General features: G+C 36.2%; 5 protein-coding genes and 1 long non-coding RNA gene across 9 annotated transcripts; 4 read left to right on the top strand and 2 right to left on the bottom strand.

The window, feature by feature from the left end:
- Positions 1-1,453: 1,453 nt before the first annotated feature.
- Positions 1,454-8,340, top strand: zgc:109982 (uncharacterized protein LOC553564 homolog). The gene is made up of 6 exons (XM_051112935.1): positions 1,454-1,732; positions 3,109-3,270; positions 5,282-5,461; positions 5,661-5,754; positions 6,317-6,497; positions 6,648-8,340. Exons 1-6 carry the CDS (start codon positions 1,636-1,638, stop codon positions 6,846-6,848), a joined length of 915 nt encoding a protein of 304 aa, XP_050968892.1. The 5' UTR covers positions 1,454-1,635; the 3' UTR covers positions 6,849-8,340.
- A 6,091-nt stretch (positions 8,341-14,431) lies between these two features.
- On the top strand, positions 14,432-20,064 carry dr1 (down-regulator of transcription 1). Its single transcript, XM_051112254.1, has 4 exons — positions 14,432-14,705; positions 14,814-15,188; positions 18,608-18,771; positions 18,880-20,064. The coding sequence occupies exons 2-4, from the start codon at positions 14,969-14,971 to the stop codon at positions 19,024-19,026; spliced, it is 531 nt and encodes a 176-aa protein (XP_050968211.1). The 5' UTR covers positions 14,432-14,705; positions 14,814-14,968; the 3' UTR covers positions 19,027-20,064.
- Positions 20,065-20,420: 356 nt separating this feature from the next.
- gng12b (guanine nucleotide binding protein (G protein), gamma 12b) lies at positions 20,421-87,734 on the top strand. Of its 2 annotated transcripts, none has more exons than XM_051112255.1 (3): positions 20,421-20,754; positions 80,322-80,434; positions 84,984-87,734. In XM_051112255.1, the coding sequence occupies exons 2-3, from the start codon at positions 80,342-80,344 to the stop codon at positions 85,107-85,109; spliced, it is 219 nt and encodes a 72-aa protein (XP_050968212.1). In that variant the 5' UTR covers positions 20,421-20,754; positions 80,322-80,341; the 3' UTR covers positions 85,110-87,734. The 2 variants fall into 2 exon arrangements, with proteins under 2 accessions (XP_050968212.1, XP_050968214.1); XM_051112257.1 differs by lacking the exon at positions 20,421-20,754 and adding an exon at positions 80,141-80,205.
- Positions 31,165-31,887, bottom strand: LOC127166740 (uncharacterized). Its single transcript, XR_007827931.1, has 3 exons — positions 31,795-31,887; positions 31,371-31,467; positions 31,165-31,231 (listed from the first exon to the last, which is right to left on the bottom strand). It is a non-coding gene; the product is annotated as an uncharacterized LOC127166740 (long non-coding RNA).
- Positions 87,735-95,083: 7,349 nt separating the features above from the next.
- On the bottom strand, positions 95,084-97,406 carry gadd45ab (growth arrest and DNA-damage-inducible, alpha, b). The gene is made up of 4 exons (XM_051113397.1): positions 97,263-97,406; positions 96,823-96,924; positions 96,393-96,606; positions 95,084-95,873 (listed from the first exon to the last, which is right to left on the bottom strand). Exons 1-4 carry the CDS (start codon positions 97,310-97,312, stop codon positions 95,760-95,762), a joined length of 480 nt encoding a protein of 159 aa, XP_050969354.1. The 5' UTR covers positions 97,313-97,406; the 3' UTR covers positions 95,084-95,759.
- A 1,296-nt stretch (positions 97,407-98,702) lies between these two features.
- sec16b (SEC16 homolog B, endoplasmic reticulum export factor) lies at positions 98,703-115,816 on the top strand. 3 transcript variants are annotated; one of them, XM_051112734.1, is made up of 25 exons: positions 98,703-98,819; positions 99,796-100,089; positions 101,023-101,123; positions 101,207-101,309; positions 101,401-101,491; positions 101,630-101,750; positions 101,880-102,025; positions 102,111-102,172; positions 102,737-102,875; positions 103,001-103,243; positions 105,242-105,339; positions 106,093-106,174; positions 108,506-108,623; positions 108,736-108,847; positions 108,934-109,039; positions 109,386-109,523; positions 109,633-109,740; positions 111,641-111,722; positions 111,918-112,268; positions 112,847-112,875; positions 113,027-113,125; positions 113,225-113,317; positions 114,546-114,642; positions 115,019-115,068; positions 115,150-115,816. In XM_051112734.1, the coding sequence occupies exons 2-25, from the start codon at positions 99,830-99,832 to the stop codon at positions 115,156-115,158; spliced, it is 2,838 nt and encodes a 945-aa protein (XP_050968691.1). In that variant the 5' UTR covers positions 98,703-98,819; positions 99,796-99,829; the 3' UTR covers positions 115,159-115,816. The 3 variants fall into 3 exon arrangements, with proteins under 3 accessions (XP_050968691.1, XP_050968693.1, XP_050968692.1); XM_051112736.1 differs by having other exon boundaries at positions 111,918-112,270; positions 112,852-112,875; XM_051112735.1 differs by lacking the exon at positions 98,703-98,819 and adding an exon at positions 98,943-99,252.
- The last annotated feature ends 20,229 nt before the right edge of the window (positions 115,817-136,045 follow it).

Raw genomic sequence — 136,045 nt, 5'->3', positions numbered from 1 at the left:
ATGTTCTGTAAATGTTCGGGACATTCGTCACCTTTAGACAACTTTTAGGGAACGTTGCGCAAGGTTGCGAGAACGTCGCCTCCTACGTGGGAATGCATTAACTAATGTTAACAAGCACAACTTTTGATTTAGGGGAGAGCGGGGACGAAAGTACCATTTTCAGAAAAACATAATTTAAAAAGATAAAGCTGTAGACAGAGATATATTTTTGCTGTGGCCTATAACTCAGAAGTGTGGTCTATTAATACCCGGTGGTATTTTGTAAAAATGTAGAAAGACTTAAGTATAATTTCAGTTTGAACATACGCTACACATTGTTACTTTCGACCCCGTTGGTTGGGACGAAAGTAACACACAGGTGGGTCAAAAGTAACACAACAATACAAGCTAGATTTTTTGTTACTCTTGTTTTTATTAAACACACATGACTATGACCTTGTTGATATGTAACTGCAAACATATTTTGTCCTTAATCTTTGCAAAAAAGATTACATTTTCCGTTTAAATTTAAGTTTCTTTAAATGTTTCAAAACCTGAGTGTACAAACTTGAATTGTTTAAATTATTTATTTATTTATTCAATTGATTTTTATAAAACGTTTTTTTAACAGAATGAACAATATGAAAATTAAATTAAATTAGCATAATATAAATTCTCAACATAATGTAACAGTAGGCCTATTCATGTTTCCATTCAGTTGTTTGTATGCATAAATTCAAAATGTGCATAAAAACATCTGGAAACACTGCAAATTCATAGGTGGAGGTGGAAAAGCTAAGGTATGGCTAAAACCTAAATATGACTAAGGTAAATGCGATGTGGCAACAGCCCTGAGACTGATTTTCCTGACAGATAGGCCTATGTCCAGAAATGCGCTCTCATGAACATGTGGCTGAATCAGACCTCTGGGTGTCTTTCTGACCCTCACTCTTGGCATATTCTTTTGGTACAATACAACATAAACATTTATAACAAAAGTTTTAATAAATGATAAATGAAGTCAACAATGCTGCGGAACAAAAGAAACACTTTTGTCCTGACAGGAACTCCTGACGTTTAAATTTGATTTACTTCTATACTGAAAAACTCTGAAAAGCCATACTTCAAGATATTGTATAGCACTAAATAACATGTAGATTTATCATTACTGTGACACATGAAATAAGAAACACAACACAACTAATTTGAAAAAAATGACCGCTTCAGTAATTTACTTAGTGTGTTCAAAAACTCTAGTGAAAACTAGCTTTGTTACTTTCGTTCCCACTCTCCCCTAAATAATACGTTAGCAAATGCTGAAGTTAACAGTCTTTCTTAATTCATGTTAACTGAAATATTTAACTGTTAACTAACGAACCTTACTGTAAAGTGTTACCAATATTTCTTTTAGATCACAGTTGTGTATGGGTCTTGTATCCCAGCAGTCGTAATATTACGCATTGTCCACCACATGTCTAGACTGTAGTGACACGTGGGTCATTCTGCTGAGTCTTTATGCTGTGGATTAGCAAGTGTTTTACTGTAGCTCATCTCTAAAGCTCTCACTCATTCTGCCTCTTTATCTTCTTTCCAGTTCTCCTTAGCCTTCAGTTACTTCTTGTCTTTGTCTCACTGTTATCATCAGAGAAAGAAGTCATGAATAAGAAAGCTGTACTAATCACTGGTTGTTCTTCTGGCATTGGATTGGCGCTTGCTGTTCGTCTTGCCAAAGATGAGAAGAACAGGTTTATGGGTAAGGACCATAGGTTAACTATAGTTGCATAATAGTGGGGCAGACCAAGCGGGGTTGTAAAATATTTGCTTTTTGTTGTACTGCACAAATACTGTCCAGAATAAACATAGATAGTAGCCCTGACACAGCTGTGACACTACTTAGTGTGCTAAATTAGATAGTAGGTCTACATGTCAAACACACTGACACATTTCATAATCTGACTGTTTAGAAACTTTTTAATGTATGCATATGTATGACTTTAGTATTTTTGTTATTTTCTTGTTCCAAAATGATTTGGAACGAAAAGGACATGATTTGGATTTGAAAAGGACAAATGTGCACATGGATGATGACAGAAAGAAATGTGTAAGAAGGGAAATATTCATAGTGTTAAAACAGTGTCTTGTTACAATGGTACACTGTCAACCAAATCAGAACTATGCAGTAGAAAACAGATTCTCATAATATTTCTTAATGTGTATAAATTGAATTTGCTTGTAGAATTAATTAAGCAGCTGAGAAGCATTAATCCGTTAGTCATTAAATAATGACTTCTGTTACCTGGAATTGTTAGCAGATTAGCTTAAATGTAAGTTAGCCTATAAATATTTTGACAGTGTATAAAATTACTTGGCAGTGTATAAAGTGAGGATGCATGTTAAAGGAGAAGCAGCAGGAAGTACACTGGAGGCAGCAGGTTTTACTTTAAGCTGCACATTTGAGTTGTGGGTGATGAGAACTTTATTATTTTTATGTGAAAATGCACACACACAAAAAACAATTTGTTGAGTCAACTTAAAATAATTTGTAACCTGGTTGCCTTAAAATTTTAAGTTCAGTCAACTCAAAAAAAGTTTATTCAACTTGAAATGTTCAATTATACTAAGTGACAACTTAGATATTTGAGTTGAATCAACTTCAAATTTTAAGGCAGCTGGGTTACTCACTCATCTGTTAAGTTTAGCAAACACAAATATCTAAGTTGTTACTTAGTACAACTTAACATTTCAAGTTGACTAAACTTATTTGAGTTGACTGAACTTGAAATTTTAAGGCAGCAGGGTAACAAATTATTTTAAGATGACTCAACAAATTGTGTTTTTTATTTTTTACAGTGCAGATGACAGTCCAGACTTGCACAAAAAAGGGAAATATTCATATTACTGTATGCTTTCTGCAACTGCACTACTTTTACTAACAATGCATTTTAAAATCTTTCTTCATGTGTAACTTGTGCATTCTGCTTTGCTTGTAGATTTTCTCAAAATAAGCAGCTGAGTAGCTTTAATCCATTAGTCATTAAATGATGACTATGTTCTCCATCTGTTAGCTGAAATCACTGATTAGCAGACTAGTTCAAATGAAAGTCATGCTTAATGTTTTGGCTTTGGCAGTGTATGCGACAATGAGGAACCCGGATAAAAGTGAAGCTCTGGTGGAGGCAGCAGGTCGTACCTTGGGAAGAACACTGGAGATCAAGCAGCTCGACGTGTGTGATGAGAATTCTATCAAAGCCTGCGTGGACAGCCTGCCCATGCGCAGAGTTGACATTCTCAGTAAGCGTTTCAAAACACAATTTCCATGATAAACCTTGTGTAAAAGGAATCCAGGATTATCTTCACATAATTTACTCTAGGTTAAAGGGTAGTTCACCCAAAAATGAAAATTCTGTCTTCAATGACTCACCCTCATGTTGTTCCAAACCCATAAGACCTTCGTTCTTCTTCAGAGTACAAATTAAGATATTTTTGATGAAATCTGAGTGCTTTCTGACCCTCCACAGACAGCAACGCAACCAACACATTTAAGGCCCAAAAAGGTAGTAAGGACATAATTGAAAAAGTCCATGTAACATCAGTGGTTCACCCGTAAGGTTATAAAGCTACGAGAATACTTTTTCTGCACAAAGACAAACCAAAATAATGTCTTTAGTCTAGACTAGAGCTTCAGTTTTCGACATGGTTTTATCAGAGTACCACAACATATGTGTGTGGTGCTGCTGGCACAGGAGCCGGCGTTACGACGTAGAACCTGGATACACTGTGCCTTGTTTACAAACAAAAGAAAACGTATTGTGTACATAAAACAGTCTTCGCAAACATGTCTGGAGATTTTGACAGGGAGGTTGACTTGCAAATTTTTGCCCAGTCTTACTTATCCACCTTATTTTTCCCATATGAGTGGGTGCAGCCATTTGTACATTTTTTGTGTCTGGCTTCCGGTCTCATCCATTTCCAGCTTGTTTTGCTGCTTGATATTGCAAACTGGTGTGTCTTACCATATTATTTTAATGTATTATCTTAATAATGAACACACTGGTTTGTAGTGCAAACTGTTTTACTGTTTACTGCACTTTGATATTCTTCTCGTTATTTCCCTATAGTAGATTATGAACCGGACGTCTAACACATTACCAGAAAACAGCTTACTTCCGCATTGAAAAATAAGGTGGATATAAAAATATAAAAATGATAAACTAAGAGACATGGACGTTCTACGTCAGAACCATACGCATGTGTCTTGGCATGAACGTGCATTGAAGACTGACACATAAAGAAGAAACTGTTGAATAAAGTCGTTATTGTTGCTTTATTTGCACACAAAACGTACTCTCGTATCTTCATAACATTACGGTTGAACCACTGATGTCACATGGACTATTTTAACAATGTCCGTACTACCTTTCTGGCCCTTAAACGTGGTAGTTGCGTTGCTGTCTATGCAGAATCAGAAAGCTCTCGGATTTCATTTTTGGGCGAACTATCCCTTTAACCCTAGCATTTCACACTGTACATTCTTAACTCTGGGTCAACATTCTATTTTGCATATTTGTGGTGTCAGTGTTATTGATTGTAGCATGCGGCAAGATTCAACATTTTGCATTCAGCATTGCTCTACTGCATAGCACTGTTGTAACACAATGTTATTTGATTCCTTCCAGTCACCTTATTTAGATATGAAGAGTTCAGATGCAAAAGCCTCTAAAATTAGCATTTCTTTCTGGCTACTTTGTATAGTTTTCTATGTAAGTACTGGTACTTCCGAGTTTAAAGTAAAAGTATTTGATGGACGTATACTATGCGTCAGGAGCATTCACTCGGTATCATTATCTCATTTTTGACCGAGATCTGAACTCTTCATATTACGATAGGACAGATCAGAACTGACAGGAAGCAAAGTGGGAGAAAAATAGGGGGCGGGATCAGGAAAGGACCTTGATTCGGCATTCAAACTCTGGATGCCCGTAGCGCAACAGCGCTGTTTGTTGGCCACACTGCCCACAAGGCTATCGGCTCCAACTCTTTCTGTCACCTTTAATCTGTCTGGCCATTCACCTCTGATCTCTATCAGAAAATATCCTTACCAACACAATTGCTGCTTACAGGATGTGAACTGTGCATGAATATCCCAGCAGTATGAGATATAATAAAAAAGAAACTGTATGGTTTTGCTGTTACATTTACAGTTGTAGACAAAATTGAAAAAATCAATAAAACTTCATGATTTTCTTCATTTATCTTCTTTGAATCAGCATTGTTGAAGCTACTCTTCTGTTCTCTATTACAGTTAGTAATGCTGGAATGGGAATGATTGGCCCCATTGAGTGTCAGACCATTAAAGAGATGAAAACTGTCATGGACACTAACTTCTTTGGGCTTTTGCGACTCGTGAAGGAGATTCTTCCTGACATGAAGAAGAGAAAAAGTGGCCACATAGTGGTTATCAGCAATGTGATGAGGATTCAGGGTGAGTTGCTAAAAACGGACAACAACCAGCTTTTATTAATGCCTCGTTCTGTTAAGCTGATATTTGCATTTGAGCTCTTTATACCAATGGGTGAGAGGTCCAACTCAGATACTTAAAGGATTAACAACCATGACTAAAGGAGCTCTAAGAGGATTCAGTCAGGGTTTACCCTCTCTCACTGTCATGTTCATGTACACAGGGATTTTGTTTAATGACATTTACGCCGCTTCCAAGTTTGCTGTTGAAGGGTTCTGTGAAAGTCTGGCAGTTCAAGCTCTCAGATTCAATCTGAAGTAAGTGAACACACTCATAAGCATTGAATAGTCCAAAATACCCCACTACACTGTAAAAAACAATTTATTGAGTCAACTTAAAATAATTTGTAACCTGGCTGCCTTAAAATTTTAAGTTCAGTCAACATAAAAAAAGTTTATTCAACTTGAAATGTTAAATTATACTAAGTGACAGCTTAGATATTTGAGTTGAATCAACTTCAAATTTTAAGGCAGCTGGGAAATTTACCCATCTGTTAAGTTTAGCAAACACAAATATCTAAGTTGTTACTTAGTACAACTTAACATTTCAAGTTGAATAAACTTATTTTAGTTAACTGAACTTAAAATTTTAAGGCAGCAGGGTTACAAATTATTTTAAGCTGACTCAACAAATTGTGTTTTTTTATTTTTTACAGTGTACTCAGGAGTACATTTACAATTATTTACGTGAACGTGACATTTTTATGTCTAGAACTACTCAAAGTGTACAAGTTTAAAAAAGCTCTATTTGCTTGTTCATTATTTTGGAAGTGTTTGAAACTACATCATTTGTCTGCACATTGTATTTACATTTGTGCAGAATCAGCCTCTTTGAACCAGGACCTGTCATCACAGAGTTTGAGCGTAAGGTATATGAGGAGGGCTTGAAGACAGACCTCACCAAAGCTGATGAAATGACTGCAGATATGTTTACCAGCATCTTGAAGAATTACAACAAGATATTCCAGAGTCTTGGACAAACTCCAGAGGAGGTTGCAGAGGTACTTGCACAACCCAGGAGCCAGAGAACTTTTCCAAAATATTCCACGCAGCATTTCATTTATTTCATTCATCATCTTTCCAGTGCTTTGCTGTTTAATTTTTTTTCTCTGAATTTCTAACAGTCCATATGTTGTTTGTTTTATAACCAGCACACATTGAAATTGATTACCATGAAGAACCCACCATTTCGGCATCAGACCAACATGCTGTACACATATGAGGATCTAAACGATGACCTTCCCATCGAAACCTTCTACAAAATGGTGTTTGAACATGACAAGGTGTTCAATGCAAGTCTCAATTTCCTCAAGCTCCTGCGCTGGAGAAGCCGAAAGAGGATCACTTTGTAAAAAGAACAGAATGCCTATTAAAGAATATTCTGCTGGAGAGCCGGGGGGTACTCTAGAAAACAGGTTAAGCAATTTAACTGGGTAAATTTACCCAAAGTAAATGGACAACCTCCAAAAACTGAAGAAACTTTGAGGGTATGTAAGTAGCCAAACAGCAGCTTACTCTCTGAACATAACTTGCTCCAGAGAAGTTTATGTTCCAGGGTTGGTTTACTTCAGATGGGTGGTGTGACACAGGCCCAGTGTCAAGGGGGCCTTGGGGGGGCTTAGCCCCCCCCCCATGACTTTGTGAAGCCCCCACTGCAATAATCTGAAGGACTGACCCCTTCACCCCTGAAATACGAATTTAAATGCGAAAAGCTAAATTGAATTCGATTTCAACTGCGGGCTACCGCTCCGATCTGATTTGTACCACCTCAGATTCTATTTGACCCACTCCAACCCCCCAAAACTTGTTGATTTTAACCATTCGATGCAGACAATCACACGTGTATTTAAACTTTGACCGCTAAATTCCAATGATTCAGTGTCTTCGACCACATAAAAATAGTGTTTCAGACATTTAAATTAATTACTAGCAAAAAATACATTTGTTAAATACACACTGCTGTTTGTGAGTTTGTTAATGCACTGGTGTGTAAGGAAAGTGGCAATAATCCTTACAGTTAAAATCTGATAAAGTATTTTATTCATATATAATACCCCGATAAACCCCCGATAAAATTTATCTTCTTTTTTTTAAGCAAAAGTCTCAAAGAAGTCCATTTGTTGACACCAAGGCGATAATACAGGGAACTCCAACCTTGCTCTCTTTTTTTAATCTTTTATCTATTTTTTTTTCACTGAAGTAGCCTACAGAGAAAGAGAAAAAAGAAAGGGGATATGTTTAAAAAATAGACAAAAGAGCCAGTAAGTAGTGATATGTGCTTTTTCTTTGCATTTGCTTTCATTGTGGTAGATTCATGGATTTAACGCTCTGTAAAGAATATATTTGTTTTCACTGTTAAGTTTCAAACACCAGCCACACACTTGTCTGAACATTAAGTGTGCCTCATTACTGGAAAGACAAATAAGAAGACAAATAAAAACAATCTGTGTTCTCAAATAAATATATCAGTCATGTTTGATATTCTGCAGCTGGGTGGAATCATAGTCTGAAGCCAAAAAAAAAGCAGTTTTCTGCGAAATCTATCAACATTGCCCAGACCGAAAAAAATCTGGGCAAAAATCTGGGCAAAATTTATGTTGTGTATTCTCTAGACTGCATTTAACCAATAAACAATACACATTCTACAAGTGACACTAAGTCAACACTGTTTTCTGGAATACCTCCAAGGACAACTGACCCGTTTTTCTGGTTCTGTTTAAGATCATTTCATTATGTATGAAAAATCAAATCTGCATAATACCAAACACTGTCCAGTCGTTTATTTTAAATCACAGAGAGTTAGCTAAATGTTTATAATAGTTCTGCTGTTACCTGTGCTAACTGTTTCCATTGTTCATCTGAAGACATCTGAATAAATGAATTGTTCATCTAATCTTTTTTCTCTGTCTTTTGGTCATCTTCAAATCATATCATCTAATAGATCATCCTTACATATGGTTCTGAGCAAAACTTAATGAACACCAAAGTTTTAACTTTCACAAAAAGAGAATAAACAGAGAGTTTGATGAGTAAAATTAAATAAAAACTGAATTAATATGACTAAAATGAAAAAATATTTTAATCAAAAGATTCTTGGCATGGTACCTTTTACATTTTTGAACCGGTCATTAGGGACTAGTGGATGATATATTTGATTATAATGTGATGAAAATCATTTTCTGGTTCTCAGAAAAGGATTTTGTGCACTTGTACACTGTCCCTATCAAATAAACTACAACTGATATCTATATATATGATAAACTAAATCAGTTGTGTAATACCAGTTTATACTTATAGTGCCTTTTAGTGCCTTAGAGTAATTTAAAGTGCTGGCTTTACTTACCCCACAGCATTTGACTCACTTTGCCCCATAGCTGTCATTTTGGGAAAAAAAAACAAAAAACAAACAAACAAAAAAAAAAAAACGAGCTAGCTTACCAATTCAGGCTAATATTCAGCTAAATGATTTGCACGGTTTTATATGTTGTAAATCACCTATATACATCATAAATATTTTTAGATCTGGATAAATTTGTTTTTGATGTAATAGCCATTACATCTGTTATGCTAAAATTTTGCTTTGACAAGCCAAAAACAGAGTAAATGGGTGCCTTCCACTCCTCCCATGTGTTTCTCCTTTTCACAGTCTGGCAGAAATTATGTGTGATTCCAAAATACATGCACATGAGTGCACAGTTGCCAAGATACATGGGGTGACTATTAGCATCAATTGCTATGCTCATCGACCAAGCACAGTCTGTTCAGTATAACTATCTGGTCTATATTACAAACAAAACCAGAAAGCATTTTCCATCTAGTAATCTAATTGGAAGATTTTTGGCACTAAGGGTAAACGAGTAAGGGTAAAGTTTTTTTTTTACAGCTGGTGTTAACAAGGTACAATGTTCATACGCTGAAGGCTGAAATATTCACTGAATTTACCAAAATCGAGTTTTGTGGGCACTCTGCTTTGTTTTATGAAAATATATGTGCAAAGTTTGTGCTGTACAAAAGAATTTTACACATTTTCCGCTATTGCGTGTTTTGCTCAACTGTTTGCGAAAACTGCTGACATTCACCTTTTCCATGCTAGTTCATACCTCAAACCTTATAACAGTGGACTGCCATTGGTTGTTTTACATGTTAGTCATACTTCCTGCTTAAGTGGGAAGGTTTTATCTACAATCGAGCTGCAGTATTGATCGTACCTTTTGATGTGGAGTCAAAGGGTTGGCTATGTGATATTAAACCCTGACCAACTGGCTTAGTCTGTATGGGTCACTCCCCAAAAAAAAACTTGGTTGCAGTTAAATAGTATTGAGCAATAGTATTGGGCATGTTACCCAAAAAAAAAAAAAAAAGAAGATGCTTGGTGTGGGCAATCTGGACATCAAAATGAGACAAAATTACCAGGCTGGCTAATGCAATTGATACAGCTTTTACCAGCGTTCACTCTGTGCTTGTAGAAGCACAGAGAAATAAGATGTTGCACCACAGGTACACTATATCTCTTTCAGGTTCACTCCTTTGGGTTTAAAGTTTTGGCCTCACATGTTCTGCAGTGTCTTTTTTTAGTCTTAATATAAGCATTCCCAAAGTGAAACTGACCATACAGTTCTTCAGTGGTATATTGCTCCAGCTGTTTTGTGTGCCCAACAAACACCCTCCTACACTCTCCTACCAAAATAATATTGGCAGAGAATAATACCTGACATGTCAGTACCTCTTCGAAAGTATTGTGAGAAAGGCTGAATAATCTCTCTCTCTCTCTCCTTTGGCTACTCCCCATAGGGGTAAATCCACACAGCCAATTGGCAAAGGATTTTATGGCAAATTCCCATCCTGATACAACCCAGCACTGAGACTGCAGGAAAAGGTTGAATAGTACGGCTGTGTAATTGGTCTTTTTAAACACACACCAATTAAACGCAGATTACCTGATGTGCTTTGGCTTCTGTTCAATTAAATCAATCATGCTCAAGGCCTGTAAACTGGCATGTTCACTACACTAAAGTGGTGGATCCATAGACTCAAAAGGCCCTAATTTTACTGTTGCAGAAATCCTCGCACTACTGAGGGTATGTCATTTTGCTTCAATAGTAGGAACTTTAAACTCTACTAAGGGTGGAGAAGTGAATAACAGAAAAAAAATGAAATGTGCATGTCTTCTTGACAGAAGAAAGTGATGGAGCAAGTGAAATTTAGAATGAAAAATCTGAAGTGCCAGGGCAAAAAAGGACAATGCTGAAGCAATGAACACCCAAACAGGCAACAATCCCTTCAGGACAGGTGTTTACACAGATGTGGTTCTTGATATTATTGGAGATGAAAACACACAATCAGCATGAGATTCAAAGTGTATATTATTCAAAGCTATATTATTGAGCAAGAAGGTGAATCGTCACTGGCAGAGCCAGTAGTCTGTGCCACAGGAGCTCAGAAAAGAAGTTTGAAGCATTCTTTGCTAAACAACGATGATGATGATGATGCCTCTTAAGGTGATGTCAGTTGTTAAATGAGAAACTTAAAGGCAGAAGTACAAATTTGTCTAAAAGAGGAACAAATCACTCTACAAACCAAAGCCACCCTTGAAAGCGGCCTTTTAAAAGCTGGGCTTCAAAAATCTAAATAAAGAACTCTGAATGGACATTATCTCTTTTTTAAGATGTAAAATATGTGCTCAGAATATCCACAATGTATTTGTGATGTATATTTGTTTGTTTTATTTATTTGTTTTGGTCAGATGATGAGTCTAGGTGTTGAAAAATGATATTTGTGCGGTTTTTCTGCCTATTTAGATTAACATCACAGACTCCATGCTAAATGTTCCACCTTGTTCTTTACCTAGTAGTCTACATTGTGATAATTAGTTCCAATCAGAGCACCGATAATCCGGATTTGGTAATCTAAACAAGTGTATCAGGGTGATTTAATCCAATGCTACTTTGAAAAACTGGCACAGAAATAGGATTACCTGATCCTGAATAGCAAAACATGGGATTATTCTAATCCAGATGAACCTTTTTTTTAACAACCGGGCCCTGAATAATGATTTAATCAGTTTTTTACCAATTCTGATAAATTGTTCTATTTCTGTTGTAGTGGACAGCACATTTCAGGGCCCAGTTTATGGCGGGGCCCCTCTCTGACCACAATAGTGAATAAAGGTTTGCTACATTTTGATTGGATCTTGGTGTACTAACAAAAACAAACTGTCCAACACCATCATATAAAGATGCCAGGACAACAGCCAGACACCTCTTAGAGATCAAGAAGAAGACCTCTGGTACAAAGCCAAGGAAGGACAGGACTTCCTACTGGTCAAAATGCAGTTTCTGCCCGTTCACCCACCTTGAGACTGATTTCTAAGGTTTTGGCCTGTGATTGACCATAAAAATTCCTTAGGACTTCCAGCCGCAGCAGTGGTTGAAACAAAGAGGTCCATCCAAATCCATTCATAACTAAATCTTAAAACTGATGCATCAATCTCATGCTCATGTTTGGACCTAATGTGTTCGTAACATTGCCAAATGTATTCTGGTTATGGTTTGGAAAGTAAGAAATGCACTGGTAAAACTTCAGTGACACTTTTCTAACTGTGCTTGGACTATGTAAATAAGTTCCACAGGAGGAAAGAAGGGTGGGCCACACTGTGTCCCCCACTCTGCTGGAAATGGCCAATCACAGCATGGAAATGGAGAAGATAAAGGTACCCTTTCAAAAGACACTCCTTGTACTGAGTCTGAGTCCTGTAAGGGAAGAGGCAATAACAGCTACAGCGTTCTGAATCTTTGGCCTGCAAAGGTGAGACACTAGCAGATACACTCCTGAGTCCCGTAAGGGAAGAGATACTAACAGATTCACTGTTCTGAGTCTTTCGCCCAGAGAGACTGCAACAGATCAACTTTTCTGAGTCTTGTTCTGAGTCTTTCGTCCAAAAACAGATCAGATCAACCAGTTCTGAGTCTGAGTCCTGTCAAGGAAAGGACTGTAACAGACCACCAAAGTTCTGCGTCTCAGTCCTGTAAAGAAAAAGACAATAGCAGACAACCTGTTCGGAGACTGCAGCCCACTACAGGGGAAGACAGAAACAGACATTCCGCGCTCCGAGTCTCCAGCATTTGAGGCAGCAACAGAAACGACCACATTCTGAGCCTCCAGCCTGTGAGGAAAGAGATATTTAATGTTCAGAGTCTTCGTCCAGTGAGACAACAACAGATGTAGCATGTCTTGATTCTCCATCCGAGAGAGACAAAGTGGACTGACCAAGTTCTGAGTCTCTAGCCCAGAGAGGCAGAAGACACACAGACATTTGCAACAAGGTTAAGCTTCGGTGAGCAAACTTTCACTTCAAGGTACTTTTGCTTGCGTGTTCCGGGCTAAGCACCTTCTGCACCTACTCCAGGGCCACATGTGCATGTTCCAGATCTTAGGACCCTTCGGTCTCCAGGAGATCAGCATCCTACAGTGCTTCTTATTCAAGGTTGTCGAGACAGATTCCTGCTCCTTTCCTCCACTGCATTGCTACCAGCACAACCAGTGAAAGTATCACCACCACCGACTGCTCACTCAACCACAGAGAACATAAATATCACTTTCAGACCTCTTCCAGAGACCTTGGCATTGTTGCATATTATCAGTATATGATTTTTCTAATTTACATTAGATATTATATAGCTGACTGCAACTGCTAACAAATAATCTTATGCTGTTTTATGACATGCAGCGCTTCCACAAAATAAAAACATCAAAAGTATTAAGTCAATGTCTTAACCACACAGCTAAGATATTATACATAGCACACTCTGTGACCTAAACTTAATAAATTTGGAGTGTATCATCTGTTGCCTGTGTGTACCAATTATAATACAAAAATAATTATATCAAATAATTTTATTAATGGAGTCTGCACTACAGCACTACTAGTCAAAAGTTTTTGAACAAGATTTTTAATGTCTTCTGCTCACCAAGTGTGTATTTATTTAATCCAAAGTACAGCAAAAACAGCAAACTTTTAAAATACTTTTACCATTTAAAATAACTTAAAATAATAAAATAACTTCTGTTTGAATATATTTTAAAATGTATTTTGTTTTCCTGTGATCAAAGCTGATTTTTTAGCATCATTACCCCAGTCACATGGTCCTTCAGAAATCATTCTCATATTATCTGATTTGCTGCTCAAAAAAACATTTATTATTATTATGTTGAAAACAGCTGAGTACAATTTTTTTTTCAGGTTTCTTTGGTGAATAGAAAGTTCAGAAGAACAGCATTTTTCTGAAATAGAAATCTTTTGTAACATTATAAATGTCTGTTTCATAACCTTTGATCAATTTAAAGCATCCTTGCTAAATAAAGGTATTAAATTCAATAATTTCTTTCCCCCCCAAAAATATAATGTTACACAAGCTTTTTATTTCAGATAAATGCTGATCTCTGGATCTTTCTATTCTTCAAAGAATCCTGAAAAAATTTATTCAGCTGTTTCAAATATTGATAATAATGTATTCAAATCGAAAGCAGGTATTTTAAATAGTAAAAAAATTCACAATATTACTACTGCTTTTGCTGTATTTTGGATCAAATGCAGGCTTGGTGAGCAGAAGAGACTTCTTAAATAAAACATAACACCTCTTAATGTTCAAAAACTTTTGACTGGTAGTGTATATACAGTAAAAAAAAGAAAGAAAGAAATGAAGAAAAGAAAACCATAACAAACAAAAAGTCTCAAGCAACTGCCTGCTTGGAACTATGTAACCACGTGACTTTCCCTAATCTTGTGCTTAGGATACAGTACAAAATGTCAGGATATACACAATACAGAGTTAAATGGTTTGGAAGATTTGAGATTTGAGATCAAAAATTCCGAAATTTCCATTATATACAGTAGGCGTCAGTGTCGAGCAACCCCACGAAACAATAACAAGCCGAAGAATCACCGGATATCCGGAAGTGTTGCATTGTGGGGTTCATTTCGTTGATAGCTTAACCGAGTGGGTGAAATAATGAATTAGGAGCTTCGAATGCTTAAAAAAAATTCCGCCTCGGGCTTTAGCCGAACGCGCGCGGCGTCTGTTAGTTTATCCAGGCAGCTTGAGAATGAATGATCGGAGCTGAATCATGATTAGAAACGTGCACAGGAACAGCAGCAGCAGCAGCTCTGATGTGTGGATGTGGAGAGTCAGCGTAAACTGATCAACCGAAAGGTACCGACTCCTCTCATCCTCCCTTCCTTGTGTCAAACACTCATCTTCTTTCCCTGAATTCAATTTGAATTGAAAAGTATATTCAAAAGTATGCATTCTCTCCGACAGCGTTTTAGTGATCTGCTATAAGAAAGCCGACCACATTATTTGAATCTCCAAACAAAGCCGTCGCTGTGGGTGTTTCATCCTTAACAACCCACTGAAGTTCCTCGCCCTGTTTCGATTCCCTTCAAATTCTGAAGCGTCTCGGCAGCTCATCCCTCATGGCCTCTTCATCGGGCAACGACGATGATCTGACGATCCCGAGGGCGGCGATCAATAAAATGATTAAAGAAACGCTTCCCAATGTGCGAGTAGCGAACGATGCCAGAGAGCTGGTGGTGAACTGCTGCACGGAGTTCATTCACCTCGTCTCATCAGAGGCCAACGAGATCTGCAATAAGTCAGAGAAGAAGACTATATCCCCAGAACATGTTATAAACGGTGAGAATGTTACTTCTTGATGACTGAGATCACTAACAGCTAATTGATCAATTTGGATAAATGGCGGAGAGTTTTATTCAAAGCATGTACAGTAAGCTTGAGTTAAAGAATAGTTTGTTTTTTCATGTCTAAAACCTGTATTTCTTGCTTGCTTCTGAGGAGCACAAAATTAGATGTTTGCCCCAGTCACCAATCCCTGTCATTGGCAAATGTTTCACACAGTTCATGATGAAAATCATCTTAAATGAGCCTAAACTGGTCTTCTGGTCTTAGCTGCTCTTCCACCCTATGGCATAAACATTGCCAGTATGTTAAAACTGTCTTAAGAACTAGTTTGAACACATTTTTCCTGTGGCCAGGCTAGCCATTGACAAATTTTAAAGGGGTTTTGGGCACTTTTCCGCTTGAAGGCTTGCTAAAGATCTTGCTAAGTGGTTAGATTGGTTTGAAGTGGAGTTCACCTAAAAAAAAATGAAATTGTTTGGCTTGCTCCAAACCTGTGTGCTTTGAATTCTTTTTGGAACACAAAATAAGATATTTTGGAAAACTGTTGGGGTGTGTGTGGTGGTGGTTGTTTTTTTTTTCTCTAATGATTATTAATTGTACGAACAAAAGCTTTTTTATGCAGTATGTTTGTGTTCCACATTAGGAAAAAAGTCATACGGGTTTGGAGCCACATAAAAACAATGCAATTTTTGTTTTTGTTTCCACAGTGCTGATTGGATTGGTTTGGTCTTGTTTTGAATTCTATTTCATGGTATAGCTTACCCAAAAATGAAACTTCTTGTCATTCATTACACACCCTCTTGCCATTCCAAACCCGTAAGACCTTTGTTCATCTTCGGGATGCAAAATAAGATATTTCTGATGATATCCGAGAGCTTTCTGACCCTGCATAGACAGCAATGCAACTGACACAGTCGAGGCCCAGAAAGGTAGTAAGGACATCGTTAAAATGTTCCATGTGACTTCAGTGGTTCAACCTTAATTTTAAGAACGTACAAGAATACTTTTTGTGTGCAAGGGAAAACAAAAATAAAGACTTTATTCAACAGTTTCTTCTGGTGGTACAGTTGTGAATGCACATCGAAGCCTGACACTGACAAAAAGAAATTGTTGAATGAAGTTATTTTTGTTTTGTTTTCTTCGCGCACAAAAAGTGTTCTTGTAGCTTCATAAAACGAAGGTTGAACCACTGATGTCACATAGACTAGTTTAACAATGTCCTTACTACCTTTCTGGGCCTTGAACATGGTAGTTCTGTTGCTCTCTAAGCAGGGTCAAAAAGATTTTAGAATTCATCTAAAATATCCTAATTTGTGTTCCGAAGGTTTTATGGATTTGGAACGACATGGGGAGAGTAATTAATAACAGAATTTTCATTTTTGGGTGAACTATCCCATTAATATACAGATTAATCTGGTTAATCTACAGCAGGGGTGCCCAACCCTGTTCCTGGAGATCAGCTTTCCTGCAGAGTTTAGTTCCAACCCTAATCAAACACACCTGTCTGTAATTATCAAGTGCTCCTTGAGATTAGCTGGTTCAGGTGTGTTTGGTCAGGGTTAAAGCTGAACTCTGCAGGAAAGTCGATCTCCAGGACCAGGGTTGAGCACCCTTGATCTACAGATTAATTCAGTATTTTGGCAGTCATTTTGGACACTCTACGGTGGATAGATACGATTGTGTTAAGCTCATTGCACACTGAGTCTGAAATTTTTGGATGTTAATTAAAAAATGCAGCCTCATGTGTCAATCATTTTTACACACTGCCTCTGAAACTTTCATCCCTTATTTAAAAAAAAAAAAAAAAAAAAAAAAATTCAGATCTTGATTTTCTGCATGTTTTTGCATCTGTTGAGAACATTTTGAGAAGTGTGTTGACAATTCAGAGCCACCATACAAGCGAACGGCAAAATCCAAAGTGGCATTTGACAAATTGATCCACTTCATCTGACAGCACAAGGTCCTTGCTCTCTGAGTACACAGAAATGGGTGGTCATCTTTTTAATATGTGACTGCAGTATTGCTAGCAAAGCATCAAACTGAGCCACTGACATCCTGAAGTAAACTTTGAATCGTCCATGATATAATCCCGCAGCTCCTTAATAAGGAGGTGGAACTCTGCTTCCTCTCTGTATCTCAGGATTGGATGGACTCATATTTCCTCTTTCTTTGTTTTCTTTTTATAAAGAGGACAACAAAGACATCCACACGGCTTGACTCAGTTTAGTATTGTTTTGTGAATTTTTCACAACGGATGAAAGTCGTTCACTTTCAAAACAAAAATTTACAGATAACTTATGCACCCCCCTTGTCATCCAAGATGCTCATGTCTTTCTTTCTTCAGTCGTAAAGAAATTGTTTTTTTTTTTTTTTAGGAAAACATTTTAAGATTTCTCTCCATATGCTGGACTTCTACAGGGGCCCCCCAAATTTAAACTTCCAAAACGCAATTTAAATGCAGCTTCAAAGGGCTCTAAATGATCCCAGCCGAGGAAGAAGGGTCTTATCTAGCGTAACGATTGGTTATTTTCTTAAAAACAAACAAAAAAAAAAAGACAATTTATATACTTTTTAACCTCAAATGCTCATCTTGTCTAGCTCTGCGTGAACTGTGTATTCTTGTTCAGGACAGTTAGGGTATGTTGGAAAAACTCCCATCGCATTTTTTCCTCCAACTTTAAAATCATCCTATATCACTGCAGAAGTACCGACACAGTGTTTACAATGTGAACATGCAAAGACGATCAAATGCCTTTTACCAAAAAAAAAAAAAAAAAAAAAAAAAGGTAAAACAGCGATGTAGATTTTGAAGTTGGAGGAGAAAATGAGATGGGAGTTTTTCCACCTACCATAACTGTCATGAACCGGAATGCACAGTTCACATAGAGCTGATATACAAGACAAGCGTTTGAGGTTAAAAAGTATATAAATGTAAATTGTTTTAGAAAATAACCAATCGTTTTGCTAGATAAGACCCTTGTTCCTTGGCTGGGAGCTCTTTGAAGCTGCATTTAAACTGCATTTTGGAAATTTAAACTCTGGGCACCATAGAAGTCCACTATATGGAGAGGGTTTTCCTCAAAAAGCATAATTTCTTTACGACTGAAGAAAGACAGACATGAACATCTTGGGTGACAAATGGTTGAGTAAATTATCTGTAAATTTTTGTTTTGGAAGTGAACTTCTTTAATACACATCGGACTCGGTGTGCAAGGTGCGTATCAAATTTTTAGGATGATGAATACAAAAAAACATTTCAAAGCGAAAATTTCAGACTGTGTGCAAGGACCTTTACACTTACAATAAAGATTTACAGTATGATGATGATGATGATGATTTCTTGTTCACTGGTCATGCATTTTATTTCCAACAGATTTCCAACAGTGAATTTTTTTTATTTTTTTTTTTCTCAGCACTTGAAAGTCTAGGTTTTGGGTCATATATCGCAGAAGTAAAAGACGTTCTGCAAGAGTGTAAAACTGTAGCACTTAAACGGAGAAAGGCCAGCTCTCGACTAGAGAACCTTGGCATACCTGAGGAAGAACTTCTCCGTCAACAACAGGAATTATTTGCCAAGGTAAAAATCCTAGAAGAGCTTTTCTCTCTGTTTGTGCCTTGTATTTGTGTAACAACATGAACGCTTTGATTTCAAGTAGCTCTTCTGATAAATTCTGCTGTTTTGCAGGCACGGCAGCAGCAGGCTGAGTTAGCACAGCAGGAGTGGTTACAGATGCAGCAGGCTGCCCAGCAGGCACAGTTAGCGGCGGCTTCAGCCAGTTCCGCTCAGCAGGCCGGATCTTCCCAGGATGAAGATGAAGAGGACGACATGTGAATCCCGGCAGGCTTTCATCGAAGCACACAGATAGATTGACAAATATATATATTTACAGACATGTATGGTCTCCCACACACACTCTGTCCTCTGTAACCTTAGCAGAGAGAGACCTCTGCAGTGTTTTCTTCTATATAAACTTTTAAATCCCAGATCACCAGTATAAGTACATACTGACGGTTTAGGAGCAATCATGGGTGCTCTCCTGTGATTTGTTGCTATGTTCGCCTCGATTCACTTGTTAGCTAGTTAGCTCTTGAAAATCCCTCTTTTCTTTCTCATTTGTTCCTGATTTAATTGAAGGCAGTTGCCATAAGTTTCACCGTATGTGTGTGGGAAGGATGTGACGTGGCTGTGGCGTGAGGTGCACCATGTTATTTGTCATTGGTTAAATTCAGGAGCCGGTGTTTTGAATCGCTGAATCCTGTTTTAGGCAATTTGCGTGTTTCTCTTATATTTGTCTTTGTAAAATAGCTTAAAGAGACACGTTTGGGGAACATTTTTTGGAAAGTGATTTTTACAGCCGTTCATCCCCGCTTCTGTATTTCTCTTTGTTCTGCTGAGCAAGTTCAGAGATGTGATTCGTAATGTAGGATGTTGCTTTTTGGTTCATTTTAGTTCAAGGATTAAGATTATCATGTGTAGATAGGCTTTTACCTGCCCTGTGTTAAGAACAGTATTCCAAGGAAAAGATTTACATGTGCAGAATAATATCTGTCTCATAGTACCAAAGATAGAAAAACTATGAAAAATCAGTCACCAGATAGGCTTCGGAAATCTGCTCATGGTATTTGCTCTCTGTATGACGTGAGTGCTTCGGTGTATATCGCACTGAAGGCTCTGTAACTCTCACTTTGTACAATGTTTTGATAGCAGATTTTTTTCCAGGTGCAATGTGTAAAAGTGGAGTTGTGAATGTTTGGTCAATTCATATCTTGTGATGACTGGTAAGGTGTAGTTGAGAAGCGTATTCACATGCCTTTGCGAAAGCTGTAAGCTGTATTCTCTAAGCAATAAAGTCAACCCGTTTTATAGACAGCCTGTGTTCTGTTGTTCATGAAAATGTTTAAAATAAAAACGAATGTTTTTAAATGGCATAACACGAATAACTAATGCAGAAAATTTAGTCTTGGAATAGGGTGGTGATTATATTATGGCGCTTCGACAGATGGCGCTCCTGTAGGTGTAATGGAGACTATAGTCGTACTATGCCGCAGGCTTGAAACATTAATATTAATGACGCAATCTGACGCTCTCCCAGTAGCCCAGAGTGATTTGCTGAAGCGTTCGCTCATGAATATTATCAAGTTACGTGACTAAACTGTACCGGAAGGTTACCAGGCAACATCAGTATGACCTAATTAATATTCATAAGCTTTGCCTCTGCCATAGTAGAATTCGTATATTCAGGTTGTGGACGTGTAGAGAAACTGTTGCGCTCCAGTCCTCCACCGTTCCCACCATTCCGCCTTATTTACGCGTACAGAAGTGAAAGGTCGATCGGTTTCTGAGTTCGGCTGTTTCAAATAAACAAGGACAGCTTTACAGAGATTTCAAGTCAGGAATAACACTAGGTTTATGAGGTGACAGTTGTTACAGGCGAACTTTATATACTTGTGAACAATTGCCATCGACAGATCGGTCTCTTTTGGCAGTATTACACCAAGGTTGTTCTTCTATTCCCGTTTTTTTCCTTCCTCCACACTAAACCCACTGAGCCGAGATACGGTAAGTGTCAAATTGACCGCATGTATACAGTATGTATATAACGTTAACGTTAGGTGTTTATACGTGTACTGCATCACGCCTAAAAGTGCAGTGCTGTTGAGAGGTAAATAATCGTGTAAATGTTTATAAACACTGTAAGGTTGATTTGTGTACGATATTGTTTTGATCTAGCTTTAGTCAATATTATCAGTCTCGTGTTTGATATTTGCTGTGAACAGAATCCCATGTTCAACAATAACATAATTATTACCATGGCTGTTGAGATTTGTGGTACATTTGCTTGCCATGAGTGTGTTTCCAGTTTGAATGGTTTAGGATATGTTTTTGTCTGTTTAAGATCGGCTGAGATGTATAGCTGTCACCTTTAAACAGATTATATTTGGTAATATGAAGAAATTATTCCTGTATTGGAAACTAGTGTTTTATGCTGTTCTGTATGCTTTGGAAAGAATCTAGAGTGATTGATCATCAGTGTTTTGCAATAACAAATCACATATCACCGGAAATTCTACAACATGGTTCATATCATCCAGAAGAAAGCCAGAACACGCTCATTCATTCTGACTGATATGAACCAGATATGTAAACTTACTGTAAAGGACTTTGCACATTGATCTGTTAAATGCAGGCAGTACATTTCTGGTTAGTCTTGAATAGGTATTCTTAAAACAAGGGAAAAAGGAAATCAGAGTTCTTTCAGTGGAGTTATTTATATATTTACTTAGGAAATGTTTGCTACGCGATATTAATATAATATTGTGTTTACATACAATTTGAAACAATGGCTGTATGGAAGTGTCTAATTTTAAACTTAATTCATTTATTGGCCTTTCTGGTTGTATTTATTAGCTGATCAAAATAAAACGTGCAGGTACAGTTACCCAACCCATTTTTTAATGTATTTACTCACCCTTATGTCTTTGCAAACCTTCTTACTTCCCATCTTATTTTGAAGAACTGTTGTTATCCATATAATGAAATTCACCGGGGTCCAAAACAACATTCACTTGTGTACAATACAGTTTTTAGAACAATGTGTGGTTGAGTAAATGACAAAATCTCTTTAAAGAAGGATGTCATTAGTGGTTCCAGTATAGAATTTTAAAATCCCATTGATTGGACAAACATAGTCCGGCCCCAAGCTCATGCCACTGACTGAGTCAGTGATGCCTATAGTTGTACCCAAGGGTGTAGATTTGTCTGGTCGCAGTTGAAAGGCTGTTTTAACAGATATCTTTCTCCAGCTATCAAAGACTTTCCTGGTAAAGACTCTTAAACAGCACCACAGAGATGCTCTGTGAATATTTTTCTGATAAATCAGCCTAAATGGCTTACTTACAGTAATTAGCTTTAATGGCCCTACTTTGCAGCATGTTGGTAATATCGTTTTCTTTTTTAATCGAATGCAGAATTTTATGGCGTAACATGCTCAATCTATTTCTTAAATCTGCAGTGTGCAATACATAAAGTGATACTTTTAGTTTGTATAAGTAAAGTTAGATAATTCCAGTCAGAATACTACATGCTATTAGGCCAGAGTCATGTGAGGAATTGGGGGAGTTAACCAGTGAATGTGGATTTACCAGTTTGGTCCAGTTTCAGGTCCACACAAGTTGCAAGGTTAGCCATTGGCTCTAACTCTCTACGTAATCTGATTGCTCTGCAAAGGATATTCATTTTGGGATTTGCTAAAGATTACCTTTATAAAAATTAAATTATTTTATTAAATTATTCATGTTTTTAAAGATTAATTGACATTAAGTGATTTCATCCAGCCAGTATTCAATATCAACCAATATCAGTGAATTAAAAATCTTTAGTATCTTCTTGTGGATGAAAAGATAACGAATGAAGGTTCTGCTCTTTAAATCATTTTCTGTCTATGTGAAGTCAGTAGATCAGGGTTTCTTAATTTTTTTTTTTTTTTATCAAATGAAACCCCTCGGACGTATAATATTTACTTAAAGAGTCCTCTGAGATTTTAAGTTAATATTTCAATAATTTGCAAGGTTTTCTGATGTTGGTTATCAGTTACGTGACATGTAAATAATCTTTTTTAGTAAGTTGTTTATTTTTATTGTTTGAATTTATATTGTAAAATTATAAGCTGCATGTGTGTACCCTGTTGGTTTAAGATGGTCCTTTAGTTGTTCATGAGCTGGTTTAAGATGGTTATGAGCTGGTCCTGAGCATGAAGGACCAGCTTAAACCAGCTCATGAACAGCTATTGACTGCCATGCTTCAAAACATACCTAACCAGCATTTGCTGTTTTTTTTCAACAGGGTAAGTAAACATAGTGCTGCTTGTCACTCTGAAACACGTAGCGCAATTTATTTTATTATTATGCAGCCCTTTATTTGCTAAATGTTACTGGATTTTTTTTTTTCAAATTAATTGTGCAGCCCCATTTGTTTATTTTAATATTACATTCAATTTAATTAGCAATTAGATTTCATCAACTCACAAACCCTCCGCACTTCCCTCACAAAATCCCAGAGGTTCACAAAATCTCCTTTGAGAAATGTGCAAATGAGCTAAAACACGCTACCGACATGCTATTAGCATTCTAAAACATGTTACCAGTAAACAAATAATGTGCTGCATCCTCCTAATTCACTAGTCCTAATGTACTAGCCCTAATTGAATGGCATAGTCAAGTTTGGGGACATATTACTTTGTCATAATAACATCTTTAATAGGCCACTCTGTTGCTTAGTTGTGTGCATCCTATCACCATAACTGTCCTGTCAATTATCTTGTCACAGTTAACATCATCCATATTTTGTTTCATTTCATATTGTATTGGACAGATTATGGGTCTTCTATGTCCAGATGTTTAAAACTCTTCTCATGTGTTTGGATGATGCATTTAAAAGTTAATGACTAAACATATCTTTAGAAAAGTTTGCAGTTGTTACAGATGAAATATACTGCGGATATTGAGAGATATTGATTACTAATTTCTCAGACACTTTTCTCTACTTACCTGTCAGTCTTGTATATCCGCCATGTTTGTAGTACTTTTTTTTATTCATGTTTGTAGTTCTAATCGAATCTGCACTGTGAATTTCCACCAAAAATAACAATCCAGTTACCTTTGGGATACTCAGCTCAGTGTTCTACGATTTGGGGCACACTATTTAGGACTGATAGTATGCAAATGGGTACGCAGCAACATTAATAATGTTTAAAAACATGTTAACAACATGCTGGGAATGTGCTAAAAACATGTTAAATCATTTTGCAGGCATGTAAATACATTAACAACATAATAAAACATGCTATCAGTGTGCTAGCAACATGCTAATCAAGCTTAAAGGAGAAGTCCACTTCCAGAACAAAAATTTACAGATAATATACCCACCCCCTTGTCATCCAAGATGTTCATGTCTTTCTTTAAGTCGTAAAGAAATTATGTTTTTGAGGAGCACATTTCAGGACTTTTCTCCATATAATAGACTGATATGGTGCCCCGAGTTTGAACTTCCAAAATGCAGTTTAAATGCGACTTCAACCGATCCCAAATGTGGTTGCAAATGATCCCAGACGAGGAAGAAGTGTCTTATCTAGCAAAACGATCAGGTATTTTCATTATTTTCATCAATTTTTAATCTCAAACGCTTATCTTGTCTTGCTTAGCCTGAACTCTGTGTATTCTGGTTCAAGACAGTTAGGGTATGTCAAAAAACTCCAATCGTATTTTCTCCCTCAGCTTCAAAAATCATTTCAAAATCATCCTACATCACTGCAGAAGTACCAACCTAGTCTTTGCAAAGTGAACATGCAAAGAAGATCAAACACCCTTAACAAAAAAGGTAAAACAGCCATATAGGATGATTTTGAAGTTGAGGGAGAACATGAGATGGGAGTTTTTCGACATACCCTAACTGTCATGAACTGGAAAAAAACAGTTCAGGCAGCGTAAGACAAGACAAGCGTTTGACATTAAAAAGTATATAAATTGCATTAGTTTTATAAAAATAATTTATCGTTTCGCTAGATAAGACCCTTCCTCCTCGGCTGGGATTGTTTGAAGCAGCATTTAAACTGCATTTTGATTAAAAAAAAAGTTCAAACTAGGGGCACCATATAAATCTAATATATGGAGAAAATGCTGAAATGTTTTCCTCAAAAAGCACTGAAGTGAAGAAAGAAAGACATGAATATCTTGGATGACAAGGGGGTGAGTACATTATCTGTAAATTTTTGTTCTGGAAGTGGACTTCTCCTTTAAAACATGTTAGCCACTTCTAGCAAAATGTTAAATCACAAAAAACACCAAGCAACATGCTAACAGTGGCTAACAACACTTGTTTAAAAATGCTAACAATTAGAAACATGCTAACAATGCCTAAAAACTTGTGGTCTGAAGTGGTTTCTTAGTGAGGTCATTGAGTCTGAAATGTTATTGGGGACTGAACTGGTTGGATGTGTTTTCTTAGTGGTTTAATGGGTGGGCAAATATGGACTGTCTGAGATTTTGTTTGTTCTTCCATTTTAATCTGTCTGTCTATCTGACAATGAAACCTTAAAACCTTAAGCGTTTAAAACTATTTAATTCCTTGTCATCAGTCTTTATATATATATATATATATATATATATATATATATATATATATATATATATAGTTATAATATACAATTCCTGATATCTTCTACATGTCTGGTGTCCTCCCAGTGCTTCTTCACTAAAATTCCACAAACTGCTCATGTGATGCAACCTTTCTGATACACTATATTGCCAAAAGTATTGGGACACCCCCTTCTAATGAACAGGTTTGACTACTTTAGTAATTTCCATGAGCACAAATCTTAATTTTTAAGCATATAATGCTATTCTAGGGAATTGTGTTATAGCAGCAGTTTGGACAGGACTCTGTTCTTTTCTATTCTAACATGACAGTGTCTTTGTGTATAAGACAGGGTTCTAAAAGAAATCTGGTCTGGTCTAATCTTAATCTAGTCTTAATCCCAATTGAACACCTCTGGTGTGACTTTAAATGCAGACCTTGAGCCAAAAACTCATCACCAAACATCAATGACTTGTACTTACACTATATGGACAAAAGTATTGGGCCACCCCATTCTTTAGAACAGAAGAAGGCACTTCCAAAACTGTGGCAACAAAGATGGAAACATAATTTATGTATTTAAAAAAAATGTATTTCCATCTCTTTTGCAACAGTTTCGGAAGTGTCTGAAGTGTCTGCAGACAAGTCAAGTTCTTTCCCACTGACTGAATCAATAATTTTTTTTAAACATTGCCTTATACCCAGAGGCATTGTCATATTAAAATAGAAAAGGGTCCTTTCCAAGCTGTTGCTATAAAATCAGAAGCACATAATTCCCTAGAATATTATTATATGCTTAAACATTAGGATTTGTACTCGTGGAAATTACTACATTAGTCAAAGTTGTTCATTAGAAGGGGGTGTCCCAATACTTTTGGCAATATAGTGTATGTTAGAATGAACATTGGTAAGGGCTGAATTCTTGCCTATCAGTCACCAAAGGAGAGCTGCCAGTAAAAGTTAGTGCATATTTTAGCCTGTTAGCAATAAATCTCAGTTTCGGCATATATTTATGGTCATCTTTCTTTTATCAATGTATGATTAACCCACACAAGACAATAAATGTGTTATGACAGACAAGAAGAAACAGTTTCTCTCTTTTACAAACACACCCTGTATACACACACAAGGATGTGACACATTCTGCTACTGGCCTGTGGAGACTTGGTCTGATCTGTAAGCAGCTGTTATTCTCCTCATTAAGCAGCCTTGCTCTGTCGATCACAGCAGAGTTTTTCCATAGATTGATTTGTAGTGGTGTGTTATGGATGATTTGTTTCTTTGTTTTGAAGTTACTGACCTTTAAAGGTCAAGTGTGTCATTTTTTTATTAAATTAGTTTAATGCCCAGAGCCAACTGGTTGACTTACTGTTAAATGTATACACTGTGGCTTTGTGGCACTTTAAAAACATTAAGTTTGAAATGTCAACCAATGGCATGAGATGAGGGGGCATATTACACACATCAACTTTAAAGATTCCATGAAGATACCTCATGAGTTTTTTTGGCTTTTAGTCTGTGTTTGCTTTCTAATATAGGCCTACCCGTAAGCAGTGGTATATGATATTAGACCTATTTACAAAAAATATTGATTGCTCATCCTGGACCACATATTTTTGTCCAATCAAATGCAAGAATGAGAACATCCACCTGAAACCATCCATCAAACATGGCTGATGCTGTGACTCTCTAATTCCTATTGGCTGAGACCAATGAGACCTAAGGAATGAGACCTTCAATATGTTTCACCCAGAAACCTTGTTTCAATAGCAGGTACAACAGCACAAGAAAATTCCATGAGGTCTCTACAGTCAAACTCAGTAAATCAAATATTTATGATTTTATTTGGAGTTTAAGATGTCTTGAAATTACCCATATTTTGTCCCGTGTGATGTGTGGGTTGTTAAAGATTGCTAGTATTTATTCACTTACCCCCCTTGTGACCTTATGTGCTGAGTAAGCAGTGAAGGTTTGGTTGCCACAAGTTCTGTGTAAAGCCATCTCATGTTTATTGGAAGTGTGTTTGTGACTAACACTTAGTTATGTGTGACTCGTGATGAGTTCAGGGTGTTTAGGAAAGGCCTAAACATAAAGTTACGCTTGGCTCACGCAAATGGTTAATTTACTGCAGCTGTATGTTTATGGTGTGATGGTGTAATAAATCACTTAAGCAGATGAGAGCTATTTGCTGATCTGGCAGAGACAAAACTTTAGCGTTTCAGTAATTATCCAGCAATTTACAATCCTAAACTTTGCAATAACCAGTGTTTTGTATGCAATTCTGGGCAATGTATTGAATATTCTCAATGTAATTTAGTTGATTATTGTTATTATTATTTAGGCAAGGCAAGGCAAAGTTTATTTATATAGCACATTTCATACACAATGGTAATTCAAATTGCTTTACATATAAAATGAAATAAAAGAATCATAAAAAAATAATCACAACAATAAAACAAGGAATTTAAGACATTTTAAAATAATTTAAAAGTGATTTAAATTGAATTAAAACAGTTAAGAATAAAAATGATTATACATAAAATACAGTGCAATCAGTTCGGACGTAAATGCACAGCTAAACAGATAGATTTAAATATATTGATTTAGATTTAACAGTTACAGAAATTTAACTGAACATTTAAAGAAATTAATATTTTTATTGAGCAAGGATGCATTAAATTGGATGCAATTAAAATGTAAAAGTAAATAAGACATTTTACAAAAGATTTTTTCTAATGTAATCACTGTTCGTTCATCCTGGAAAAAAAAAAAAGATTCCACAAAAACAGTTTCCACAAAAAATGTTAATCAGCATAATTGTCAATATTGATAATATGAAGTGTTTCTTGAGCACCAAATCAGCATATTAGACTGATTTCTGAAGGATCATGTGACACTAAAAACTGCGGTAATGGCTGCTGAAAATTCAGTTTTGCCATCATAGGAATAAATTACATTTTAAATTACTCTAAAATGGAAATGGTTATTTTTAATTGTAACAGCGTTTCACAATATTACTGTTATTACTGTATTTTTTTATCAAATAACTGCAGCCTGAGTGACCATAAGAGACTTGACATGATATGAAAAATTAATACCTTCACATGCATGGTTTTGATATTTTGATTCTAAGTCAAATCTATAATAGGCATTTCCCTTGACTAAATCACAAATCATTCTGAGAACATCCTACTCTTGCAAATTCTATTTGTTTTTTTTTTTAAACTAATTTATTTTTCCTTTGGTTTTACTACCTAAACTGAACATACACATGCATCTTTTCACTGTGGATTTATTGCAAAAGATACAGAGTATATGAGCGGTTTACCGAAGACTCTTTCTGCAGGGTTTTATTAGATATTTGTCGCTCTTCTTGCCTTTGGGCCTCAGTCCTGTTTGTCTGAAAGCTATGTATGTCATTTATGGCGGTTCAATTCTGCAAATTAGGCAGGATTGGTATTGTTTTAGGCAGGATTGGCAAAATGTACCGGAGCCCACATCAATTCAGTCGTACCCCAGGCACATTTTCAAGTGTGCTTGGGTGTGGTTGTTCAGTCCACAAACCAGTACCGAACAATTCTGATTAAAAGCTTAATTAAAAGCTTATTTATCTCAGTGGACTTGTGCTCTGAGTGCAATCCCAGAAAATCCCACATGATCTGGTCCCCACTACACCTCTCTTCAGCCGTTCTGGTGCCAGTGCACACTGGCTCTCGGGATTGAGAACTCATTAGTCTAACCATCAGAGAATACTTTACCTCACTCATTGACTCATTTCATTAATCTGCCAGAATGCTTTGCTGTGCTCAGTCTGGTTGAGTCGCCCTGCAGAGCACTTATAGTATCACACCTATTTAAATTCCCAACTCCCTATAGCAATTTGCAGCAAAACTTCAAAGCATTTTCTAAAAGCAGCTTTCCTGCCATGCCTCCATATTTACCCAAGTGGACTTCATTGTATTGGTCATTGTATTGACCTCATAGCAGCGATTAATTAAAATTATATGTGTCCATCAAACAATGATGTCATAATTTGGCCTGATCACTTGTTCATTTGGGAATAAAGAACTTAATATGCAGTTTATCATGCAGTGTATCATAGTGCAAAAAAGGAAAGCACATACTTTTTGTATCAATTTATGAAACACTAAATATAATGGTATAATGAAAAAATGTTGAATTACCCGCCCAATATCACGGCAATTCATTCATATTTAATGTATTTAATGGCTAATACATACGAATTCGGACGACCTCACTCGTACAAATTCATTCGATTTGATATGAAAGGTTTATATTTTGGTTTTGGGAGTCCCCCCCTTGCATGCAAGGTCAAAAAACATTTTCATTGTCTTATATGATGCATTTATTTCTACCTTATTTGCTCAACGACTCCCAATGATTCATTTTTCCAAACCCCTCCTTTGCGTGGTGCTAATCTGCGGTGATTGGTCTGATGACCCAGTCTGTTTGGTCTGATTGGTCTACTGCGTGCAGCACATGTCGGAAACGGAACGCCCATCACCATTACATTAAACACCCAAACAGCCATGGTTGTATTCGTAAGCCCAATGCAGAAACATACTGATAAAGCACTGCAGTTTGTACACCAACTTATTGCTCTATTCTTTATCATAATTCCAAATAATAACAACGACAAAAATCCACTATTGCACTCCGGTTCAAGACAGTTAGGGTATGTCAAAAAACTCCCATCTCATTTTCTCCAACTTCAAAATCATCCTACATCACTGTTTTACCTTTTTTTGTAAAGGGTGTTTTACCCCCCTTGCACGTTCACTTTGTAAACACTGGGTCGGTACTTCTGCAGCGATGTACAATGATTTTGAAGTTGGAGGAGAAAATGAGATGGGAGTTTTTCGACATACCCTGTATTGAACCGGAGTGCACAGAATATGCATGTGCATCACAGAGCTAGACAAGACAAGCATTTGGGATTAAAATGTGTATAAATATTAATTTTTTAAAAGAAAATCACCAATTGTTTCTCTAAATAAGATCCTTATTCCTCTTTAAGAGCCATTTTAAAGGAGAACTCCACTTCCAGAACAACAATTCACAAATAATTTACTCAGCCCCTTGTCATGCAAGATGTTCATGTCTTTCTGTCTTCAGTCGTAAAGAGATTTTTGTTTTTGAGGAAACCTTTTCAGGATTTTTCTTCATATAATGGACTTGATTGGTGCCCCGATTTTTGAACTTCCAAAATGTAGTTTAAATGCAGCTTGAAAAGGCTCTATTGATTGATTGGTGCCCCGATGAACTTCCATGCATTGAAATTGCATTTTTAACTTTCAATCTGTTAAGCACCATTGAAGTCCACAGAGTATGGTTGGAGCTATACTACTGTGGTATTGCTGTAAAAATGAACTTTAACCATTGATTCTTCACAGCCTCATCCTTTGTTACACACTGCATGAAAAGTAATTTTCAAAAATCCATTATAGGGGCACTTTAATAGAGAACTAAATCACAGAAGTGTAAAAATGAATGAAGGTCAGTGTCATAAAGAACAATTTAAATCAATTACTCTTCTTTCCAAACATATCCATCATATTTTTTGGGTGAACTAACCCTTTAAGAATTTGCCAAAACATTAGGTTTGTATGTCAGTTCAGTTGTCTTGACACCATATACCTTTCAATTCCAAGGCATAGTGGCTTAGAAGAAGTTAAATGCAGTATTTATTGAGGTCACAACCTGATGTACCAGATGTTCGTGTCATCTGAGATGTCATTTGCGGACTTTCGAGCTTCTTGTGGGAAGCTTATTGACCAGGAGGTAAATGGACAGCAGAAATCACTCATATAATGATGCGCAGGGTCACTCGGCAAGAGCTGGTTAATTAGGTGTCGGCAGATGAATGCCGTGGTCATGTTATTGCCTACATGGAAAGGAAGAAAAAGGAGAAGACTGTACAAACTCACTAGCTAGGGACGTAACCGGTTGCCAAGCAACTGTACAACACAGTAGGTAATAAAGAAACAAAATAGGTTCAGCACCTAAACCAAAACAGCACACACCATTATGTTTGGGTGTAGATGATCATCTTTTGTCTTTGAGCCAAATATGATCCAGTAGATGACTGAAAGTGTGGAAGAATGAGAGTCTGTGGATGTGCTTTGAAGGAAACAGAGATATGACAGTAACTCCATTATGTCTAATAGATTCTATGCTTCTGTTTGAATGGTCAGGTGGTTCTAACATGCCATGATTTCCCTCGAAACGAGTGCAGATTCTGAGTTTATGTTTTGTGTAAGCGTGACACTATGAATGACCTCAGCATTCAGTTCTTACCATCCACGAGGTCTTATCTTCTGTCACGGTGTTTTGTTGTGACAACTAGATTACACGAATTGTAGACACATAAAAGGGAATTTGAGTCCTGAGTGAATTAGAAAAGAGTTTAAGCTGACGAAAAAAAGCATGATAGTGATTTATACTCACATTAAATCAGCAGTGAGACATAGTATTTGGACTTTGCCTCTACTTTATGACTTCTTGTTTATTAAGCCGTTTCATCTGGAGTGCTTTCTGTCCCCCCACCTCCTGTCTCCATGACGAGTTTCCTGCTTTGTTGCCTAGCGATCTATAAACCCAGAATTGGCCGCAGTCCTTGTCTAAAGTTTCTCTGTAGAGCCGCACTCTCAGTTTTATGTTGCTGTTTGTAGTACTTGCTACAATTAGTCTGTTTACTGCCAGCATTCAGACTTAAGGCTGTTACGTCTCACTGTGCACGGCTTGGCCGTGAAAGGATTATAGATTTTCTGCAAAGATCTCGTATTTAACTGGGTCAGTGACGTTGCTCTTTTTTTGTCCAGATCATAATTAATTTGTAATGATTTTAAAACATTTTTTCTGTGATAAACATATTTTTCATCTTTTTATATTTTGGGGGGATTAAAGTTAATTAAAAGCATCATCAATAAAAGGATGAAATTCTTTAAAAAAAAATAAAACCTTATGAATTTGTTCGGCTAACGTTTCATATTAATTCTTAGAAGAAAGTAAGCAGCAAAGCAGTTTTGTTAAAAAAAAAAAAAATCTAAATCAAAATATTTGTAAATATTTAGTTTGCCAAATCATTGGTGCAATCTGCATGAAAAAAAAAAACATTACATAAAACAAAACAAAAATTTGATTGTCAAGGTCAATGAATTTCGAATATCAGATAATTTGACGTTTTTATGTCAAGGCAAGGTTAAAGTTATAATTTAGTACAGTGCCAACATTATTTATAATCATGATTAAGATTTGTACATTCACCTTCATTTAATATGTAAGGAATGTGCTATTAGTTTTTATTTGATGGTTATGTCACATAATTATTATGTAAATTGGAGATGTTTTTCCATACAAATAATGTCTGTATTTGTCAGAGATCAGCGTGTTTACTTTAAAGGGCTGTCAAACGATTAATCGCATCCAAAATAAAAGTTTGTTTATGTACTATTTGTGTGTGTACAACGTATTTATTATGTATATATAAATACACACAGGTCATTCTATAATTGTGGGTACATCTCATGTCCATGAAGTATATTTTTAATAGATTTTCATCAGTGTTAAGCCCCAATGCTTAATTTTCTAGTCCACAATTATATTTTTCCCAATCACACTACTATATGTTGAAAAAGCCATATATTTATTCAAAAATTATGTTCATAACACATACAACCCTGGTATTCAGCTGTCCGATTTTGTAAAGTTGCTCATTCTACTCTGCATTTAAGCATGAAAATTACCTTAAATATAAATTAATTTCATTGTTTTGCCTTCAGTTAGATTAGGTTATCAAGACATTTGTGTGCGCGCGTGACAAAAATGAATGGTTTTTCCCATTCTCGCATAATTTGCACAGTATGATGATAGTTCCTTTAGAAGCACATGGATGAAACATTAAAAGTTATGTTCTGTCTCTTTCCCCTAATATTGGTTAAACTAGCAAACCTGTGTCAAGAGTGGATTAATTGACTGTCAACAGTGTTACACAAGTATTATTGCTGCAAATGTTAACAAGACAATTTAACTAAAACTTATGTTTTCTTTATGAAAATATATTAAACATACAATTTGCTCAGTAATTCTAGGCTTCCATGTTGAGTATAGGCCCAAAAGACAAAAAATATCAGCTAAGTTACCTGTCAGCTGTGTTACCCAGAAGAGGTAACATGGTGGACAAACATAGATGGTATTTTATGCACATATTTCTACAGATCACCTTTATTTATATAGCACTTTATACAATCTAGATTGTTTCAAAGCAGCTATGTAAGGTCATGTTTTTTTTTTTGTTTTTTTGGGAAAAAATATATTTATGTGAGGTTGTGTGTTTATATATACATCATAAATATACACAGTACACACACATATAGTATGTAATCATTAACTTTTTTTTTTTTGGATGAGTCCTACTCAGCCCTTACGTTGGGATACATCTGGGAAGCCTACGTAGGGTGACCATGGTGCACCTGTACCGCTTTGTGTTGTACAGCACTGCATTTTTACCCCTTGTCCCGCACGTCGCATATTGAGAAAATGTCCTGCATTTTCATCAGTCTGTTGGTTTTTAATTATTATATTAAGAAAACATCCATCCGTTCTTTTTCCTTTTTAAGAAAGCTTTTTATTTATTCTTTTTGCGGCGTAGTTTCCGCGCACGGACCTCATCAAATGATCTGGCACAACCGATGGAAATGGTCGAGCGAACACGGAAAAACACGATATTCTCCATTCATGTTAACCAATTTTAAAAATCAAGGCAGCTTTCAGACCGACTTTCTTCTTATTTTAGTAGTTCGATTGCTGCGGTTTCTATGACGTTATTTTAATGACAAATGTCCACCAATGCAGGAGCGCCTCAAAATGCGAAAGCACAAATCTCTTCTCTCGCAGGTGGATCCTATTAACTCTCAATAAAAAAAGACGCGCTCGGAAACATTAATCAGTGTATATGACAACAGGTGTAATCAGTATTTACATAGCATAACAGTAGAAAATGTATCTATCTCACACGTGTCCCGCATTGTCCCGCAAAATCACATCTATGTCCCGCAACAGATCTATTGCCAGGTGGTCACCTCAAGTTGATGCCTGTTGCCAGCATGTAATAAATTTAATGAGAGATGTTCAAACTAAACATACTAGAGTTTGATATATCTCTGATGCATATTGCTCAAAAAACTGACAAACACTTTCTCATTCTGGCAAGCTCTAATGTGACTGGCTGGTCATATGCACACATACAGGCAGAGAATTTTTATTTATTTATTTATTTATTTTTATCAGATTGTCTAGAAACAAAGTAATGTTTACAGGGTACAATGTGTGTTTTTGAGGATGAAATATAACCACCGACTTGATGTAGAGAGGCTGGAGATTATCAGCCATCGCTGATTTTCATGCATTGAAATCATGAAGCAAATATGAACGGACCAGTCAGACTCTATAGAAATATTAGAGGAAATAAAAACCATAGGGATTTTCCAAGAATGCGTTTCTTAGGTTTTGTCACACTTCTGTGGTTTGTCGACCTGCATCTGTTGGTTGTCGAAAGGCGAGCCTTAGGGGTTAAACTGGTTTCACTAGAATGTGGTCAGATCCTCTTCCTGATAACGGCCAATCTGATAACCCAATCAGTGTTATATCCTCCTGTAATATTTTTGTTGTTAAAATTTACATTCAAAATACAAATAGTATGTTGCTAGAAATCAGCACAGATGGAGCTTTGATCACCTGCACAGAAGTTGCCCAAGGCTAAATAAATGAATATGCATCCTACCCTTGTTAAAAACTCGCATTGTTTTTGATGCTCCTCTCATTGACTGTTTGTTCTATTAAACATTCAGAGACACCCATCTCTAATCTTTCAATGAGCACACATTTGATGATAATATTAATGATAATACACATATTCTATATATTATTCTAATATGCTGATTTGTTGGTCATGAAACATTTTTTTATTATTATTATCAATGTTGAAAAGTTACATGGCTTCATTTTTGTGGAACCTGCAATGCAGTTATTCAAGATTTTTTGATTAATATGAAGTTTAAAAGAGCAGCATTTATTTAAAATAGATATATTTAAAATAATTGTAGATTTATTTAAAATAGATAAATACATTTTCACTACACACACACACGCACGTCTGGTCAGCTATCCTTGTAGGGACTCTCCATAGGCGTAATGGTTTTTATACTGTACACACCATATTTTCTATTGCCCTACACCAAACCTACGCCTAAACCTACCAGTCACAGGAAACTTTCTGCGTTTTTACTTTATTAAAAAAAAAAAAAAAAACATTCTGTATGATTTATAAACTTTTGTGACACGAGTCCCCACGAGTGTGTGTGTATTCAGGTTAAAGTCCCCTCCAGGATATATAAACCAAACGCACACGTACACACTACTAAAATGATTTTGACCATTTTGAATTTTGAAAATTATTATATGTTGTTTAGAACCCTTTTCCTCCTAATATGTGGATGATGATGAAATCTCACGCTTGGGAACACTGGCCCCTAGTGGGTGAAAAATAGCAATGCATGCAATTAGTATTATTAAATATAGTAATATTAAGCTCTTTTTAAGAAACTTTATATGTTGACAATATACACTATCAGTCAAAAGCTTTTGCACAGTAAGATTTTTAATGATTCTTAAAGCCTCTTCTGCTCACCAAGCCTGCATTTGTCTGACCCAAAGTACAGCAAAAACTGTAAAGTTTTGAACTATTTTTACTTTTTTAAATAACTGCTTTCTTTTTTAATGTATTTTAAAGTGTAATTCATTCATGTGATTAGCATCATTACTCCAGTCACATGATCCTTCAGAAATCAAACATTTATTATTATGTTGAAAACAGCTTTTGGTTTCTTGATGAATAGAAAGCTCAGAAGAACAGCATTTATCTGAAATAGAAATCTTTTGTAATATTATAAATGTCTTTATCATCACTTTTGATCAATTTAAAGCATCCTTGCTGAGTAAAAGTATTATTTTTTACAATTTCTCAAAAGCTTTTGAATGTTATAGTGTGTAATGTTACAAAAACTTTTTATTTTAGATGATACTGATCTTTGGATCTTTCTATTCATCAAATGATCCTGGGGAAAAAATGTACCCAACATTTAAATAATAATAATATTAATAATAAATGTTGAACAGCAAATCAGCTAATTAGAATGATTTTTGAAGGATTATGTGACACTGAAGACTGGAGTAATGATGCTAAAAATTTTACTTTGATCAAAGGAATAAATTACATTTTAAAATATAGTCAAACAAAAAGCTGTTATTTTAAATAGTAAAAATATTTCACAATATTACTGCTTTTGCTGCATTTTGGATCAAATAAATGCAGGCTTGGTGAGCAGAAGAGAATTCTTTAAAAAAATTAAAAATCTTATAATAAATCTTAAATCTAATCTTAGTAAGTGTTATATAGAACAATGATTGTTCTATATAAAATGCAATGTTTTGCTGGACCATCACTAAAAACATCCTGGGACTAAACTGTATACCGTATAGTAGGATTGATTAATTGATATATTGATTGATTTTTCCAGAAAAAAGGCGAAAGTAAGTTAACAGTTGCAAAATTTGATCTAAAGACTGGTCAAAAATTATGAATCACCAAAACAGAAAAATCTTATTTATTTTATTTTGTATTTATTTTAGAATGGTATATTTTGTTAAAAGCACTATAAAATTAATTTAAATTTGAATTAAAATTTTCTTTTGAGCTTTATACATCAAACATCAGCTTAAAAGCGGATAGAAAAATGACACTGTCAGCTTACTCGAAAGCAAATAATTCATAAGCAAATAATAAACAAGTATTATATTAATCACTTCTTTTGACTTGAGTACAATGTAAAATATCAAACGCAATTATTTTATATGAAAACCTTAAATGGCCCTAAATTATTATTATGACACAAATAAATAAAATAAATTATTATTATGAATTATTATTATTTCTCTTCAGATATGATTACTTTTAAATGTCAAGAGCTACAATTGGTGGTTAATATAATTTTATATCACTGCTACATGGATTTTATTGGGCCAAAGACTTGCGGAGCCACTTTCTCCACTAGGGGGAGCCACAGAACTATAGAAGAGTTTTATATTCCTTCAACACCAAGCTTCTCAACAAAGTAGACTGGATTTTTTAATTGTTGTGAACCACATCCAGCATGCATATAAATAGATAGATAGATAGATAGATAGATAGATAGATAGATAGATTATAATTATTAAATATTATCTAATTTAATCCCACCATTAACCATTATGTGGTATTATAGTGGCCTATTTGCATGTTAGAATAATTATGCTACAATTGCTCCTTCAGCTCTTCTTCTCCACTTCAGAGTGTTTTCAGACTGAATTCCCTGTTGTGGTGTCCACTCCTTAAAAAACAAAAGTCTTTGTGAAAATCTGAAGTTTCACTGTCAAAACTAGCCTGGTGTTGTAATAACATACTCAAGCATATCAGTGCAAGCAGGTCAGGTGTGCTTATAGTTCTCAGAACACAGCCGTAGTTCACATGAAGAAAAGTGTATTTGTTAAATGTTTAAACAGAGAGCGGGCTGGAATGCATAAAGCGTAATACAATCTGTGATGGAGTGTCATATTGAGCTGCTTTAAAGGAAGGAGTCTCTACTTGGCTGAGAAAGGCTGTTTTCACCCCTGCTGGAGGAAGTGTGGGAAAAATTCCTTCCTCTTGCAGGACAACAAGAGCAGCAGGTTTTAGTTTCAGTCTTTCTTTTGTGTGAATCGATGGCTCGCTCTTTAAGAGCTCATAACCGTGTGCACTCGCTGGTGGGCTTGCATTAATGATGTGCTATATCTAATGGGCACAGCGGATGTGAATGCGAATCCGTCTTTGGGAAATGTTGTAAGAGACCTGGAAGGAACGCTGGTATCCTGCGGCTGTTTTTAAACAGAATGTGTGGTTCGGAATGCATTTGTGCGCCTGCAGGAGATACTTATGTGTGTTTGCACAAAAATGTGTTTTTTCTAGGATCGTACAAAAGCCCTGTAGTGAGATGTAAAGAGTGTTGTTGTTAACTGATACTAGAACTATTTAAAAATTAAAATAAAAAAATGTTGTTACTTGAAATAAATCTGCAGGTAAAAAATGTTAATGCCTATATATATATATATATATATATATATATATCAGTCTAAATTGTAAATGTGAACTAAAATTAAATTGAAAATGCAAAATATACAGAAATATATTTAAAAATCACTAACAATGCATAAGCAAAATTACAAAAAATTAAAATAAAAACTGAACATATAAAAAATCTTAAACTACAATACTATATAAATAAAGCTAAAATACTACTGAATGTCAAAGTGAGAAATTACACATTTGACCTACATGACTGCTTTACCTCATGACTGCTTTATTACAGGCCCTTCCCATTCAAGGCATCTCTACCTTCCTGTTTCGCAAACATCTGCACATATATGGGCACTGCATTATACGAACGTGGTTAAGTTCCGTCCGCCATTCTTTTGGCTCCCCCTTCACAAGCACGTTGACTCGCACTCTCCCACATCCTCCGCGCGGACACACTCATTCGACATCCGTGCAGACCGGCCCGAAGCGCAGACAGGCGTGGCCTGGCAGGAAGTGATGTTACTTGGCTTTGTAGGACTGGTCTTTTTGATCATGTGCGTAGTAGTGCGCCCCACAGGAAAATGAGGAAGTGCTTCATTTAGGATTTGTTGTTCTCTCTGTCTGTTAGTGCGGGTGCTGACCACAGATAACTTTGTAGTTGCTTGTTAACAGAACATGTATGAAGTTCCTTGTTCCTGTGTGTGTGTGTGGGTCATGTTTTGCCTGCATTGTGGAGACAAAATGTACCACAAGAATAGCAAAACCTAAAATCAGCTGCACTGGATGAGCCAGTAGTACCAGAAACAAAACAGCTTAATAAATGTCAAAATACTAATCTAAATTCAATGTGAATTGCAGTTTGCAGCACAAATATGCAATACCCTCTAACGCTTTTCTGTAATAGCCTGCATGAAGCAATGGCATAGAGACAAATGTATATACTTGTTTATTGGTTTATGCTTTTGCGGAATGATAATGCCAACTGCTGCATCTTGTGACTTGTAAAGCAGGTTCCTGCCCGTGACCTCATTTGGGGAAAAACAGGGAGAAACCCTGTTAGGAGAGCCAGTAAAAAACAAAGGAACTGAATGTTACAGCAAAAACAAGACATGACTTACCTGTGTGTCTGCTGCCTGGATCAGTCATATCCGTTTGTGCAAATGGTAGCTCTGTTCCAAAACCTGGTGAGCTGCCCAGGCAGCATTTTAAGGTATTATGTACATTCCTAATACAAAGGCTGGTCCATATAGTTTATAATTGTGTGTTGATATTAAAACTACATTGTAGGTCAGCATTAGATTTAGCATTTGTGGAGAAGGCAGGTCTAGAATGCAGTGTGTTCACTTTGTCTAAAGGAATGCTGTTTATATTTCATTCATCACCAAAAAAATAAGTTCAGTTTAGTTATGAATGTACAGTGACCTGCACATGGAGTGCAGAAGAAGAAAAGATACTGTGGTGGCTGTGCGTTAAGAAGTTCTCATGAGTTATTACTTTGTGGGCATTTTTTGTGCATTTGTTTTCTTGTTTTAATTCATTTGTGGCTGATTTACTAGTTGCTCCACTCTTTTTTTAAATCATGGCCATGTTGTGTTAATTAGGTTTATTGCACATACCTATCCACCTTATTCTTCAACGCAGAAGTAAGCCTATGTGCAAGAGTTCTGGTTCATTAGCCACAATTGGGAAATAACAAGAACAAGCAGTAAACAGGAAAACTGTTTGCACTACAACCTAGTGTGTTCATAATTAAGATAACACATTAAAATAATATGGTAAGACACACTAATTTGCAATATCAAGCAGCAAAATGAGCTGTTTTGCACAGCTAAAAATAGCTGAGTGCAGATGAGACCGGAAGCCAGACCCATAAAATTTACAAATGGCAGCTTCCGCTCTTACGGGTAAAAAAAATAAGTAATTTACATCTGCAAGACATCACCATTTTACATATTTGTTTAATGATATTACTATTTGGAGGTAATGGTTTTATTTTAAAAACGTGCACTTTGAAACCTGTTTTTAAAGTTTTCAGACCCTCAAAACAACATTGTTGTGTAAATGAATGGTCAAAATGTATTTAAAAATGTCCGTTTTTAGTTAAAAACACTAGAGTGTTGTCTCTAGTGAGAAATAAATATACTTAAATGTATTTGAATTACATTTATTTTGTGCTAAGTATACTACAAAAAATACTCTGCAATTGTATTTTTGGTATGCTAAACTGGTTTACTTAAAGTCTGCTAAATTAAAACAACATATTTTGTACTTAATGCACTTTAACTGAGTGGAAGTAGTGCTTAAGTCCAACTAAAGATATACTGAAGTATATTTGATTGTGCTAAAATGGATCTATTGCAAGTATACTTTAGGTACACTAAATGTCTTGCAGACCAGTATTATTCAAAGATCATACAATCCTCATCAGCAAAACACATTTTAGGCTTAATATTAAGAAATGTGCATTGTGCACAAGTAGTACTTCAAATAAAGTTTATTTATCATTTTTATATCAGTACGTCTTGAGCGATATGTCAGTAAATACTGTATGTTAATAGATTTGATCTATACTTAGTTTGAAATAAATGTATAGGGGTGTAAACACCCCCTATGTTAAATTGTGGTCACATCTAAATTGAATTAACAAGAATTAAATAAAATGAATGAAATGCTGTCTTCTACCCCAGATTAGTGTGTCGAGATAATTATGGAAATAGAGAAATAAAACAAAACATTCCTCTGTTTGTTTGTGGCAGTTTAGTGTTATGTTTTAGCAGACTTACCTGAATGATTGAATATATGATTTTTATCTAAGGGACAATAAAATGAATAAAAAAAATAGTGGTCAACTGATATAGCTTCTTTTTATGGTCAATGCCGATATCTTAGAGAGGTGGCTGATAGCTAATATAAAGACAAAAAATATGATTTCACACTGTGTGTGTGTTGTTTTTTTTTGTATCATAATGTAGTGTAAAAGGCCAAAGATATTTGAAAGGTGAGATAAGTAATTCAATATAATTCACTACCCTGAATGCAACAAAAAGCATAACTACAACAGGTCATGATCTTGCAGCAAATTTGCAGGGGTTTGATGCTTTTGTATAGGATTTCAGTTCAGATGCTGCCTTGAAAGCCAGCTGCCTCTGGAGGCAGTCTGTCGAGGCTGCTCACAAAGTTTTTGAAGAGAATTGTTTGTGTGGTAATACAGAGAGATGTGAACACACACACAGTCACACACAATACCTCTGAGACATTGGACCAGAGCTAATTTGTTCACAGATCTCCCTCATGGCTGAATCTGTCAGATGTCTTGTGCAGTCATGGTCTCCTGACAGCAGTCAGATTTGTTTAACAGTAATAGCTCTGATAAGAGTGTCTGAATCCTGTGTTGTTGCGTACCTTCTGCAGCTTTCTGCTATGGGAAAAGGGCCAGTTCAAATCTTACAGTCACTAATTGACTAGCAGGAGACAGGAAATGCCCTTTATGAGTGTATTGTCCACCCTCAGAGTCAAAATCAGGGCTTGGACATCTGACTTTTTGTCCATTGGAGAAGCGTGCGGTAAGATTATCTGGGGAGTATCAGAGCACTGTGTGTGGTTTACCTGGTCCCTGTCACACTGGCCTATTTCACCTCCTTTAACTGGGTCATCTCAGATCACATTCCTGGAACGCAGGCTTTCTTTCTCACAGTGACAATACATGTCATTCGTGGGATCCAGTCAAGAAATCCACGTTAGCCATTTTATAGGTCTATTTGAGTATTTATTTTGCCTGCTTGTATGATGCAGAATGTTAAAGGGTTACTCCACCCCAAAATGTTCGTCTTTGGAACACAAATTAAGATGTTTTTGATGTATTTTACGAAGCTACGAGAATACTTTTTGTACGCAAAGAAAACAAAAATAATGACATCATTTAACAATTAGTCTCCTCCGCGTCACCTTAGCGACATTTTGGAGAGTATCCACTGAACGCAAACCGTGTATGCTGTTTTGTGTCAGCTGCGCCACACAGATGGTGCGGGTTACACAGAACAGCATACGCTGTTTGCGTATAGTCCAAAATATGTATAAAACGATGTGGACTTTTGTAATACAAATTTCAGTAAGAGACATAATTTTCGTTATATTACGTTTATGTATATATTATATTACGTTATATTTTACATTGTTAATATAAATATATAAAATAGATTTTTTTTCCTTTTTCTGATAGCTTTATTAATTAGACCAGGGGTGTCAAACTCCGGTCCTGGAGGGTTTAGATGCAGCCCTAATTAAACAAACCTGATCCAACTAATCAAGTCCTTCAGGCTTAATTGTAAACTGCATAGTATGTGTGTTAATGCAAGGTTGGAACAAAACTCTGCAGGGCTGCGGCCCTCCAGGAACTGAGTTTGACACCCCTGAATTAAACAGAACTGTTAAACAAAGAAAAACAGTAAACTCATGAAACTGGGAGCGTCAGTGCATCAGGTGGTTATGTTCTCAATGCTGTTAAAATAAAAGTCTCGTTTATGGCACTTATTGGCCAAACAAAAGAAACTTAACAGTCTATGCCGGTGTAATATATCTGTCTATGTAATAAGGGATAATTTCCAGCAACCATGCCTTTAGCAGCCGATATATTCCATGATGATCACAGGTCAGCAGTGTGACCAAACCCTCTGTGGAAAAATACTTGAAATTCTGCTTGCAGTCTGCCTTTAATGGATTTTTTTTTTTTTTTTGTCCATTTTTTTATTTTTGAGGTTCATTTGAAGTCATGTCTCCTGGCAGACAGAGGAAAAGGAAATATTTGCCTGGCCATAAATAAGTAGAGTTTAATTGCAGCGGCGGTGGCTGTTGGTGGCCAGAGATTATGAATGTGTTGGAAAGGAGGAGGGAGGGAGCTTTGCCAGTCCTCTCACCCCTACAGTTTAATGAGTGTTAAATATTCCAGTTTTAGTACAAGTTAAACTCTTTTTTTCTGCTTTTATTTCTTACATATTCGCACATTTAAAGAACATAACATTGTTATTTGTAATCAGGGATTCCTAGACAGCGGTTTGTGAAAATTAATTAAATTGAATGTAACATTAAAATAAAAACTTAAATAAAACTAAAATGACAATATATCTTATCTACCCTAGTAAAAAAGTAATAGATTTAAAATGCATTTATTTTATACTAAGTATAACAATGTCACAATACTTAATATAATATCAAACCGTTCGGTACGACATCCACAGTTCAATACGCGCTTGTGAATTGTGGTTTTTCGGTTTTGTATTTAAATAATTTCCTTGTTTTATTTCTCTCGAAATTTGCTGTGTGTGTGCCCGTGATTTCACATGCTGAGATGAAGAAACGCCTCCCCGTTTATATCTGAAAAAGCAACACTTGCTTTTATGAATGAATCATGAATGAAATATAATGAATTTCTAATGAAATGCAATGATAAGCCTTTCTAAACTTGTTGTCCATAAAATAAAACCCATCCTATTTCGCATAAAAATCTGAAAAATAATACATCTCTCAAAAGCAATATTAAGCAGACATATAATAATCCACGCGTTTTCCAGTGTACAGAGGTTTACAGGAGTATTTTGTTGTTAATTAAATGAAAAAAACAAAAAACAAAAACACTGATGTGGCAAGCTATCAGAATTGAACCGAACCGAAAACCGTGGTTAAATACAGAGGTACGTATTGAACCGTGGACTAACTGTATTGTTGCATCCCTACTAAGTGCAGTTCAAATCTTTTAACATATTTACTGACATATCACTCAAGACTTACTGATATAAAAATTTTAATTAAATTTATTTAGTACTACTTGTGCACAATGCACATTAATTTCACTTAATATTAAGCCTAAAATTATGTTTTAGTGTCACTGTTGATGAAGATTATATGATCTTTAAATAATATCGGTCTTTAAATGCAAAATATTTAAAGTGTACCTAAAGTACACTTGCAGTAGTTCCACTTCATGACAATCAAATTAGCACTACTTTCACATATTTAACATGCATTAAGTACAAAATTAGTTGTTCCAATTTTGCAGACTTACTATATCAGTTTAGTATACTAAAAGTACAATTGCAGGGTATTTTGATTAAATACATAATATATAAATGTATTTGTAGTATACTGTACTTAGGACAAAACAAATGCATTTTAAATACATTTTAGTATATTTATTTTTCACAGTGTTTGTTTATATGCATGCAGCTTCTAATATTGCATTATCAGAGTGGCTTGATTCGCAGTAAATGCTGCTTCTCACAAACTCTGCAAACGCTGTGTGATTAACGTGCATTTGGGAACAAATGGTGCTAGATTGATTTTATTTTTATTGATATTTGCATAATTTCCTACATTTTTGGGGACTGAAGTTCATGTAGACAGAAGAAATTTCACCAATATTCCTCCAAAATCAAAGCTTGCGAATTCGACATGTTAAAAGCATTTTCGCAAGTTTTTGGCAATTTTGCTACAGTAGAACTGTTTGTATTGTGTTCTCTCTTGCTTGCAGTTATTCTCATTTTTCACATTAAATACAAACAAATGAGTAAATGGTTAGCTTAACTGTACTTGAGCTACTTTAAATGATGAGTACTTTGAGGTAGCCTCCCATTACTGCTGAGAATGCATGTGTCTGTGCATGTGGGTGTAATGTGCTGTTACATGTGCAGTTGTGTATGTTTAGTCTGTGTGCATCACAGGCAGTTTAGACACTGTGTTTCCTGTAGGATAAACCTTGTCTCCCAACATGCACATCAAGATCAGACATTCGGACACAGACCTCTGGCAATTAGTGGGTTTTTAAAAGACAAGGATGTTGTTATGAACAGCTTACAGTTGACATGGATCAGATGCTTGTGCTACATGTGTGCTTGCAATGTATTGTCCTACCATGTGTGCGCGTCTCTGTGTTGGTTGAGTACATTTTATACACAAACGTTTCTTAGAACTTCCTCAGTGTTTATATGAATCATATCTGTCATTGACAGGAATCCTTATCTTATCAGCCTTATTAATATTTATGAGTGCACATGATGTGCATTCTCAGAGCAGGTGACTGACACATATGGAAGATATAGACATAAATGCAGTTAAAGAAATATTCTAGGTGCAAGTTAGTGGAATGAATCTGTATAAATTTGTGACAAACAGAAAATCCTTATTGATTTTTCTAATTTTTTTAAGATATTTTGGCTGTAAACAAGACAAAAAATCTAAGTAAGAAAAGCATTTAACCACAAAAATTAATTTGCAAAAATCTGGGTTACTACAAAGCTTCACACATGACATGTGGATAAAAAAATAGATATAATATAAAGAATTTTCTCCCATGATTTATCAATGCATTGCCGTGTTTTAGTAATTTGTTCCCTCATTTTAGTTAAATTCTATACTAATTTGTTCCCATATTGTTGTTTAGTTAAATCATGTAACAAATTATGTATTTATAGACCAATTTGGAGTAGATGTCAGAGTTACGTCACTTGCAGTTGTGCGTGCATTGTGGTAGCAGAAAAAACACCGGTAACAAATGGAGGGAAGCGGGAAAAATCCATGGAATAAGAGAAAAAATGATTTTTGTGCCTTTGGATGTCAGAATCAGAAAGCAAATCATTTTTATAGAATATTGTCGTCAAAAACACCATTTGAACAAAAAACGTCATCACTGTTTGCAAACATCATATTGGTCTGTTGTGGCCATAATCAAGATTATTATAATGTCACTGTAAAAAACAAACAAACAAACACCTACTTCAACTTCTGTTCCACCTAATTCTACATCAAAAATTTAGTTGCAGACTAACAATATTGAATCTTGTTTAGCTTAAGAACTGAAGTTGGTTCAATTAATTTTCCCGAGTTAAAGGGATAGTTCACTCAAAAATGAAAATGTACGAACTCATCTTACTCATCATTTTCTCACCCTCATGTTGTTCGAAACCGTTATGAATTTCTTTCTTCTGTTGAGCACAAGAAAGATATTTTGAAGAATGCTGATAACCAAACAGTTTCCAACATTTTTTTAGGGAATATCTATTTAAGGTAATGGAAAAACATATGTTGACATGACTTATTATCAGTTTTTTTTTTACAGTCTAATACTGAAATAACACTGGCCACTATTTAACACAGTCTTGTTCAGAAATAAAAAATGTCTTGCTTAAAATGTCTTGCTTTTATCCACTGCATGTCATGTACAGTGCTCCATAATGTAGATTACAATGAAGCAAATGGTAGTAAATGGGACCAGTTTGTAAAGTTTAGATTTTTCTTTAGTATCATTAGTATGGCCCTATGTAATCCGTTGTATATTTTCCCAAATTCTGTTTTATTATTTCTGTATTTCTATTTATTTATTTATTATTATTATTTTTTTCTGTTTAAATTTTTCTAGACTCTGTTTGAATGGTTTGAATGTTAAAAAATATCACTTAAAAAGCATGTCTAATTAATTGAAATCATGACACTTACCCAATGAAATATGTTTATGTCATTATTTTTCTGAATTCCAATAGTTTCATGAAATTTATTTATATATATAATATATATAATTTTGTTTATTTCATTTTTCCAGAAATACAGTGTTGTGTATTTACTTTTTTTTCTGGTAAATAAATTCTGGTAAATTATTTTTTTCTGGTAAATATTCCTAAAAAACAATGTTTTAATAATACTTTAATATATTGAAGAATTTAATATAATTTAACTGTTATTAGGTCTGTATATTTCTTTCACAGTTTCTTCAAGTTAAAACAAACTTCTATTTTGACAGGTTGCTGTGAAGACCTTTAAGTTTCTGTTTGTATAAGAAATGATGATAGTAATGGTAAAATGCTCTCTGTGATGTGACTCTCAAAGCAGTTCTAGAGACAATGTTCAGTTCATGTACACATATTTTGAGAAGGCAGTGGCTGAAAACACTGCGCTTCAGTGACTGGATATTCATATTTCTGCATTAGTATCATTAGTACTTTCATTAGTATAGTAGTATTCATTGTAATCATTGTAAGTACCTCAATATATCTTAAAAAAGTTGCACTTGTTTTTTGTGGTAATTAACATTATATCACAAGTGCTGCTGAACTATATTGAACCTGAGCTATTCCTCTAAACAGTGTTTAGTGTTTTGACATGCCACATACACATTTGTGATTGTAGCTTTTGTTATTGGTAAAAAAAAAAAAACCTTTAGGCACTGATGCATAAAGCTGCATGGACACTGTGTATGTCAGAGGTCATGTCCATGAGATGGTAGTGTTGTGAAAATACTCGAGACCAACTGTGTCGGTTTGTACTGTCTGAACTATCACAGACTGATTGAAAAGGCTCCTCACATTGTTTTTAGGGGATTTTTTTCCCAAGGTTTTCAGTTCATCCTCACTTCCTCCTTGGGAGGTTGGAACATGAAAAATGAACAAGAGAGAGAGGAGGGACCTTCCCATGAGCTGTCTGACTCCGTTCTGTCTCTCAAAGGGTTGTATTAGTGCTGGCCCCCCACTGAGATTGCTCACAGTACACATTCCACCTGCGGGTCAAGAGAACGGCCTCCAGATCACAGCAGGACCCGTGGTCAGTCAAACACATTTACAAACATACACTCACTCCTACCTTGTCCTGTCCTCCCACCAGAGCAAGGCGGACGACCCCATCTTTATGACTCTCATGGAAAGAGTATTGAAGGATGTAGGTGACTACAGAACAAGACTGTTGTGTGATTTTTAGATAGTTTTCATTTTATTTTAATGCACGTGGCATTTTTTCTGCACTGGCAGAAACAGAGTCATCTGTTTCAAGGTTTTCAGTTCAGTTATATTTCCATTTGCTCAGCCTAAATGTAAGACAATCACATCCTCTTTACAGACAACCGTTTCTCTGAAATGGCTCTTTTGCTTTTCCTTTTTTTAACGGACATGTTATTGCTCAACAACACCACAAGCAGCTACCCTCTTGTCCTTGGCCCTGCAGGGCTGTTTTTTTCAGGTAGGCTAATCCTTTTCCACCTGTTCAGAGAAATCTTTCAATTTCACTTCACTAGAAACATTGCTGACACTTCCAAGAAACAAGGGAGTAACTGAACTGAACTGAACTGAACTAACGCCCTGCTACCAGTTAAGCATTAACTTTGAGTTCTCTGCACTGAGGCCCCTTCGCAAGATTGCAGCGGTGCACGGAGGCCAGAGAGTCATGCAGGGTGTAAAACACTGTGTGTGTGAGAAACAGTATTATATTAGATATTCTTCAGGCTTCTGATGATATCTGATACCTATAAATCTATATATTTATACATGAACTTGTACTTCTACAGCATTTATTAATCCTAGTTGATTTATTTAATTTCAACAATTGCTAATGCATTTTTAAAATTAAAAGTTGCATCTGTTAGCATATAGTTGTTAATGCACTGTGAACTAAAATAAATGCACAATGAATAATTGTACTTTAATACAGTTGAGGTAAAAATTTTACATCCCCCTTTCAGAATCATTAAAAATGTTAATTATTTGACCTAAATAAGAGGGGTCATACAAAATGCATGTTATTGTTTATTTATTACTGACCTGAATAAGATATTTCACATAAAAGATGTTTACATATAGTCTACAAGAGAAAATAATAGTTGAGCACAGCGCTGTAGCATGTTCGAATCCCGACTCGAGGACCTTTCCCGATCTCTCTGACTTCACTTCCTGTCAGTTTGATCTGTCCTGTCACAATATAGGCAAAAAATGCCAAAAGTAGATCTTCAAAAAAAAAAACACAAAAAAAGACCCGGTTCAAAAGTTTACATTCTCTTGATTCTTAATATTGTGTTGTTACCTGAATGATCCACAGCTGTGTTTTTTTTGTTTAATGATAGTTGTTCATGAATTCCTTGTTTGTCCTGAACAGTTAAACTGCCTGCTGTTCTTCAGAAAAATCCTTCAGGGCTCACAAATTCTTTGGTTTTCCAGCATTGTTGTGTATTTGAACCCTTTCCAACAATGACTGTATGATCAGATCCATCTTTTAACACTGAGGACAACTGAGGGACTCAAGATTAAAGGTTCAAAGGAAACACGATGCATTAAAAGACCCAGGGGGTGAAAACATTTTGAATTTGAAGAACAGGTTAATTTAACTTATTTTGTCTTTTGGGAAACATGTAACTATCTTCTGTAGCCTCTGAAGGGCAGTACTTAATGAAAAAATATGATATTTAGGCAAAATAAGAAAAACGTACACATCTCCAGTCTGTTCAAAAGTTTTCACCCCCTGGGTCTTAATGCATCCTTTTTCCTTCTGGAGCATCAGTGAGTGTTTCAACCTTGTGTAATAGTTGCATATGAGTCCCTCAGTTGTCCTCAGTATGAAAAGATGGATCTCAAAATCATACAGTCATTGTTGGAAAGGGTTCAAATACACAAAAATGCTGGAAAACCAAAGAATTTGGAAAGGAAAGGATGTGATGCGTGGAATTTGTGCTCTGCATTTCACCCATCCAAGTGCACACAACTAGCAGTGAGAAGTGAACAAACACACACACACACTGTGAACACACACCCGGAGCAGTGCCAATGCTGCGGCGCCCAGGGAGCAGTTGGGGGTTCGGTGCCTTGCTCAAGGGTCTCACCTCAGTCATGGTATTGATGATGTAGAAAGCACTGAAAATACAAAAGAAAATAATAAAGTTAATTTAAAGTTATTCACTCCCCCCACCAACAATTCCTGCCAGACCTGAGACTCAAACCCGCAACCTTTCGGGTTACAAGTTTGACTCTCTAACCATTAGGCCAAAACCTGAAGGATTTTTTTGAAGAACAGCGGGCAGTTTAACTGGTCAGGATAAACAAGGGACTCTAGAACAACTATCACTAAACAAAAAAAAAAAAAAAAAAACACAGCTGTGGATCATTCAGGTAAGAACGCAGTATTAAGAATGAAGGGGATGTCAACTTTTCAACCAGCCATTTTTATAAACTCAACTATTATTTTCTCTTGAGGACTATATGTAAATGTCTTTTATGTGAAATATCTTATTCAGGTCAGTAGTAAATAAACAATAACATACATTTTGTATGATTCCTCTTGTTTTGGTAAAATAACATTTTTTAATGATTCTGAAAGGGGGATGTAAACTTTTGACCTCAACTGTAACTCACATTAACAAAAATTAATAAATGCTTTAAAAATATATTGCTTGTTGTTAGTTCATGTTAGATCCATTAACTAATGTTAATAAATGAGACTTTATAAATGGCTTTTAGATCGGTTATTGGTTATCAGCCATAAACACATATATAAAAATAATTAGCTGAGTATCATTATCAGACATAATTTTAATAACTGCACATTCTGAGCTTCATTAAACAGCTATTTTGATGATTAATTTGTGTATTATTTTTTTTATTATTTCTAATGTAAGTCAAGTCACCTTTATTTACTGCATGTGACACTGGACCACAAAATCAGTCATAAGGGTAAATTTTTTGAAACTGAGATTTGACTAAATAAGCTTTCCACTGATGTATGGTTTGTCTGGATAGGACAATATGTGACTGAGATACAACTATTTGAAAATCTGGAATCTGAGGGTGCAAAAATATTAAGAATCTAAATATTAAGAAAAAATCGCCTTTAAATTTGTCCAAGTGAAGTTCTTAGCAATGCATATTACTAATCAGAAATTAAGTTTTGATGTATTATGGTATGTATACAGGTGTGACAACCGTATTCTATAACTGAACTCATTTTCAGAACTCACAACCACATTCTTGGAACACATGCGCTGTGTGAACAGAACAGGACTGGACAACTAGTTGTCTGTCACATCATTCAGTGCGAGAGAACAGCTCTGCCACACAAACGCGCATCAACCGTGTGCAGCATTCTTTAATTTGTGGTTTCGGTAACTTACGGTGACGGAGAAAAGATGAGTGTGTCATCTGAAAGTTTTATATCCAGTCTCCACCGGAGCTGCTCCCTCCTGTCAGTTTTGTGTTCTGCGTGTGGCTTAAATGCTGCTCTCTCCACTCAAATTTAAAAGCTGCTTTCGGTTAATGTTGATTAAATGGATGAACTCACGGCTCAATTGGACTCTTGTCGTGTCGGAAGGTGGTAGTACTTACAGTTTTATGGACGTCACCATCTTTGATATTGCTCTCTTTTGCTATGGTTACTTCTAAGGAATACGGGCTTGACTTCTGTTGCACGTTCATACAGACAGTATTTGAAATGTGACTGTAAGTTGCACCTGTAAGTAAATGCGGTTGTCAGTCCCAAAAACTGACAGTGTGAATGTGGCCAATGTATTGTTGGCTATTGCTACAAATATACCCATGCTACTTATGACTGGTTTTGTGGTCCAGGCTAATGCATATAGCCCTTTTAACAATACAGATTGTGTCAAAGCAGCATTAAACAGGACAGTAGTGTGTCGATAATGCAAAAGAACAATGTAAACACTCGATTTTCAGTTGAAGTCAGTTCATCATTGATTCAGTGATATCATCATCCAGCTCATTTAGTTCAAATAGTATCTGCTCAATTAAGTTGACGATATTGCCAGAAATGACGTTTCCCCAACTAAACAAGCTAGAAGCGACAGTGGCAAGGAACCAAAACTCCATCTGTGACAGAAATGGAGAAAAAAAACCTTGGGAGAAACCAAGCTCAGTTGGGGGGGGCCAGTTCTCTTCTGGCCAGACGAAACCAGCAGTTTAATTCCAGGTTGCAACAAAGTCAGATTGAGCAAAGGACTTATCTGGCTCCAGTGGTCTTGTGCCGAATAAATCAGACATTGTGCAACAGTTTGCAAATTTAAGTCTGTATAATATATGCAATACGACTTAGAAACCTAAATTTGATATGACAACAAATAATGTTTTGATTCAAATGATTGCACTCCGTTTCTCTTGCACTTAGTTTTGTTGCACTTAGTTTTTCAAAAATGAGTGCAACATTTAATTACTTCCTTGCACTTGCACGTGATAATTTACAGAACAGTGAATTGTAAAAGTACATGCACAATGCAAGTTTATGTGCATTAGGTTTTCTCATACAGTATGTAAGCTTATATATGCAAGTGTTTGTGTGAGTGTGTGTTCTTTGAACTGCACTGAGGAGGTGACTAACTGTGCAGGAATGCGTTCTCTGGTCAGGTGCTTTCTCATCAGCTGTTGAAATGTTCAAGAATCCAGCTTGATTTCCCCATGCTACTTCTTTCTACCCGCTGAGGTCAGTCTGAGCCTGGTACAAACACACATTGAAATCTCTTCCTTGTACACACTCTTTGTCCTCTCTCTCTGTTTCCTGCCAGTAGGAGCAGTGTGCAGTCATTTAGGCAAGAGCTTTATGCTTGTGAACATGCATCATTGTTGAGTTATGCCACGATGAGGTCATCCTTATGTTTTTCTCTCGCTTCCCCTCCAGAAAAAAAAAAACAAAAACAAAAGAGTCAGTTTTCACCTGCTTCAGGGACTTTCCTCATTGAGTCACTTTGAAATATCTCAAAAATGCAGTACATGGTGATTTAGTTTGTTGTGCAAGTTTCCCATAGATAGTTGTTGTTACTTCATGTCCTGTTAATGTTTCTTGTCTCATCACATTGAAATGAGTATGCTGCATGAATCACTTTTAAACTTTTTGTCATTAACACGAGAGAGCGGTTTTAATGGAGTGCAGCAGAACTGCATCAAGAATGTCAAATAATGAGAGCGACCGTTTTACAAATTTATATTATTGGGGGGAAAGTGGTTCCTTTCAGTGTCTATTGTGGTTACAGCCCTAGTAGAGATGTGTTTCTGTACTTACACTTGCTTCTTGTGTGCACATGCAGTAATATGTAAACAGTGCAGATAATACCTGTTTGTTAGTGCGTCGTTACTGTGGTTATTTCTGTATGGAAAGTTTGCTTGTGTCAGATAGTGTGGAAGTGGAAAATATATTGCTTAGAAGTCACGAGATATAATGCAGGCCTCAATGATAAGAATGGCACAAGCCCAGCATCAGAGCATTTTGGGCCAGTTGACAGAATTTTTACTTTATCAAGACAGTGTTGCATTGTCATTGCATTCAATGGTCATTTGCCTTGTAAACTTTCAGTAATTTTTGATATATTGAAAACTGTTGCTATGTATTCTGCTGATTTAAATGTCAGAAAGGTGACATCATCTAGCTGACTCACATAGATGTGGCATGACTGACTTACAATAGTCCTGGAAGCATCATTTAGAATGTACAATATGCCATTGCTTTCCAAGAGTGTGCTTTAGTATGAGATTTGCATTTTTATAGCTGTCATGGAGTTGCATTTTTTGCAACTGAATTAAAATATCTATATATTTATGTATGTATGTGGTGGGCCAGTTGGAATATTAGAAGCACAGTGGAAGAAAATCCTTGTTGAAGCCATTGATAATGGCATTATCAATTATATGTAATTTAATTATCAAATTTGTCCTTCAGAGAAATACAAAAGCAAAGGAAAATATTGATGTACTATGGAAGCCCATTTCTGTAACTGAATAATAATTTTTTTCTCAGAATTACGAGATATAAATTTGCAGTTGCGAGTTATAATGTCAGAATTGTGGGGTATAAACTTGCAATTCTGGCTTTTTTCTCAGAATTGAGAGTTTATATTGCGGTTTGCGAGCAATTGCGAGTTACTAAGTTAGAATTGTGAGATACAAACTCGCAATTCTGAGAACATATCTTTTCATGTCTTTTTTTTTTCCTCTCAAAATTTGAATTTATAACTCGCAATTGCGAGTTTATATCAGTTCTGAAAAAAAGTCAGAATTGCGGGGAAAAAAAGTCAGAATTGTGAGATGTAAACTTGCAATTGCAAGAAAAAAATTTGAATTGTGAGATACAAACTTGCATTTGCGTGAAAAATATCTTGCAATTCTGATTTTATAATTTGCAATTGTGAGTTTATATCATGTAATTCTGATTTTACAACTCACAATTGCAAGTTTATATCACATAATTCTGAGAAGAAAAGCAGAATTGCGAGTTTATATATTGCACTTCTGACTTTGTAACTCACAGATGCAAGTTATTAAATCAGAATTGTAAGATATAAACCTGCAATTCTGAAACATATCAGTCTTTTTTCCACCCTCAAAATTAGATTTTATAACTCGCAGTTGCGAGTTTATATCTCAAAATCCTGAAAAAAAAGTCAGAATTACGTGATATAAATGCAATTGTAAGGAAAAAAACTCAGAATTGTGGGATATAAACTCGCAATTGGGAGGGGGAAAAAATCTGAACTGCAAGATGCAAACTTGCATTTGCAAGAAAAAAAGTTTTTATCTTGCAATTCTGATTTTACAACTCACAACTGCGAGTTTATATCACATAATTCTAAGAAGAAAGTCAGAATTGCGAGTTTTTTATCTTGCAGTTCTGACTTCGTAACTTGCAATTGCGAGTTTGTATCTTGAAATTCTGGCATTTTCTCAGAATTGCGAGATTGTATCACAATTGTGACTTTTTTCTCAGAAATGCGAGTTTATATCTTACAAATCTAACTTTACATTACGCAATTCTGAAAGACAAAATGCAAAAAAATGTAGTTGCATTTTGAAGTTTATGAACTTAAACTTCCATTTTAATGAATTATATGCAGTAATAAACAACATTTAAACAAGAGCTTCACGATTCTGGATAAATTGAGATTCCCAGGTGTTTTTAAAGGGGTCATCGGATGCTAAGTTCACTTTTTCATGTTGATTGAACATTAATGTGTGTTGGCAGTGTATGTACAAGTCTACCCTATAATGATAAAAATCCATGCAGTGGTTTTTAATTAATCTGTAAAAATATTATCCCCTTTTTCATTCTCAGATGCCTGTCGGTGTGCCATCACACTGACAGAAGCCGCTCCCACAATAGTTGATTGACATGAGCTCTTACCTTAGACCAGCTGTCACAGTCCAGTAACTTTCCATGTTTTGATGCCAGAGCAGGGATGTAAGTTAGACAAGAATATCTCCGATTATGCGATTGAGGTGTTGTGTTGCTGGATGTAATAATGAACGTAGTGGTCGTCATTTACTCCCGACATATGAGCCACTGAAGATGCAGATTACGTTTGTTTGTGAATGGAATACGCCTCCCGATCTACATATATCCGTCTATGTTCGCGCGAATCATTCATGATCCAGCTTCACTTACAGCAGAAGTGAGCATAAGCCTTTTTTTCTGAATCTTTGCGATCGCCTTTCCTTATAACGTGGTAGTTAGGAAGTTTAGCGGCTAAACGCGGCTAAATGCAGTTTGCCAACTTTTTTCAATGGAAAGTAGCTGAACCCCACTTTAAAAGTTGTCAAATGTCGCTAAATGACATCATACGCTCATTAGCATATTAGCTACGTCGTATTGTCTTGCGTCTCTGTGCTCACATACTGCTATTTAATGCAGCCAAATTCAATAAAACTGTTTTCATTTATATATTTCATAGATATATTGATATATTTTACGGTTTCTTTTGTCAGACAACGGGGTAAATATGAAATAGTGACTGAAACGCGGCCCAGTAGGACTACATAACCAGCTCTCTAAGATATTTATCTACACTAAAATCGTGATTCATAATCACGACATTGTCTAATGAAATAAAATACACATACGATTAAGACAATGGCTGTGCTGTGATTTCGGCTATACTTGCATGTAAAATAGAGTTAGAAGCAACAGAATATCTTTTTTTATCTGAAAGTGCTGCTTCTCTGCCGCTCACTGAACAGAGCAGACACAGATAGAGAGAGAGGGAGAGCGCGCGCGCTGGGAAAGCACAACTTTGCGCTCGCGCGGCAGTACCAGAGAGTCGCATAAACTAAATAAGGTTTGTCCAAGAAGTCGCTAGATTTGTCGCTAGGCGCTTTTTCGAAAAAGTCGCCAGGGGGGTCTGAAAAGTCGCTAAATCTAGCGACAAAGTCGCCAAGTTGGCAACACTGGCTAAATTCGGCTAATGTAAACAAGACCGTCTTTCCACAGAGAGAAGAGAGGGGCGGGGTGAGCAGAGCTCATTTGCATTTAAAGGAACAACCCCTTAGAATGAGATGATTTTTGCAGAGCTCATTTTGGCAAGGTAAAAAGGGTGTTGTTTTACGAAAACATTGAGAATTTTTAATCAAAGTACATTAGAGACTTTTCATTAAGACCCTAAAGAATCATATCAACTTGTGGAAAATGGGCATCCGATGACCCCTTTAATAAATTGGAGACCATGATTCAATGACATACTTTTTTTTAAACGGGCAGTTTTTGCCACCTCCTGGCGGAAGAGGATAAGCGTTACTATACATACAAGTGTTAAGATACTTTCGTTTTGATCGCTACTGTAGACAATAAGCGTTTATACCCAAACTATAAACTTTTATCCCCGTGCTTCTATTTAAATGTCTGTTACACAGAAATAATGATTATAATGTGGTTGAAAAGACTGTTTGTGTTGCTCTTTCTGCGTTCACATTTACCCCGAGCCTCTGATTCATTAACATGGGCAGCGACAAAACGTGCTTCTCACGCTGACACTCGCGATGTGAAACAGTCGTAACAGACATAGCTAAATCGTTGTCATTCAGGAATAAGATCGCGTGGGTGTTTGAATGGACATCTCGATATTTTAAGGATTAATCGTGCAGCTCTAATGTAAACACTGCAAAATGTTTTGGGAGGATATCGTCACGAGATCTCGCGAGATGCACAGTGATCTCGTCACATCCCTATTGTTTACTGTAGGAGGCTTGCAAAATTCCTTATTTGCACCCAGTATAACATCACTGTTGTCGAAAGAGACATTGAAGATACTAAACATTTTTTTTCTTTTTCCTTACGGGTGTGTGAGAGACTGTCGCCATCTAAAAGATAACAGGAGCATATAACCTCACAGTGTACATGTGACACCACGTTTCAGAGATAAGAACGTATCTTCTACTGTACAAACCAGTGTGTTTGTGTGTGTGTGGAGCTGCACCTCACATTCCTGCCTCATGCCATCACAGTCCTTTTTCTGCAGTCTGTCTCATGCCTGCTGTCATTTCCACTGAAATGTCTCATTTTAATGTCTCATAATCTCATCTGCACCGTTTTCTTGTCGTAACAGTTCTTCTAAAGAAACATCAAATAGTTGTTGGAATATTTTTGTGCATATTGATGAGTTGATTGAAATATAAAAATGTAGAAGTAAATAACGGTGATCTTGGAGATTTAAACACAACTTTGCTGTATTACGTCAGCAGTGTCTTTCATATTCATGTTCTTGGCACATAACTGGAGAGTAAACATAGATTAACATGGAAATGTGATGCTCAATCATGCAAGTCACTGACGCACAGATTGCGCGGACTGATGTATGTTTCCTTTTTTCAACTCAGTTTGGCATAGAATAGTCATACTTGTATGCATCATGCACAAATTAGTAAGTATAGCAAGCATGTGCTGTTACTGGAAGTGTTGTGACTAAATCTCATACAGTGGAACGGCTGTGCACATCTGTTATTGTAGTGTTTTTGTCATGAATGTAAGATGCTATTTTTAACACAACAGAGATTATTTTTAAATGGAAAAAAGGTAAAAGGTGACTAAACAACCATGCCGTGCATCCTTGATGGGTCGGTTTCAGGAACACACCCAAAGCTTTACTGTACTCTCATCTACAGCAATTTCTTGATCCTGTGCTGCTTTCGCTTACGTTATGAGCTATTGTGCTTTTGTACGTACATACACAATGCCTGCGCACTCATACAAATCCTTACTTTGCTCTTTTACTGTGACTGTTTGCAGAGAGATCTAGGTGTTTGCATAGAGATACTGAGAGTAAATAAAGTTTACATGCAAAGTCGGACGGCAAAATATGCTTTTATTATCTAGGCTTTTATTATCTAACTGGCCTTCAAGGGTTTTTATGTTTTAAGACACATTTAAGACATTTATTCTTTTAGAAAGGTAGTGAAGCAGGTTTTTTTTTAACAATGTAAATATTTGACAAATTTTGCATGCCAAATCAAAGTCATGTGATGCAACCAACATGCAGATAAAAGACAACAGGAAATGCTATTACAGTGAGGACACCTAATAAACTTTGTCACAAGGTCAATAAAATATCAGATAATTTGAGCTTTTTATGTCAAGGTTAGTTCAGGTTGTAAAATGTCATGTTATGTACACAAGCCCTCAGAAATCATAATGTTATTTATGAATTAATAATTCAAGATATTTGTTTAAATACTGTTACAATGTATTTTAAAAACTTGCCAAGTAATGTCGTAAAACTTTAGGTGGTGCAGGCTGATGGGTACAAAATCCAAACTGAAGATATTCACAGCATTAAACTACTGGCACAAACTGATTGGTTATTGTTGCACACACAGCCAATGAGCTTGCTGCTTTACATTTAAATGGTTGGTTAGCATTCACTAGAACATTTTGCGGCACACTTTCAGAGTTTAGATCCACCTGTTTAGATCTGCTACGGGTTATTTTATATGTTATTTGTGCAGCAGCAGTATTTTTTAAATACTCACAATACTGTATGGAAGTAGCAATTTCCTGTACTTGATTTGCAGAAGCAGCAGCAATGATCCACAACAACAGCAGTAACCAACAGCATCAGCAATTTAGCAGCATAGCAGGTCTGTTCCGCCAAGACCAAATACATTCATCGGATGCCCATTTTCCACAAGTTGATATGATTCTTTAGGGTCTTAATGAAAAGTCTCTAATATACTTTGATTAAAAATTCTCAATGGTTTTGTAAAACAACACCCTTTTTACCTTGTCAAAATGAGCTCTGCAAAAATCATCTCATTCTAAGGGGTTGTTCCTTTAAATGCAAATGAGCTCTGCTCACCCCGCCCTTATTTTCTCTCTGTGGAATGATGATCTTGTTTACTTTAGCCGCATTTAGCCCCGTTTAGCTGCTAAACGTCCTAACTACTACGTTATTAGGAAAGGCGATCGCAAAGATTCATAAAAAAACGCTTATACACACTTCTGCTGTGAGTGAAGCTGGATCATGAATGATTCGTGTGAACATAGACGGATATATGTAGATTGGGAGGCGCATTCCATTCACAAACAAATGTATTCTACTGCATCTTCAGCGGCTCAGATGTCGGGAGTAAATGATGACCACTATGTTCATTATTACATCCAGCAACACAACACCTCAATCGCTCAATCTGAGATATTCTTGTCTAACTTACATCCCTGCTTCAGCATCGAAACAAGGAAAGTTACTGGACTGTGACAGCTGGTCTGAGGTAAAACGCTCATGTCAATCAACTATCGTGGGAGCGGCCTCTGAGAATGGCTCGATTTGAAAAAGGGAATATTATTTTTACAGATTAATTAAAAACCACTGCATGGATTTTTATCATTATAGGGTAGATTTGTACATACACAGCCAACACACATTAATGTTCAAACAACATGAAAAAGTGAACTTAGCATCCGATGACCCCTTTAAGAGAGTTTTTACTTGCTGGTTACACCACTTGACATTTTAGGGTAATTATTTTTGTATTACATCACACAGTGGTGTGTGAATTCATGACAGCATTAATAAAGCACAACTTCCTCACACCTTTAGCACTCATACATATAAGAGCTTTACTACCACTGAATGCCACTGTGGGAACCAGGCACTTCTCACTGTACTCCTCCTTTAGCAAGACCAGAACATCTTGGATGCTTTTGGATCTGAAATGATTGACGTGGTCTATTGAGACAAGAGTATGGATTCTCAGAAGTCTGTATTTTGTAAATATAGGCCTAGGAAGAGGTTAAATGAGTTTATTGTGCTTTGGCTACAGTAATTATTTCTAGTGGTGACAACAACCATTTTTGTCATTTCTGCAAGCTGTGTCATACTCTGTGAGATAAAGTTTTACTCTTTTCATAGTTTTTGCTGGCTCGGAGACACTTACATGGTATTTTTCCTGCTCTTTTTCTAGTAAAAACCCACTCATAACTAAATGAAACCTTAAAGTGAAGACCTGATTATTTCAGGAGCTTTGTCACAGGTCCATTGTCTTTGAATGTCAGTGGTACTGAAACAATAATTTGGTATTCCTCTTGTACCATTGTCTTCTTTTATTCTAAGAAATAAATCTTCTGCCAGTTTTCTCTTAAGTGGTTCCATTGTTGCCAGAATTAGGTCTGAGTATGTTTCAGTAGGCTATTTAACACTTTTAATTGTCAGGAAATTACTTGTCTTTAAAAGTTTTGGTTCAATACATACCTGTTGATCAAAAATTGCCTTAAACTTACACTCTCTTTTTTTTTTTTTATTTAGTAACTTTTAGGAGGGTGTATCCATTTTTGCTCCACAACATTTTATCACTTTGATAAGAAAATCTTATTTTCCTAAATAATTTTGACATTCTTCTTTGGTAATTGATCAAGCTGGCTTGTTGGAACATTGTATCTCCAAATCCCTAATATGTCTTCTAAGTAAAGAGAAATTGGTGAATTTGTTTTAGAGGGGGTGTACTCATTTATACTGTGCACTGTAAATACAAACATTTGTCATTGGCCCAGTTGGAAGAACAGCTCAAACGCTTAGTTTGATATCTCATCCAATTGCATTCATACATCTTATATGTGGCTTATGTGTCTAAATACTTACTAAGGTCACAGTCTGTGTTAATGTGAGAAGCAGTGAGTTTAAAACCAGATTCTTGTCAAATGAGCTCAGTCTGGCCTGGACCCCAGACTTGAAATGGATTCGTTGGCAGGTTCTAAGTGTGTTTGCTCGAGCAGCACAAAAATAGTCTAACTCAGAGCTCAGGGCTCCAGGAAGTGGTGTGTGAAGGGGAAAATGGGATTGAGTTCTTGTCAGCATCAGCCCCTCCTCTGTTGACCCTGGGGAGGGTGCTGCGGCCAAACGGAGTGTATGGTACACGCTCTTCCTGTTGCAGCTTTCCTGTGTGGAGGCTGGCCAGGAGCCTCTGTTACTCTGTCCCTCACATTTACTCTGCAGAGAAATGATGACATCTTCTCCTGCTCACTTGGAGCGTTGCACGACTGACGGACGTCAGAGTTGTGCGTCTGTTCTGTTGCGCAGCAGGAAACGCAGGGTTGAGCAGCTTAATGTGAGATACTCCAGATACTCAATGGCTCCTCCACAAAGTCTTTACGCAACTATATAGTAGCATGTTCCAGTAAATGACAGCGGTGATGTGGTTTTGTTTTGAAGCTTGATTAAAGGGATAGTTGACCCAAATATAAAATTCTGTGATCATCACTTACCCTCTGGTCATTCCAGACCTTTTTTCCAGGCACCACAAAATACTTTGCTCTGTCCATACAGTCAAAGTGAATAGGGACAATAAGCTCAAAAATACATAACATAAAGAGTTTATTATTTTAAGAAATTAGCATAAAAGTCCACACAACGTTTATTCTATGTATTCCGAAGTCATACAACAGCTTTGTGTGACTACATATATTGTTCCATTGTTCTGCAAATGTTTGTGGTCAAAATACAGTCGTTTGAACAGGAATCCACACGAACTGGAGTTCTGCTTGAAGGCAAAATATTTACCCCCACAGATTCTGCAATGGGTTTGAGTTGGTCATCCAGATTTGTCACACTGACCAACAGAATGCTGCTTGGTTTGAAAGTGATTCTGTTGTTTGAAAGCTGTGCTTAATACATCACTACACTAATGACAACAGACAATGAACTGCTTTCGGCTGCAAAATTTCAGCAAAAATTTAATGTGGCCACACCTAATTTGTGTGCTTTTAATTTGCGTAATTTGCATATCCACCACAATTACTAGATGACAACCCAAGATGTTCAACCCTGAGCTGTTAATGTGTGCTGTTGGAATGTTTTAGTTTCGGTGGCAAATCTTCAGAATTAATCAAAATACAACAGGTTAATATGCCTGACTTTTTATTAAACTAATAATTTATGGAACAAGACATTAGACAGTTTATCAGCTGTGGGCTAACAATTTTAAACTGTATTTTATGTAGGGTAACGTCCACATTTTAACCAGTGTGGTATCGGTACCTGAAATTCGGTGTCGGTAACCAGTGGTACCTTTTTCCGATGCTTTACTCTCTGTGTAATAACAAAAACCTTTATTTCATCGAAAAAATAAGCTCAAGCTCCTGTTCCTTCTCTTTTAAATAGCTTGTAAAAGCGCAGTGTGCATTTTACTTTCACTTTCAAATTAGCAGCAATTCTGTGTCAAGCAGTTGTTCATTTGGGTTTTCCTTGCTTTCCTTCACTTTTAAATAGCTTGTAAAGCTCCGTGCTCATTTACTTTCAGTTTCAAATTAGCAGCATTTCGCCGTGGATTCAATTCCAGCAACAACAAAATACAGCGTCAATTTTTATTAACAAAACGATTAAATATACACCATGTTATAGGCCTAATATAAAGTAAGAAATTATTTAGGCTACTTAAAGTTTAAAAAGCAAAACCACCTTAGACAATCGGCAAAAGACAAGAGATTTCAAAATAAAAAAAAACCAAGCAACAGGCGCTTTTGCATTTTGTTTCTTTTGCCAATGTCTTGTCTTTCTCACCTTCTTGTCAGTCAGCACGACTCACTCTCCTCACTTGATAAATTAAATCGGACTTAATATTCACAGACACTACTCCGCGATCTAGTCGCGGAAACCATATGACCTTAGAAATGTAACCACACTTAAGAACATTTCGGTTTGTCCTATGTGTTTGAATGATCTGCAGGGGTGACATCAGGTCACTGGGTTTCAGAATCTCATAATTATGGTCATTCCGACATGCACGCACCTTAAAATATGAAAAATAAAAAATAAGACCAAAATGTAAGTTATTTGATGAGTTATTTGATGTCACCTGTTTGAGCTGTAGCATTTACACTTGTGCATATTCTAATTCACATTCAAGCCTCAAACCATGTCATGTGACCGATCTTGAAATGTTGAATTTGAATGTTTTCAAAGAACCTATAAAGATAAGTAAATTATTTTCTATTTGAAAAACTTATTTTTCATTCATTTTCATTTTCTCTGTAGTGATTTTTAGTTATTTTAAATTTGCATTTTTCCATACTTGCATACATGCTTGAGTGTTGTTTCTCAGCAGTGGCGTACTTGGCTGGGATTCAGAGATTTTTCTGCTTCTGTGTGATAAATGTAGACCTCACAAGCAGAGTTCACCAGTGCAACATTTTCTCAGCAGGTCAATGAGTATTTGAGATTTTGAGGAACTGGAATCCTTGTATGTGCTACTGTCACTTCTGGTAATCTTAATGCAATCCTTCTTGTATTATTAATACTGAAGCACATACGCAACCACAACTTCCTTATTGTCTGCATGCAGAGATCACAGAATACAAGGATCCGCATTGATAGCATGAACCGTGAAATGACTTTGAAAAATGAAAGTATCTGTTGTGCATCATTGAATAACAAACAGGGTCCAGACAGACTGCTCGTCTTTATGTCTGGTATGTGTTATCTGGTTTAAGGTGAGTCAGTGATTCATAGTGCACGTTCTGTTTGTACGGAGACAGAAGACTTTCTCACCACACACAGAGCCCCTATCAAACCCCACTCCACGATAAAACACCTAGTATCCAAACAAAAGCTGTACATCATCATGATCTGCTCATACAGGCTTTCAGCTAAGGTGAGCAGGCACGCTGTCATAAAAGATGACCTCCGCATGACTCACCCGTTGTCTTTCATCTCCTCAAAGATGCACTTATACATCACAGTAGGGTGAAGAAAAGGTGGTGAGGCCACCAGCAGCTCTGAAGATGCTGAGTGATTTAAAATGTTTGTATCTTTGTCTGCACTTAACACAGTGACAGTGAGGATAAAAGCTGCTGATGCCACAAAAGAACATGAAGAAACTAAGTCAGTTTTAGCAGTTGTGTGTTCCTGGATGTTTTTTGCTCCCCCATTTGGTGTAGATACCATAATGGCCCTGTTTCCACCTATTATTAAAATGTTTTCAGTGATCTGATCGTAAATGATCGCCTGTCACACATCACTGTTTACACCTGGTCTTAACGTGCCTTTTAAAGCCGTCTTATGTGAACACTTGTGTTCAAATTCTGTCTAGACCATTCTGCCCAAACTTGGACTTGGAGGGCCGTGTCCTGCAGAGATTAACTGCCAATTAACTCCCAGCCACAATTAGACATATCTGAACCATCTGATCAAGCTCTTACTAGGCATGCTAAAAAACTTCCAGGCAGGTGTGTTGAGGCACGTTGGAGCTGAACTCTGCAGGACATCGGCCCTCCAGGACTGAGTTTGGGAACTCCTGGTCTAGACCCTCCCCTCTTATTTTTATTTTCTTGGAAAAAACTTTTGGAGCACTATAGACTGGCATCTATAGTGACATCTCTGATCTGAAGCTGATGATGCGCCTGCTGTGAGAGGTTTGTTACGACATGCAGCAGCACCGTCTCAGTCTCTGTTCGGTGTGGGTAAAACAATTATAATGGGGAAGGTGAGGTACAGAATCAGTGTCGCATCATCGCTAAAGTTTATAAATCGCATTTCTTTTTAATTCTTTCCAGTGTTTAACCATTCAGCACTCGCGCGCTTTCCTGGAGACTGGGCCCTCATGCACACTCGAAGCGTATACACATAACGCCATGTTCACATAACTCCGTTTGCAGTGCGTATTTTTTTTAGTGTTCGTGTTACGGATTAACAGATAATTTTCGCACAGAGTCTGTGCTGCACGCGCAGAATTAAAGTGACAGTGCATTGTTTGTGGTAAATATGAATAAGCATTGACACAAAAATGTCAAAATGCATATAATTAAAGTCTACTGTGTTTCACAGTCACACTTTTAGATAAACAAGGCAATAGATGGCACTCGTGGAGGTAGAAAAACAAAGTTCTTTGTTAAAGGACTAACACTCCACCTTTTTTTGTTAAACTCTCCACTTTTTTGAAAATAGGCTCATTGTCCAACTCCCCTAGAGTTAAACAGTTGAGTTTTACCGTTTTTGAATCCATTCAGCCGATCTCCGGGTCTGGCGATAGGACTTTTTTTATATTTTATATTTTTCCTATTTAAAATGTGATGTCAAGTGTGTTCGACTTGAAGCGGCATTGCCCTAAACAGTCAGTGTATGATGTTGAAGTACCTGATACTAGTATCCTGAAGACCTTGATTAGGTGGTTCAGCTGTGTTTAAATAGAGTTGAAGCTGAAGTCTGGGAAATTAGATTCGGCATCCCTGTTTAAAGCAGTGAACAGTGGAAATAATTTGTTTTGTAGCCTACGTACTGAAATTTACGCAGTAACTTAATGAAATTTCATTTTTAGATGAATCACTGGCCCTGGTATTATTACACCTGGTATTAAGACGTAGTTACGTTTATTCAATTATAAGTAGACAACACTAAATACAGGTGCTACTTCAGACTGCGTCATCCTCTTACGCTCCACCATCTCACGATATTAAAAAATAAATAAATAAATAAAAAAACACAGGACTGGAGGGGAATGTGCATTGATACACCTTTATTAAATATATTAGCTGGTTTATTTTGATAGGTTAACTGTTTTTGTGCTGTTAAGAGAAAGCACCTCCGCAGTGACTCTTAACATAAGACAGTCATTTCTGCTTGCTGCAATAAATTGCTATTTTTCTGCACTAAACAAGTGAATTTTGCCAAGATTTTCAGAGATGATAGACAAGGAGTTATAGAATAATAATTTAATGAAAACCTAATTTTGACAAAAAAATTACATTCAACCTATTTTTCAGATTTCCTGAAAACGTCCCAGTGCAACATCTGACGGGTTTTCCCAGATCGCATTACATATATACTAGGGGTGTAACGATGCATGTATTTGTACCAGACTGTCATGGTATGGGCATCTCGGTTCTGTGCATGAGGCCTTACAACGAATACAGGCAATTCACCCTCAATCCAGAAGGGGGGCACCCGCAGTAATGTAACTCTGTTTGATAACCGCTGGCAGAAGAACTGCGAATGCCAGGAGTTGCGCACTTGAAAACAAAGACCACTAGACAGTGACCATGTGCTAAATCTGAACGTGTCTCTCACTGACAAAGAAGTATACTTTAAAGGCTTATGCACTCAACTTTCTGCGAAATGGAGCTTTGTGCTCTTGTATTCTACCTCTCTCATTCGGCACAAATCCAAATATTCCATAATATTGCAATATTTGCATTGTATCCAAATGCTAAACTATTATACCAGAAAGAAGGGTCTTATCTAGCGTAACGATCGGTTATTTTAATAAAAAAATAATACAATTTATATACTTTTTAATGTCAATCACTCGTCTTGTCTTACTCTGCCTGGACAGTTTTTTTCCGGTTCATGACAGTTAGGGTATTTCGAAAAACTCCCATCTCATGTTCTCCCTCAACTTCAAAATCGTCCTATATCGCTGTTTTACCTTTTTTGTAAAGGGCGTTTGATCTTCTTTGTATGTTCACTTTGCAAAAACTGGATCGGTTCTTCTGCAGCGATGTAGGATGATTTTTGAAGTTGAGGGAGAAAATACAATTCAAGTTTTTCGACATACCCTAACTGCCTTGAGTCAGAATACACAGAGTTCAGGGAGAGCAAAGCAAGACAAGTGTTTGAGATTAAAAAGTATTTAAATTGTATTTTTTTAATGAAAATAACCGATCGTTTCACTAGATAAGACCCATCTTCCTCGGCTGGGATCGTTTGAAGCCGCTTTTAAACTGCCTTTTGGAAGTTCAAAATCGGGGTACCGTAGCAGTCTATTATATGGAGAAAAAACATAATTTCTTTACGACTGAAGAAAGAAAGACATGAACATCTTGGATGACAAGGAGGTGAGAACATTATATGTAAATCTTTGTTTTGGAAGTGGACTTCTCCTTTAAGCATTCTGAAACATCTGAAACCACATACTACGTAGACATAGCACTGCATTTGGTCTGAAACATACTTTGCAACTGTTAAATAAGTATGTTATAAAAAAGTGTCTATATAGTATTAATATGGATATTATCATTCATTTGTAGGATTAAGCAAATAAGCGGACAAAATGTATGGAGAAGTTTAGCATTGGAGAAGTTTGGTCACTAGAGAGACGTCTGTTGTTTCACAAAAAGATTTGTTTATGGCATTGTTTGAAAATTACTAATATATTTAAATATTATATATATATATATATATATATATAAATATTTAAATAAAAACACATGCATGGATTAATACATTAATGAATTTTCATTTCATGCTGACTTTAAAGGTCAGGGATAGGGTGGAGTCTCTTCTTTTGGCACAAACTTACTAACAGTAAGATTTAAGGGGGAAAAAATGCTACAAAAGGCCAGCTGAGGCCACTTCAAGGTGTATGCACACCCTCAACCTATTTAACCAGAATTTCATGCCAGATTGTCTCGTTCAATAGCCAAGGTCTAAAAGCAAACAGACTTCTCCTGCAGGTCTGCATTCTCTCCCCCACTCCCTCTTTGTGCCATATACTGGTATATTAATAGAAGCAGATGGTGGGTTCATTCATTGATGTTGCATCTGGTTGTTCCTGACTGAACTCTCCCTACTGTGCCGCACCATTTCCTCTCCCGCCATACCTCAGAAGGGCCGCCCATCCCAAATGCAAACATCCTTCCTCTCCGCTGCATTTGATGGCGATTCTCTCTTTTGGCTCTCATCCTGCCGTGCAGATGTGGGGCGAGATGCTCATACACTTGAAAGTGAAGTCGGTGTCTCTGAAGTCTCTCACCTGGGCCGTCCACATTGCATTGGGCAGTGTTTTGTGTGGGCCAGCTTAAGGAATGTGTGAGGAGGCGAAGATCTGATGTCTGTGTGTTTGGTGACTGAGAGATCAAATGCATTTTACCGCCGTCCTTTTACTCGCTCCAGCACTGTCTGGCCTGCTCACATCAGAAACTAAGAATGACTGTGCGGCGAATGTGAAGAAGTTGGCATGTAGATGTTGTTTAATGCAGCTCAGAGGTACTTGAATGCATTTACACTGCATTTGCACTGCAGCTGCAGATTTTTATTCCGTGTGAACATGACATTTCAAGACTCCTAGGTAAAAGCAATTCCCAAACACTAACAGTGTGAATGTAGCCACTGCCAAAAAGAAGGAGAAGGAAAAAAAACAGGCAAATGCTATCTGAATTAGACATGGTAGAGGCTGTTGGAGTCTTACTGTCTCAAATGTGTCAGTAATGTAGGTGTGCATTTACTTTTCACCTCTTTTCTTCATTCCCTCAGTCCGAGACACTCTGGAGACATGGGAGAAACTCACAGGCAGTGAGTCACATGTCTCGAGTACACACAGTAAATTAAACAACCTCCGCTTAGCGTGTATACCTGACACATCTAAACCATTCACACAATCTGTCATCTTTTGTCTGTCATGATCAAGTATCTTAATGTGCTCTTATCTATAGAATTACTTTCCTAGTCAGCGCTAAAGCTGATTTTATGTGGGTGGGAAGCCCTGCGTCACTGTGAGAGAGGCCGTCTCCCTTCTTCCCCACGCTTCATGGCTTCAGCCTGTCTGCCTGATAATATCAGGCTCTCGGAGATTAGCTCCCATGAGGGTGCTGTTAAACTGGTTACCTCGGCCTACCATGTTTTGCTGTCTAGCCGTAAGCTATCTCCCACTTTACGAGTGTGTCGGTTCTCTGATAGCACAGTCTTCATTGTCCTTTCTGTGCACTGTGCGTTCAGGACTCAACAGCCTTATTGTGTTACAGCAGCACAAGGCACAATTTTAGCCACAACCGTCGCTTAGCAATCAGGCCGTGTGAAGGAGAGATAATAGACCTGGCAAAAGAACATTGTGGGACAGGGGAATAAAAAATAGCTTGTTCTTCTTAGAACTTTGTAACCCACGCCGCCACCCAGTCATTAAGGAACACAGTGCTCAATTCATGTACATCTTGCAAGACGTTATGTTCAGAATGCTAAAGACTTAATGTGCATACTTGCTGGATTTTATCCCAGCGATGGTGGTCCAGTCAGACTTGGGCTGTCACTGTGGTCAAGGACTCTCATGTGAGGTACGACCAGCAGACAAATTCCTGTCTGAGCATTGGAAACGCAGCTGCATATATATTTCTCCTCAAGTCTTGTAAAAAGAGAAACTCCTAGTGCAGTATGTGTATGTGAATAACGTTAATGTGAAAGGAGTACTGTAGTGTACATACCAACAAATAATCTTGCGGCATAGAGCACATAGTAGTACTGAGAAATGCATTTTTTACATTTTTTTCATGCCTAAAGTCAGTGGGGGTAGTTATTAGATGCGTTTGCTAAGGCAAGCTTCATTTTTACTATCCACCCTTCACTCATCTATATTTGACCCTGGACCACAAAACCAGTTATAAGTTGCACAGGTATATTTGTAGCAATAGCCAACAATACATTGTGTGGGTCAAAATTATAGATTTTTTTTTAATGCCAAAAATCATTAGGATATGAAGTAAAGATCATGTTCTATGAAGATATTTTGGAAGTTTCCTTCTTAAATATATCAAAACTTGTGATCAAAACAGGTGATTTTCTCAATATTTAGATTTTTTGCACCCTCAGATTCCAGATTTTCAGTTAGTTGTATCTTGGCCAAATATTGTCTTATCCTAACAAACCATGCATCAATGGAAAGTATATTTATTTTCCCAGTGTAAATAGTAAACATTATATATTAATCAATTATATAATAATTCTACATTAAAATATGGAAATGTTGTTTTTATATTACTGAAACTGTTGCAAAAAGGGGACAAAAACTGACAATCCAATATGGTAAGCTAAACCTTTGTGTGCAAGAACAAACCTCATTGGTTCTCACACATCAAGCAAGCATGTTTGAGAGTCCATTTACCGTGTTTGATGTGCTGTATGTATGTGTGCTGTTATGTGTAAATAAAAGCCTAAATTAAATCTCTTCATCAAAAAGCAATTGTGTCTTTTTAGAAGACTTTGATTAAACTGTTTGATTCATATGGATTATATTTATAATGTCTTTATCAACTTTTTAAAGCTTGAACATTTTGGTTTTTGTGTACTTTCAGTGGATAGTGAAAAATAACTTGAATTGTTTTCTGCAGATGAACTAAAATCTGGGGTGAATAAATGATGACAGAGTTTTACTTATTGGATGAACTATCCATTTAATGTTGATTCAGTCTGGTATCCTAGTTTGCACAGTCAGTGTTACAAATAATTAATTAATAGTGCAACAATGAATGAACAGCATTGGTTCAAAAGAGTCATTTGCTTGTAAATCAGACTACATTCATCCATTGTATGTGTTTTTGTATGACTGCAACATACTGTAAATCATGCAGCTTGTTGAGAAGAGATGATGTTCCTTTTTTAAATGTTTTTGGATTTTAACAAACCGTTACATTGATGGAGGGACCCAAGCATTTTTGAGACTTCTGGGGTTGGTTGTATAAACATAGCCGCTATGTTAAGACAGTGTCTTAAGAACTAGTTTGACCAACTAGCAATTAGCAATGCAGTAATCAGTCTTACTTTTTGGTTTCTTACTTTTAAAATTATACCAGTCTACCTTTTACAACTGACTTTAAAAAGTTATTATCAGTCTTGAGGAAAAAAAAATAGATAACAAACTTTTAAGTTTTTGTTGTTGTTGTTTTTTACCTAAGCCAGTTAGCAACCACCTAGAGCACCCTAGCAGCCACCTAGCAAGGCCCTAGCAACTCATAATACTGCACATATTTGTGCTCCATCTAAATTTTGTGAGATTTCTACATCTGAAAGCTGAATATATAAGCTTTCCATTGATGTATGGTTTGTTAGGATATGACAATGTTTGGTTAAGATACAACTATTTGAAAGTATCAACCCTTACTAACCATGCAGACCATCCTACTATCGCAGTGCCACACTTGTTCTTTAGAAAATGTAATTTGTAAAACAGATTTGAAAGTCATTTCCCGCTCTCTGTGTCACCTCTGTGGTGGTCTCAGTATGGCAGTGCTCTGTTATTCTTGGAGTGCTACATCATAGGCTGAGCCAATGGCTGGAGCCGCCTGGTCCTGGCTGAGATCCAGCAGTCAACAGGCAGTGCCAGAGCGGGAGGGAGGCACGGGCCCGTCTGCAGAGGTGTGGGTGGCCCAGTGGGCAGCTCAGTCAGCAGCAATATTGCTCTGTGCCCCAAGGTGGTCTTTACTCTGCCTTTTGGTGGTCTTACTTAGTCTCCCCTTCTTGTTGTTTGTTAGTGATTCAGCTCGAGTCACACACTTCAAAGCTGGTTACAGTCCCTTCTTATTCTCTGTTCTCACTTGTTCTCTTTCACACTGTTTCTACACGTTTGCAAGACATACAAACATCCAGCCAACCCCTCCTGACCTCCTTATCCATTCTTTAGATGAGCACCGGTTCATCCAGTGCAACACCTTCTTTTATTCAGTCTTTTTTTGTCTTACTTTCAGCCTCAAAATGGCTATTAATGCATCTGTTTAGACGGAAACAAGCATTTGCTTACCATCAAGTCAGATAAAAATTGTGATAAAACAACAAAAATATCCAGGTTTGCTGTAGTTTGTAGGGCTGCACAAATTGGTGAAAATTTTGTATGAAAATTACAGTCGAACCACTGATGTCACATGGACTATTTTTACAATGTCCTTACTACTTTTCTGGGCCTTAAACATGTCAGTTGCATTGCTGTCCATGCAGAGTCAGAAAGCTTTTGGATTTCATTAATAATATCTTTGTGTTCCGAAGATGAATGACATGTCTACCCTAGGATTTTCACTTTGGGAGAATGAATATCTTCATTGTCGTGTTGAAAAAAATGCCCCAAAACTGGAGGAGTGGGTAGCATCTTCTGTTTCAAGTTTTTGTATTACATCACACAGTGGTGTTTTGAATTCATTCAGTATTGATGAAGCGCAACTTCCTCACACCTTCAGCACTCATACATCCCAATGTAAGAGCTTTACTATCACTGAATGTCACTGTGGAAACAAGGCACTTCTCACTGTATTCCTCCTTCAGCAACAACAGAACATTTTGGATGCTGTTTGGATCTGAAATGATTGACTTGGTCTCTCGAGACCAGATATAGATTCCAAGAAGTCTGTATTTTGTAAATATGGGCCTTGGAAGAGGTTAAATGAGTTTATTGTGCTTTGGCTACAGTAGGTAGTTCCAGTGGTGACAACAACCATGCATGTCACTTTTGCAGGCTGCATATTACTCTGTGAGATAAACAGTCACTCTTTTCATAGCCTTTGCTGGCTCTGAGACACTTGCATGGTATTTCTCCTGCTCTTTCTCTTCAAAAATTCACTCATCACTAAACAAAAACAAAGTGAAGGCCTAATTATTTCAGGAGTCTTGTCACAAGTCCATTGGTTTTGAATTTCGGTGTTACTTCTGCTATTTTTTCACACTTAAAACAATAGTTTGGTATTCCTCTTGTACCATTGTCCTCTTTTGTGTTAAGATATGTCACCTGGTAGTTTTCTCTCAAGTGGTTCCATTGTTGCCAGCATTAAGTCTGAGTATGATTCAGTAGGCTATATAACACTTTTACTTGTCAGGAAAATACTTGTCTTTAAATATTTGGTTCAATATACTTACCTGTTGATCAAAAATTGCCTTAATACGAACCCCGATATTTTTTTGTTTTATTTAGTAACTTTTAGGAGGGTGTACAAATTTTTGCAACAAAACATTTTCCTGAATAATTTTGACATTCATTTTTGGTAATTAATCAAGCCGGCTTGTTGGAACAATTATATCTCCAAAGAACCCTAACATGTCTTCTAAGTAAAGGGTAATTGCTGAATTTAAGTTTTAGAGGGGGTGTACTCATTTATGCTGTGCACTGCATATTTATTTAATTAAAGTTGCAGCCTTTTGCACAAATATGGTTGCGCAAATATAATCACACAAAGCCATATAATGATTTTTCAGTGTTATTTCATTAATCGTGTAGTGAAGATTTGCACTTTTGGTCACATGCTAGTGTATTTGGTGATTTGGGGAACACTATAGTGAATAAATCCGAACAGTTGTTTGAAAAAAAATGTGATTTTGTATTTTCATTCAGCTACCATTTTTTTGCATTGGTCTGAACAGACAGTTTGCATATGAAAATCCGAATTTTCATGCCAAACATTTGTTAGTGTGACCAGGCCTTCACTCTTGAACCGTCACAGTTGTTTCTGGGGGGAGGGTCACAGCGAGGGCAGAGGTGAGAGAGATGTAACAAAAGACTGAATGCTGCTGCGTCAGCCTGAGCTTCTGGAGTGTGCTTGACTGTTGGGTCTCTCTCGCTAAAGCTGTAATTACAGTCGAGACATCAAGATGAGCTGTCCGGCACAGTTCAGTGCACCTCGAGTGTCCTCTCTCCTCAGCGGCCAGCTGGACTGGCCGGCATCCTGTGTCCACTCTCCATTTAAGCCAGCGGTTAACCTATTGGATGATTCAAAGTCAGTGTTGCATAGACAGCAGAGGGCATATGCTAAGAGCTCTTTAGTGGCAGAAACGTCACACACAGACTTCCCAGCACAGAAAGGACAAACTCTAGAGCAAATGAAGGGTTTTATCAGGATGAATGTGAGAGAGGGGTGAATGAAATCCCGTGGGTCCGGATATGCAGTTATTAGCGAACCCTTTCTCCGCTGAGTCCAGGCTCACAGACGCCCCCTCTTCCTGTTCCTTTGCTATTTATACATTTATACACATCTTTAATCATTTATACTGCAGGGAGAGGAGGGAGTGGGTTAATGAAACGGATGTGGGCTCTTGGAAGGCTCGCTGGGTGCTGGTTTTGGCAGTTAATCATATTGTCATCTTGACTCTGTATCCACACATGAACCTCTGCTTCACTGGTGTGAGTTGATGAGGACAACAGTCGACCTGAGGGGTCAGAGGTCACGCGTGAGCGGAGTTTGATTGGCACGTCTTTTGAGCCGTGTCTGTCTGCGTCACAGTTCTGCTGCATCTGCAGAAAATTGACTCGTTGTCTCTCAGAAGCGACTCTCCGCGAATGAACCATTACCTCACAGGAACACTGTGCCCTTTCACAGAGCTGCATTCTTACTCAACCTTGACTGGAATCAACTGAACACAGTTTGTCCTTGGACAAATGACATTGTCTTTTGCTTTGGCTGAACTCAGACTGGTACCATTTCAGATTAAATCAGACTCTTTCATGACATTATAAAAGTAAGATTTATTGTTTTAATCTAAGTAAATGAAACTTATTGACAAAGTCCATAAGTTTAACATCAAGTTAAACTGAAAAAAAAAAAAAAAAATATATATATATATATATATATATATATTTTTTTTTTTCAGTTGAACTTGATGTACTAAAAAGACCCTGAAATATAAATTAATAAATACGAAGGCATTTTAGTACCACGTTAAAAATAAAAAAAAATCTAAGATTATGAGATCAAAGTCAGAATATTTTGAGAATAAAGTCAAATTTACGAGAATAAAGTCATAGCAATACGATAATTTTTTTTTCAGTTTGACTTGATGTACTAAAAAAACCCTGAAATATAAATGAATGAAATACGAAGGTGTTTTAGTGCCACATTAAAAAATGTAAAAAATATAAGATTACGCGATTAAAGTCAAAACTATGAGGATAAAATCAAAACAGTTTCAGAATAAAGTCAAAATATTTTGAAAATACATTCAAAATTATGAGATTAAAAGTCAAAATATTTAGAAAGAAAAAGAAAAGTAAAGAAAGAAAGAAAGAAAAGTAAAAATTAGGAGAATAAAGACATAGCAATATAAGAATAAAGTCGAAATATTTTGAGAAAAAAGTGTCAAAATTTTAAGAATAAAGTTGTAGCAATACGAGAATAAAGTGGAAATATTTTTAGAAAAAAAGAGTCAAAATTCTGAGAATAAAGTCGTAGCAATACGAGAATAAAGTTGAAATATTTTGAGAAAAAAGTCAAAACCATGAGAATAAAATCAAAATATTTTGAGAATAAAGTCAAAATATTTTGAAAATAAATTCAAAATTAGAAGAATAAAGTTGTAGCAATATGAGAATAATGTTGAAATATTTTGAGAAAAAGGTCAAAACATTTCATTTTTAGTTTTTTCTTAAAATATTGTGACTTTAATCTCCTAATCTTAGATTTTTTTTATTTTTTAATGTGGCACTAAAACGCCGTTGTGAATAAGAACTTAATGAACAATGTTTCAAAATTAATTAAAAGAACTAATAAAAATGATGAAAACAAAATTACTAAAACTTTAACTAAAATTAAAATGTAAAAAAATATATATATATAACTAATTCAAAATATAAAACTGATAAAAGCTAAAATAATAGATCAAATAACTATATTAAAACAACACTTGTTCTGACATTTTTTGATGCCAAAACCAAAGAAAAATAATGTGATTTGCTCACGTTGTTGGGTTTTTAGAATAAACCTTTTTTGTTGTTGTTGTTGTTGTTGTTGTTGTTGTTGTTGTTGTTGTTGTTGTTGTTCAATTTTTATATATTACAAAACATTCTGAAACAAAGCTAAATAAAAACAATTGTAATAATTATGTAAAGGTTTCGTAAAATACCAACTAGTTAAAAAAACTAAATAAAATCACAATACTAATTACAGTTACTAGTGTTGTGTATTTAGTTATTCAATTTTGTTTCCTTTGATTACATATTGTGGTGTATACCTCGATAGAGGGACGCACACAAATTCAATTGTAACTGCATGTAAACGCGTGCATTGTTAATCAATTTTGCCATTTTGCACCTTTAAACAAAAGACAAGGATGCTAACAGTTTAACCTATATCTTAATTAAACTAAAATTAGCAACCTGGGATGCTAGGAAGGTGTAATGATTAGTAAACTGCTGTCGTCAGAGGCGTCATGTTTTGTCTATGCTTATAAAGCTACAGCTAAACAGTTTGTTCTCTGGACCGTAATGTATGGATGGCACCTTGACCTCAGGGCTTGTGGGAGCAGCTACAGCCTCTGTCTCACACTAATTATGTCACTGCATTAACAACTAGTTGTTATCCAAACCTCTTAACCTCTTCTAAGCATGTCTGGTGTGCGGCCAGATAAGGTCACCCCCCAACTCCTTCGTGTAGAGATACCAGCCCTGTGCCAGTGGAACAGGAGACAGCCATACACTCTTCCTCTTAATTTGTGATAAAGCTATGTCTGGGCTTCTCAGGAAATAAGGGTTGGTTGTGCTAGAGATTATGTGACTGACCATGTAGTAATATAGAAGCCACTCTGTTAAACATTTGCCATGTTGTTAAAACTGCCTCTGACACCTTGTCTACATCAGACACGAACAGCGAAAACAAAATCTCTTCCATAATAATCCAGCATCTGCTGTGTTGCTAAAAGACCTTCCACTGTCCATTATTTCATTAATATCAATAGAACAATTACATTGACAATAAAAAGAAAACAACACCCTACTCTGTTATTACTATTTTCTTTATTACTGACTTGGGTAATGACATTTTTTTTTCGGTAGAGCTGCGTTTGTAGATGTTTCATTATTCATCAAGGAACTTTTGCAACATTGACAGTTATTTACAAAAAAACTATATCATGTTGAGCTCATTTGATCTGAATAATGACACTGCTGGCTTCTTTATAGCTGCTTTATAGCTGGATAGTATTTGTTTCGTAATTTCTGAACTTTGTAACATCAAAGCTGTCATTGAACTGAACCGAATCAACACTGAAATGACTTGATCTCAGTAATGACAATTGTCTTCAGTAGAGCTGCTTTAAAGAGTAGTCAACATTTGAAGTGGTTCAAAACCTTTCACCAAAGTTGTCCTAAAACCAAAACAATAGTCTTAGGACAACTTTGAACTTCAAATGTTGACTACTATAGTTCATTGAAGTCATTTTATTTTTTTGAAATTTTTTACACCACTTATTTTTCTGTTAATTTCTGTTTATATCTGAATTGTATAAACCACTATATAAATACTTGGGTCAATTTAATCTGATAAATTTCCAAATAAAATGAAAATTGGATAAGTAATACCATTATATAAAAATGGGGATACAATTTAGTTTAAACAAACTATAGGTGTAGACAAGGATATTTTTTTTTATTTTAAAATGCCGTTTTAAAACGAAAACACACTAGTGTAAATGTAGCCTAAGAAACAGGCAACAATTTGTAGAAATTGGTGAACATAAATCTACATACATGAACATAACTTGTGGTATACCACAGGGATCGGTATTAGGTCCAAAACTGTTTATAATTTATATCAGTGACGTGTCACCGGATGCAAAATTTACTTTTACATGTTGTTTGATCATAAATGTGTGTTGGCAGTGTGTGTACACAACCACCCTATAATGACAAAAATCCATCCAGTGTTTTTTATTTAATCTAAATATTTAATAATATCCCCTTTTTCAAATCAAGCCATTCTCAGCATCTTGGCTATGTGACGTCACACAGACCAAGACTGCTCCCGCGATAGTTGATTGACGCGGCCGTCTTACCTTAGACCCGCCCTGAGTGAGCTGTAAACAGTCCGCCATTGTGTCAATGCTGGAGCAGGGGAAGACAAGAATGTCTCCTAAGCGACTGAGGTATTCGGTTGTTGGATGTAATAATGAACATAGCAGCCGTCATTTACTCCCGACATCTGAGACGCTAAAGATGCAGAGGATTAATGTTACTTTCATTTTGAAGGGAATGCACCGATCTGCAGTACGTGCAAATCATTCATGAGGCAGGTTCACCTACAGAAGGAGTATAAGGCTTTTTATGTATATTTCCAAATCGCCTTTCCTAATAATGTGCTAGTTAGCAAGTTTAGCGGCTAAATGCGGCTAAAGTAAACAGGACGGCTCGTCACCCCACAGAAGAGAGGGGCGGGGTGAGCAGAGCTCATTAGCATTTAAAGGAAATGCAACAAAACAGGATGCTGTGAACAGAGCTGATTTTGAGAAGGTAAAAGGGCGTTTTTTACACTTAAATTTTAACCAAAGCATGTTATAGACTTTTAATTAAGACCTTAAAGAATCATAAATCATAAGATTTTATTACACAAGAGAGGTATGGTATTAGAGTGGTTGGATTGGACTGGGTGAGTAGTTATCTAAGAAACAGGCAACAATTTCTAGAAACTGGTGGACATAAATCTACATACATAAACATAACTTGTGGTGTACCGCAGGGATCGGTCTTAGGTCCAAAACTATTTAGAATCTATATCAATGACTTGATCAGATATACTAAAATTTATTTTATTTGCTGATGACACAAATATTTTCTGTTCCGGGGATAATTTACGGCAGCTCTTGGAGGTGATAACAGTGGTTTGATGTAAAAATACTGTGATTAAATGTGGATGAATAGAGGTGATTGTCAGTGTGGGTTATAATGTTAATTGAATTAGAATGTGTGATTATAGGGTGTTTAGGGGGTTTGGTTGGTGTTTAATTTACTGTAGATTTAGTTCAGATGCAAAACCCTCTAAAAGCCACATCGGTCAAAAATGAGATAATGATACTGAGTGAATGTTCTTGACACATAGTATACGTCCATCAAATACTTTTACTTCAAACTTGCTAAATCCCAGCCTCTGCCCTATCAGAAGTACTAGTACTTAGGTAGAAACCTATACATAGGAGCCTGATAAAATTGCTTATTGTAAAGAAAAAACGTCAGATGGACTTAGAGCAGTGATTCTCAACTCCAGCCCTCGGGGCCCACTGCTCTGCACATTTTGTATGTTTCTAAATCTGACACACTCAGTTCAGTTCACAGATCTTTCTCAGCTGATGATTTGAATCAGGTACGTTAAATGAGGGAGACATACAAAATGTGCAGAGCAGTGGGCCTCGAGGAGTTGAGAACCACTGACTTAGAGGCTTTTGCCTCTGAACTCTTCATATAGTGATGCAGATGTAATACATAAAAGATATACTGGAATATTATAGAATTGTATAAGGGGTGGGAAAAAATAATAAGCTTTTGCTTTATCCAGCTCCCTTTTGAACACATTGTAATTATTGTTTACAACATCTTATAGATATATTTTTTCCTTAATGTTGCAATGCATTTATTGTATTTGTATATTTTGTTTTATATTATTTCTTGTTTGAAATAAGAAAAAGAAAGAAAGAAAGAAAATTTGATTTATATCTGTATTTCTTTTTTTCTCAAACAAATGCAGTGTGTTTCAGTATCAGCATGTCAGATTTGAGCATTGCTTAAGGAAGTTAGAAGGCTAACCGTTCACTTTTTATCTTCTGGTCAGTGGTAGACCATGCTTTTACCCCCACCGTTTCCTTTTTATACCATTTGCATTGCACAACTCCTTCTGGTTGAGAGACTGCACTGCTGAGTCTGTCTCTCTGCGCTTGTGCACATGTGTTCATTGTGTAAGATGAGTTGGCAGAGTAACCAATGACGATGTTTTACGGAAAGAGTGCTCTGCAGGAACAGTTAGTAGCTGCAGAGATCGTACTGCTGGCAGCATGTGATGTTCTGTTCAAACACACACAGCTTGCTTTAGTTCACCCTCCTGCAGTCGTAAAACAGACCCAGTGAAAAGCCCCTTGCTGGGGGCCTGACGCACTAAACACCCCCAACCTCTGCAGGAGTCAAAAGAGGCCCTGTGTACCTCCTCAGAGAGTTTTTGCTGTCTCACTATGGTGTTAACACGTACATACAGACCAATTTCCTGTCTTGCACGCTTTGAGAACGAATTCTATTGTGTGTATTTTGTGAATTATGGGACTGAAATGATAACGTTGATCTTCTGCTGGCTGCCTATAGTAAAAGAAGCAAAGTGCAGTTTAATAGCAACTTTTTATTTGTTTTCAATCCAGGTTTGTGAAGATAACCGAAGATGTCGTCTAAGATGCAAAGCTCTAATAACATAGCCCAGGCCAGAAGGACTGTTCAACAGCTACGGATAGAAGCTAACATAGAGAGAATAAAGGTAAACGTAATGTGCATTTTACTTACAAAGATGTACTGTGGCATACCATGGTCATAATGTCAAATACTATGTTACACATTTGGACACACTTAAGTGAATTCATATTTCTCATGATCCTAAAGATGATTTCAAAATGTTTAATAATTTCACCTTTGCATACATTTCTTTACAAAACTGACATTTTAATTAAAACAAAAATATTTGAAAATAATTGGAGGCAGATTGTGAGGGAAAAATACTAGAGAAATGCCTAGCGTACTTGGAAACTCCTCCAAGACGGTTTAAATGGCATGCAAAGTGGCACTTTATGAATTTGTTTGAGAAAATGAGTATGCAGAGCAGTAAATCTGGAAAATGGATGGCTTGGAGAAGCTAAATTATAGGATATTTATAATTTTTTTGCTCAGTATAAATTCCTGTACTTCCATTTGTCATTTTTAGGGCTGTCAGTTTAATATTTTATATAGCAAATTTATCTCCTGAAAAACCGCAAATGCCCTTTTTTTTAAAGTTAGGATGGTGAGAGAGCCTCTCTACCCACTTTGAAGTGCCATCTGAAAGCCAATCTGTAGTCAGTGCAACTACAATTGCCACTACAGGCTGAACTAGCAGCTTTTTATGCGTTTTGGCTGTTTGTGGGGCAAACAGAAATTTTGAACATTTTAAAAATATACCAATTTGTGAAAATGGTGACGTCATGCACATGCGTAATGCCTTTTCAGTTTATAGGAATGTATATGTGCTACATCGCCAACTACTAGCCTGGCGCACATAATAAAGCATTTTTAGTCATTTTCGCTGATCTGTGTGAACATGTGACATTGTTATCTGTAGTCGAAACCTTTAAAGGCCAGGACACACCAAGCCGATGATCAGCCGTGGGTCAAGTGTCTGTCGGGCTGGTTTGTTTGATTTGTTCCACAAGTCTTTAGTACACTGTTGTGTAAGTGTACCGTTAGACTTTTCAGCTTGACACTAAATCTTGAAGGAGACCTATTATGCCCCTTTTTACAATATGTAATATACAGTAAGTCTCAGGTGTCCCCAGAATCTGTCTGTGAAGTTTCAGTTCAAAATACCTCACAGCTAATTTATTATATCATTTTGAAATTGCGTTTTATTGAGAAGAAGCAGAAACAAACTGTTTTCGTGCATGTCTCTTTAAATGCAAATGAGTGGCTGCTCCCCGCCTGCTTTTCCAGAATAGGGCTATGCCTTTACAGCTTGCACCTCAGATCCTATAATAAAAAATATGTTTGTTTTTAATGATCATGTCTATCACATTGAAATCATGCGCTTTAAACCATAATGGTGTAAACTTCTGATAAATGGTTTTCTAAGCACACATCTAAACCATGCATACAGAAAGTGGCTGTCACATGGCATGTAAATATACTAAAGTTCTCTTTCATGTCTTATTGCGCTTAAATCGTCAAATACACACAAGTTTATGTTAAAAACACACAGGATTTAAAAAAAACTGTCGGTTATGTCTGTCAGTCTGTAATAGATCGTTAATGGCTGGTCTATGTGCTATATAGTACATTGGGTAGGACATGCAAACACTAACCTATCATTCATCAACCTTAAATGTGGCTTTTCATCTGAGAGATGTGTATAGTAGCAACTTTACATGGCCACAGTCTAATTTTAACCTAAAAAAATGTGCACTATTGAAGTGTCTGTGCAGAGTGTGGAAACTGAACAGTAGCACACTCCGTGCATGACAAATAGAGGCACCGGTGCGGTCACTTGCTCTTAAAATGCTCAATGTCATTTTTGGTCATATAGATAAAAGTAATACATCTTTCGAATCTGTAAAGGAGGCGCAATGATATTATTACGCAGCCATCAACTCTGCCCGCTGCAACTCTGCATGTACACAAACTTAGTGCTGGTCACTACCCATGGTACGGCAGCAAAGTTCCTGAGAGTATAGTTCCTAGTCATATCAGCCTAGAAAATCACAACTTTTCATTTTCCGTCAGTCTTAGTACACGATGTAACTACAGAAGTGTTTTAAATAGGAAAAATAACATCATTATATATGGTCATTTTTGAGCGAGATGCTATCGGTCTAATCAGATTCAATGATCTATGCTAAGCTATGCTAAAAGTGCTACCGCCAGATCCGGAGATCGGCTGAATGGATTCGAAAACGTAAAACTCAACTGTTTAATTCTAGGGGATTTGGACAATGAGCCTGTTTTCAAAAAAAAAAGTGGAGTGTTCCTTTAAATGAACCAATTCAAATAAAAAAACAAATATTCTCAAATTATGTAATCCATATGAAACATGCATATAGGCGCATCCACTACAAGTGTCGCTGAATTCATCTCTTAAGCAGGAGCACTAGGCTAGTTTATCAATAAATTATTAAAATGTTAATGCAGTCTCCTTGCTGTTTTTCCCAGACACAATCATAATTGTTATGTCTGCTGGTGCGCTGTGGCAAGCTTTTTTTGTGTGCGCTTAAGTGCCTATTAGGCTATGTAGGCAATTAAAGGCTCCTTATTATTATTATGATTTATATGGTTTATTCATAAACGTGTGACTAATATAATTATATTAGATCTGTGTGGCAGCAGCATAATATACAGTAAATAAAAAAGAAACTCTGTCTCCTCTAGGGGTGCTCCGATCAGGATTTTTGAGGCCGATTTTTGAGGCCGATCACAGATATGACTTCCTGCTTCACAGGAAGCGGTATCTGCCGATCTGATCACTGATACCGATCTTTTTGAGCGCCCAATCTCCAGTAGAGCACACGAGCGCTGAATGGTTTAGACACTGGAAAGAATTAAAAAGAAATGCAGTTTACGAACTTAAGCGACGATGCAACACTGATTCTATTGTGCAAGTAACAATTCCTGTGTCAACTGTGCAGCTCGCTTATAGTCAGACGCAATGTGGTGATTGGAAGCCATTCACGCACTTTTGAGAGAGAAAGAGAGAGGGCGCACGGTCATTCCCTCGTGCTGTTTGTGAAATTACGTCTCACATAAGGTTTTCAACTGACTTGTCCCTCACCTTCAGCATTTTAATTGTTTTAACCCGCGCCGATAAGCACCTGAGACGGTGCCGCATGTCATGCCAAACCTCTCACGGCAGGCGCGTCATCAGCTCTAGATCGATTTACGATGATTGGCCTTTTTAGAGACCGCCGATCAAACATCCCCGAACGATTATCGGCCGATAATGATCAGTAGACGATCAACTGGAGCACCCCTAGTTTCCTCTAAGGCTGGGACTCTAAATAGTGTTCTGTGCTCGTCTGTGCAGCCAATGACTGAACAGTTAGCATGCTTTGCTGTTGTCGTTTGCGAAACAAAATGACGGTGTCGTGGGAGGAAACGTGCAGAATAAGGGGCGGAAATATTATATTAAGATTCCCTTCCTACATCACAGGGGGAGCAAAATCTGAGCGGCTCGTTTTTTCCACATGCTTGCAGAAAAAGGCTCACCAAAACAAAGTTACTGGGTTGTCCTTTTTTACGTTTTCTGGGTTGGTAGATGCACTGGGGACTCGATTATAGCACTTAAATGCGGAAAAGGTCTTTCTTGATAGATCACCTTTAAATATGGAGCAGCCACTGACAGATTAACTATTAAAAATTTAGTTTACAGTACCTCAGATTGACAAACTTTATTGTAAAATGGATTGTAGTGGTTCACACTTCACTGCATGCACAGAAACGGTTAAAATATTATCCTTAAGTGCAAAAGTCCTTAAGAACAAAAGTCGTAGATTTGGCAGGTTTTACTTCTTTAATGACAAATTAATAGTTAGAAACACCAATTTGCATGTAAAAAAAATGCAAGTGCTCAATTAAGATGGATAATTTCTTAAATCCCAAATGTGACAAAAAAAAACAACAATGGAAACAAATTTATCTAATAAACTCCTTGATGCGCAAAAAAACCGGACTTTGACTTTGAAATAACTGACTTTTCCTTAACAGATCATATAATGGAATGTCTGAACTAACCAGCACACCAATCTCATCACATGCCATTTCAAATGTTGTTTTAGTAATTTTGGAATGCCTGAGGCAAAGTCCATGATCAAAATGATTTGGCATAATCACCTCCCATAACTGTCTCTCACAATTGCGTTCCTAAACATCAGGCATCTGCATGCAAGATAACATGACAGTGTTTATTACTGCATTTCATCTGCTGCAAATCACTTATTATGTAAGGAAAAAGAGCTGCAGGCTTCCCCCGTTGCAGACATTGTTGTTTTTATTATTGATATTTTGCCAGTATCGCACAAAGTAACGATGGAAATAGTTGAAATGGAAATGTCTTTATTTGCATATGTTTTATATGCAAAATTCAAATTTTCTCATTTCTCATTTTCTCATAAGTTAAAATCACAACTTTGGATTGAAACATAGCTATTGACATTCACTGCATGGGCAAAAAAGCAAAATAACTTGAAATATTCTCCTTTTGTGTTTTGCACAAAAAACAAAAGTCATAGGTTTGACAGAATTTAATAACTAATGAACACAAATGTAACTATTATTGTATCTCTTCTTTGCAGGTGTCTAAAGCTTCTGCAGACCTCATGCATTACTGCAGTGAACATGCCAAGTATGATCCTCTGCTTATGGGTATCCCAACTTCAGAAAATCCTTTTAAAGATAAGAAGCCCTGCACTATATTGTAGTAGGATGCCTGAACTCTTGATGTATGTTTTGATGTTCCCTTTTATTATTTTTTTTAATAGAAAGAATATGATCTTCAAACATTCATTCACTATTCACCTTAAAATGAGCTAAACCCCAAGCTATTATTTGATTCTATCCACACTAGAAATGCTCCTGCTGTCTGTTAAAAGAAGAGTCAAAGCTCCTAGTAAACAAATCATTTGTGGTGCAAAGACAAAACCAAACTATGAATGAATTTTTTCGCTTTAGGGCACAGCACAGATGAGTTGTTTGCTTTGTGATAGTGTCCACTGATGTGGTTGTGTCTTCTGCAAATAAAGGGTGAGGTCAGAGTGGGTTGGCTTGTATCATGAAGCACAGGAAACGATCATTTTTAATGACTCCACTCTGTAATATATATCTGCAGATAAGCAGAGCCTCATCAGCGGTGCTTTGACCCCGTCTGATATTTTTAAAGGCGTCTAGTCACAGGGAGGTGTGGGGGGTTGATGTGAGGGGTGAAATGTCAGCATCACAAATGTGTGAAGGGTGCTTGTGCTCAGTGGAGGAGGAAACAGGTGTCTTTGGAGGCGTCACATTGACGTAATGCTACTCCGGCCCTCCCTCATTAACTCACTGTGTCTAAACAATGGAGTGATACAAAGCTAACCCCTCCTGTCAAATCACTACACGCAACACTGTGCCCTTTTTATTTTCTCGCAGTAAAACAGGTGAACTGTGTTTCAAAAGTTCAGCAACTGCCAAAACTCACAGATCAGCATTTAAAGAGTAATACAAGGTGACATGATCATGCATTTGTATGGAGGTGTTCTTATTCACCACTTTTTTTTTCTTAGTTTAATTAGTGAAACAAAAGTTGGGAAACACTTTACAATAAGGTTACATTTGTTAATAGTAATGTATTAGGAATCATGAATTAGCAATGAAGCAAAATTTACCAGCGGTTATTAAGTTAATGTTAATTTATAAATGCACTGTACTGTTATTCATTTTTAAGACATAATTCATAGCTAAAGTTAATTAATACAATTAATAATTAATACAACTTGAAATGTTAAAATGTATTAGTATACACTACCATTCAAAAGTGTGGGGTCTGTAAGATTTTCTTTTTATTAAAATTGTTAGATTTTTTTTTTAAATGTATGTTATATATATACATTTTAAAATATATTCAAATAGAAAACAGTTAATACTAAAAATATTACTTTGGATCAAATAAATGCAGGCTTGGTGAGCAGAAGAGATTAAAAATCAGAAAAATCTGAAAATTTTTGACTGGTAGTGTATATCAAATTATTAAAAATTAAAATATCTTTCGTATCTTTTTTAAATACAATTTATTCCTGTGGGGACGAAGCTGAATTTCCGTTTTCATTGCTACATATGCTGATTTGGTGCTCAAGAGAAAAAAATCATATTAATTATTATTCTGCTTAATATAATTTTAGAAACTTGAATGAATAGAAAGTTCACAATAACAGCATTTATTTACATCATTAACATGATGATTCTTTAAATCTTAAAATTTTATCTTATTGCAAAGTGTTACCAAAATGTCTACATTCAGTAAATGGGATGAGATTTCCCCTTTGAATTTGCATTAGAATACTTGTCTTGTGTTATTGCCCTGTTTATGTATAGATACAGTAGCAATATCACTGCAGATCATGGTACGTAATATATTATAACCCTTTAATGATTATTTACGAGATGCCTTATGTTAACATACAATTGCATTTCTCCTGATTGTTTTGATTTGTAATCATTGTTCTTTTTTTTATGACAAAATTTTAATGTCATTGTGCCATCTCATTCTGGGATCTAACCAGCAATAGAAACATACATAGGGTTGCATATGATTTTTCAATACACAGACACTGAGCACATGATGGTTCCTCTGATTGTAGTTCTTTTTGTGACTGTTATAATCATGCGTTTTGACAACATTCCATGTTTACAACTCCTGTACCTTGTTTTTTGTAACACTCTTGTGAATTGCCATGCATTTAATGAAAGTGAGTGTGTAATGCCTTCATGACACAGCTGGCAGAAAACAACTTCACCAGACCAGCTGTACCAGCCTTAATGAAGTATTCCTGCTCTGACTCGTTCACTGCCACGCTCCTGTCTCGAGACGACAGCCAGAGTGAAACTACTGTGAACCCTGAAATCTTCACTGTGTGTCTTCATCATTACACATCTGTCTTATGCCTTAGGCTGGACATATCTATGCCTGTGTATCATGCAACTGAACTTCACACATCAAGATTTTATCTGAACAACAGTATGCTTTGAATGGCAATTTCAGCCTTGCTTTCTTGTTGTGTGATGCTTTTGTAATGTTTCCTAACAGTAGTATTGAGTTATCTCAGTGGCCTGTTGTTTTCTTGATGCTGTGGTCAATTCAGAAGGTGCTTTTGTATTGAAAATACGACATGCACAAGCTCTTCAGTCTGCCTTCTTATCTCTTTTTGCCTTTAAAAAAATATTTTTAATATGAAGAGCATTTGGTGAGTGAATTTTCCACCTTCCTTTCTTTGTGCTGAAATTCCAGAGCTGGGTCACAATATGCTGGGTTGTAGATGTGTTCTTTTTTCCAACTAATTAAAGATTTATTCTCAGTCATGTTGTCTTGTTTGTATATGTTCTCTGGTGAGTCCAGCCTAACATTTACTTATTTATTTACAAGTGGAACTAACATTAGTAAATGCCATAGAACAGAATGTTTCTTAAAGGGATAGTTCACCCAAAAATGAAAATTCTGTCATTATTTACTCACCCTCATGTCTTTCCAAACCTGTAAGACCTTCGTTCATCTTCGTAACACAAATTAAAGGGGTCATCAGATGAAAACTTCACTTTTTCATGTGGTTTGAACAATAATGTGTGTTGGCAGTGTATGTACAAATCTACCCTATAATGATAAAAATCCATGCAGTGGTTTTTAATTAATCTGTAAAAATAATATCCCCTGCCAGGGGGTGCCGTCACACAGACAGAGGCCGCTCCCACAATAGTTGATTTACATGAGCTCTTACCTTAGACTAGCAGTCACAGTCCAGTAACTTTCCTTGTTTCGATGCCGAAGCAGGGATGTAAGTTAGACAAGAAAATTTCCAATTGAGCGATTGAGGTGTTGTGTTGCTGGATGTAATAATGAACGTAGTGGTCGTCATTTACTCCCGACATCTGAGCCGCTGAAGATGCAGTAGATCATGTTTGTTTGTGAAGGGAATGCGCCTCCCGATCTACATATATCCGTCTATGTTTGCGCAAATCATTCCAGCTTCACTTACAGCAGAAGTGTGTATAAGTGTTTTTTTATTAATCTTTGCGATCGCCTTTCCTTATAACATGGTAGTTAGGAAGTTTAGCGGCTTAATGCGGCTAAAGTAAACAAGATCGTCATTCCACAGAGAGAAGAGAGGGGCGGGGTAAGCAGAGCTCATTTGCATTTAAAGGAACAACCTCTTAGAATGAGATGATTTTTGCAGAGCTTATTTTGACAAGGTAAAAAGGGTGTTGTTTTACAAAACCATTGAGAATTTCTAATCAAAGTATATTATAGACTTTTCATTAAGACCCTAAAGAGTCATATCAACTTGTGGAAAATGGGCATCCGATGACCCCTTTAAGACATTTTTGATGAAATCCGAGAGCTTTCTGACCCTGCACAGACGACAACACAACTGACATGTTCAAGACCCAGAAGGTAGAAGAACGTTGTTAAAATAGTCCATGTGACATCAGTGGTTCAACTGTAATGTCATGAAGCTACGAGAAAACTTTTTGTGTGCAAAGAAGACAAAAATAATGACTTTATTCAACAATTTCTTTTCTTCCATGTCAGTCTTCGCCGTGCGTTCGGCAGCATACATCAGAAATTTCTTGATTTGTGTTCCGAAGATGAATGAAGGTCTTACAGGTTTGGAACGACATGAGGGTGAGTAATTAATGACAGAATTTTCATTTTTGGGTGAACTATTCCTTTAATTCCAGAACAGCGTATTAGTATGATTTCTGAAGAATCTTGTGGATGTTGAAAACTCCAGCTTTACTATTACAGGAATAAATTGTTTTAAAATATATTAAAATACAAAGCAGGTATTTTAAATTGCAATAATATGTGTGTGTGTTTTGGCATATCAAGTTTATTTTATGTCGCTATTGGGAGAAGATAATGTGTATTTAATGGCTGCCTCATGCTTTCCCCCAGCAGCCAGGTGTTCATGGTCTCACTATTCCCACTTGCTCTAATTTCTCTGATATTGTTTTATTTGGGGCTTCGGGTCAAAGCCCTGTTGTTATGCAATGATCCCAGAAGAGCTCCTCTCGTACCTGCTGCACTCAGAACCAGGTCAGGCTGTATTTACTGCCCTATATTGATGTAATCAGCAGCGCGTCTTGTCTATGATTGATGAACTGGCTTTGTGGTCGTGTCATTTTTAGCGATAAAGTTACCTGTAGCTCAGCGGAAAAGCTCCAGGATAAATCCTGTAATCCTGTATGAGGGAAACAAAGAGCCATTCAGTATATCACCTATTATTTATTTGTTATTATTCAGCTAAATCCCAAAGCTTTGTGAGACCACAGGTGTCCATTAATGACGGTGCCGGACACTAATATTTGGTATTTCAGGATGAAAGAGTAGTAGTATTACTCTCCTGAGGATAAAATATGTAACTTTTCTTAGTTTTATCATTGTTGTATCATTGTTTTTATTTTTGGTGCTTTTTCAGGATGCTTTAGTAAATCGAAATTTCAAAAGAACAGCATTTAATAGGAATAAATAGGATTTTTATATGTTTTTAATGTCATTTTTGATAATTTTATTTCTTTTATTTCTTTAAAATACCTAAATTAAAACTCTTCCCCTTAACAGTACAGTATAATCACTTGATATGGCGAGTAAAGGGTTAATTACAATGGCCTGTTACTCCTCTGAGAAGCTGAGCATTAAATTGTCCTTCATGCTCTCTGAGTTTGATCTGTGGCGCTGCAGTCAGTCCCTTTAGAAACATTTGCATTCCTCATGCGTGGGAACAGCCGACGTCTCGCTTCCACCGAAAATCATGGTCCGAATGATCCCCTTGAAGGTGGAGTTTCCCAGCTCCAGGCACTTTTGGAGAGAAAGTACCACTATTTCACTCCACTTACCTGCAGACCTGTATTTAGCAGGATGAGGTTAATGGCAAGCTGGGCAGTAGAAAAACTCCAGAGGTCAATGAGGCAGGAACATAATGTCAGCCCTGTTTACTACTAGTCAGCCTAGTAGAGAAATACCCCTCCCAAAATGGCCCAGTCTGGCTGTCTAACCGGGTTTATGCATCACAGTTAGTGTGCAGAGTAATTCCACCCAATGTTTTCTTGTCATGTCTCTACTGTCCTATCCTAATAAAAGGCATAAATGCCCATAAAAATAACTGTTAAAAAAAATTTATAACTCTTCTCTCCTCTGTCACATACATGTTTTTTATTTTTCATATTTCCTGTGCAAAATTTTGCTGGCTTCTGCTGCAGATCACACAATAAATAAACCAAGGTTGCCAGGTTTTCACAACAAAAAAAAAAAAAACAATTGCTACTCAAAACTAGACCAATCGTGTTTCGGAGGGGGTCCCCCAGTAAAAATTGCATTCCGGGTGATAAAATACACATTTTCTACTTCAAATCTTTTTATTGGTCTTTTGTGGGACAATACAGATTGAATAATGATAACAAGGTGATCAATAAGATATTGTCCATTATAAATCCCTTCTACAATCCCCTCATTCATATTAACACAGATGGAAAAAAAATAAAGAAGTAAATAAATAATAAATACAGAGTGAAATATAATAAATATAATTAACCAATAAGTCAATAAGTAAATACACATTTTCTGGAGACATTCCCCTGGTAAATTTTTCTCTCTCTCTTGCCGCGGGTTGTTTTCCAACTCCGTTGATTAAAGCAACCTCATTAACGCTATATTTAAATAACAATTGCTACTCAAAACTTGCCCAATCGCGTTTCAGAGGGGGCCCCTGGTCCCGCCTTCCAGGTGGTAAAATACACAATTTTTGGCGAGGTTCCCCTGGTAAAATCTGCTTTCCTGTGGCTAAATATCACATTATTGGGGGTCACTTTAACCCATGACATAAAAGACAACCCACAGCAACAGTATTAAAGTAGTCCAATTTGGCAACGAATAAACGCATAATTGATTACTTCATGTCCTCAGTGTTTACTTCCGTATGACAGCGCGCTGCAGAAGTGTTGCCAAGTCCACAGTTTTCCCTTGGAATTAGGCTACTTTTTCAATGTTGCGGTGGGTTGTTTTTTAACACTGTTGGTTGAAGTGACACCACTAATGCAGTATTGACCACCCGGAACACAATTAGGCTAATTTTGGACTATATAGTAGTCAACATTTGAAGTGGATCGAAACCTTTTGTTAAATTTGTCCTACAACCAAAAAGAACGCCTGTTCTTGTCTTAGGACAACTTTTATGAACTTTTTTTGATCCACTTCAAATGTTGACTACTGTAGTTTTGAGAAGCAGTTGGGCAGATTTTGTTGTGAAACTTGGCAACCCTGTTCATATTGTTCTTTTGCACTTTCGAGTCAGGTCAGAACCATTATCTGTTCACACTGGAAATCAGATATTTGCCACTTTAAAAAAATAAAATGTGAACAGCTATACAAAAAAAAAAAATAGATTTGAGCAAAAATCGGAATTACATAATCAGAATAAGGCTCGTAGTGTGAAGGTTGCCAGGATTTTACAACAAAATCCCCCAATTGCTACTCAAAATTTGGAAGGGGTCCCTCTGTAAAAATCGCATCCCAGGTGGTAAAATACACGTTTTTGGCAAGGTTCCCCTGATAAAATCCACATTTCAGGAGCTAAATATCATGTTGTTGAGGTCACTTCAACCCGCGTACATGAAAAACAACCTGCGGCAACAGCGTTAAAGTAGCCTAACTTGGCATTGCCTAAATAAAAGCATAATTGCTTACTTTATCTTCTCTGTCTACTTCCGTATGGCAAAAGTGTTGCCAAGTCCACAGTTTTCCCTCGGAATTAGACTATTTTTTCAGTGTTACCGCGGGTTGTTTTTCAACTTTGTTGGTTAAAGCAACCTCACTAACAAAATATTTTAAACTAGTTTTGAGAAGCTATTGGGCAAATTTCGGTGTGAAAACCTGGCAACCCTGTTCATATTGTTCTTTTGCACATACAGGTCAGTTCAAAATCTTCATCTGTTCACACTGGAAATCTGATATTGGCCACATTTAAAACAACAATGTAAACAGCTATACAAAAAAAAATTATTTGAGCAAAAATTTAGCAATAAGACTCAGTGTGAACGTAGACTTAGAAATTGCAAGTGAATTTTACAAATAATTGCAAAGTAACACATTGACTTAAATGTGAAATTTTGAAGCAGAAAAACTAAATAGTATTTTCTTGTAAAACTCCAATAATCTTTTTATTAACAGCTTGAACATTTAAAAACAAAATACAGTGTACTGTATAAAAATAAAACTTTATAACATGAAAATGTAGGTTTTGTTTAACTGATTACTCATATTTTTGTAATTAGATAAAGTATGTAATATGCAACTGTAGATAAAGTATGTAATTGTTTTAGATTTTAAAATGTGTGGATTTGGGCAGTATAATATATGTAAAAATGGATATTACGAGAATTGATCAAGATTACTTTTAACCGTGTTATTAAATAATTAACGTTTTGTGTTTTTAAAGATGATGACAAAGCAGCATGCACAATTGAAAACCCTAAATATTAAAACTTTTATATGCATATATTGTGCATCCCTAGTTTAGGGGGAGCATGTCAAACACCTCCTTGTGAACCTAACCATAAGTGGACTCCTGTTTGAAAATATCTAATTACCCAGTTTCTACTAAAAGCCTGAATCCTTCTTCCCAGCATCAACTGCTTGAGCAATGCAGCAAAGCTTTAGCTGGAAATGAATCAACAGTTTACAGTGGTTTTCAATGTGTATTAGGGTCTTTCCAGTCTGTTCTCACTTTGTCCTGTTTCATTCTTGCAGTGAACTAAGCAAAGGGAACAGAGGGCTATTTTTAGTTGTCAGCTCTCCTGCTGCAGCCTTGAATGGCCTTGACTCATTCTATCTTTTTTTTTTTTTTCTGTCTTTGTCCACGTTTTAACTCAGCAATCGTTTAGCATGTCCTCCACCCCTGCTGATGCTGTCAGGTATGATTCACTCTCAGTGCTGTTTCTATTTCTGGCTTGGTCAGGGCCCGGATTATCTACTGTTTTGTGTAAAGATATGGCCACGATGACCCGACGTCATGCGTCTCCCAGCTGCCGTAGTGAACGTAATGGAATTCTCTGTCCCGCCTACTTGTGGAAATAGCTTTTTTTAGCAATGCGAGAGAAGAAAGCTGTTGGACGGCTTTCAAAATGCTGTTGACAAAACAAAACCCAATGACACTTTAAAACTGCCCTCTACTATACTGCCCTCAAAATGTGCCTGCCTTGTGAAACATTTTACACACGTTGCACTTATATCAAAATAAGTAGTTGCAAAAAGTCTGAAATTTTTTTTTTTTTTTTAGTGCAAATAAATGTTGTTTTTGTACACGTTCATTGACCATGAAGTGATTTTTAAGGAGGAATGGACTGATACTGAAATACTAATTTCTATAAACCAATAATTTTACGGCTGACTAAGGCCTTAAAAATTCAAATTCTATTCAAATTGTACATAAATACCCTAAAACGTACAAAAACATTAGCATCGTAACATTATAATGTACAGTATGAAAAATGGGTTTTCATTTCAAGATTTGCAAAGATTTATTATTTTAAGATTCACTTTAACAGTGCAGTTAAATTATTTGCATTTATAAATGTTGAGCATTTACCATCATCTAAGTGACTGTTAGATGATCACAAAACTAATTTAAATTCATACCAGGGTTGCGATATCACCACCCCCACCAGTGGCCAATTTCTTTAAAATTTCTCTTAGACCTTTGGGTCTGTGAGTCGAACAGGCCCACTGGCCAATGACGCCCGTGTTTTTTGAGATATGCAAATGTCCTTGTAGACACATGTGGCACCTCGGACCAAGACCGTGCACACCGATTTTATTGTTCATAGGGCAAATGGTTACGCAGTTATAGCAATTTTTTTACATTTTTATAGCGCCACCAAGTGGCCAAGCTCAGATTTTTTTTCCTGTGACATCAGATTGAGGTTTTACATAAGTGTTCTGAGTTGGGTGGAGATATTTCATTTCATCCAGGAGTTACAGGCATTTTACTAAAAGTGGCCCTGCCCCTTTAAAACGTTTTGGCGCCACTATGCGACGATGAGTCGAAAGCTCAACTTTTTTTTTTTTTGAGAATTATTGATATTCACTCTCCAGAGAATCTTTCTGCACTGGCTTGGTTCCAGTCGGGTGAAAACCTGGGACTAGTTCGCAAAAGTAGGTTTTTCAAAAAATTCAAAATACCTGAAAATTTCGGTTTCCAACAACTTAAGACACTTGAGCTTGCGTCTGACGGTTTAGGAGTTATACGCAATTTTGTACTTTTGATCGCTGTAGCGTCCCCATCAGGCCGATTGGGGCAAGCCTTGGTCACGTTGCATGTGGTGTGAGTACTACCATCCCTCCAAGTTTCAAGTCTCTACAACTTATAGTGTGGTCTGCACGATCAGTTTTACATGGAGATCGCTGATCCATGACTATTCTAACAATTACAATAGGGTTTCAGCGGTACATGCTTGAACCCCTAAAAATACGGGCAATGAACGAGTACAATTAAACTGCATATGAAAAAAAATCTGTAATATCGGCCCACAACCGATATGGTACCGATATATTGTGGAAAACTAGTGTTTTCAGACACTATAACATATTCATGTATTTGCTTTTACATGCATATGCATAAACATGCATTTCAGAGACAACAGAAACACTGCCAAAGACAGATGCACATGTGTCAGACATTTTATTTTTAAATTTCTGACAATGAACGCAACAAAATAAATACAATTAATAAATTAAAAGTTTAAAATGAACAGTTTAAAATATGGAACATATTCCAGAATGGTTGAATTAAAACAAATAACTCATTTCTATCCAAATCACTAATAGACTGTTGTACATTCCCTTTTAAATAATTATAATACAGGACAGCATTAACATCATAAGTTATGGTTTGTAATTGCAGTTTGTCTGCAAAAGGGTCATGCCCTTCATTTAACAGTCCATCTGACCTCCGACAGTCTGATCACATGTCATTGAGTAGAATCCAGTTGAACGCACTCCAGTCTCTCTGCTTATTCTTAGTACTCTAATCCAGCATGTCTGATTCAGTTTCCTGTACAGTTCCCGGCAAACTTGTCGCTCCTTGGCAGCACTGCGAACACAGTGCTGAGTCATTCTTCCTGCTCTGTGGTGAAACCATGAATTGCCTGTCCAACCGGACAAACAAAATCCACACTTCTGATCATTGGGTTTGCTGGAAAACACATCATCCATTGCATTTCGTAAATCCCCCTCATGTGTCATTCTCAGTGGCATTAGGCTTCATCCAGAGCAAATCACAAATCTAATGCAGGAGCCCGTAAAAGCTCTGACATAGTGAGTCTTCTTCTGTTCATCGTTCAGGCAGATTGATAACCGGCACCCACTGGTCCAAACCCCGACTGTCTCTGCAGAACCTATTCAGTTTGCTGAGAGCTGGATCCTTCCATGTGGATGACTGTGGATTCTGTGAGGAAAAAAAAAAAAAAAAGAAAATTTGTAAATGCAATTCTAAATCAATTCAAAGGTCCACAGCAAGAGTCTGGCGGGGAGTGGTTTTAACAGCTGCTGCTTAACGGACAAGCACTTGTTTTCAAAGGGCCTCTCTCTAATTTGTTAAAGATGGTCACTTCACAGAGCTTTTCTTCCAGGAAACCGTGTTTGCAGAAATGCCCCAGTGTTGCACAGGAAGTTCTGCGAATACTAAAGGCAGCCACAGACGTTCAACACTGTTATTAGATCTCACTGAAGAGCTGCCAGTTTACTGCAGCCCCAGACCGGCGGGAATTCCACATCACAGACGCTCTAATGGATCATTGAACTTTAAACTACTTCAGTCGCACCGCCCTCAAAGAGTTTAACTAAACCTTCCTGGCAGTTCATATGAATATGCATCAACAATTCTGCAAATGTGCAGCTGCCATCGCTTGAGGCTACCTTGCGTGCGAGCAATAAACTGATACTAGGAGAATGAAATGACACATACGGTGACTAATACGCAGTGGAGGTCCATCGACTCTCCTCCCGGTTTCACGCCCTCCAGGATCTCTGCTAGACGTCTCATGTTGTTCACTCGTAAGATATTGATGTCATTCTCGCAGCAGAACGCTTGAATCAAGGTAAAATGAATCTGGAGGGCGACGTCTTTCACATCCTCCTCGTCTGTGGCCAGCAGACATAAAACCACATTATCTGGGTCACTGTAAAAATGACAATGAAAGTAGATTTTAAAATGTGCAAAAACAGAAAAAGATCTTGTGTTGTCTATACTAAACGCACTGTAGTGTCATGACCTTAAAACTAATGGCAGCCAGGTAAAAATTTTAACCCATTACATACATCCCAGCATTTATGGCAGTTTTAAAATGTGGAATGACCCATTTATGAATTGAAAGGGATTTGCAATGACTACTTACACATTAAGTGACTTCGCTGCCTCATAAACTCCCACAGTGATGCAACCCTGAGGTAATGCAGCAGTCAGGAGCTCTTCCAGTGCCTGTTCAACTGAGTCCATTCTAAGAGATGATTAGAAAACACACATTAGCTTTCATTTATATAAAAATAACTTTTGCATGAACGCGATTTGCAGAAGAATAAAGGACATTTAATCAATGTCACGACTTTAAGTCGTTTGGTCAAACTTCTGCATGCGATGCAGCACAGGAGACCATGTGCAATGGTAGACGCGTTTGAGTAAAAGTCAGTGAAGCATGTAACTAAGAAGAAATCTGTATTAAAATGTCAAAAAAAAAAAAGTGAGCCTCGTGATCTTTCAACCGCACAGACAGATAACATGCGTGATGCTCGGCTCAAACAAATATGCAACACCAGTAAGTTTTATATTTAAACATACCTTTCCGTTGCGTTCTCTCCACACGGGTCTTCAAAAGTCATATTGCACATTAGAAACGGAAATCCTTAGTATATGTCGCGCACTGTTCTCCGTTAGCATGTAATCCTGTGCGATCCAGGCGCATGAATGTGCTGCTCGTGCTGACTGAGTGGAGTGATAAAATGACGCTCGTCTCGTGAGACAGTGGAGTACTCACTCCGGCCTCATTTACATACTCTCCCTGATTGGTCAGCTCAGGTGGACGCGCATACATGAACCAACAAAGAGCGACAACTCTATTAACCTTAGTGGAGTTACTATTAAACTATCTTAATATATTTTCTAAATATTTTGCATGCACATTGATTTGTAGGACATCACCAAAATATGCTTTTTAAACATTTAAATAATAAATGTTGCCAGCAAAGAAATCTTTCCAAACGACGGATATGAGCGATCATCGTGGTTAAAGTGACATCTGGTGGCGGATTAATTCATTGTGAAACTTCAATGAGAAACATTCTGAGTAAACCATGTACTGTATATGATATAAATTAGCTGAATAAAGGTTAAATAAGCTAGAATATAAATGTAGAACATTTGCGTAGTTTTAAAGTGCAAAACTAGTTTAAAATACATTCTAGTTTAGAAGTTTTACATTTCAATTAATTAGCCAGTGTATCGCAGTATTTACTAGCCTTCTTAACACTGGTTTAAAAAAAAAAAAACATGGTTACTATAGTTACTACCACGGTAACCACAAATTAGCTATGGCTTTGCAACACAAACCATAGTTAAACCATTGTATGTGTAGTAAAACTGTGGTTATAACATTATTGATTGAAAGCTCTCCTGTGCCCATGTTGAGAGAAATCAGGAGTAGGATACTTTAGTTCTAAAATTAATGTGAACATGCATTTATAACTCAGTATTCAGTATTCCTCAAAAAGAATAAAAACAGTAAAATGCAACTCAAAATATGACGCAACTCAAAATATTAAATGTATTTAATAATACAAATGTCCTCTATGTATTTAATCCCATTTTATTAACCAGTGTCTTGTTGCTGACCATCGATGATCCAAATCAACCATACTAATAAGCAAAAATTGCTCAAGATAAACTAACATTTGTTGCTCAAGATAAACTAACAGCTAATAAACTAACATTTGTTAGTTTATTAGCTGTACAGACGTGAATTCACTTTTCCTTCAGCTTGAGGCTTTTGGTGTGAAAGGGCTTACATTTGCCAATATACACAGATTAAAAAACACAGATTATTTTTTTTTTTTCTAAATCAAATGTCTAAAGAATCACCAGTGAGAAGTGGTTGAAAAGGTTCACATTCATTTTTTTTTCTTTAATTATTTGAATGCATAACTGCACAATTTTGCCCTTCTTAACATGGCAATGATCTCCTCCCGTGTGTAAATACTGTGTTCCTCCAATGTTCGTCCGAGCAGCTCCCGAGTCTGTGCGCGATGATTCCGCACGACGTGGCAACTTTGAATATTCCAAATATGGGAGTGAGTTCAGAAAGCCCAAGTCGCCTGTCAAACCTCTGTATGCAAACACACTGTAAGTCCTGCTTTGATTTATTTCACATTTACCGTTATTTTGTGTGTAAAGTAACTTATTTTTATGTTTAAAAGTGTATTAGTGTTCTTTTACACAAAATTATGGCTTTAGTTATGTATTTAGACTACAGATAATAAATGCCGATGTCCAGCTGTTGCATAGGGCTGAGAACAGCTGCTTAGAATAGCCACAAAGAGGTTAATCAAATACAAGGTGTATTATGCCTCCCTTGAGTTCTTCATCCCATTTTAAAGGTAGAAAGGCAGAAAAACATAAGGAGAGACTTTGAGACTACAGTAAAGCAGGTTCATGGTTCAACTTTGTTTGTGTTGTGATCTGAAATGATGTGGCATGTGCACTTTGAAACTATGACAGGACACAACACACAGTCAACAGCGAGTGTGTGTATGGAAAACATCTCAAATAGAAACCTGTGAGTTATTTGAAAGCTAATTATGAGGAAGTGTTTTTAATGCTAGTGTCAATTATGTTTAATATATTAAAAACATTAAACTTACAGTAAGTTTCCTTTCTACGTACATTTTGCGTACATCACCGTCACATCAAGTTTTTGGGACAAGCTTTATATAAACTACTATTGTGGCACTAATTGTGTAGATACATGTTTTATCGTTGTACTTGTCTTACATCTGTTTGTAAACTTCTGTAATCTATAATTACACAGTTGACCCTAACCACTCTTAACCTAACCATTAACACTATTTTTTAAGTACATAGAACTAAAAAACACCTAATATAAAGCGGGACTGATTTTCAAATCTCATACTGATGTCTTTTACGTTTATCAAAAGTTACCACTCAAATACTGACAGACTGAAAACAAAGGTTGTTTTTGATTTACTGCTCTCTTCCTGATAAACAGCCTCTGTATGCTCACTGATAACATTTAACTTACAGCAGACAAAATCCTCCCCTGTTCTCATCTAACAGCTGACTTTTGTTTGTGTAACTGCAGTTTGCTTTAAGTTTATCTGGCACTGTGTCTCGTGATGGAGCCCAGAGGGCAAGGCTGGCACACGCCAGGCTATCAGTACCAGTCTAGTGACAGAGACGACCACTACAGATCCTCCCACCAAACACCGTATTACTACCCACCTACAGACCCGAGAGGGAGAGACAGACAGTGGCCCCATGTGGATCCTCGCTATGGAAGCTACATGGCCAGTCCTCCTCCTAAACCAGAGTATATTCCTGGATATAGCAATGCTTATGCATCAAATCAACCATTACACTTCAGACCACACTCCAGGTACAGTAAATCAGCAAAAATGCAGCAATTTTTTTTCTTAAAAAGTAGTTTATTGCTTTATTTTCCTATAAACATGTAAATGTTAAATATATATATATATATATATATATATATAATATTATATATCTTGCTGAATTACTGTTTGTTTTTCCTTAAAGTTGGCTATTGGCATAAACCACAATACACTGGCATGCTACTGGCATAAACATCAGTATACTTTTTGTATTGTTTTAAGGTACTTTCACAGAATAAAAATTATACTAAGGTAGTATTATAAGGTGAGATGAAGTCTACAATAAGAAAAGAAAAAAACACATTGTGACACATGAACATGCTAGAAAAGTAACAGTGTCTTAATAATTAATAATAATTGATATAATTTTGCCACTTTGTTAAATTTTAAGACGTTAAAAGTATGTTTGCATGTTCATATGTTTTTTTTTTACCCAAAATAAAGACAAAAATGCTTAAGACACTTTTTAGTATGTATTATTTTAAAATTGCACTTACCTTTTAAAGTGTAAGGTCAGTAAGATTTTTTTTAAGAAATTACCATTTATTTTATTTGCAAGAATGCATTAAATTGATAAAAAGTGACAACACAAACTTTTACATTTTTACAAAAAAAGAATCCTGACAAGAATCACAGTTTCAACAAATTCAACAAGAAAGAAATTAAATTAAATAGAAAGAGATTACATTGAAATAAAACCATTATTTTAAACTTTAATATTTCACAATATTACTTTTTACTGTATTTTTGATAAAAAAATAAATCCAACCTTGGTGAGCATACGAGACTTATATTGACTGCAATCTCGTGAACAGTATTTAATATTAATATATGGAAAGACCTGACAACTTGTTTGTTATTATTCTTCATTGACTGAGCACAGTCTAAAATCCCTAATCTAACTGCTAATATCTGTTCAGGCAAGAGTATGACTACCCTGCCTCCAGCTACTGGCCCTACAGAGAAGACTACGGGTATTATGATTATCATAGTTATCACAGATCACAATACAGCTCCCCAGGTACATAATATTCAATTTTATGCTCTCAGCTTTTAATTCTCACCTAAATTCAAGCTCATGTTCAGCCCATTTGTGTTTTGTAGATGGTGGTGGCTGGAGCCACACAGATGGTTGGAGAACAGAGGGGTATCAGGGCAGAGGACTGCAGCAGGAATCAGCAAGAGCTTCATACTTAGATCAGCAGGGGTCTGTTGATGGCATATACTCATACATTATATGCTCTGTCATGCCTGAAATTTGATTTCATATAAAGTGACCTTACCCATTAATTTAACAGCTATAGCCAAAGAACAGACAGTTATTATGACCATGGTGTCTCAGAGAGACAGCACAGAGAAAGTATGGAAAATGGAGATCGAACCGTAGAGGTTTGTTTCCAAAAATTGCTTTTCATTTGTAAAGACTTCATTGTGAAATTGTAGTGTACCCTAAACTTTTAAACAATAGTGTATATTTTCCACCTCTTTTTGATTATCACTGAGGCTGTTTTGTTATTACTTCTGTAGGTATATGATAGTGGAGCTCTTGCCAACTCTAAAGCGTCAGGTCTGTCCTCGAGCAGCTATGAGCTCAGCCAGTACATAAATGGAGCTGAACAGAGTGAGCCTGAGCTCATATCTCACACAGGTTTGTCACAACCAGGGTCCTTAACACTGAACTTTACTGCTTTGTTCATTTTCTTTTATACAGCAGTTAGTTACATTACCCAAATCTGGTTGGTCAGTGGACTGTGGTTAATTTGGTCGTTTGATTTAGATGCTGTACGCATGGAGGTAGCTCCACTGAAGTTCTGCATCCCTCATGTGGCAGTGAGCTTTGGGCCTGCAGGTCAGCTGGTATGGGTCAGTCCAGCCCTTGCCTCTGAGGGTGAGCCTGCTCAAGTGGAACTCCACAGTCTGGAGGTAATAGAGACATGGTACAAACATGAATTTTAAGGCATAATATGAGGTATTATGGTGGATTAAATAGATGTTTTAATGATTACAGGTAATTCTCTGTGACACTCATGAACAGCAGGATATGAGAGACTTTCCTGGACCACTGGCTAGGTATGATATCCCAAAATATCCCTCTCATAATAATTATTTGCAAGACATTAATCCAGTCTGAAAGCTTTATATGGATAGGAATAGACTGTATAGGAATTGACTGTGATCCCATGAAACATTGCAAATAACAATGACATAAAAAATAAAAATATAAATATTGATGAAGTTTATTATAGATATAGAAACCAAATTTGTAATTGATTAAAAAACAGTGTTGAACTTATGAACGTTATGCTGCTTAAAATTTATGTGGAAAGAGAGGAACAAAATTCTCCAGGATTTTTTGATAAATTCAAAGAAGAACATTTTACTTGAAATAAATGTGGGCTGAAAGCTTAAACCATCTATTAACAACCTCATAGCTCATAGTAGCCCTGTCTTTTAAGGTTTATATAAAAGAAATCATTTAAAAATCTGTTCTCCTCTAAGGAGAAAATAAATGGGACTTCTACTTTTAGAACCCAATTATTGCCCTTTGTATGGAGGATAATAAGTAATCAGATTTTGTTGGCTAAATGAAGCTGCTTAACTAGATTTAACTGCACTTAACTTTTTTTCTTAAAGGGATGATTTGCATAAGGTGGATGCCATTAACTTTGCCCTCCAAATGTCAGAAAAATGTCTGAAGGATGAGAAATTAGAAGATGCCACTTCTGCTGCCCTCTTGTGGCATCTTCTAATTTTGCTGTGCAGACAGAATGGAGTAAGTCTCATTACTCATTACGCTTAGTCATCTAATCTCTTAATAAATCTGAAGACCATTCTTTTCAGCCTTGTTTGTGTGTCCCTTGTACACCAGTAATGTGAGTATGTTTTGGTGTTATGTAGAGAATCATTGGTTCAGATGTTGCAGAACTGCTGATGAGGGACTCCAGTTCTTTGGGTGCGTGTGGGACCTCTGGTGACCCTGCCGATGGAGAAACTCTCATTGATCTGAGTGAAACACCCACACCAGAAAAAGAGCCCCTTAACTTTGCCGACCTTCTGACTGGATATCCACCAACTGACAAAGAGGCTGCAGAACAAAACCTTCAGAAATACACAAAACTACTGCTGTCCGGCAGAAAGAAGGTTAATGCTTTTATTGAAAAGTGTCTACATCTAAGTTTTTTTTACATTTTTTTTTTTTTTGTTGTCATTTTTTTCTACTGAAAATGGACATTTTGGTGGGACATAATTAGAGGCTTCTCCTAACATTCATTCATTCTTCTTTTAATACAGTTCCTATCCACCTTATTTTTTCCCGTAAGAGTGGACGCGGCCATTTCTAAATTTCATGGGTCTGGCTTCCAGTCTCACCCGCGTCCAGCTATTTTTATGATATTTGAAATGATATTGCTTTTTGATATTGCAAATTAGTGTGTCTTGCCATATTAATGTAATGTTTTATCTTTATTATGAACACAATGGATTGTAGTGCAAAGAGTTTTACCGTTTACCGAACGTTGTTATTCTTCTCATTATTTCCCTATAGCAGCTAATGAACCGTAAGTCTCACCTATAAGCTAACTTCTGCATTAAAGAATGAGGTGAATAAGAGAAACACATTGTACAATGTAAATATGTACAATACCATTAAAAAGTTTGAATTTATGTTTTTGAAAAAATTCTCTTATGCTCACCAAGGCCCATTTTTATTCAAAATCGATCACAGCGAAAACAGAAATATTTGCTACAATTTAAAATAACTGTTTTCTATTTTGATAATTTTTTTAATTTTTTAATTGCTGTTTCTTTTCAACAGTCATTACTCTGGTCAACAGTGTCACATAATCCTTTAGACTTCACTCTAATATGCTGTTTTGATGCTGAAGAAACCTTTATTTCTTAAAAAAAGGAAACTTACTGACGTCAAACATTTCAATGGTAGTATACAGTTGAGGTCTAAAGTTTACATACACCTTGCAGAATCTGCAAAATGCTAATTATTTTACAAAAATAAAAGGGATCATACAAAATGTATGTTATTTTTTATTTAAGATATTTCACATAAAAGACATTTATATATAGTCCACAAGAGAATATTATAGGTGAATTTATAAAAATGACCCCGTTCTGATTCTTCAGGTACCACAAATTCTTTGGGTTTTCAGCATTTTTGTGTATTTGAAGCCTTTCCAACAATGACTGTATGATTTTGAGATCAATCTTTTCACACTGAGGACAACTGAGGGTCTCATATGCAACTATTACAGAAGGTTCAAACGCAAACTGATGCTCCAAAAAGAAAAAAATGATGCATTAAGAGCCAGGGGTGTAAACTTTTGGACAAAATGAAGATGTATTCATTTTTCTTATTTTGCCTAAATATCATATTTTTTCATTTAGTACAGCCCTTCAGAAGATACTTACATGTTTTCCAGAAGACAAAATAAGTTAAAATTACCCTGATCTTCAAATTAAAAAAAGTTTTCACCCCCCGGCTCTTAATGCATAGTGCTTCCTTCTGAAGCACTAGTGAGTGTTTGAACCTTCTGTAATAGTTGCATATGAGTCTCTCAGTTGTCCTCAGTGTGAAAAATCATACAGCCATAGTTGGAAAGGGTTCAAAAGAATTTGTGGGACCTGAAAGATTTTACTGAAGAACAGCGGGAAGCTTAACTGTTCAGTACAAACAGGGGACTCATGAACAACTATCACTAAAAAACAAACGCTGTGGATCATTTTAGGTTACAACACATTATTAAGAATCAAGCGTATATAATTTTGATAATGATAATTTTTGATCATTTTCAATCATTTTTATAAATTCAACTATTGTTTTCTCTTGTGGACTATATGTAAATGTCTTTTATGTGAAATGTCTTACAGGTCAGTACTAAATAAAAAATAACATGCATTTTGTAAAATCCCTATTATTTTGGCAAAATAATTAACATTTTGCAGACTCTGCAAGGTGTATGTAAACTTTTGACCTCAACTGTATATACTCGCTAAAAAAATTGTATTTTTATTTTTTTATTTTTAATACCCTTTTTTATATAGTGTCCAGTACCATGCCTCACTTGCAATAATCTTTTTTAGCTCTCACTTGTCAGATCTTCTCTCCCCTCTTCTTACCCCCTTCAGGAGGCGCTAGAGTCAGCCATGCAGAGTGGTCTTTGGGGTCATGCTTTATTTCTGGCCAGCAAAATGGACAGCAGATCCTACAGCACAGTGCTGAGCAGGTTTGTAGCACTGTAAAAGATGACTGACACAGCTATTGGCAGAAGGACATCAGCCCGTGCATTTTGGCATTAACCACTCCCCATCAATAACTGCCACAATCAGTCATGTTTTTAAATAGGACGAATCCCTAAATCATCTGTTCATGTCACAGTGTCATGTCTCTATGAAATCCATTAAGCTTTGATTGGTTTATGCAAGCATTTTCATTGCAGTTACACATTTTACACTCTGTAAACACCCTGGTATGAGGTCAGATCAAATATACAGTGAGTGAAGACGGATAGGTCAAGGTTATATTTATACATCCTGGCAGTTGCTAGTTCTAGTTCTGAGCAGTCTGATATCTGTTTCATCATTAGTACTGGCGTGCGGTGAAAAATGTCTCATGGAGAAGATACCCATTGTATAAATTGGTAGCAATCCCAATAGTAAAATAGCAAGCCCAGAAAACAGTACAGTAAATGAGTTATATTTACACATGCTCATGAGGATACCAGCGAAAGGATCCAAGTTCACTTCTGAGTGAGACCTAACTGGTTTAGCTGGTTTCATTTCATGGAAATGCCTTTCATGCCTCTTTTGGGCTATGTTTTGAATTAAGAAGGTAATGTTTTTGTTGATATGTACGTAATAAACTTACTGACTAATACGTTAGAGCATGCATGTTATGTGCATAGTTGTCACAGGATACTCTTGTGCCAAGCAAAGATCTATGTCATAGCAGATTGAATATTTATGTATGTGTTTGACAGGTTTACGGGCAGTCTGGCTCCCAGCGACCCTCTGCAAACCCTCTTTCAGATGCTCTCTGGGAGGATCCCAGCTGTTTCCATGGTAATTTTTAACACTTTGTGCTCATATTCTGTTTATTGGGCAATTTAATGTTCTCATGTTGTTCTAAACCCTTTTGTTGTTATTTGATCTGTGAAGTGTCAAATGAGAAATGTGAAGAATTTTTACACAGTTCATAAAACGCAACACCTTGCAGTAACTTCATCATGCCGATTGTTGATATGGAGACAGGCTAGACCCACTGTTGTTTCTTTGAGAAATTGTATTAAATACATATTTTTGTTAAAAAAAGATAAAAAATGTAAAACAAATTATTTTCTTTTGAACTTTTTATTCACCAGAAAATGTGGTGAAAATTTAACAAAAATATTAAGCAACACAATAATAAGAAATATTCATTAAGCACTTTATATTAATGTACAGTGCCTTGCAAAAGTATTCATGCCACTTCATTTTTTTCACATTTTATGTTGCTGCCTTATGTTAAAATGCTTTAAATTGCTTTTTTTTTCCCATTAATCTACACTCAATACACCATTATGACCAAGCAGAAACAGATTTGTCACAACTTTGTAAATTTATTAAAAATAAAAACTGAAATAAGTACATTGCATAACTATTCATACCCTTAACTAATTACTTAGCCGAAGCACCTTTACAGCCTCGAGTCTTTTTGGGTATGATGTGACAAAATTTGCACATCAACATTTGGCAATTATCCGCCATTCTTCCTCTTCCTTTTCACCTCTCAAGCTCTGTCAGGTTGGATGGGGGTAGACACACATTTTCAGGTTTCTCCATAATGGTTTGATTGGATTCAAGCCCAGGCTATGGCTGGGCCACTCAAGGACATTCACAGAGTTGTTTATAAGCCACTCTTGCTTTGTGTTTGGGTCATTGTCCTGTTGGAATGTGAACCTTCTGCCCAGTCTGACGTTCTGAATGTTCTGGACTGGGTTTTCATTGAAGCTATCTCTATATTTTGCTGTGTTGAGCTTTCCTTACTCTGATGAGTCCGGTATTTTCCAGGTGATGAGCAGCGCTTGGTTTCCTCCATGCATGATGCTTGGAATTGAGGTTCAGACCAGAAAAATCTTGTTTCTCACAGTCTGAGGGTCCTTTAGGTGCTTTTTTTTTTTGCAAATTCCAAGTGTGTTTTCGTGTGTCTTCACTGAGGAGAGAATTGAGTCCTGCCAAACTTTAGGTTCTGTAGGTTTCTGTATCTCCACATATGATCATGGAGCTCATCTAGAGTGACCATCAGGATTTTGGTCACCACTCTAACCAAATCCATTCTCCATCATTTGCTCAGTTTGGCCAGAAGGCCAGCTCTAGGAAGAGTCCTGGTTGTTTCAGACTTTTTCAGTTAAGGCTAACGGAGACTACATGCTTCTGTGAAACTTTAATACAGCCAAATTTTTTCTGAACTCTTCAACAGATCTGTGCCTTGATGCAATCCTGTCTTTGAGCTCTACAGGCAGTTTTTTTTCCCTCAGGGTCTGGTTTTTTTTCTAATATCCATTTTCAGCTGTTAGGCTTTTTATTAAGACTTGTGTCCCTTTCCAAATCATACTCATTCAATTGAATTTGCCACAGGTTAACATCACTCGAAATGTAGTAACATCTACAAGCAATATTAATGCTCCTGAGCTAAATTTCAGATGTCCCAGATAAGGGTATGCATATTTATGGAATGGAATCATCAAGTTTATTATTTCTAATAAATTTGTAAATATTAAAAACCAGTTTTTTGTTTTGTCATTATGGTGTGTAGAGTGTAAACTGATGTGTGGGAAAAAAGTAATTTAAAGCAGTTTAACATAAGACGGCAACATAATTAAATGTGAAGAATATGAAGGGGTATGAATACTTTTGCAAGGTACCGTATCTTATTTACACTTGTATTATATTAAAGTGTTTCTGCAGGATTATTTAACTTTTAAAATGTTTTAAAATATAACTGTTTTGTACTATATTTCTGATCTAATAAATGCAGCCCGGAGAGAATGAGAGACTTTTTTTTAGACACATCAAAAAATTTTACCAACCACGAACTTTTGAACAGTAGTGTATTTGGAATGTAATGCTTCCATAGTGGTTTTGTCCTTTTGATAAATGCACTGGCAAGAGCTGTGCAATTCTGTAAAAATTCCCATTTTATGCTTTATCAAAAAAACAACAGCATATAGATTTGGAACGACAAGACAGTGAGCTAATAATGACAGAATTTAAATTTTGAATGACCTATTCCTTTAAAAAGAAGTGTAAAACAGATCCCTCCAGTCACACCTCATGTGAAAACCCTTGTTTAAATTATCTTCTCTGGCTTTCTCTTCTAATTTTTTCATTATGCTCCCAAATTCCACTTTTCAGTCCTGGAGTCGTGAGAAATGGGGAGACTGGCGACCACACTTGGCTGTTTTGCTGTCCAATGAGACAGGAAACCCCATTACACATCACAGGTCCATCATCACCATGGGTGATACCTTAGGTAATGTCTAGTCCAATTCTAGAAATAGCCATCTCCTTCTATGTTCTGTGATATTTTGGTTTAATATCAAATGATTCTTGAAGTAGAACTTGACTTTATGTTCTCATCTCAGCCTCCAGGGATATGCTGTATGCCTCCCAGATCTGTTACCTCACGGCTCAATGTCCCTTTGGCTGGTACACAAATAAATCAGAACGCCTTGTGCTTCTAGGCAGCAGGCAAAGGTAAGGATTCAGGATGAACACAAAGATATTTAAACGACTGAGTTCCTGAATATAAATGGCTTTTCCATGTAATTCTTTGATTGCAGTGTTCTGTTTTCCAAGTTCTGTCACAACTCTGCCATTCGCTGTACTGAACTCTTTGAGTACTGCCAGAGGCTTGGAAATGCTGAATTTTTCATTCCTGCTTTTCAGGTAATATTCATACATTAACTACAGGAATCTTAGCAAATCTTAGCTTATTCTAATTTTAATTTTAATTTTATGGAATGTAAATAAAATTGATCAAAATGACATTTTATATTTTAATTTCAACTTTTTTTTTTTTTTAATTAACTTTTCATTGTTTTAAATTGTTCAATGTGGTCTCAGCATTCTGGACCCCACTGTCTATGCTAATTTATGTCAGACCTTAATTTTAAAATCATTCAGATTATGACTGTTTCACATTTATTCTTTATGTATTACTATGGTTTAGTGTGTGTTCATGTTGTATGTTTTATCTATTGCATAGATTTTAATTGTGTTGTGTTCTGTGTAGGTGTATAAATTCCTATATGCATGCCGGTTGCTGGACTGTGGTCTGGTTTCTCAGGCCTTCCACTATTGTGAGCTGGTAGCAAAAGCTCTGCTCAAGATAGAGGAACCCCATGTGGTGCTGCTTGGAGTGCTTATTAAAGTAAAACACACCTGTACATACAGTGCTAACACCAATGCTGAAGTTTTGTTCATCTTGTGTATGTACTGAAAAGTGTTTTGTGAGCTGCCTGATTTATTTCCTACCACAGTTGGTGGACAGATTAAAGTTCTCTGAGGCACAGCTCAGTGACACAGGGCAGCCTTTCCTGGATCCCGACTGGCTGGTGCAAATGCGCTGCAGACACCGGACTATGCTGGTAAACCCAAAGATTGTAGTATATATGATAGTCATTAGGCCACTTTAAGATTAGTAGGACTGTTTATAGTAAGACTAAATAACATTCATATGGAACTCAATATACAGACCACACTATCATTTTCCATAGCCCATGGCGCTTGCTCACCTTCAGGTCCTGTTTATACCTGGTCTTGAGCGATATGGTCACAAGAGGTCAGCCAGGACAGACAGCAGTTTACGCCTTTTTTAGTGTGTCTACGTGATATATATATATATATATATATATATCTATCTATCTATCTATCTATCTATATATATATATATATATATATATATATATATATGCATCTTGTGCTTTCTTATGCTCATCAAGGCTGCGTTTATTTGATCAAAAATACAGATTTGTTTTTTTTAAATTGTGAAATCTATGATGTACAGTGGTATGCAAAAGTTTGCACACCCCTTGCAGAATCTGTGAAAATGTGAATAATTGTAACAAAATAAGAGAGATCATTCATTTAGTAATGTCGTAAGTAAGATATTTTACATAAAAGATGTTTACATATAGTCCACAAGAAAATAACCCCCTTCAAAAGTTTAGGAACCCTTGGTTATTAATACTATTAATAATGCTCCAGAAGGAAACACGATGCATGAGGAGCCAGGGGGTGAAAACTTTTTGAATTTGAAGATCAAGGTAAATTGTGCTTAAAATTATATTTCAACAAAAAAAGAAAAATTTGAATATCTTCATCCTGTTCAAATGTGAATCATTTTCACTGATTCTGTAAGGGGTTCCTAAACTTTCACATGCCACTGTAAAATAAAGTTTCTCTATTTTAATATACATTAAATCTAATTTATTCCTGTTATTTTCAGCATCATTACTCCAGTCGTCAGTGTCAAATGATCCTTCAGAAATCATTCTAATATGCTGATTTATTATTAGTGCTGGAAACAGTTGTGCTGCTTAATATATTTTGGAGCCTGTGATACATTTTTTCAGGATTCTTTGATGAATAAAAAGTTAAATAGAACAGCATTTATTTCAAATAGAAATCTTATATACAATTTACACTACCATTCAAAAGTTTAGGGTTTTTTATTCTTTCTTTTTTTGAAATAAATGAATACATTTTTTCAGCATAGTGTTATATATATATATATATATATGTATATAAAATGTATATAAAAATGACTGCAAGGACTTTTGTTAGAAAAAATTTATATTTTGAATAAATGCATTTTTTTTTTTTACTTTTTATTTATCAAAGAATCCTGAAAAAAGTATCACAAGTTCCAGAAAATATTTGGCAGCACAACTACTTCCAACATAGATAATTCTAAATAAATCAGCATATTAGAGTGACTTCACTTGTTTATGTTTACCTCCATACGTAGTTTCAGTGAAAATGTTTTGGACTGTATTTGTAGCTAAAATCTGATCATTCGATATGAATTCGATAGCAGACTCATTTTAGGAAGGTAGCCCTAATGTATAGTACTGTATTATAATGTGCCTAGAATAGAATAGAATAGAAGAATAGAATAGAATAGAATAGAATAGAATAGAATAGAATAGAACAGAATAGAACAAAAGCGGTCAAAATAAGACACTTTCAAAAAACATGTATACCAGGTAGAAATGGTAAATGCATCTTAGCTGACAGCTTGATTCGTTGAATCACCAAAAGATGCATTTCAGTGCTCTGGAAACAGGGCATCTCTCTGTTGCTCTATTTCTGGAATATTGTATAGAATTTCTAGGTGTCAGGGAGCTATCAGGCTATCAATATGCGGGAATCTCCCGGACCTTCTGGGAGAGGTGGGATGTCTGATTTAGTACCAGGTATAAACAGAGCTCAATGTGGTGACCTTTCCCTTGGATTCCACTCTCAGCAACATGTTTATTTTCTTAGGACGGGAGATACTGTAGTGAAACATATCAGTCAGCAATTGGGGAGACTACTTGGACTCACGAGGAGAGTAACACGTGTTCAGGTTAAAACATTTACTAGATCTTTTTGACTGTGTGCCCATAATGCTTTCCTGTGAGCCACTAGGTGGCAATGAAACTCAAAAAAGTCTGTCAGCTTTGCCTGTAATTTTAGAACTTTGTTAATGTGCAGGAGAAACGTGTTAACAGTTTGTCAGTATGCAGTAAAAAATGTGTTTTCTCTCATGATTTATCTGTAGATTTTACAGAAGGTTTCCAAACGGATACCATTAACCACGCTGGAGCTGAAGACGAACCCTCATACCCATCTCAATCCATGATCCCGCACACTGATGCCCACTTTCAGGAGTCTTACTCTCCAGTGAGCCACTCTTACACTTCTGAGGAACAGGCTCCTAAGACCGTGGCCCCAGTGCCACTGTACCCGGCCCAGCAGCCAGTCACACTGCCTCCAGTCTTCCCTATGGAAATGTCTGGGCCTCCACAAGTTTCAATGGACCAAAGCTACTCTAATCTTGATAGCAGCAGTAAAAATGATAACTTTCACACTGCTGCTTCTACTTCACCACCAAGAAGCTACAATAATACAGGTTAAGATAACTATAGATGATACAATCAGTATGACACAATTTCTATATTATTTTTCAATGATTTCTTGAAAATAATGTATATGTACTCTACACAACCATTCTAAGTTTGGGGTCAGTACGATTTTTGTGAGAAGTGAGAGTAAAGACATTTATAATGTTCCAATATGTTCTATTTTTCTGTTCTTTTGAACTTTCTATTAGTCAAGGAATAATCATCAAAATTAATCAAAAATATTAATCAACACAACCATTATCAACACTGATAATAGTATAGAATGTTTGTTGAGAACCAAATAATCATATCAAAATGGTTTTTGAAGGATTCAAAATTCAGCTTTTTCATCACAGGAATAAATTACAGTTTACAAAAATATATATTAAATTAGAAATCAGTTTAACTTTAAATTGTTATAATATTTCACAGTATTAATGTTTTTACTATATTTTCGCTCAAATAAATGCAGTCTTAGTGATCATAAAAGACTTCTTTCAAAAACATGATTAAATCTTATATTTGCAACACGAATTAAAAATATTTAATATTATTAATACTAAACTTTTACATTTTGTTTTCTAAGGTGGTGACTTTTCTGCTGATGCAATAATGGTGAGAAAAACATTAATTGTAGAGATATTAATTGTAATTTTTAAATTTGAGAAAAACCGTAGTAAAGTTATCTCTGCATTTTCAATAGAGATTGGAGGAAGTATGTTAACAAAAAAATTGCACACATCACCTCTATGTATAATTCACACAGGATTCTGCTGAAAATGACGCTGTAGTTGGAAGTGTTAATCAGTCCGGGACAATTCCTAGTGAGGAAAACCAGAGAGAGTCCAGCACACAATCAGCAAAGGTAGTATACAATAGGCTTATATTACATAAAATATTAACATGATCCCCACTACACTTTCATTTTTTTTTTTCTTTTTTTATTGTTATATGGTTTCAACAGACTGCTAAATCTGGATGGTTCAGTGGCTGGTTCAAGTCTAAGCCTAAAGAAGACCCAAAAGAACAAATCCCAGAACCCAAACCTACCCCTAGGGTATATGCTCTTACATTTCCTATCATAAACTTACGGACTAATGAAGTTTGTGATACAAGAGATCTAAACTGTATTCACTGATTGTGTAGTGGAAAATAGGGAAAACTGAAACCATAGTCTATTATTTATAAAAATGAATCAAAATTAAATTATATAATATATAATTATATAATTAAAATTATTTGAAGAATTCAACTATTAAAGTTAATTTTCTAGTATTCTCAGTTACACTTATTACATTCGTCATAGTTACACAGTTAAACTTAATAAATCTCCTATCCAAGTTGTAAATGTATTTCTTCTGTTCATCCATACAGTGACCCTAAAAAGCAGTTGGACACCTTATCCACACAGTTTTCAAACAAAACAATAAAGCACAGTGTTTTTACAGACATATAAGAATGGCTGAAGTATTCAAATACTTTATAGGAGCACTGTATACTGACAGTATTAATGGATTAGTTCATTTCCAGAATAAAAATTTCCTGATAATTTACTCACCCCTATGTCATCCAAGATGTTCATGTCTGCCTTTCCTCAGTCGAAAAGAAATGAAGGTTTTTGAGGAAAACATTCCAGGATTTTTCTCCATATACTGAACTTCAATGGGAGCTAATGGGTTGAAGGACCAAAATGCAGTTTAAGTGCAGTTTTAAAGGGCTCTACACAATTCCAGCCGAAGAATAAAGATCTTATCTAGCAAATGATTAAAAACAAAAAAAGATGTACATACTTTTTAACCAAATGCTTACACTAGCTCAACTTTTAGATATTACATAGTCACTTTTGAAAGGTCACATGTGATGTAGGTGAGAGTAAGTCAAACGCCCTTTATAAAATATGGTAAAACGATGTTGGATGATTTTGAAGTTGGAAGAGACAATAAGATGGAGTTTTTTTTTTGTTTAATGGCTGATGGTTTCACTAGATAAGACCCTTATTCATCTGCTGGGATCATGAAGCTGCATTGAAACTGCAGTTTGGACCTTCCACCCATTGGCTGCCATTGAAGTCCACTGTGCAGAGAAAAATCCTGCAATGTTTTCTTCTAAAAACTTAATTTCTTTTTGACTGAAGAAAGAAAGACATAAACATCTCAGATGACATTGGTGTGAGTAAATTACCAGGAAATTTTTATTCTGGAAGTGAACTAATCCTTTAATGATTCATCTGTTTTTCACTGAGCCTTTGCAGTCAACTAACAAAATTTTGGTCTCTTTCCTGTTAGGAACCAGCAGCCAACTTTCCTTTCCCTTCTCCTCCCCCACCCATCCCAAAGACATCACAACCCCAATTCAGTGGAGTCAATCCCTTTTCCAGGAGTGGTGAGTAAAGATCGTCTGTATGTGTGCCTGGTTTTGGCATCACTAAATCAGAGCTCTGAGACTGTTACACTGAATGAGTGTGAGCTGACAGAATCAAACCTTTCCTGAATCACTGCGCTTGACGTTCTGTTTCTGATTCTCTGATGCAGTTGATCATACATCCCTTGCAGAATTAGTAAAGAGAGATAATAAAATGCAGTTTGTTTTCACATCACATAGTCAGTTATGTTTTCTCAGTGTTTGTGAATTCATGCAAATAGGGAAACAGTGAATTTTACATTTCTAATTATTAGGCCTGGAAAAGGAAAGATCTTAAAAAGCTAAGAAAAAGTTGTGGAAATTTTGTCTGATATAAGCACATTTTTCTTTTTTACAGGACAAAAATTGTCTGGGACAATGAGTCAGTATCAGGGGTCCATGTCACAGGTAGAAATCCCGTTAATTGCATATATTTTATATTTCACATAGCTGTCATGCAAATATTCAGGTTTATTGTTTTGTTTATAGGGTCCCTAATTAAGGTTCTTAATTGATGAATAATCACCAGCTGGGGAACTCAAGGATGGACTTTCTGGTGACTGCTGACTAGTGTTCACATGGCCAAGGGATACCTCAGGCACACCCCTGCAGTTCCCCTAGAGGAGGACAGAGGAGCTTCTGTATGTTCATATACAGTAACATCTGCGGTTACAGAAATACACTGAGGACATAGAGATCTTGAAATAATCTGTTAAGGGTTTGGTGCCCAGTCGTCTTTGAATGAAGACACTGAACAGCTGAGGCACAGCTCCTCATGCTGACTCTAGGGATTTGTGTCATTCCCTGTGGGGCCGGGGACATGATGGAGGTGGGTGCTGAGCAAAGGTGCTGTGATCTATGGAAACATGAACTTAAAACGTCTCCACAGCTAGCAGTGTCAGTAAATAGTACAACAAGTAACACTTCCATCCCTCATCCCACCTCCCCACACATAAAATTATTTGAATAATTTAAGTAGCTTTTCACAATTCAGATGTTTAAGATTGGGGCCCAAGATGTGGGAAATTATGTAATTGTACAGGTGGGTCACAGCCTTGATTTATTCCAGAGGGGGAGATATTGATGTTTTATTCAATATCTCTGTTTAAAAAAATCTATAATTTTGCTGTAAAAAATAAATAAATAAAAAACAGTAGTATTTTGTATATGTCAATGTATTTGATTAACTAGTAAAAAATATAATTAGTCAACTAAAAATATGTAAATATGAGCCAACATCTCTTGTTGCAAAGCAGGACAGTGGAATTTGACAAGATGCCATCTTCTTTTACCATGAGTGTGCAGATCTGGCAGCAGAGGGACAAATGTGTCCTCAAGAAGACATACAGAGAGAATAACATGATTCAGTCAGTATTCAAACACCCTCCCATGTCTCCAACACCACATTTCACAAATAAATCCTGATTAATACTGAATTTTATTTAGTCTGTCCATTTTTTTGTAATTAAAGAAAAACAGCATTTTTGTTTGTAATGGTAATGAGATAGTCACAATTATACAGCATGTGCATGTGATCTCATGTAAGTCAGTGATATTAGCTGCATATAGAAGAGGTAACAGTTCATAATTAATTTAGTTCATTATATAACATATACATATACTGTATCATGTACCACCAGCCCCATCCCAGCAACTTCCAAATACAATTACATTTTTTCCCCCACTGCATACATTTAGCACCAAAATATTGCACTACCACCTGGTAACAGCAATATCATATAGATTTAACAACATATTTTCTAACTTGAAATAGCACTGTGCATGCAACACCTCTGAGAGAATTCACAATATTCCTTATCACATTCTCTGATTCTCTCACACACACAGAATCTGCCTTGTTTGGCAAGATGCCATCAGCTGCCATTGACGATTTACAAACGGGTCACCATTGTGTTTACAGTGTGTTCTTTTACTAGAAATATACACAGTAAGTTATTTGAAGTCAAAATCTTTTAACAGTGGTCCCCACTATTCCCTAAAGTTAACATAGGTAAAGTTAAAATAGGTACAACTCTCTGTTTTCTAACTATAACTATGTTGATAAATAAATCTAAATATAACTGTTGTTAAGGCTGAATTCTGATAGACAGATAGATAGAATAACCCAGTCTTACTTGCTGTCCTCCAGTTACATAAGTGCAAAATCAGCAGGTTTAGGTAATGCAAGTCGCAGCCTTAGCATGGCTCTGCATGTGTTCTGTAAGCAGGGAATCCTTGGGGAATGATTTACTGCACTGCCCGCATACAAAGATTGTGCCCTCACCATGTTGTTTCTGGTGCTTCCTGAGTGCTGCAAGGTGGTTGAATGACATATCGCAGCCTTGGCAGTGATAAGAGCGCACAGCTGCGTGAATACGCTGGTGTCGCACCAGTCGGGACACCATGGCAAATGCCACCCCACACTCTGAGCACTTGTGTGGCCGCACTCCACTGTGAACTGTGAGATGTTCAGCGAGGTTGGAGGACTTGGTGAAAGCTTTAGAGCAAATGGAGCAGGTGTAGGGACGCACGCCGCTGTGGATTTTCCTGTGCTCTGTCATGCGACTGGCCAGGGCAAACGCTTTCCCGCACTCTGGGCAAACAAACGGCCTCTCGCCCAAATGCGTGCGCTCGTGACGAAGAAGAGAAAGAGGTTTGTTAAAGGTTTTACCGCACTGCTTGCAGAGGAACGGCTTGTTGTTGGTATGCATGTTGCGCTCGTGCTTCCTTAGGTCTGAGGAACGCACAAAGTCCTTACCGCATTCCTCACAGATGTATGGCTTCTCTCCGGTGTGCGTTCGGATGTGCTTGCGGAAATCAGAAGACCAAATATAGCTTTTTTCACAGAACGGGCATTGGTACGGTCTTTCACCAGTGTGTAGACGCTTGTGCTGCTGAAGAGTACCTTGGTGCGAGTAGGCCTTCCCACACAGGTCACAAACGTGTGGTTTTAGACCTTGGTGGGTATCGATGTGGCTCAACAGGTTGCTGGACTTTTTGAAAGCCCAACTGCAGTAAGGACATTTGTAAGGACGGTTTTCCATATCTCCTTCCATTCCTCGCTTCTTCATGCCTGCAAACACAAATTGATTTTTTGAAACCTGCTTCTGAGAAGAGTTCAGGCTGTCCGCTCCATTTCCCTCAGCCTCAACCTCACGGTCATCCCCCACAGCCTCTTGCTGATCTCTTGGAATAGCTGCCAGTTCACATGGCGCAGCGATATCCACCTCTCGTTTCACTCGTACATTGGTGATGCTGGTCGCTTCCAAGTGCTCATGATTCCGTCCGGAATCAGATCCAGGCTCAGGGTCAGAACCAGGCTCAGCCTTAACATCAGTTACATCCACTTCTCTCTCCTTTCCAAAGGATTGTTCAGAAAATTTCTTTGGAAGGGGGCATGTTTTTGAATTCTCTTGGATTTGCATTTTTTTGTTTTCTCTTTCATCGCAACTGGTTGAAGCACTGATGTCCTCTTCAATGGCTACAGTCATGTCACTCTCCACAGTCAGATAATGCCTCTTGCTGACAAGAATCTTTCGAAGACTTCGTTTTGATATGTAGACATTATCTTTAAAAACCGTTGAATCCCACAGGTCATTTATTTTAGCCATTGCAGATGATTTCTTGAGTGGAATTTAGCGCATCGACCTTTATTGAACAAATTAAAATGTCGGTGTAATCTACGTTTGCAAAGAAAAGCACACGTTTAGTCAGATTTATATACAGTGTCTTGAAAAATAGTTAGTCTTTATTTTACAACCTCAAATAACAATATAAATAATTGAATATAATATCCTGCTACCCAACATAAAAATATAATTTCGGATATAGTGAATATCAAGATACCAAGAAGAACCAAAATTTGTTACAATCCTATATAAACTGCATTATACATCAGATGTAATCAATTCTAAGAGGCCCTTGTTTTATTTTAGGTATGAAGGAACTCTTAATGAATTAACTGATGCAATAATGAAGCTATTAAGACATCCAGAATAAATTATACTAGCTGGAAACCATCCAGTGGATCCTCTTGGAAGAGTTACAGACTCTTTGAGCCAGTAAAGACTTTATTCTCAGCTGTCATAGTGCATATGTAATGTCAAGATTCATTAAAACATCCCACACATGCGAAGAGTTTCTTACCTTGGCACCGCCAAGTCCACCAATGGTGCAATTAATCCACTTCCTCTTCATGGTGGACTTTAAGATACCATAGGAGGAGCCAGAGGACACTTTGACTTGCTTAACATGGGGGAGTGCAACATCTTTTTGGCAGTAGTCAGCATTTTAGCAAAACCATTTGCTGCCGGGAAAGATCAACTCATTGACACTTTCACCCATGCCAGCTGTGAGGTTGCCTACATGGGATATTTCCCGGGGGAACACCGCATAAACTTACTGATGCAATTACAACCTACAAGGATTATGTTCAGCCACTGTCCTCATTTTTTCAGCCTTTCTTTTAAAAAGTAAAATGAGCCATCTCGTCCAGCCTATAGACTTTATCTTTAATAGCAGTTACTATGTTTGTTGTTCGCAGATCAGTTTTCACTGCAGCAGTTTTTAACCACAATTAGTGCAGATGTATAGTTGCTTTTTTTTTTAATCTGACCTAGGAAACGTGTCAATGTTCTACATTCTTTAGTTAATTTAATTAGCCTCTGAATATTTCTACTAATTCACTTATTGAGTGGAAGAATTATGAACAGGAATAACCTGCTTATGTTAGACATAACTGATAACCTGATACCCGTCCAGCAGGAGTACATATAGATCAAGAAAATAAGTGTCAGAGGAAATATGAGAGGAAGAGAACATACTCTAGATCAGCCAGTACAAGACACCTGTTTGCTGCTTAAGGTTCAATCTACCCTTCAGTGTAAATGCTGATGGCAGGGTATCCTGACATTGAGGCCTACTCTCTACAGAATAACAAGACTTGCTGGATTGTTTTGGCTTGCAGAAACTGTCTGAAATTTTGTTAGTCACATACACGTGTACTAACATATGTACAGGTTCATGATTAAATGTTACACAAGCTTGTATCCTTGAACAAAATAAGCTCCAGCAGTGTATGTACTATAAGACTAGCTAGCACACTAATAGTGGCCAGACAGCAACCCTAGCTCCTATGATGACACAGAACCTTTTTACATGTGCTTGTTGCACACGCATGTCATCGTGTTAATATAATACTTGAACTGCTTGCTTACTTGCCTTTTCAGCAGCCCATTAAAAGCACCAGAAGCTCCAACAACAGCTGCAATTTGTTGTCGCCCCTGCTAAGCTGAGTGGATATGCACAGTTGCAATACTTATCAGTTACAGAACCTGCTAACCAAAAGTATGTCATTGCTTTAGGGTTTTTCTGACAGTTAGTGTAAATTAGTGAATTTAACCCTTCAAGCCACTTTAAAATGTCATTCAGTTTTAAATTTAGAATTAAAAATACTAATTTAACATATCATTATATTAATGATAAGGACAAAAGACTGCTTAGTATTAAAACATTTGTTTATTATTTAATACCATATATTTCAAAAAGATTTAGTATAGGTTTAAAATCCTGGAGAGCACAAAGGGCAGTGAAAATGTCATTGGCTGAATAGAACATGATGGAGAGGGATCAACTGAACTTTTAACACCTCAGCATAGAAAGGGAACCTGGATGGATAGAATGACTTTGAGAAAGACATTTGGACTGGTTCTGAGTGTGGATAGAACAGTCAGTGAGGTGAACGGCAGTTCAAAGCGTGAGAGTTCCCAGTAAAAGTTCCCAGTGTTTCTGTTCAATATGTAGACACACACACACAAATAAAGTTGAGGTAAAAAGTTTCCATACACCTTGCAGAATCTCCAAAATATTAAGTTTTATACCAAAATAAGAGGGATCATACAAAATGCATGTTATATTTTGTTTAGTACTGACTTGAATAAGACATAAAAGGTGTTTACATAAAGTCCACAAGAGAAAATAATAGTTGAATTTATAAAAATGACCCTGTTCAAAAGTTTACATGCACTTGATTCTTAATACCATGCTGTTACCTTAATGATCCACAGCTGGTTTTTGTTTTTTGTTTAGTGATAGTTGTTGATGAGTCCCTTGTTTGTCCTGAACAGTTAAACTGCCAGCTGCTTTTCAGAAAACCTTCAGGTCCCACAAATTCTTTGATTTTTCAGCATTTTTGTGTATTTAAACCTTTTCCAACAATGACTTTATGATTCTGAGATCCGTTCCTTTCACACTGAGGACAACTGAGGGACTCATATGCAACTATTACAGAAGGTTCAAACGCTCACTGATGCTCCAGAAGGAAAAACAATGCATTGAGAGTCAGGGGTGTAAACTTTTGAACAGAATGAAGATGTGTAAATTCTTCTTATTTTGCCTAAATATATCTATATTTTTTTATTTAGTACTGCCCTTCAGAAGCTACAGAAGATACATACATGTTTCCTAGAAGACAAAATAAGTTACATTTTCCCTGATGTTCAAATTTAAAAAGTTTTCACCCCCCATCTCTTAATGCATGTTTTTTTTTTTTCCTTCTGAAGCGTCAGTAAGCATTTGAACCTTCTGTAATAGTTGCATATGAGTCCCTCAGTTGTCCTCCGTGTGAAAAGATGGATCTCAAAATTATACAGTCATTGTTGGAAACGGTTCAAATACATAAAAACGCTAAACGCTAAACCAAAGAATTTGGATTTTTCTGAATAGCAACAGTCAGTTTAACTGTTCAGGAAAAAACAAGTGACTCATGAACATCTCTCACTAAAAAAAAATACAAAACAAAAAAAAAAAACATCCGTGGATCATTCAGGTCACAACACAGTATGAAGAATCCAGTGTATATAAACTTTTGAACAGGGTCATTTTTTTAATAAATTCAACTATTATTTTCTCTTATGGACTGTATCTAAACGTCTTTTATGTGAAATATCTTATTCAGGTCAGCACTAAATAAAAAATAGCATGCATTTTGTATGATCCCTCTTTTTTTTTGGTAAAATAATTAATATTTTGCAGATTCTGCAAGGTGTATGTAAACTTTTGACCTCAACTGCATATACACCGATCAGTCACAACATTAAAATGATATTGTGTACACCCCTCTCGTGTTGCCAAAACACTTTTGGCGGTGGACAGAAGTCATTAAGCGCACTCTGACCAGTCTGCAGCTAAGCAGCCCCATACGTCAGCTAGGAGGCACTGTGTGTTCTGACACTTTTCTATCATGACCAGCATTAAGGTTTTTCAGTAATTTTAGTATATATAGTATTTTAAACAGTTTCATCGTTCAAAAAAAAAAAAAAAAAAAAAAAACATTTCTGTTTTATCAGTGTTTATTTTGCACATGTTTTTGGTCACATTTGACACATTCCATTAATGCTTTAACCCTTAATACATTGGTTTGGAATAATGATAATACTAGTAAATGCTTCCTAATTTAACTATTCATAAGTGTTATAATCTCATAATCTCGCTAGAAAATTCTGTTCCTACAAAGAAAATTCATCATCAACTTGTTTGCCCCGTGAACAACATTCAAATGTCTATTTTTCATTCATTTTATTTATGTCACATGTCCAATACTCTGAATCATCCTAAAACAGAAACAGCAGTGCAACAATGCTAAATTCACTTTGGTTTATTCAGAAACAGAAGAACACACTGATTGTTCAGTCATTAAGCTTTATAGCTTAATTAAACTTAATTGAGTTAGTCATTCTGTATAGCTCATTAAAATATTCACTAAGGCCTAGACATTTATTAATTCAGTATTTGACAGAAATGGCAACATTAACTCATTTTTACATGTCAAATCAGTTTTTACACGATTGTTTCACATCAGGGTAACACTTTATAATAACTTCCATTAATAAATAATTAACAAGCATTATATAATGCGTAACAGATCATTAGTTAATATACAGTAAATTCACATAGCTAGAAACATGAGATAATATGATATATGCTATCATATTATGATATGATAATGCACGAGTGGTTTTGACAGTTGGTTTGCAATGAGTAAAAGCTTCAATAACAAATTATTAACAAACATTATGTAATGTTTAATGGATCATTAGTTAATGCTCATCATTAAACTTTTGGTTCATACAATCATGCACTTTTTAAAAATCTGCAGATGGTTTTAATAGAAATTATACAGGCTTATTTGTCATTTATTAATCATTTGTTCATGTTTTTGCAGTACCCAATCTAAAGCGGAAACTATTCATCATTTGAAAATGTTTATAAAGGTTTACTAATAATTTAGTATCTTTATAGGCATTGGACTTTAAGCTCCTGCAAAAATGTTTGTGTTAAGTGTGGTAGTTAAGTTTATCTAAATACTTGCTAAAGACATAACACTAATTTGGGTGCAAGAATGCTTGACTGCCTCAACACTTATATTAGAATACATCTATGTATCATTAAACTGAATATTCCTTAAATCATACATCGATAAGAGAAAATAAATACATTTTTCAAAAAGCTACTTGTTCATTCATCAAAAAAGTAATATAAACAGATTGAACTATGTTCTCTTATAGTAATCAAACTGAACCCTGTACACTTCTAACTCTAACTCTAACTCCACCCCATTAACCTACCCATACCACCAAACCTGTCGCTAACCTGTGTCACACCTCAGTAGCAGCAAAAGTGTTGTGCATTAACAAAAGCTTTTAATCACTGCAAAACATCTGTTAAAAATCATTAAAAGATTTTTTTAGAAGTGTGATCATATAAGTTGAAATGTTAATGACATTTGTAAGCATTATTATTTATGTGAAATAATGATCTAATCATTGGATAATGTACATTAGTAAATACTTTCAAGCACATTATCTCATTTTTCTAATTAATGTGAATAGATAATAACTAATTATCTGTTAAGCATTATATAATGTTTGTTATTGATTTATTAATAAAAGTTATTATAAAGTGTTACCAGATTTTTAAAACACTGTGTGAATGTGATAAAATGTGAAAAACTATGACTTGAATAAAATCAAAGGGATAAATATTGTACGAAAATAAAAATTCTTTCGTCTGTTGGTCCTCATTGACTTCCACAGTATTACTATAAAAGTCAAAATGGATCAGCAATTGTTTGGTCAGACAGGTTCTTCAAAATATTTTCTTTTGTGCTCAACCAGAGAAGCAGAAGGTTTCACTCAAAAACAAATGAATGAATTAATTAAACTTTGTGATGTTTAGTGGTGTAGTTTATTTATAGCCTTATGGTTGTGTATGTGTTGTAAGAGATTATCATGATGAATAACACATGTAAGAACCATAATCTTTTGTAGTCACAGAGCTTATTTTCTGCTTATTTTCTGCAGTAGTCAGCCAAAATCCAATGAAAAACATTCACAGGTAAGAATTGAGTACAAATAATAAAACAAAATGTTCAACAGAAGCGATATGACTTTATTGACCAGATTGTTCTTGACACAGACTGAATGGATTTACATGTGGAATCTGGATCATCAGCTCTGAGATTTATGAAGGAATCAGAAGCTGAAGAGGATTTGGAGTAGGAAAGCGAGATGGTTGTGATACTCTTAACCTGCATTTGTAAATCTCTTTATATTAAAATGTGCATTTTAACGCTAATACATGCACCTATTGTGGCTGTTTACCATCACTGATATACCAAACTGAACTACAGTGAATACAGAAATATGCTGCAGGTCATGTATGATCAGAAGAAAACAAATAGATATATTTGGGAAGATACAAGTAGCCTATATACAAGTATAAACAGAAAGTTACACCTGCATAAGTTAATAGGAAACATTTTTTCAGATGCAAAAGCCTCTAAATCCATCTGACGTTTTTTCTTCAAAAATAAGCATTTCTTTCTGGCTACTATGTATAGGTTTCTATGTCAGTACCGGTACTTCTGATTGGGCTGAGGCTGGAATTTAGCGAGTTTGAAGTAAAAGTATTTGATGGATGTATACTATGTGTCAGGAGCATTCTCTCAGTATCATTATCTCAAAATATATATATATATATATATATATATATACACACACACACACATATATATATATATATATACATTCATACATTATATATATATATATATATATAGTCAACATTTGAAGTGGATCAGAAAAGATCATCAAAGTTGTACTAAGACAAGACTGTGTATTGTTTTAGTTTTAGAACAACTTTGATGAAAGCTTTTGATCCACTTCAAATATTGACTACTGTATATCTACATGTGTGTGTTGTGTGAATATTTACATCTTAAGTATGACCATTGTAAGTTATAAAGTGTGTATATTTGTTGTTATTTTTGCATCATTACTACTTTTGAATCTGTTTTATTTTTGGATTTCCAACAACTTGTATTTTTCCAATAAGCATCGTTTAGAATTCCATGTATCTGCTTTTGATTTGAAGTTTTGTTGTTTTTGAAGGCTAGCATAAATATTCTGGTTCTGAGGAAGAGGAGGAGGCCCTGTTCCATATAAAGAGTACATTCTGTTCTATTTTCCCACACTCCTGTCCTGGCTTTTGTTTAAAACTCCCAGTCAAACCAAATGGAGTAAACAACCTGTTATGTCACTTCTATCCAGCAGAGGTCGCTATTATCATATTTATACAACAGTATGTTTACCAACACGTCTCATGAGAGGACTCGAAGAATACGTACAAGCATCTTAGAAAATATTCGAAAAACATTTTAATTAATTTATTTTTTTTAACATGAAATTCCTGTTACTAAATTTTAATATGTAAAATGATCCGTGAAAGACGAGAAATGTTCGATTTATGTATGACAGGATATCCTGTTAGCCTACGCCTATGTTGAAAGTGGTAAAACTGGCAGTGTTACAATTGCCCTCGTGTTACAAATAGCGCCGCTTACCTTATTAGTGAATAAAACTACCAACAGAAACCTAGAACTAACTTTAGTTTTGCTCCCAACCTCTTATTTTTTTTCCATAGAGAAAATGTGTAGAGCAGAATCAGCTGACTATGACTATTTTGGAATTACCTGAGTGTAACCAAGCCTAAACATATTTTATGGTTGAGATTAATAGGACAGTTTTGTGACTTTGACCAGTATTGTTGATCATCAGTGTTTTAGGATGGTGACTTGTCCTTATCAAACTGCCTAACCACAGACATCTGACCTCACCCAAACTCTCTGATCTGCAAGGTTGCTTGAGGCCACTTGACCAATTAGCTGTTGCTTCACTAGCTAAACCAGCAATTGTCTTTGTCTAAAAAACCCCCCAATAATTAATCGAGACCAAAAACACACTGATTAGCCATAAATTGTTGTTGCTTTATGCTTGGTCTTTTTAGCTGTCAGTGCTGTCATACGTTTGTAATATATGTTTTATTTATAGTTGCTTCGTCAGTTAGGGAACTTTACTGTCACCTATGAATGTGAAAACAAATTACACTAAGCCAGAGTATACTTCTATAACAATGACACTGAGATGAATCTTGAACCTATCCGATGTCAGATCTTACGCAAGAGCAGGACTTTGTGCCAAAACGGTTCTGTTCCTTACCTGATGATGCTTGTGTTCTGGGAATTGCCAGCCACTTCCTGGATTTTATATTAAACAGAGGTCTCAGTTCTGACAAGTGTCATGATACAGAGGTTGCTTGAGAGTTTTATTTAAACCAAAACTTATGTAAGATGCCAAGCAGACACTGTGTGCAGAACTGATGGGTGTTGGATAGTTCTGCCTTATACAGTAAACAGCCTGATGAAAACAATCTCTGTAATGAACTAACAGTGAAAGTGTGTGTGTGTGGGTTGTAATCAACAGCAATTGTGTTGATTACAAAAAATCATTATACTTGCACAAAAATAAAATTATCATATAGTTTATAGTCTTTGTAGTATTGTTTTTTGTACATGAAGTGGGTTATCTCATGGTGAAAACATGTTGAGATCACATTGCATACTTTTTCTCAGTAACTTGTTTTTTTTAGAGACTTTTTCTTCTGGAATAACTTAATGGCCAATAACTGAAAACACAGATGGTTAGGTCTCTGACAACCTTTGTCCTTTGTGTGTTTAAATCAGTCACATCACACAGTCTTTCTCAGAGCTATCTCACGTAGACACATAGTTGTCTAATTGGTCTATCCTCAGGCTCAGTTTACCTGTTCCTATACAAGGTACATAAAGAACTCAAACATAAATAACTTCTTTATGTTTGAGCTTTAAAAGCTGTGAGAAACTGTAATTATTACTGGTTTGCACAGACATATTTTGTTGCCGTATGTGTGACAAGACTAGTCATTGCACTTGCTTTTAGACGTCAGTCTCAGTTTTGAGATCTAATAATACCTACATTGGCTGTAATGTGATTATTTTATTGCAATTGGATTTTAGTTAGTAACTCAAGATTTTGGTCGTCTATTTAATTTTGACTTCTTTTTAATTGAGTTATGAGATACGTGACGATAGACATTTTGTACATGATAAAATAGTTATTTGTATGTGATTGAACTAATTGTTTTTCTTTTAGCATAGGTGTAGTTCAGTACAGTTATATAATTGTGATGAGGCCAACAACAACATACAGTAATAATTAAATTTTAGGTTGATTTTATGTTTCAGATTTGTAGCTTACAGCTACATTATGAATGCTAGGATTACTCACATGAGCAGTTCTTTTAAATCCTGTAGCATAAATATGTTAAGATGAGGAGTGTATTGTTTTCTATATTCAAACATTTTTATCTATCTCTTATTTAGCTAGACAAGTTTAGGTAAACCATTTGGTAGCACTATATATATACGCGTTTGTATTTATGGAGCGACAGATTTTGTGTGAAAATAAATCATACAAGTTGTTAATTTTGTTAAAAATCTTATAAATGTATGAGGTGGAATGAGGGGGCTCACCAGCATGGGGTAAAAGGCACAGTATTGATATAAATACTTTAGCTAAAATAATGTTTTTTAAATAATGTGTAAGTTAATACTTGTTCAAAACAATAGCAAAGTTTCTATTATTTTCTGCTTATTTTGGAAAATAAAATAAATATTTTTTGTTTAATAAATATACTGTTGTTAAAATATGTTCATATAAAACATATATTTTAAAATACAGAAACAAAATCATTTTAAAATGTAAAGATTCTGAAAGGATTCAAGGAGATCCCATAGTAATTAAATATAGATTTACAGTTGCAACAACAAATTATATTTTATTATATGATATGATTAATTGCATGTTTAAGGAAAGGAAAGGAAAGGAAAGGAAAGTAAAGGAAAGAAAATGAAAGGAAAAGAAAGGAAAGGACGTGTGGCCAAGTATGGTGACCCATACTTGAAATGTGTGCTCTGCATTTAACCCATCCAAGTGCACACACACAGTAGTGAGTAGTGAACAAACATGCACACACACACCGTGGACACACACCCGGAGCAGTAGGCAGCCATATTGCTATCGCTTCGGTGCCCGGGGAGCAGTTGGGGGATCAGTGCCTTGCTGAATCGCTGCCAGACCAAAGGTGGGGGGAGTGAATAAAAAATAATAAATCAAGTAAGCACAGAATCGACTTTGCTCTGCTGCCACAATTGCGTCAAAGATCAGGCAAATTTGCACGTGTATATTGAAAAGCGAATGTTTTGAATGTTTTCTGCCATCTAGTGATATCAAAGGCGCCTTTTACCCCAGGACACCTTTAGCCCTGTTGTACCTTACTAATACATACAATTTGGGTACTGATATGTACATTAAATGTATTAATATGCACCCTTTAGTGTAAATAATGTAAAAATGTGCACTTTTTGAAAGGGTACTGCCCTAGTGACAGCTTTTGGACTTTTTTTTTTCTGAGAATGTGACCAGTGTTGCTTTTAACTAGTGGTGTGAGTTTGGTGTGGAACTTTCTGTTCATTGAGCAATGGAAGACAGGGGAAGACTTCGAAAACAGTTATTAAAGGGGCGCTATTATGCTTTTTCAGTTTTTGAACTTTAGTCAGTGTGTGGTGTGTATCTTTGGGCATAAAAAAGATCTACAAAGTTACAAATCTCAAAGTCCACTCCAAAAGGAGATATTTAGTTTTTAAAATTCCTTTTCAAGAACTACAACAAACGCCTCCTTTGGACTACAACGTTTGTTTTTCACATGCAATGATGTCACAACGTGCTCCATTAGAATATCATTTAAATAAATCCCGCCCACGGAAATTCGAATTGTTGGAGGGAGGGTAGGGACGAGGTGGAGGATAAGCCTAACTTTAGTGATGCAGCGCGGAGAACCGCTTCAACGAGCTGCAGCACGGTGGGTATAAACACAAGCATTGACTAGAGTGGCTGCTTTAGAGCTGTAACGCACCACAGACGTGGGGTTCGAAACACATGCCGGAGCCACAAGATGATTAAGAGATTTATTCATCATACAGTGTAGATAGCTTCACTTACAACGCGAGTGTTTTTTAAAATGCCTAAACTTGCAATAGACTAGGCTAGGCTAATCAGTGATGATGTTCTTTGATAATGTTAATGGCTGCTTTTAGCCTTATGCTGGAGCTGGTTTCGGGCAATGAAACTAAGTATGTAAATAATTAAATACATTAGCACGATAATATCATGTATTGGCGATCTCGCAGGCTGATGATAGGACCCAACACCACTGTAGCGCATCATTTACTCACCCTCCATACGTCCTAAGTGTATATGACTTCCTTCTTTGTAAGAAAAATATCCATATTTAAAACGTAAGAATCACTTTAATCTAGCTTGCGCTAACAGTTGTACACGGAACTTACTTCTTTGACAAGGGGCGTGGCAGTACTGAAACACCGTCTAAGCTGTTCGCCGATCGCAGCGCAGTGGGACAGCTAACCAATCACAACTCATTTTGTTTTTCAGAAGGCGGGCCTTCATTAAATCTGGAACTAATCGAGCCTTATGTGCCAGGCTGGGAGAGATTAATTAGAGATTATGTTAAAAATAATGCGGTTTTCATACCGCCAAGCATGAAAGCCTGTTGTAGTACACCACCAAAACAAAATCAAGACTTTGTAAAAGAGCATAATAGGACCCCTTTAATGCTGGTGCATCTAGAGCAGCATAAATTACACACCTCACCTTTAAGATTAGATTCTGACTCACAATGATTTGGGATGCATATATAAATGTTTGCTTAAATACATGTGCACAAACACACTTTATTTTGCCACTCTTATTTTGTAATATCAGCAAGATAACTATAAAGTTATGCTGGGAGAGGAGTGTATGCGTATGCTGTAAATATGAGGCATGAGACAGAAAGCAGGACAGAAATGATTCAAGACTGTAAGCACATTAATTTATGTGGGAAAAGTTTGAACTCATTTACTTCCATTAAATGACAGCAAAAGTAGCTTCTTGGTCAGGAGACACAAAGTGTCCTTTCTCCATTTAGGAGACCTAATTAAATGCATATGCTTGGTAAAACCACTGTAATTCATTAAATACAGAAGATGTTGCACACCATCCCGTTTAACTCTCTTAGTTAGAAGTCTGAAGACATTCTTCCACTGAGGACTGCGAAAAGCACCTCTATTTTTAAAGTGTGACTAACCAGTGCTCAATGGAAAACAAAAACATAGCAAAACATTGAAATTAAATTACATGAAATGTCAGATGAGTTCCAGATTTTATCTGGGTTATGCTTAACTCATGCAAAGATGGTTGCGCTAGCAGTCTAATTCAAAGCATGCTCACATTACGCTAAACAGCGACTGAGGTTTTTCTGAATGGTGCCCATTTGGGTTTTTTTTTTTTCTTTTTTTTTTTGAATTTTCCAAAGAATCAGTGTGAAGGAATAGTTTTGGAAAATACAGTTGAACCAAGGTTTTAATTTGTAGGACAGCACTGTTTTCTATAGAAGCCTAGTTCAAAAATACGTTTGTGGTCAAAGATCACATCTTAAAAGCATATATTTTTATATTTTACAAAATGTATTGCAGATAATATTAATGAAAAAGGCCAAATAAGTGTACTTGAAGAGAGTATAGCTCCATGAAATGTTTTAAAACATTTAAATAAAAGTGCATTTTGAAATGATGTCAAATTAAATGTTTAAAATCTAATTAAAGTACATTTAAAAAAAAATATTTTATTAATCTTTTGTTTTAAGTGCACTAATTTCAGTTAGTTCACTAATATGTTAAAATACTTGATTATAATTTTAACTGTAGTGTTATTCCATATGACATAATAGGTAATATATTTTAACTTCCTCATTACAAATGTGTAATTACAAATACATTTTTAATAGAAATTGCACTGAAGTGTATTTTAGTTTACGTAAATGTTTGTCATTCTATTCAGAAGTACATTTTAACCATATTAAAAGCCAACAGAAATAAGCATGAAATTACATATAAATGTTTATTAAATTACAGTTAACATGTTTTAAGTGTCTTGAAACATTACATTTATTTGCCATGTAATTATATTCTTTTTAAATATATTATTTACATGGCTACATGGCTTTTGCCATAGTCTTTGCCATAGCATTTACCATTGAGCTTTTGTCATAGTCTTGACCTGCTTATTTATTACTGCACCTCCCCCTCCCAAAGGCACCTTTGACCTTTCAGGCACTGGGAGCTCAAGCAGAGCTGCGCATATGAGGGGGTTAGCGTATTCCGTCAGCGCCATGTCAGATCAGATGAGCCTGACGTGTTCAGAGCTGGGAAAGAACTAGATAAAGCCAAGAGATCGTGGGGATCACACCCTCTTAACTCAGCTGGACGGGTCAAACTTTGCAAGCTGAGGCAACAGAAAGGCTGAGCACTTTGAGGCTGTGTGCGTGGAAAGTGTGTGATGTGGTGACTAGGGCTGAGTGTGTTCCTGATGTTTATAATCTCTGGCAGATCTCCAGTGGCTGTTGAAGAGCCACCTGTTAAAGGACTGGAGTTAGTTTGTACCTTTGCCCTATCTGTTCAGCAGGGGTTTGACAACAGACAACATTATATTCTTTGCTTGGAAGTTAGCAGTCGGCAGTTCTTTAGCTAGATAAAGAGATAAAGACAAGATAAAAACAAAATATTAATGGCCCCAAATAAATCTGGGAGACTTTTGGACATTTAAGCCACACTTAAAACTGATTTCCATTGCATCACATACAGAATATCAAAGCAGTATCAAACCATCATGCTGTTCACATGGGTGTCCTGGCAAAATAACTACTGGTGTAGTTCTTTGTATTATCTATAAACATGTCTATTTCTTACCATCATGACCAAGAAATATGAAAGTGACATTGCTGAAGCTCAGAAACAAGGAAATGGAAAAAATGTTGTCATTGAAAGCCTGTCAGATTGGTTTTACCCTTTTATGCTTTTTAGGGTTGAATAAATATAATTTATAAACATTACACATACTCTCACACATATACGTATATTTGGAAATGCTCTAGGTTGCAAAGTGTTTTTTTTTATAATATTAGCATAAATCCTAACATTTTCTACACTCAAATAAAGCTGGGTTCATTTTTTAACCCAAAATGTTGGGTTAGCTTGTTGGGTCTCTTTACTGGGTTATTTATTCATTTTTTCCCCCCAGGTGCTGGGTAGTTTACTACTGTCAGTAGAAATGATGAACCCCCTCACACACCTACCGAGTGCTGAGTCAGTGTAACCCAGTGTTGGGTAGTCTGTGTCAAACCAGTTAAATCTGGATACATTTGTAAGCGGTTGTTTTGCGTTCTGTCCTGAGAGAAAACTTGACTGGCAGAAAACTTCCTAAATGAAATTAAGATATCTATTACACTGAATTCCTCTCAAAGTATTACTGTATAAATATAAAATGTCTTTAGTCTCATATATTTCCTTTTTTGTGTTTTGTTTTTGTTTAAATATTCTTCGCAGCTAACATCTGCCTGGAATGCTAGCCTTCTACAAATGCAGCATTCACTGGATGCTGTGTATTAAAGCGAACAATGTGCCGGTGCCACCATGAAAGTTTCACCTCCTGCCAAACAAATGCGTGTCCAGGGCTAAAACACGATGCTACATTGCCGTTATAAGTAACAAAGTTTCTGTGTGCTCCACTGACTACAATAGGAGCGCTATTGATAGTGTGCCAGGGTTGCCAGGTTTTCACAACAAAACGCCCAATTGCTAGTGGGGGCCCCCCATTAAAAATCGTGCTCTGGGGAATAAAATACACGTTTTTTGTCAGGGTTCCCCTGGTAAATTCGCATTTCAGAAGCTAAATATGACATTATTGGGGTCAACTCAATATGCAGACATCTAAAACAACCCATGGCAACAGTGTTAAAGTAGCCCAGGTTCGCTGGAAATTTTGGCAACACTGTAGTGTGCCACTGTTGCAGCCATGGTCACGCTGGGTTGCCAAATAACCCAGAAATGGTTGTTTTTAACTAAATGCATTAAATTCAATGAAAATTAAATTAAAGTAAAATAATCCATGTGACATCAGGGTTTAGCTGTAATTTTACAAAACTCAGAGAATATTTTTTGTACGCAAAGAAAACAAAAATAATGACTTTATTCAATTCCCCCTCCTCACCCAAGCGCCATTTTGGACTGTATCCCCTGAACGCAAACAGCATATGCCACTTTGTTTTCTTTGTGTACAAAAAGTATTTTTGTAGCTTCATAAAATACGGTTGAACCCCTGACGTCACATGGATTATTTTACCAGTCTCCTTGCTATGTTTCTGGACATTGATCATGTTAATTACACTGCTGTCTATGGAAGGGCCAGAGAGCTGTCAGAATGCATCAAAATATCTTAATTTGTGTTCCAAATACAAACGAAGCCTTTACAGGTTTGGAACGACATGGGGGTAAGTGATTAATGACAACATTTTTATTTTGGGATGGAGTAACCCTTTAAAATGATGCACTCAAAAAAATGCTGTGTTAAAAACAACCCAACTTGGGTTATTTGGCAAACCCAGCGCTGGGTAAATATTGGAGAGAACACATGCTGGATTATTTTGACCCAGATGGTTGGGTTAAATGTTTTTACCAAACATGCTGGGTTTTTTAAGTCAACTATTGTTTAAACATTATTATATTGATGGTTTAAAATGGACTGGAACTTATAGAAAACACTAGAGACAACAGTAATAATAAATTAACGTTTATTATTAAGCAAGAACACATGGACAAAATACAAGACGAATTTAATTTATTTGGGTGAATACAGCATAGTTTACAATATTGCATACATTTTAACTCGTTTAACAAGCATTTTAGACATAAAAAATTTTACATTCATGCCCATAAACAAACAGGACTGACATTAGAGAACATATTTTAACATTAAATTAAATTTAACTCAGTATTATAACGAATAAAATCCATTTATTTTATGCAAGGCAAAAGGCGTTTCCATCAAGTGAAGTGATGGAAACTAACTAACTGACAGCTAACTGACATCTCATCCTTATGTTGTGTTGTGTGAAATAATACCATTAACAGCACAGTAAAGACTTTATAAATATAAAAAAAGTATACAAACCTTTATTTCGCTGACGAAGTGCACCAAATCGATGGCACTGAGAACCAGTCTCTACTGTAGAGGACTCAAAAAGGCCACACTCTGACTAACTCAGCAGCTGGGTTGTTTTGTTGAAGACAAGCTCGACACAGCGGTTGGGTAAAAAAAAAAAATTAACTCAGCATTAAATATGACCCAGCAACTTGGTTACAGAAAAACTACTTAGCACCTAGGTAAAAAATATTCAAAATAACCTAATAAAAATGACCAAACAAGTTGAACCCAACATTTGGGTTAAAAAAATAACCCAGCACCTGGGTAAAAATATTAAAAACAACCTAATAAAATGACCCAATGGGCTGAACCCAGCATTTGGGTAAAAAAATAACCCAGCACTTTTTTTAGAGTGTATAATTGAATCAATAACTCACTGACATGGCCCATGGCAGCTGTGATGCCCTATAACTGTATTTCTTGTCCTATAACTGGTCTTTCTCTCCCCAACAGCTCCCCAACCACCACCCCCCAAATTGGCCAAACCCCCACTTTGCCTAGGGAGTTTCTAGCCCTATATATGGAAAACTGCTGAGTCACTCACTCTCACTCATCCTGGGATTGTGTTCAAGAAGATGAGGCATTAATTGAAAACATACAGTATTCACCACTGGGTTTTTCCACAGAATGTTCCATATTTTTATAAGGCATTTGCCTCAAATATCCCCAGCACTAAAAATCTTTTCATCATTTACTTAGCCTCATGACTTGACATTCTATTCTTCTTTGGAAAACACATCTGACTCCCATATAAAAAAACATGTTCCACAGAAGACAGCATGTTAAACAGGTTTGGAACAACATGATGAGCTTTCTCACCACCTTAATGTAAAATAATTTGTGTTTATGTGGCAGTATGAGTATGAGTCAATAGGCATTCTTAATACCTGTTGAACAGGTTTAATTCCATAGTTCTTAATCTCTGAAATGGTTTGACGTCAGATGCTGTGCCATTGAGACTGTCTAAATCAGTGTTTTATTAACTCCATTTGTTTCATGAATTCAGTTCTTAAGTTGACTTGCATCTGTGTTCCAGATGAAAGGCAAAGCAAACAAGATTGAAGAGCTTTGAGTTGAATCTGGTTTTGCATGCAGCAGTGGAACAGTCAAATGTTAAAGTGAGAAACTGTGAAAACATGCAAAACTGAAGCTTGATATTTAATGAGTAGACATTTTACAAAGACAGGGTAACACTTTTTAAAGTGTCCCTGTTACACGTTACATGTACTTACTATTATAATAACAATTAATTATGCATAATTGCATGCAACTAACCCTTAAACCAAATCCTAATCCTAAAATTAACCATATGGTAAGTACTTGTAGTTAATTAATAGTACTCAGTACTCAAATGTGTAATTACACTGTAAAAAGGACACCTTAAAATAGGGTAACTAAGGACAGTTTTTAATAATAAAGTAGAAATTGGTCATTAAACCACACTGTCTTTGAGCATGGAAAGACTTACTATGAAAATAATGTGGTTTATAATCAGTAATATACTGGTCCCACTATATATTAGGTGGCCTTAGCTACTATACATACATTTAAATTAATTATAATATGTAAATGTTTTTACACTGTGCTTATATTTAAAAAAATACCTTCATGTAAATACATCTGTAATGAATTTCTGTAATTAGGGCCCGAGCACTGCAGTGCGAGGACCCTATTGGAATTGCTCTGTTTATTAGGGCCCGAGCACTGCAGTGCGAGGACCCTATTGGAATTGCTCTGTTTATTATTAGGGCCCGAGCACTGCAGTGCGAGGACCCTATTGGAATTGCTCTGTTTATTCTTCTTCTTCTTCTTCTTCTTCTTCTTCTTCTTCTCCAAAGTAAAAAGTCTTTTTG

Source organism: Labeo rohita, chromosome 6 (assembly GCF_022985175.1).
Source record: "Labeo rohita strain BAU-BD-2019 chromosome 6, IGBB_LRoh.1.0, whole genome shotgun sequence".
Lineage (NCBI taxonomy): Eukaryota > Metazoa > Chordata > Actinopteri > Cypriniformes > Cyprinidae > Labeo > Labeo rohita.
This window is presented reverse-complemented; position numbering and strand designations above follow the sequence as displayed.

Bases quoted from the DNA above. Each gene is read 5' to 3' on its own strand.
- zgc:109982 (XM_051112935.1), top strand. From the start codon at position 1,636: ATGAATAAGAAAGCTGTACTAATCACTGGTTGTTCTTCTGGCATTGGA. The intron at 3,271-5,281 runs GTAAGCGTTTCA...TCTCTATTACAG, and splicing joins GCGCAGAGTTGACATTCTCA to TTAGTAATGCTGGAATGGGA. The intron at 5,755-6,316 runs GTAAGTGAACAC...ACATTTGTGCAG, and splicing joins GCTCTCAGATTCAATCTGAA to AATCAGCCTCTTTGAACCAG.
- dr1 (XM_051112254.1), top strand. From the start codon at position 14,969: ATGGCCTCTTCATCGGGCAACGACGATGATCTGACGATCCCGAGGGCG. The intron at 15,189-18,607 runs GTGAGAATGTTA...TTTTTTTCTCAG, and splicing joins CCCAGAACATGTTATAAACG to CACTTGAAAGTCTAGGTTTT. The intron at 18,772-18,879 runs GTAAAAATCCTA...GCTGTTTTGCAG, and splicing joins AACAGGAATTATTTGCCAAG to GCACGGCAGCAGCAGGCTGA.
- gng12b (XM_051112255.1), top strand. From the start codon at position 80,342: ATGTCGTCTAAGATGCAAAGCTCTAATAACATAGCCCAGGCCAGAAGG. The intron at 80,435-84,983 runs GTAAACGTAATG...TCTTCTTTGCAG, and splicing joins CTAACATAGAGAGAATAAAG to GTGTCTAAAGCTTCTGCAGA.
- gadd45ab (XM_051113397.1), bottom strand. From the start codon at position 97,312: ATGTGCAATATGACTTTTGAAGACCCGTGTGGAGAGAACGCAACGGAA. The intron at 96,607-96,822 runs GTAAGTAGTCAT...TCATTTTTACAG, and splicing joins GCAGCGAAGTCACTTAATGT to TGACCCAGATAATGTGGTTT. The intron at 95,874-96,392 runs GTATGTGTCATT...TTTTCCTCACAG, and splicing joins TCCACTGCGTATTAGTCACC to AATCCACAGTCATCCACATG.
- sec16b (XM_051112734.1), top strand. From the start codon at position 99,830: ATGGAGCCCAGAGGGCAAGGCTGGCACACGCCAGGCTATCAGTACCAG. The intron at 102,876-103,000 runs GTAAGTCTCATT...GGTGTTATGTAG, and splicing joins TGCTGTGCAGACAGAATGGA to AGAATCATTGGTTCAGATGT. The intron at 109,524-109,632 runs GTAAAACACACC...TTCCTACCACAG, and splicing joins TGCTTGGAGTGCTTATTAAA to TTGGTGGACAGATTAAAGTT.